The sequence below is a fragment of the Oncorhynchus tshawytscha genome, linkage group LG32 (assembly GCF_018296145.1).
Source record: "Oncorhynchus tshawytscha isolate Ot180627B linkage group LG32, Otsh_v2.0, whole genome shotgun sequence".
Taxonomy (NCBI): Eukaryota; Metazoa; Chordata; class Actinopteri; order Salmoniformes; family Salmonidae; genus Oncorhynchus; species Oncorhynchus tshawytscha.
The window spans coordinates 11,595,530-11,739,708 of record NC_056460.1 but is presented as its reverse complement, the minus strand read 5'-3'; the positions used below and the strand labels follow the sequence as shown (position 1 = coordinate 11,739,708).

Genomic DNA, 144,179 nt, shown 5'->3' with positions numbered 1-144,179 from the left:
CCACTGAGTAGCTTCTTCAAATGTTTTTTCTGAGTATTGCTTCTTTACTTTCTCAGAATTGAAACATTGGACATTTTCCACATGTGACGCACACATACAAATAAAAGTAAAGGCTCAACGCTCGCTCACCATTTATTTATTTATTTTTCTCAATAAATAAGACAACTATAGTGCTTTTCACTTTGGCACTAAATGTCCAATTTTGGGCCGCCAGTTGAATATCCTTGTTTTAGTCCATAAGGTGTACAGTTGATAGCGATGGAGGCCTACCTATACCTTTTTTTCAAACATCAGGTCATAAGATTTACATTGGTTTTTAGTTTGAAACAGTGCTGTGGTGAGTAATGTTTTTAGGTCACTGTCACTGGACCACTCAGGAAGATGTTCCAGTGCATGGGGTCTGCCACACAGTCAGAAGAGCTAACGTTAAAATGAGAACAGTTTGTTAAGACCTTTATTATATTTGATCACAGGTACAAATATTTTAGCTGCCTAAATTTGATCAGGTACATCGGGATATAAGCCTACGAGTCAGTTTCAACTTCCTAAAAATTATTTCCACTTTGAATACCAGTTCACGTGTAAAATATGATTTGGGGTGAGAAACATATTCACACTGTTTATTGCCTTTTAATCAAAATATTGATACATAATTAATAGTCATGTGATATTCAACTTGTGTATTCATGTTTATGTTGTATTTGTATACAGTTGAAGTTAGAAGTTTACATACTCTTATGTTGGAATGATTAAAACTCATTTTTCAACCACTCCACAAATTTCTTGTTAACAAACGATAGATTTGGCAAGTCGGTTAGGACATCTACTTTGCGCATGACACAATTAATTTTTCCAACAATTGTTTTACAGACAGGTTATTTCACTTATAATTCACGGTATCACAATTCCATTGGGTCAGAAGTTTACATACACTTAGTTGACTGTGCCTTTAAACAGCTTGGAAAATTCCAGAAAATATCATGGCTTTAGAAGCTTCTGATAGGCTAATTGACATCATTTGAGTCAATTGGAAGTGTACCTGTCGATGTATTTCAAGGCCTACCTTCAAACTCAGTTCCTCTTTGCTTGACATCATGGGAAAATCAAAAGAAATCAGCCAAGACCTCAGAAAACAAATTGTAGACATCCACAAGTCTGGTTCATCCTTGGGAGCAATTTCCAAACACCTGAAGGTACCAGGTTCATCTGTACAAACAATAGTACGCAAGTACAGTGGGGCAAAAAAGTATTTAGTCAGCCACAAATTGTGCAAGTCCAACAAAGGGTATATAACAAAGTATTGAGATAAACTTTTGTTATTGACCAAATACTTATTTTCCACCATAATTTGCAAATAAATTCATTAAAAAACCTACAATGTTATTTTCTGGATTCTTTTCTCATTTTGTCTGTCATAGTTGAAGTGTACCTATGATGAAAATTACAGGCCTCTCTCATCTTTTTAAGTGGGAGAACTTGCACAATTGGTGGCTGACTAAATACTTTTTTGCCCCACTGTATATACACCATAGGACCACGCAGCCGTCATACCGCTCAGGAAGGAGACGTGTTCTGTCTCCTAGAGATTAATGTACTTTGGTGCGAAAAGTGCAAATCAATTCCAGAACAACAGCAAAGGACCTTGTGAAGATGCTGGAGGCAACAGGTACACAAGTATCTATATCCACAGTAAAACGAATCCTATATCGACATAACCTGAAAGGCCACTCAGCAAGGAAGAAGCCACTGCTCCAAAAACGCCATAAAAAAGCCAGACTACGGTTTGCAACTGCACATGGGGACAAAGATCATACTTTTTGAGAAATGTTATCTGGTCTGATGAAACAAAAATAGATCTGTTTGGCCATAATGACCATTGTTATGTTTGGAGGAAAAAAGGGGAAGCTTGCAAGCCGAAGCACACCATCACAACCGGGAAGCACGGGGATGGCAGCATCATGTTGTGGGGGTGATTTGTTGCAGGAGGGACTGATGCACTTCACAAAATAGATGGCTTCATGAGGTAGGAAAATTATGTGGATATATTGAAGCAACATCTCAAGACATCAGCCAGGAAGTTAAAGCTTTAAAGTTAAGTTAAAGCTTGGTTGCAAATGGGTCTTCCAAATGGACAATGACCCCAAGCATACTTCCAAAGTTGTGGCAAAATGGCTTAAGGACAACAAAGTCGAGGTATTGGAGTGGCCATCACAAAACCCTGACCTCAATCCTATAGAAACTTTGTGGGCAGAACTGAAAAAGCGTGTGCGAGCAAGGAGGCCTACAAACCTGACTCAGTTACACCAGCTCTGTCAGGAGGAATGGGCCAATGTTCACCCAACTTATTGTGGGAAGCTTGTGGAAGGCGACCTGAAAAGTTTGACCCAAGTTAAACAATTTAAAGGCAATGCTACCAAATACTAATTGTGTATGTAAACTTCTGACCCACTGGGAATGTAATGAAAGAAATAAAAGCTGAAATAAATAATTCTCTCTACTATTATTCTGACATTTCACATTCTTAAAATAAAGTGGTGGTCCTAACCGACCTAAGACAGGGACATTTTTACGAGGATTAAATGTCAGGAATTGTGAAAAACTGAGTTTAAATGAATTTGGCCAACATGCATGTAAACTTCTGACATCAACTGTATGTGTATGTGGTACGCATTGGGGATGTTCAGCTATATTTCTTACAGTATATTGTATGTTTGGAAAGCTTTCTATCTAAACCACGTGAAGACAAGTTCAAACAGGAAACCAGAGTATTTGTATCAGCTAATCTTGAACCAATTAGATTCACTCTACCGTAATATGGCAGTCTGTTTAGTCAACCAGGTAATGCACACTCATTCCATGATGGCTGCTGTGTGCAAGCTATGCACTGGTGTTCTTGGTGACATGCTATGCTGTAACATGCGGTACTCGCCCTGCATGTCTGCTTTCTGACCACCCACCCCAGACTCCACCTGTTTGGGCACTGCTTTTGTTCCAGTCAGGGGGATTGGTATAGCATACCTTTTTCACTCTTTATTATTGTTATTATTATGTTATCATTATGCATGCTCTGGCAGTGAGCTACCCCGAAGGAGCAGAGCCTAATGCCAAGAGTAACATATTGAATGCATTTTAATATTTTCAACTAAATGTCCAATTTATATGTCAATATCCATGAGCAGCATCATTAAGTTGTTTTTTCAACATACTGTATTCTACAATCATATCCAAAATCATAACCATAAGTCAAGTACTCCATTAATGTCACACTGACACATATCCTGTAAGCCAGACCTCCGTGTGCTGCTGGTGACAGGTGGCTTCTGATGTGGTGGCAGCAGACAGATGAGAAACTATACCCAACACCTCAGGGGAACATGGATGCTTCTCTGTTACACGTCACTCATTTTCAGAAACCCACCACAGTGAGTGAATAACTCAACACCAACCACACAGAGCAAACCCTGCATGGCATACGGATACGGAGCGCAGGCTGTAGCCCCACTCTCACACACTCTACTAGTTGTTTATTTCGGAGAGACACGTTGAGAGAGAAGTGTGTCTTAAAAGTCAAACTTTTTCTGAACGTATAAATGTTATTCTTAATCAGAAGACTTAAGGTCGAGGTGGTTTTGTGTCTTCTACTATGGGTTGGTCAAAACAAGCATTGTTAATCCAAGATGGCGTAGCAGTGCGAACGTGTTTGTCGTTGTCCCATGTAAAAAAAAAAAAAAACATTTAAAAAAAAATATATTTCCATCTCTTTTTCCATTTTTAAATTAAACATACCTTCCGGCAACCCGCCTCACCCAATGTGATGCTATTTTTACATACACTTAGGTTGATGTCATTAAAACTTGTTTTTCAACCACTCCAAATCAAATCAAAGTTTATTTGTCAAGTGCGCTGAATACAACAGGAGTAGACCTTACAGTGAAATGCTTACTTACAGGCTCTAACCAATAGTGCAAAAAATGTATTAGGTGAATAATAGGTAGGTAAAGAAATAATACAACAGTAAAAAGACAGGCTATATACAGTAGTAAGGCAATAAAGGTAGCGAGGCTACATACAGACACTGGTTAGTCAGGCTGATTGAGGTAGTATGTACATGTAGATATGGTTAAAGTGACTATATATATGGTTAAAGTTCATCATATATGATGAACAGAGAGTTGCAGTAGCGTAAAAGAGGGGTTGGTAAAAGAGGGGTTGGTAAAAGAGGGGTTTTTCCCCTCTGGTTGCACATTTAACATGTTGATGGAAATTAAAGTCCCCGGCCACTCGGAGCGCCGCCTCTGGGTAAGTGGTTTCCTGTTTGTGTATTTCCTTATACAGCTGACTGGGTGCAGTCTTAGTGCCAGTATCTGTCTGTGGTGGTAAAAAAAACAGCCACAAAAAGTATAGCTGAAACTCTCTAGGCAAGTAGTGTGGCCTGCAATTTATCACAATATACTCTACTTCTGGCGAGCAAAATCTAGAGACTTCCTTAGATTTCGTGCACCAGCTGTTGTTTACAAATATGCACAGACCGCCTTACCGGAGTGTGCTGTTCTATCTTGCCGGTGCAGCGTGTATCCCGCTAGCAGAATATCCATGTCGTCATTCGTCGTTCAGCGACGATTCCGTGAAACATAGGATATTACAGTTTTGGAGGAAAAAGGGGGAGGCTTGTAAGCCGAAGAACACCATCCCAACTGTGAAGCACGGGAGTGGCAGCATCATGTTGTGGGGGTGCTTTGCTGCAGGAGGGACTGGTGCACTTCTCAAAATAGATGGCATCATGAGGTAGGAAAATTATGTGGATATATTGAAGCAACATCTCAAGACATCAGTCAGGAAGTTAAAAAGCTTGGTTGCAAAATGGGTCTTCCAAATGGACAATGACTCCAAGGATATTTCCAAAGTTGTGGCAAAATGGCCTAAGGACAACAAAGTCAACGTATTGGAGTGACCATAACAAAGCCCTGACCTCAATCCTATAGAAGATTTGTGGGTAGAACTGAAAAAGCGTGTGCGAGCAAGGAAGCCTACAGACCTGACTCAGTTACACCAGCTCTGTCAGGAGGAATGGGCCAAAATTCACTCAACTTATTGTGGGAAGCTTGTTGAAGGCTGAAATAAATAATTCTCTCTACTATTGTTCTGACATTTCACATTCTAAAAACTAGGGAATTTTTACTAGGACTAAATGTTAGGAATTGTGAAAAACTGCGTTTAAATGTATTTGGCTAAGGTGTATGTAAACTTCCGACTTCAACTTCAACTGGTTAGCCATCAGATGCTAACCAGCTAATTAGCTACTAGCTATTTAGTCATTGTTAGCCACTGCTAGCGGCCTTTACCTTTAGCTCAGACACCATCTGCTTTTAGACTGGATAATATCTGACAATATGCACAGTGCGATATCAACCCTGAGCATATCATTCTGTTTTTCCTCAGTACATCACCGGAATCCTTCCGTAAGCTCTGGACCTTTGCATCAGATCATCGCACCTAGCTAGCTGCTACCAAGTGGCTATAGTGGCTAATGCCCTTGTCCCGAAGCTAGCACCAGTTTACCTCGAGTCAGGTGCATCTCCCGGCTAGCAAACTAAATTACTCCAGCTACAATACCTCTTTTGCCAATTGGCCTGGATCCTTTGTCGACACGGAGCCCCGCCAATCCATCATGACTGGTCTGCCGGCGTAATTCCGTCCGATGTGCCCTCAACCAAATCAAATCAAATTTTATTTGTCACATACACATGGTTAGCAGATTGAGGTAGTATGAACATGCTTGTGCTTCTAGTTCCGACAATGCAGTAATAACCAACGAGTAATATAACCTAACAATTCCCCAACTACTACCTTATACACACAAGTGTAAAGGGATAAAGAATATGTACATAAAGATATATGAATAAGTGATGGTACAGAACGGCATAGGCAAGATGCAGTAGATGGTATCGAGTACAGTATATACATATGAGATGAGTAATCTAGGGTATGTAAACATAAAGTGGCATAGTTTAAAGTGGCTAGTGATACATGCATTACATAAAGATGGCAAGATGCAGTAGATGATATAGAGTACAGTATATATATATACATATGAGATGAGTAATGTAGGGTATGTAAACATTATATTAAGTGGCATTGTTTAAAGTGGCTAGTCATACATTTACATCAATTTCCATTATTAAAGTGGCTGGAGTTGAGTCAGTATGTTGGCAGCAGCCACTCAATGTTAGTGGTGGCTGTTTAACAGTCTGATGGCCTTGAGATAGAAGCTGTTTTTCAGTCTCTCAGTCTCTCGGTCCCAGCTTTGATGCACCTGTACTGACCTCGCCTTCTGGATGATAGCGGGGTGAACAGGCAGTGGCTCGGGTGGTTGTTGTCCTTGATGATCTTTATTGTCTTCCTGTGACATCGGGTGGTGTAGGTGTCCTGGAGGGCAGGTAGTTTGCCCCCCGGTGATGCGTTTTGCAGACCTCACTACCCTCTGGAGAGCCTTACGGTTCTGGGCGGAGCAGTTGCCGTACCAGGCGGTGATACAGCCCGACAGGATGCTCTCAATTGTGCATCTGTAGAAGGTTGTGAGTGCTTTTGGTGACAAGCCAAATTTCTTCAGCCTTCTGAGGTTGAAGAGGTGTTTGCTGGACGTTGGTGAAGAAGCTTCTGCTATCCCCGGCCTGCTAACTTTATGAATGCCGTGTCTCCCTCTTGCTAGCATAGTAACGACTACCTAACAGCTTCCCGGTTTCATCTATTGCTGTTCACTGGACCCTATGATCACTTGGCTACATAGCTGATGCCTGCTGGACTGATCATTAATCACGATACTTCATTTTTTTTGTTTATCTGTCGGCCCCAGCCTTGAACTCAGGCCCTGTGTGTAGTTAACTGACCCTCTCTGCCCATTCATCACCATTTTACCTGTTGTTGTCTTCGCTGATTAGCTGTTGTTGTCTTAGCCGTTGTTGTCTTAGCTAGCTCTCCAAATCAACACCTGTGATTGCTTTATGCCTCGCTTTATGTCTCTCTCTAATGTAAATATGCCTTATATACAGTTATTTTGGGTAGTTATCAGTTTCATTTTACTGTGGAGCCTCTAGCCCAACTCAAAACGCCTCAGATACCTCTTTTGTCCCACCTCCCACGGTGACCTCACCTAGCATAACTAGTGCCTCCAGAGATGCAACCTCTCTTATCGTCACTCAATGCCTAGGTTTTTACCTCCACTGTACACGCACCCTACCATACCCCTGTCTGTACATCATGCCTTGAATCTATTCTACCACGGCAAGAAATCTGCTCCTTTTATTCTCTGTCCAGAACACACTAGACGACCAGTTTGGATAGCCTTTAGCCGTACCCTCATCCTACTCCCCCTCTGTTTCTTGGGTGATGTAGAGGTTAACCCAGGCCCTGTGTGTCCCCCGGCGCTCTCATTTGTTGACTTCTGTAGCCTGTAACAGCCTGGTTTAGGAAGGCCACCAAAAATTCTGAGATTTCCATCCCCAACAACAACATTTTCTGTCAAGATAGAGCTGCCAAATGGGGAGGAGTTGCATAGATAGCCTGCAAAGTTCTGTCATACTTTTCAGGTCTATGTCCAAACAGTTCAAGCTTCTAATTAAAAAATGATCTCTCCAGAAATAAGTCTCTCACTGTTGCTGCCTGTTATAGACCCCCCTCAGCTCCCAGCTGTGCCCTGGACACCATATGTGAATTGATTGCCCCCCATCTATCTTCAGAGTTTGTTCTGTTAGGCGACCTAAACTGGGGTATGCTTAACACCCCGCCAGTCCTACAATCTAAGATAGATGCCCTCAATCTCACACAAATCATCAAGGAACCCACCACGTACCCTAAATCCGTAAACATGGGCACCCTCATTATCCTGACCAACTTGCCCTCCAAATACACCTACGCTGTTTTCGATCAGGATCTCAGCGATCACTGCCTTATTGCCTGTATCTCCTATGGGTCCGCGGTCAAACGACCACCCTCATCACTGTCAAACGCTCCCTAAAACACTTCTGCGAGCAGGCCTTACCAATCGACCTGGCCCGGGTATCCTGGAAGGATATTGACCTCATCCCGTCAGTCGAGGATGCCTGGTCATTCTTTAAAAGTAATTTCCTCACCATCTTAGATAAGCATGCCACATTCAAAAAATGCAGAACTAAGAACAGATATAGCCCTTGGTTCATTCCAGACCTGACTGCCCTTGACCAGCACAAAAACATCCTGTGGCGGACTGCAATAGCTTCGAATAGTCCCCATGATATGCAACTGTTCAGGGAGGTCAGGAACCAATACATGCAGTCAGTCAGGAAAGCAAAGGCTAGCTTTTTCAAGCAGAAATTTTCATCCTGTAGCTCTAACTCCAAAAAGTTATGGGACACTGTAAAGTCCATGGAAAATAAGAGCACCTCCTCCCAGCTGCCCACTGCACTGTCACCACCAATAATACCATGATAATCGAGAATTTCAAGAAGCATTTCTCTACGGCTAACCATGCTTTCCTCCTGGCTACCCCAACCCCGGCCAACAACTCCGGACCCCCAGCAGCTACTTGCTCAAGCCTCCCCAGCTTCTCTTTCACCCAAATCCAGATAGCAGATGTTCTCAAGTAGCTGCAAAACCTGGACCTGTACAAATCAGCTGGGCTAGACAATCTGGACCCTCTCTTTCTAAAATATTCCATTGTTTGCCATTGCCATTGTTGCAACCCCTATTACTAGTCTGTTCAACCTCTCTTTCGTATCGTCCGAGATTCATAAAGATTGGAATGCTGCCGCGGTCATCCCCCTCTTCAAAGGGGTGACACTCTAGACCCAAACTGCTACAGACCTATATCCATCCTGCCCTGCCTTTCTAAAGTCTTCGAAAGCCAGGTTAACAAACAGATCACTGATAATTTCGAATCCCACTGTACCTTCTCCGCTGTGCAATCCGGTTTCCGAGCTGGTCACGGGTGCACCTCAGCCACACTCAAGGTCCTAAACGATATCATAACCGCCATCGATAAAAGAAAGTACTGTGCAGCCATTTTCATCAACCTGGCCAAGACTTTTGACTTTGTCAATCACCGTATTCTTATCGGCAGACTCAACAGCCTTGGTTCCTCAAATGACTGCCTCGGCTGGTTCACCAACTACTTCTCAGAGTTCAGTGTGTCAAATCGGAGGGCCTGTTGTCCGGACCTCTGGTAGTCTCTATGGGGGTACCAGAGGGTTCAATTCTCGGGCCGACTCTTTTCTCTGTATATATCAATGATGTCACTCTTGCTGCTGGTGATTCCTTGATCCACCTCTACGCAGACAACACCATTCTGTATACACCTGACCCTTCTTTGGACACTGTATTAACGAACCTCCAAACGAGCTTCAATGCCATACAACACTCCTTCCGTGACTTCCAACTGTTCTTAAATGCTAGTAAAACTAAATGCATGCTCTTCAACCGATTGCTGCCCGCACCCGCCCGCCCGACTAGCATCACTACTCTGGACGGTTCTGACTTAGAATATGTGGACAACTACAAATACCCAGGTGTCTGGCTAGACTGTAAACTCTCCTTCCAGACTCATATTAAGCATATCCAATCCAAAATTAAATCTAGAATCTGCTTCCTATTTCGCAACAAAGCCTCCTTCACTCATGCTGCCAAACATACTCTCATAAAACTCAGTATCCTACCGATCCTCGACTACGGCGATGTCATTTACAAAATAGCCTCCTTAACTCAAACTGGATGCAGTCTATCACAGTGCCATCCGTTTTGTCACTAAAGCCCCATATACCACCCACCACTCTGACCTATGCTCTCGTCGGCTGGCCCTCGCTACACATTCGTCGCCAGACCCACTGACTCCAGGTCATCTATAAGTCTCTGCTAGGTAAAGCTCCGCCTTATCTCAGCTCACTGGTCACCATAACAACACGCACCAGTAGCACGCGCTCCAGCAGGTATATCTCACTGGTCATCCTCAAAGCCAACACCTCCTTTGGCCGCCATTTCTTCCAGTTCTCTGCTGCCAATGACTGGAACGAATTGCAAAAATCGCTGAAGTTGGAGACTTATATCTCCCTCACTAACTTTAAGCATCAGCTACCTGCTGCAGCTGTGCACAGCCCATCTGTAAATATCCCGCCCAATCTACCTACCTCATCCCCATATTGTTTTTTATTTACTTGTTTTGCTCTTTTCCACACCAGTATTTCTACTTGCACATTATCATCTGCACATCTGTCACTCCAGTGTTAATTTGCTAAATTGTAATTACTTCGCTACTATGGCCTATTTATTGCGTTACCTCCTTTCTCTATTAGCATCCACTGTATATAGATTTTTCTATTGTATTATTGACTGTACTTTTGTTAATCCCACGTGTAACTCTGTGTTGTTGTTTTTTTGTCGCACTGCTTTGCTTTATCTTGGCCAGGTCGCAGTTGTAAATAAGAACTTGTCTTCAACTGGCCTACCTGGTTAAATAAAGGTGAAATAAAAAAATTGGTTGAGACACGTGCTCTAAGCCATACAAAGAACCAGTTTAGCCCGGGTAGACCTATGACCCAAAAATGGGCATCTTGTTTTCTGATCCATCTGAGAAATTGCTGCGCATCCATTGTCTCAAGCCAGCCAATTCACTAGCTGGACCGCCACTGTAAAAAGCATCTAGACATTATTTCCCCTTGCTTATAGCCCAACGTTTGGTTTGCCTAATGGGGCTTTGTACAAACGTTGAGGTCTCTCTCGAAATTGGCTAAATTGTATCAATACTGAAATTGGATCCCCACCATTTTTATTTGATTTATTAGGATCCCCATTAGCCGACGCCAATGGCGCCAGCTACTTTTACTGGGGTCCGACATTACAGACAAAATACTTTTTGATTTACATACATTTAAAAACATTAACATGTAGTGTATATGTGTTCAGCTATCACTTACACATACATGTCAGTACATAAACACAACAAGTAGGTCACATGAGGGAGAGGCATTGTGCTGTGAGGTGTTGCTTTATTTGTTTTCTTAAACCAGGTTTGCTGTTCACTTGCGCTATATAAAATGGAAGGGAGTTCAATGCACTCATGGCTCTGTATAATACTGTACGTTTCCTTGTTCTGGACCTGGAGACTGTGAAAAGACCCCTGGTGGCATGTCTGTTGGGGTAAGTGTGTGTGTTAGTTACATAAGTTGACTATGCAAACCATTTGTAATTTCCAACACTTTGTTCCTTCTAAAAACAAAAAGTGACGCAGTCTGTGTTTCCTCAACATTACATTTGATTATTCTATGGTTTTACTTGAGATAGCTAAAAGGTTAAAACCATAATGGTCTGAGTACATTGTTCATGCTGTTATGGAGTAATGAGTGTGTCTTGTGGTTGAAAAAATAATAATTCATTTTTACCAAGTGACGTAGTAATTGTCTCACATTATGAGTCAGTTTTTACTTATGTTTCAACTTCATAACAGCTATTTTCACTTTAAATAGATGTAATTGTGTTTGTATCTTTTTAAGGAAGAAAATATTCTCACCATTTACCTTTTAATCAAAATATTGGTACATAATTGATAGTCATGTGATATTCAACTTGTGTATTCATGTTTATGTTGTATGTGTATGTGGTACGCATTGGTGATGTTCAGCTATATTGCTTACAGTATATTGTATATTTGGAAATCTTTCTATCTAAATAAATCAAAGACAAGTTCAGACAGGAAACCAGAGTATTTGTATCAGCTGATCTTGAACCAATTAGATTCACTCTACCGTAATATGGCAGTCTGTTTAGTCAACCAGGTAATGCACACTCATTCCATGATGGCTGCTGTGTGCAAGCTATGCACTGGTGTTCTTGGTGACATGCTATTCTGTAACATGCGGTACTCGCCCTGCATGTCTGCTTTCTGACCACCCACCCCAGACTCCACCTGTTTGGGCACTGCTTTTGTTCCAGTCAGGGGGATTGGTATAGCATACCTTTTTCACTCTTTATTATTGTTATTATTATGTTATCATTATGCATGCTCTGGCAGTGAGCTACCCCGAAGGAGCAGAGCCTAATGCCAAGAGTAACATATTGAATGCATTTTAATATTTTCAACTAAATGTCCAATTTATATGTCAATATCCATGAGCAGCATCATTAAATAGTTTTTTTGACATACTGTATTCTACAATCATATCCAAATTCATAACCATAAGTCAAGTACTCTATTAAAGTCACACAGACACATATCCTGTAAGCCAGACCTCCGTGTGCTGCTGATGACAGGTGGCTTCTGATGTGGTGGCAGCAGACCCATGTGAAACTATACCCAACACCTCAGGGTGTCTTTTACACGCCCATCATTTTCAGAAACCAACCACAGTGAGTGAATAACTCTTATGGAATTTTTTTAAATCAATAATGACTAATTATGTATACATTTCAATCAGGACTGACTAATCAGAATACTATTATGTTAGTGTATAGATGTATGAATTTTCTTTTAATCCTAGTACTGAATATAATGTGTGTAATTATAATCAAGAATTAGAACAATGACTGTCTGTTCCTTGGTAGAAATGAATGAACTTATCGTCAGACTGGCTAGAATGCTTATCTACACAGGAAGACCTTGGCTCGATCATAAATTATCTAAATTGGCGAGAGACGATGTGGGAAGGCTTGAGAACTATACTGCCATTGTATCGGAGTGGAGAAGAGACGGGACAGTTCGAAAACTAATGACGTCATTTTCAGTTTATAACCTGTGGTAAATTGTATCGTGTTCAGTACTCTCGAGAATAAACGCTACTGATTGATTTTGAGACTGGTCTCTGTCCATTTTATGCAAATAAGGGTCTTACAAATTCTTAGGAGTGGGCAGAGTGTTTAATTGAATTGGTTAAATAAAACATAAAGGAATTTAATTCCTGTAACAATTGGTCCTTCGAGCCGGATCTAAATACCCGTCTCTGCCATCTGAAGGTAGTATGCCGAAAATCTTGCACGAGCGGGTCTAGTCCCGTTATTTTAAGACCTGGTTTCTGAATTGAGATTAAAGACCAGGCCGGTATACACCCCAGACCGACAGGGACGGTGACTAGATTCCAACAAACTGTCACGCCCTGGTCTAAGTATTTTGTGTTTTTCTTCATGTATTGGGTCAGGCCAGGGTGTGGCATGGGGTTTTTGTATTGTGGTGTGTTTCGTCTTGGGGTTTTGGTGTGTATGTATTGGGATTGTAGCTAGTGGGGTTATCTAGCAAAGTCTATGGCTGTCTGGAGTGGTTCTCAATCAGAGGCAGGTGTTTATCGTTGTCTCTGATTGGGAACCATATTTAGGCAGCCATATTCTTTGAGTTTGTCGTTGGGTGATTGTCCTTAGTGTCGTTGTTCCTATCTCTTTATTTATTTACACAAGTATAGGCTGTTTCGGTTTTCATAACGTCCTTTGTTTTGTAGTGTTTTGTGTTTATTCGTGTTTCACGTTGTTCATTAAACATGGATCGCAATCTACACGCTGCATTTTGGTCCGACTATCCTTCACACCTAGAAAACCGTAACAGAATCACCCACCACCAACGGACCAAGTAGCGTGTCAACAGGCAGGAGCAGCCCAAAGAGGAGATGCGCTATAAGGATTTCTGGACATGGGAGGAAATCCTAAACGGAGAAGGACCCTGGGCTCAGCCTGGAGAATATCGCCGCCCCAAAGAAGAACTGGAGGCGGCGAAAGCGGAGAGGCGCCGGTATGAGGAGGCAGCACGGCGACTCGGAAGGAAGCCTGAGAGTCAGCCCCAAAAATTTCTTGGGGGGGGCTCAGGGAGAGTGTGGCAGAGTCAGGAGTCAGACCTGAGCCAACTCTCCCTGTTTATCGTGAGGAGCCAAGGAGGAGACCAGAACCAGAGCCGGTGTTGGATGTGAGCGAAACAGAGACTGTGAAGGAGTTAATGGGGAAATTGGAGGAGAGAGAAATGAGGGAGTTGCTGTGTTGGTGCTTTTTGCATGGAATTCGCCTGACGGAACGTGTCGGGGATTTGATGGCACCTGGGTTAGCTCTCCATACTCGTCCTGAGGTGCGTGTTAGTCGGCTGGTGAAGTTGGTGCCAGCCTCACGCACCAGGCCTCCTGTGCACATCCCTAGCTTTGCACGTCCTGTGCCAGCACTGCTCTCAAGATCTCCAGTACGCCTTCACGGTCTAGCCCATCCTGTGCCACCTCCACACTCCAGCCCTCCGGTAGCAGCTCCCCGCACCAGGCTTCCTGTGCGTGTTCTCGGTTCTGTACCACCAGTACCAGCACCACGCATCAGGCCTACAGTGCGCCTCGCCTCTCCAGCGCTGCCGGAGCCTTTCTCCTCTCCTGCGCTGCCGGAGTCTTCCGTCTGTTCAGAGCTGCCAGAGCCTTTCTCCTCTACAGCGCTGCTGGAGTCTCCCGCCTGTTCAGCGCAGCCAGAGCCTTTCTCCTCTACAGCGCTGCTGGAGTCTCCCGCCTGTTCAGCGCAGCCAGAGCCTCTCTCCTCTCCTGCGCTGCCGGAGTCTCCCGCCTGTTCAGCGCAGCCAGAGCTGCCAGCCTGCATGGAGCAGCCAGAGCTGCCAGCCTGCATGGAGAAGCCAGAGCTGCCAGCCGGCATGGAGCAGCCAGAGCTGTCAGTCTGCATAGAGCAGCCAGAGCTGCCAGCCTACATGGAGCAGCCAGAGCTGTCAGTCTGCATGGAGCAGCCAGAGCTGTCAGTCTGCAAGGAGCTGCCAGTCTGCACGGAGCCGCCAGAGCTGCCAGTCTGTGAGAAGCCGCCAGAGCTGTCAGCCTACATGGAGCAGCCAGAGCCGCCAGTCAGCGTGGAGCAGCCAGAGCCGCCAGTCAGCATGGAGCAGCCAGATCTTTCAGTCTGCCAGGATCCGCCAGTCGGCCAGACTCTTCCAGATCCGCCAGTCAGCCAGACTCTTCCAGATCCGCCAGTCAACCAGACTCTTCCAGATCTGCCAGTCAACCAGACTCTTCCAGATCTGCCAGTCAACCAGACTCTTCCAGATCTGCCAGTCAACCAGACTCTTCCAGATCCGCCAGTCAGCCGGGATATGCCAGGATCTGCCAGTCGGCCAGGATCTGCCAGTCGGCCAGGATCTGCCAGTCGGCCAGGATCTGCCAGTCGGCCAGGATCCGCCAGTCGGCCAGGATCCGCCATTCAGCCAGGATCCGCCAGATCCGCCAGTCAGCCAGGATCTGCCAGTCAGCCAGGATCTGCCAGTCAGCCAGGATCTGCTGAAACCACCAGCCAGCCAGGATCTGGTAGATCTATCTACCTGCCTGAGCTTCCTCTCACTCCTGAGCTTCCTCTCACTCCTGAGCTTCCTCTCACTCCTGAGCTTTCTCTCACTCCCAAGCTTTCTCTCACTCCCGAGCTTTCTCTCACTCCCGAGCTTTCTCTCACTCCCGAGCTTTCTCTCACTCCCGAGCTTTCTCTCACTCCCGAGCTTCCCCTCAGTCCCGAGCTTCCCCTCAGTCCCGAGCTGTCCTTCAGTCCCGATCTGCTCCTCAGTCCAGTGGGTTTCTGGGTGAGGACTACTAGGCCATGGTCGGCGGCGAGGGTGGACTATCCAGGGATGCGAGGAGAGGGGACTAAGACATTGACTGAGTGGGTTCCACGTCCCACGCCGGAGCCGCCACCATGGACAGACGCCCACCCGGACCCTCCCTATTGTTTTGAGGTGCGTTCGGGAGTCCGCACCTTAGGGGGGGGGGGGTGTTCTATCACGCCCTGGTCTAAGTATTTTGTGTTTTTCTTCATGTATTGGGTCAAGCCAGGGTGTGGCATGGGGTTTTTGTATTGTGGTGTGTTTTGTCTTGGGGTTTTGGTGTGTATGTATCGGGATTGTAGCTAGTGGGGTTATCTAGCAAAGTCTATGGCTGTCTGGAGTCGTTCTCAATCAGAGGCAGGTGTTTATCGTTGTCTCTGATTGGGAACCATATTTAGGCAGCCATATTCTTTGAGTTTGTCGTTGGGTGATTGTCCTTAGTGTCGTTGTTCCTATCTCTTTATTTATTTACACAAGTATAGGCTGTTTCGGTTTTCGTTACGTTCTTTGTTTTGTAGTGTTTTGTGTTTATTTGTGTTTCACGTTGTTCATTAAACATGGATCGCAATCTACACGCTGCATTTTGGTCCGACTATCCTTCACACCTAGAAAACCGTAACACAAACATTGCTTTTCGCAGTCGGCGACAAGGTCAGTAGCCTATATTCTCGATTCTGGGGGGAATGATTTAAGTTAACTTTGATTTGATGTTCTAAAAGGTTTAGAATTGATCAATAATAGGAGCTTTGCTATTCCAAACAGATCCATTGGGTTGTGTATGACCAATATACACTGGGTTTTGTATATACACTGGCAGGTTCACGACAACCTGCGGTACCGTGCACACCATAAATAAACTAGCTTGATAGATCCGGGTGCCTTGGAGGCCAGAGGGGTTATTAAGACGGGACATGCAGTGCAAATGAGGAGGAGAGGGAAGCTAAAATCTAGAGGAATGGGATAAAAGCCAAATCTATAGACAAGAGGTTCCAGGAGAGAGGGAAGCCTAATATAGCGAAGTGAGACAAGATATTGGTGTACTTTAAAAGTCCTATGAGGTAACATGAAATAGGAGGTTAACTAGGGATTTACGACCCCTGGGTAATAGCTTATAGCTGTAAGGGTGAGGCATGGTATCTGGTCGAGAGTCAATGCTATAGACAACGTTTCCAAAAAGGAGAAAACGAAGGAGAGAACTAGGTAATGGTAAACAGCACATACATAGATCATATAAATACATACACATAGATAGTAAGTACGAACATTGCTACTAGGAGCGGCAAGGATTTATTAAACATTGGTAGTAAATCCTCAAAGGAGGTCCCGAAATTAACGGGAGATGAGAAATATATGCAGGAAGAAGATAAGAGGAACACCTATTTTAGCCAGACATGGAGGAGAAAGTACGAATTTGATGAACGTTTAAATAAAGAAAAACTGGAATCAATGATTAAACAAATAAATAGGGTTAGTGGAGACAAGGCAGATAAGCAACAGGCAGAGGGTCTAAATACAGCTAGAATTCTTAGGAGTGGGCAGAGTGTTTCATTGAATTGGTTAAATAAAACATAAAGGAATTAAATTCCTGTAACAATAACTCAACGACCAAACACACAAAGCACACCCTGCATTGCATATGAATATGGAGCACAGGCTGTATCCCTATTCTCACTCATTACTACTTTGTCTTTGTGTAAATCTCACTCTTAATCAGAATGCTCAAGGCCTAAGTGGTACTCTCTTCTGATTTAAAAATGTTTTCTAACTCATAGTTATAATAGTATAGTATTCCTCTGGAGATCCAGAGGAACACGTTGTATATCCTCCAGAGGCGGCTGAAGAAGTCCTAACGGCGTTCTTTTTCTTCTTTGGCTATTTGCCTCCAGCTCCGTCCTCCATAAATAATTAAATATAGTTGAGGATTGCCACAATTTGCAATGTTGATGTACTTACTGTACAGTTGTGGCCAAAAGTTTTGAGAATGACACAAAAGTCTGCTGCTTCAGTGTCTTTAGATATTTTTGTCAGATGTTACTATGGAATACTGAAGTATAATTGCAAGCATTTCATGAGTGTCAAAGGCTTTTATTGACAATTACATGAAGTTGATGCAAAGAGTCAATATTTGCAGTGTTGACCTTTCTTTTTCAAGACCTCTGCAATCTGCCCTGGCATGCTGTCAATGAACTTCAGGGCCACATGATTCAGGGCCACAACCGCCAAAGTTGGTGCCTCTCCTTGTTCGGGCGGCGTTCGGCGCTCGTCGTCACCGGCTTTCTAGCTTCCACCAATCCATGTTTCTGTTTTCCATTTGTTATGTCTTGAGTGTACACACCTGGTTCCCATTAGGTTATTATTATTTCCCTATTTAACCCTCTGGTTCCCATTATGTTTTGTGCGTGATTCTTCCTGGTTTATGTTAGTCGTTTGTGTTAGGGTTTGTGATCCCTGCGTGGATTTATTTTTCCTGATTATTTTCCAGAGTAAAGTCTGTTATTTTTACTCAGTTCAGTGTTCTTCGCCTGACTCTGTTCTCACCTATGCATAACTAACACTTGACACTGATGGCAGCCCATTCTTGCATAATCAATGATTGGAGTTTGTCAGAATTTGTGTGTTTTTGTTTGTCCACCCGCCTCTTGAGGATTGACCACAAGTTCTCAATGGGATTAAGGTCTGGGGAGTTTCCTGGCCATGAACCCAAAATATTGATGTTTTGTTCCCCAAGCCATTTAGTTATCACTTTTGTCTTATGGCAAGGTGCTCCATTATGCTGGAAAAGGCAGAAAACTGTTCCTGGATGGTTGGGAGAAGTTGCTCTCGGAGGATGTGTTGGTACCATTCTTTATTCATGGCTGAGTTCTTAGGCAAAATTGTGAGTGAGCCCACTCCCTTGGCTGAGAAGCAACCCCACACATTAATCGTCTCAGGATGCTTTACTGTTGGCATGACACAGGACTGATGGTAGCGATCACCTTGTCTTCTCCGGACAAGCTTTTTTCCGGATGCCCTAATCAATCGGAAAGGGGATTCATCCGAGAAAATGACTTTACCCCAATCCTCAGCAGTCCAATCCCTGTACCTTTTGCAGAATATCAGTCTGTCCCTGATGTTTTTCCTGGAGAGAAGTGAAGAAGTAGCCCTTTCCTTTCTGAGTGTCAAGCCAAGTGTACTTTTTTTGTTTGGTGCGCGCGACCTGGAACTCGCTCCACTTTCATTTTATCCGCTATTGAACACAGTATATTCGTCTTAAATTTGATTGATTATTTACGTTTTAAAATACTCAAGTTGGATTAGGAAAGTTGTTTGAAATGTTTGGACCAAGTTTACAGGTAACTTATTAGATACTTTGTAATCATGTTGGGCGAGTTGGAACCGATGTTTTTCTGAATCAAACACGCCAAATAAATGGACATTTTGTGGATATAACGATGGAATTTATCGAACAAAATGACCATTTGTGATGTTTCTGGGACACATTGGAGTGCCAACAGAAGAAGATCTTCCAAGGTAAGGCATGAATTATATGGTTGAAAAATGTTTGTCATGCATTTGTATGATGGGGCGCTGTCCAGATAATCGCATGGTTTGCTTTCACTGTAAAGCCGTTTTGAAATCTGACATGGTGGCTGGATTAACAAGAAGTAAAGCATTATTTTTATGTGTTACACTTGTGATTTCATGAAAGTTAAATATTTATAGTAATTTAATTTGAATTTGGCGCTCTGCCATTTCACCGGATGTTGTCAAATCGATCCCACTAAAGCGATTTGATCCCTAAGAAGCATGACTCATTCTGTATAAAAAATATAAACAATATTAAGTATGCTATAATGACGTACAACAAGCAAACCAGGAACCACAAAGACCATATCGAGAGGAACATGAGAGAGGGCGGAGGTTCATGTTTGAGAAGCCTCAGGAGATCAGAAACGTTGTCACTGTTAACATCACCAACTAGCTTAGTTACCTCGGACTCGCAAACCATAGTAGTTGTTCCCTATGTAGACCTGTTGGATATTTATTAAGTAATGATTTATTGACGATCTCTCATTATCATTGATTTTCTACCAGCTAGCTACATACCAATGATTTGTTTAGCATAGCAATGAATAGAATTAATAGAGTGATTAGAATTAACGACTGGGTCAAAACATGAGAAAGAACTAACAACCAGCCCGCTTGGGTCGCAGCTTACGAATGCAATATTGTTGATGAAACAATGTCATTAATATTTAAATGAACATGTTTGGCGACAGTTTTATAAAAGCAATAAGGCCCTAGAACCTGAGGACTATCATGTGATAACTCCCTCCTAGTTAATATGGAGTTGGTCCCCCTTTTTCTGCTATAACAACTTCCACTCTTCTGGGGAGGCTTTCCACTAGATGTTGGGAAATTGCTGCGAGGACTTGCTTCCATTTAGCCACAAGAGCATTAGTGAGGTCGGGCTCCTGTATTGGGGGAGTTTCTCCCATTCTTCTCTGCAGATCCTATCAAGCTCTGTCAGGTTGGATGGGGAGCGTTACTGCACAGCTATTTTCTGGTCTCTCCAGAGATGTTCGTTCAAATCTGGGCTCTGGCTGGGCCACTCAAGGATATTCAGGGACTTGTCACGAAGCCACTCCTGCGTTGTCTTGGCTGTGTGCTTAGTGTCGTTGTCCTGTTGGTAGGTGTACCTTCGCCCCCAGTCTAAGGTCCTGAGCACTCTGGAACAAGTTTTCATCAAGGATCTCTGTGTACTTTGCTCTTTCATCATTGCCTCGATCCTGACTAGTCTCCCAGTCCCTGCTGCTGAACAACATCCCCACAGCATGATGCTGCCACCATCTTGCTTCACCGTAGGGATTGTGCCAGGTTTCCTCCAGACGTTACGCTTCCTGGCATTCAGACCAAAGAGTTTCATCTTGGTTTCATCAGACCAGAGAATCTTGTTTCTCAGGATCTGAGAGTCTTTAGGTGCCTTTTTGCAAATTCCAAACAGGCTGTCATGTGCTTTTACTGAGTGGTTTCTGTCTGGCACTCTACCATAAAGGCCTGATGGGTGGTATGCTGCAGAGATGGTTGTCCTTCTGGAAGGTTCTCCCTTCTCCACAGAGGAACTCTAGAGCTTTGTCAGAGTGATCATCGATCATCGATCATTCTTGGTCACCTCCCTGACCAAAGCACTTCTCCCCCGATAGCTCACTTTGGCCGGGTGGCCAGTTCTCGGAAAAGTCTTGGTGGTTACAAACTTCTTCCATTTAAAAATGATGGAGGCCACTGTGTTCGTGGGGACCTTCAATGCTGCTGACATTTTTTGGTACCCTTCCCCAGATCTGTGCCTCGACACAATCCTGCTTCGAAGGTCTACTAACAATTCCTTCAACCTCATGGCTTGGTTTTTGTTCTGACATACAAAGTCGACGATGGGACCTTAGATAGACAGGTGGACTCCAATCAAGTTGTGGAAATATCTCAAGAATGATAAATGGAAACAGGATACGCCTGAGCTCAGTTTTGAGTCTCATAGCAAAGGGTCTGAATACTTATGTAAATATGGTATCTGTTTTTTATTTTTAATACATTTGCAAAAATCCTTGTTTTGCTCTGTCATTATGGTGCATTATGTGTAGATTGCTGAGGATAATTTTTTAAAATCCATTTTATAATAAGGATGTAATGGAAAAAAAATGGAAAAAGTAAAGGGGTCTGAATACTTTCCAAAGGCACTGTGTGTATATATATATATATATATATATTATATATATATATATATATATATATATATATATATATATACACACACACACACACACACACACACAGTTGAAGTCGGAAGTTTACATACACCTTAGCCAAATACATTTAAACTCAGTTTTTCACAATTCCTGACATTTAATCCTAGTAAATATTCCCTGTTTTAGGTCAGTTACGACCACCACTTTATTTTAAGAATGTGAAATGTCAGAATAATAGTAGAGAGAATTATTTATTTCAGATTTGATTTCTTTCATCACAATCCCAGTGGGTCAGAAGTTTACATACACTCAATTAGTATTTGGTAGCATTGCCTTTAAATTGTTTAACTTGGGTCAAATGTTTTGGGTAGCCTTCCACAATCTTCCCACAATAAGTTGGGTGAATTTTGGCCCATTCGTTCTGACAGAGCTGGTGTAGGCCTCCTTGCTCGCACACGCTTTTTCAGTTCTGCCCACAAATTTTCTATGGGATTGAAGGTCAGGGCTTTGTGATGGCCTCTCCAATACGTTGACTTTGTTGTCCTTAAGCCATTTTGCCACAACTTTGGAAGTATGCTTGGGGTCATTGTCCATTTGGAAGACCCATTTGCAATCAAGCTTTAACTTCCTGACTGAAGTCTTGAGATGTTGCTTCACTATATCCACATAATTTTCCTACCTCATGATGCCATCTATTTTGTGAAGTGCACCAGTCCCTCCTGCAGCAAAGCACACCCACAACATGATGCTGCCACCCCCATGCTTCATGGTTGGGATGGTGTTCTTCGGCTTGCAAGACTCCCACTTTTTCCTCCAAACATAACGATGGTCAAACAGTTCTATTTTTGTTTCATCAGACCAGGCGACATTTCTACAAAGAGTACGATCTTTGTCCCCGTGTGCAGTTGCAAACCGTAATCTGTCTTTTTTATGGCGTTTTTGGAGCAGTGGCATCTTCCTTGCTGAGCGGCCTTTCAGGTTATGTCGATATAGGACTCGTTTTACTGTGTATATCAGTACTTTTGTACCTGTTTCCTCCAGCATCTTCACAAGGTCCTTTGCTGTTGTTCTGGGATTGATTTGCACTTTTCGCACCAAAGAACGTTCATCTCTAGGAGACACAATGCATCTCCTTCCTGAGCAGAATGCCGGCTGTCTGGTCCCATGGTGTTTATACTTGCGTTTTATTGTTTGTACAGATGAACGTGTCAATTAGCCTATCAGAAGCTTCTAAATCCATAACATCATTTTCTGGAATTTTCCAAGCTGTTTAAAGGCACAGTCAACTTAGTGTATGTAAACTTCTGACCCACTGGAATTGTGATGCAGTGAAATAATCTGTCTGTAAACAATTGTTGGTAAAATGACTTGTGTCATGCACAAAGTAGATGTCCTAATAGACTTGCCAAAACTGTAGTTTGTTAACAAGAAATTTGTGGAGGGGTTGAAAAACTAGTTTTAATGACTCCAACCTAAGTGTATGTAAACTTCCGACTTCAACTGTGTGTGTGTGTGTGTATATATATATATATATATGTATCTGCATTCAAGTTTAGCTGCATCACTCAAGCTTGTAAACATCTTTGGTGGAATCAAGATTAAACTGAAGCCTACATTTAGCAATGTATAAATTATTCTAATTATTTTCCGGCCGCACTGCCATTCGCTCCGACAAAAATTGCCCTGCAGCTGAATCTATTTGCCTCCCCCTGACGCATGTGTTAATGCAGTCATAAAGTATGTTTCTATCATGTGTGAAAAGTGTGGTGAAGCTTTCCTGTCGTTTGTGAGACTTTACATCTTCCTGTTCATTCTGTTGCCTTGTCACGTAACCCTTTTGTTAATATAGGTTGAAGATACCCATTAACTTCAACCTATATGTAAATAAGGAGGTGAGAAACTTAAAAGGCAGGTTTGTTATTTAGAATGCACTGGGTAAGGTAGGAGGTGATACTGGGAGCAGGTGTTCCGTACAGTAAGAGGACAGGAAGGGCAGGGCAGAAACACTTGGAATTCAGTTAGTTTCAGCTCCCATTTCCTTTCCACTTTCAAGGTATGGAATAAAAATTATCTATACAAAAAAAATATTTCCCATTCAGCTGAACATACAGTACTTATGAATACATTATTTATCTATACATAGTTAGAAAGGCATCCAATCTAAATATTCACCTACTGCTAGTCTCTCTCTCAACCCCGAGAACGCATGCAGCTGAGTGAAACTAACACCTAAGATGTTTTGGAGAGATTGTTGCTGGCCTGATTAACAAGAGACAGGAAATGGAGCAAAGCAGTGAGTGCTAGAAAATGACAGGTTGTAGAATAGCAGATCCATAGTAGCCAAGGGACGTGGTAGGTCGGAATGAGGAGGACCCCGTGGTTGCAGAAAAGCAATACATGAATTTATTGCAGATGAAGATTTTCAGGATACATGGCTTGTCTTGAAAAACCGTTGTCCGTAGCAGTAACAATCCGTATCCAAAAACTCACAAAAATGACAGCGAAGTCTAAAGTTCAGCCCCTCAATAAGGTTCCTACTTCAGCTAAGTCTATGCCTAAATCATTCCATGGAGGGCCTAGTGTCTGCAGTTTTTTTTAAACTTTCAGTTTAGACCTAGAGAAACAGGTGAGGGAAGTTATTCACTAATTAGTGACCATAATTCATCAAGTAAAAGAGAGGAGCGAAAACCCACAGACACAATGAGTTTAACATGATCTAGTCCAGGATTTCCAAAACTCGATCCCGGCTTTCCCCCCCACATTTTGTTTTTTTGCCCTAACACTACACGGCTGATTCAAATAACCAACTCCTCATCAAGCGTTGATTATTTGATTCAGCTGTGTAGTGCTAGGGCAGGACCGAGTTTGGGAAACCCGTCTACGCTAAACAGCATATTAGGGATTACCCCTTCATCAGCTCTGAACAGAGCCTAACTCTCCCCTTTACTGGGACTAAAGAGAGTCTACCAGGACAGCCCAAATCAACTGCCTGTACATATCGGACACAACAAACTGCTTTGGAGCACGTTGTAAAATGGTGTTTAACCCTGAGCTGAGAGAAAATGACAGCCTTTCTACCTTAGCACCTAAACCATTCCCATATCAATTAACCAATGTGTACATTTAATTAGCTGAACTTTACTTTGTTAATTACACCAGGCAATACTATGAAAACAGTGACAGATGCTCTGCTGTGGCCTCTCCCTTGTAAACCAGAAAAGACAGTCATTTTTCAGACAGTACCAGAAACTGTAGTAGTTAAATGTATGCTCACTAGAGGGCAGCAAAACCCTGATCATGTAGACCCATATAAGTGTATGAGGAGATGCCATGTTCGAGAGCATCAAATCCATGGTGCATTGTGGGTAAATGGTGACCGACTGACTGATCTACTAATATTCAAGAGTTGTTATTTATGATGCAAGGTGATTTGTCAATCAGTCAGTCGGCTGCAATGTCGAACAAGCCCAATGGTCACGTTCTGCTCAGACGTTGCTTGCATTAACCAATGGTTGCATGCCACGTCATCGACTGTCATCAACTGACATATTGCTACAACATGTGGTAAGCAGATACTTAAAATACCTATCCAGGCGTTGTAAGATCTGTCATGTGTCAAACATCTAAGCTCAGGAACACAGAAATGTCTATGCATTCAATGGGCTCATTTGGTATTCATGTTTGCTGTGAGAAAAACAGCTAAAATAATTTGAATACATTTTTAAAGAAGTCTACCCACTGGGCACACACTGGTTGAATCAACGTTGTTTCCACGTCCTTTCAATGAAATGAAGTTGAATAGACGTCTGTGCCCAGTGGGTATTTTGTCACAGCATTTTGTTTTAAACAATTTGCAATTGTTGTTGTTGTTGTTTTTTTGCACATTGAGGTAGCAGTTATGTCAACATCATTCATAGCAAAAACTGACCACCAGAGAAGGCTGGTGGGATGAGTTATAGGAGGCTGGGCTCATTGTAATGGCTTGAATTGAATAAATGGAAGGGTATCAAACGCAAACATGTGGGGAAAAAAAACGTTTGACTCCGTTCCATTAATTCCATTCCAGCATTTAAAATGAGCCCATCCTCCTATAGCTCCTCTCACCAGCCTCCTCTGCAGACCAAGTATAGGCAGCCTGGATCAAAATGTTGTTGTTTTTAAAAGGTCAGAGTTGGAACTAACCATTTTAAATGAATACGTACTGTATTTCATCAAGGTAAGTGTTTCCTTTAAGCTTCGCAAGAGGAGCCCAAATAATGTCTTAAGCTTGTGTGGATTTTGCCCTTATCATGACTCCAAATCAATTGCACCACATTGGGTCATTGGATGTCCACTTTAGCCTTGTCAGGGAAATGCCCCGACTCTTAGGCGCTGCCCAAATGCTCTGTCTAATCGCACATACGCCTCGCACGCAAAACAGGTTTGGAAACATTTGTAAGTTAACTTTAAATGCGAATGACAACATTTTTCAAACACAAAACATACACTTACTGTAGACATTACACCGTATAGCAAAGTTGCAGCCAGCTGTGTTTTGAGTAACACCTGCTTCTGACCTGACCGGAAATGTGGAATGGAATGGTCCAAGGGAAATGTGAGTGCAGAGTGAGAGGATGTGTCATTCCATGGCTGAAGGCTGTTACAGCTGGGTGCAACTTTCTTAACGGCCTACAGTAAGAGTATCTTTTGTATTTGAGAGATTCTTACTCACTGGTATAAAAGTTAAGTTACAGAGGTTTCCAAAACCGTATTGCAAACTAGGATTATGAACGTTTCTAAACGTTAAAACAGAGTGTCGGGATTGTAGTTCACATAGAGCCAGTTGTGATCCATATCTTCAGTTTACAACCCAAAAGGCTATGAGCCCCCTTGGGTTCTCGAGAGCTAGTGTGGATTTAGATAAGGCCCAGACAATAGGAGCTAACCTGCCTATTTCAAGTTAAATATGAAACTTAAGCTATGAGTATAAAAGATTACGTGAGTAACTAATCTCATCCATCTTGAATTCTCCTCTTTCCCATGTTATTTATTTAACTAGGCAAGTCAGTTAAGAACAAATTCTTATTTTCAATGACAGCCTAGGAACAGTGGGTTAATTGCCTGCAGAGCGACTGATTTTTACCTTTTCAGCTCAGGGATTTGATTTTGCAACCTTTCGGTTACAAGTCTAACACACCTGACAGATGTGGCAAATTAAACAGCATGATTGTTACACAGGTGCGCCTTGTGCTGGGGACAATAAAGGCCGCTGACATATGCAGTTTTGTCACACAACAATGTCACAGATGTCTCAAGTTTTGAGGGAGCATGCAATTGGCTTGCTGACTGCAAGAAAGTCCACCAGAGCAGTGGCCAGAGACTTGAATGTTCATGTCTCTACCATAACCCACCTCCAATGTCATTTTAGAGAATTTGGCAGTAAGTCCAACCAGCCTCACAACCGCAGACCAGGTGTAACCAAGTCAGCCCAGGACCTCCAGATCCGGCTTCTTCACCTATGGAATCATCTGAGACCAGCCACCAGGACAGCTGATGAAACAGAGGAATATTTCTGTCTGTAATAAAGCCCTTTTGTGGGGTAAAACCCATTCTGATTGGCTGGGCCTGGTTCTCAATTTGGTGGGCCTATGCCCTCTCAGGCCCGCTCTTGGCTGCGGCCCTGCCCAGTCATGTGAAATCTATAGATTAGGGCATAATATAATTATTTCAATTGACTGATTTCCTTAAATTAACTGTAACAGTAAACCGTTAAATTGTTGCATGTTGCGTTAATATTTTCGTTCAGTAATAGAAACATCGGAGCCATTAATATTTATAGGGTGTTTGTGACATTTCACACCACAATAAAATGCAATGGATGTGTTCTAATTTACGAATAGAACCTCCTCAATCTTTCATGTCATGGTCAGTAGAGCGACATTTTGGGGACGCCAATGAGCTCAAACAAATGTATTCCACAGGGCAACAACACATGACGTCGTCTCTGCGACCTCTCTCTTCATATGGATTGACTGGATGCTTACGTACGGATGATGTCATGCATGGAAAGCGCAACACTAAAATAACAGCATGGTCATAGGTGGGACGTGCGTAAAAGGCACATCAACATCCATTCCTGCCACTGATGCACGCTTGATTCCGTATGCACTCTCGTGTGGTCTGAAACTTGGAGCATCCCACGAAGTGCACATCAGTCTTGGTGAAACATCCAGCGACAATAAATAATACAGTCTAGGCTACGATACATTAGAGTTGTCTACTCGGTTTGAATTGGGATACGGTGAACGGTTACCCATGAGCCGCGGCAACAGTGCGAACAGTGAAAGGACCAGCGGGATCTACTACAAGAATACTTGGACGAATACTGAATACATTTTTTGGAGAAAACGTTGACTAAATTGTCTCCCAAACGACCAGAACATGAAGAAAAGTCCTGCGAATTCAGGTATGTTGGGAAATGTGTTATTATTGTGGAATACACTATTGTGCGCCCAACCCGCAATTCCAAGTTGCTTTATTTCCAAATGATCTTGAAGGCTTGTTGTAGCTGATGTGATATTTTTGAGTACATGTCTGTCTACTGTGTATTTTCAGCACTTAGTTTGATTCCTTTGTATTTTAATATGAACCTCCTGTTATATACATTTCTGAATATATTTTAGTTTAATGATCTATCGGCTAGTGTTTTTCCCTACATGTCTGCATGTGTACCAACTATATCCCTGGATTACCCTGTATTTTCATTACTTGCATGACTTGTCATTAGACAAATCAAAGAGCCTACACTTAAACACAGGGAGCAGTACAGGTCAGTCGCCTCTACTCCTTTTCTCTCCTTTTTATTATCAGACTCTTTACTTTGATTTCTTTTATCATTCTCTCTCTTTGTTTTCATTTTCTTCTCTCACTCTGATCAATGTGTGCATGCAGACTGAGTGTACTCTACCTAGAGGAGAGCCCCCTGGACTTCTCTAGCCATTAAAGCCTCTGTCTCATTATGCATCATCCCTTTGTCCTTCTCCTTCCTGCTCTCTATGGCTGTGATGTGCTGGCCCTCTGTATGGCTGTGATGTGCTGGCCCTTTCTATGGCTGTGATGTGCTGGCCCTCTCTATGGCTGTGATGTGCTGGCCCTCTCTATGGCTGTGATGTGCTGGCCCTCTCTATGGCTGTGATGTGCTGGCCCTCTCTATGGCTGTGATGTGCTGGCCCTCTCTATGGCTGTGATGTGCTGGCCCTCTCTATGGCTGTGATGTGCTGGCCCTCTCTATGGCTGTGATGTGCTGGCCCTCTCTATGGCTGTGATGTGCTGGCCCTCTCTATGGCTGTGATGTGCTGGCCCTCTCTATGGCTGTGATGTGCTGGCCCTCTCTATGGCTGTGATGTGCTGGCCCTCTCTATGGCTGTGATGTGCTGACCCTCTCTATGGCTGTGATGTTCTGGCCCTCTCTATGGCTGTGATGTCTGCCCCTCTCTATGGCTGTGATGTGCTGGCCCTCTCTATGGCTGTGATGTGCTGGCCCTCTCTATGGCTGTGATGTGCTGGCCCTCTCTATGGCTGTGATGTGCTGGCCCTCTCTATGGCTGTGATGTTCTGGCCCTCTCTATGACTGTGATGTGCTGGCCCTCTCTATGGCTGTGATGTGCTGACCCTCTCTATGGCTGTGATGTTCTGGCCCTCTCTATGGCTGTGATGTGCTGATGGCTGTGATGTCTGGCCCTCTCTGTGGCTGTGATGTGCTGGCCCTCTCTATGACTGTGATGTGCTGGCCCTCTCTATGGCTGTGATGTGCTGGCCCTCTCTATGGCTGTGATGTTCTGGCCCTCTCTATGGCTGTGATGTTCTGGCCCTCTCTATGGCTGTGATGTGCTGGCCCTCTCTGTGGCTGTGATGTGCTGGCCCTCTCTATGGCTGTGATGTGCTGGCCCTCTCTATGGCTGTGATGTGCTGGCCCTCTCTATGACTGTGATGTGCTGGCCCTCTCTATGGCTGTGATGTGCTGGCCCTCTCTATGGCTGTGATGTGCTGGCCCTCTCTATGGCTGTGATGTGCTGGCCCTCTCTATGGCTGTGATGTGCTGGCCCTCTCTATGGCTGTGATGTGCTGGCCCTCTCTATGGCTGTGATGTGCTGGCCCTCTCTATGGCTGTGATGTGCTGCCCCTCTCTATGGCTGTGATGTGCTGCCCCTCTCTATGGCTGTGATGTGCTGGCCCTCTCTATGGCTGTGATGTGCTGGCCCTCTCTATGGCTGTGATGTGCTGGCCCTCTCTATGGCTGTGATGTGCTGGCCCTCTCTATGGCTGTGATGTGCTGGCCCTCTCTATGGCTGTGATGTGCTGGCCCTCTCTATGGCTGTGATGTGCTGGCCCTCTCTGTGGCTGTGATGTTCTGGCCCTCTCTGTGGCTGTGATGTTCTGGCCCTCTCTGTGGCTGTGATGTTCTGGCCCTCTCTGTGGCTGTGATGTGCTGGCCCTCTCTGTGGCTGTGATGTGCTGGCCCTCTCTGTGGCTGTGATGTGCTGGCCCTCTGTGGCTGTGATGTGCTGGCCCTCTCTGTGGCTGTGATGTGCTGGCCCTCTCTGTGGCTGCACTCTATTAATAAACACAGTGGTGTGTGTGTGTGTGTCAGAGCATACCTCTGCTCACTAGCTCCTCTCAGACCCCATCTGTGCTTCCCACTCATTCCCAACGTTCAGGACCACAGGATGGGCTCCTGGGATCAAGTGGATCAGAGAATCGGAAAAGAACACATGCTGATGCCACAGTGTTTTTTTTTAGTGTGTTGGGATTCATGCTCAGGTCACAGTTGGCAATACACCACAAATAGATCAGGGACCAGGCTAAGCATCATTAAGTAAGTGTGTGACCTTTCAGAGGGAAGGAGAATGGCCTTTAAAGCAGGACCTTTTCCTACATAGCATTATCCTCAGCAGTTTATGGAGTGCTATCAGTGATTATCACTGTATGTCGGCTCCTATCTCTGTTTATCATCCCAGAGACCTGGGAGAGCTCTGATACTGATACCAGCCCTCTCTTAGTGGTGGTGTTGAGACAAACCAGACAGCCTGTCCCAAAACACTCCCTAACCCTTCTCCTTGGGCCTATCCTTTCAATATTAAATCTGTAAGTTGTTAGCAATATGGTGGAAGGTCCCCCACTACGCTGCTTTAACCTATCCAAGCCCTTCAGATCTGCTTATACTGATACCAGTGCTCTGTTAGTGAGGATGAGGCGAAACAGAGGCCCACTCTGAAGGGAAAAGTACCCAGGGGCTTCTCTGCTTAGTTCAAGCTTTGCATGGATGCGTCCTGATTAAGGGACCACCACCGGCTCGGTTGCCTGTATTTCTGAGCTGATTCTTCATGAGTTATGATGATGCTCTCTTCTAGCGGCAATTCTGGGCTTGTGTAGTTGTCACAAGTGGAGATGTTGAGAGAAATGGGGAGAAATGTGAAAAAGCACCTGCACCAAAAAGGCTAAAAAAAGCACCTGCCTCAGGTTTGCAGTGGTCTATTTCGCGCTGCTGTGATTAGCGCTGGTCTATTTCGTGTTGCTGTGATTAGCGCTGATCTATTTCGCGTTGCTGTGATTAAACGCTGGTCTATTTCGTGTTGCTGTGATTAGCGCTGGTCTATTTCGTGTTGCTGTGATTAGCGCTGGTCTATTTCGCGTTGCTGTGATTAAACGTTGGTCTATTTCGTGTTGCTGTGATTAGCGCTGGTCTATTTCGTGTTGCTGTGATTAGCGCTGGTCTATTTCGTGTTGCTGTGATTAGCGCAGGTCTATTTCGCGTTGCTGTGATTAAACGCTGGTCTATTTCGCGTTGCTGTGGTTAGCGCTGGTCTATTTCGCGTTGCTGTGGTTAGCGCTGGTCTATTTCGCGTTGCTGTAATTAAACGCTGGTCTATTTCGTGTTGCTGTGATTAGCGCTGGTCTATTTCGCGTTGCTGTAATTAAACGCTGGTCTATTTCGCGTTGCTGTGGTTAGCGCTGGTCTATTTCGCGTTGCTGTGGTTAGCGCTGGTCTATTTCGCGTTGCTGTGGTTAGCGCTGGTCTATTTCGCGTTGCTGTGGTTAGCGCTGGTCTATTTCACGTTGCTGTGGTTAGCGCTGGTCTATTTCGCGTTGCTGTGGTTAGCGCTGGTCTATTTCACGTTGCTGTGGTTAGCGCTGGTCTATTTCGCGTTGCTGTGGTTAGCGCTGGTCTATTCCCCATCCCTGTGGTTAGCGCTGGTCTATTCCCGTCCCTGTGGTTAGCGCTGGTCTATTCCCCGTCCCTGTGGTTAGCGCTGGTCTATTCCCCGTCCCTGTGGTTAGCTCTGGTCTATTTCCCGTCCCTGTGGTTAGCGCTGGTCTATTCCCGTCCCTGTGGTTGGCGCTGGTGTATTCCCCATCCCTGTGGTTGGCGCTGGTTTATTCCCCATCCCTGTGGTTGGCGCTGGTCTATTCCCCATCCCTGTGGTTGGCGCTGGTCTATTCCCTATCCCTGTGGTTGGCGCTGGTCTATTCCCTATCCCTGTGGTTGGCGCTGGTCTATTCCCCATCCCTGTGGTTGGCGCTGGTCTATTCCCCATCCCTGTGGTTGGCGCTGGTCTATTCCCCATCCCTGTGGTTGGCGCTGGTCTATTTCCCATCCCTGTGGTTGGCGCTGGTCTATTTCCCAGCCCTGTGGTTGGCGCTGGTCCATTTCCCATCCCTGTGGTTGGCGCTGGTCCATTTCCCATCCCTGTGGTTGGCGCTGGTCTATTCCCCATCCCTGTGGTTGGCGCTGGTCTATTCCCCATCCCTGTGGTTGGCGCTGGTCCATTTCCCATCCCTGTGGTTGGCGCTGGTCCATTCCCCATCCCTGTGGTTTGCGCTGGTCTATTTCCCATCCCTGTGGTTGGCGCTGGTCTATTTCCCATCCCTGTGGTTGGCGCTGGTCTATTCCTTATCCCTGTGGTTGGCGCTGGTCTATTCCTTATCCCCTATCCCTGTGGTTGGCGCTGGTCTATTCCCTATCCCTGTGGTTGGCGCTGGTCTATTCCCCGTCCCTGTGGTTGGCGCTGGTCCATTTCCCATCCCTGTGGTTTGCGCTGGTCTATTCCCCATCCCTGTGGTTGGCGCTGGTCTATTCCCTATCCCTGTGGTTAGCGCTGGTCTATTTCGCGTTGCTGTGGTTAGCGCTGGTCTATTCCCCATCCCTGTGGTTAGCGCTGGTCTATTCCCCGTCCCTGTGGTTAGCGCTGGTCTATTCCCCGTCCCTGTGGTTAGCGCTGGTCTATTTCGCGTTGCTGTGGTTAGCGCTGGTCTATTTCACGTTGCTGTGGTTACCAGCTGGTCTATTTCAGTTGCTGTGGTTAGCGCTGGTCTATTTCACGTTGCTGTGGTTAGCGCTGGTCTACGCGTTGCTGTGGTTAGCGCTGGTCTATTCCCCATCCCTGTGGTTAGCGCTGGTCTATTCCCGTCCCTGTGGTTAGCGCTGGTCTATTCCCGTCCCTGTGGTTAGCGCTGGTCTATTCCCCGTCCCTGTGGTTAGCTCTGGTCTATTTCCCGTCCCTGTGGTTAGCGCTGGTCTATTCCCCGTCCCTGTGGTTGGCGCTGGTGTATTCCCCATCCCTGTGGTTGGCGCTGGTTTATTCCCCATCCCTGTGGTTGGCGCTGGTCTATTCCCCATCCCTGTGGTTGGCGCTGGTCTATTCCCTATCCCTGTGGTTGGCGCTGGTCTATTCCCTATCCCTGTGGTTGGCGCTGGTCTATTCCCCATCCCTGTGGTTGGCGCTGGTCTATTCCCCATCCCTGTGGTTGGCGCTGGTCTATTCCCCATCCCTGTGGTTGGCGCTGGTCATTTCCCAGCCCTGTGGTTGGCGCTGGTCATTTCCCAGCCCTGTGGTTGGCGCTGGTCCATTTCCCATCCCTGTGGTTGGCGCTGGTCTATTTCCCATCCCTGTGGTTGGCGCTGGTCTATTCCCCATCCCTGTGGTTGGCGCTGGTCTATTCCCCATCCCTGTGGTTGGCGCTGGTCCATTTCCCATCCCTGTGGTTTGCGCTGGTCTATTCCCCATCCCTGTGGTTGGCGCTGGTCTATTTCCCATCCCTGTGGTTGGCGCTGGTCTATTTCCCATCCCTGTGGTTGGCGCTGGTCTATTCCTTATCCCTGTGGTTGGCGCTGGTCTATTCCCTATCCCTGTGGTTGGCGCTGGTCTATTCCCTATCCCTGTGGTTGGCGCTGGTCTATTCCCCGTCCCTGTGGTTGGCGCTGGTCCATTTCCCATCCCTGTGGTTTGCGCTGGTCTATTCCCCATCCCTGTGGTTGGCGCTGGTCTATTCCCTATCCCTGTGGTTAGCGCTGGTCTATTTCGCGTTGCTGTGGTTAGCGCTGGTCTATTCCCCATCCCTGTGGTTAGCGCTGGTCTATTCCCCGTCCCTGTGGTTAGCGCTGGTCTATTCCCCGTCCCTGTGGTTAGCGCTGGTCTATTCCCGTCCCTGTGGTTAGCTCTGGTCTATTTCCCGTCCCTGTGGTTAGCGCTGGTCTATTCCCGTCCCTGTGGTTGGCGCTGGTGTATTCCCCATCCCTGTGGTTGGCGCTGGTTTATTCCCCATCCCTGTGGTTGGCGCTGGTCTATTCCCCATCCCTGTGGTTGGCGCTGGTCTATTCCCTATCCCTGTGGTTGGCGCTGGTCTATTCCCTATCCCTGTGGTTGGCGCTGGTCTATTCCCCATCCCTGTGGTTGGCGCTGGTCTATTCCCCATCCCTGTGGTTGGCGCTGGTCTATTCCCCATCCCTGTGGTTGGCGCTGGTCTATTCCCCATCCCTGTGGTTGGCGCTGGTCTATTTCCCAGCCCTGTGGTTGGCGCTGGTCTATTTCCCAGCCCTGTGGTTGGCGCTGGTCCATTTCCCATCCCTGTGGTTGGCGCTGGTCTATTTCCCATCCCTGTGGTTGGCGCTGGTCTATTCCCCATCCCTGTGGTTGGCGCTGGTCTATTCCCCATCCCTGTGGTTGGCGCTGGTCCATTTCCCATCCCTGTGGTTTGCGCTGGTCTATTCCCCATCCCTGTGGTTGGCGCGGGTCTATTTCCCATCCCTGTGGTTGGCGCTGGTCTATTTCCCATCCCTGTGGTTGCGCTGGTCTATTCCTTATCCCTGTGGTTGGCGCTGGTCTATTCCCTATCCCTGTGGTTGGCGCTGGTCTATTCCCTATCCCTGTGGTTGGCGCTGGTCTATTCCCTATCCCTGTGGTTGGCGCTGGTCTATTCCCTATCCCTGTGGTTAGCGCTGGTCTATTCCCTATCCCTGTGGTTAGCGCTGGTCTATTCCCTATCCCTGTGGTTAGCTCTAATCTATTTTGCGTCACTGTGTAACAGCGGGGGTTCCTTCTCCCTCATCTACTCTCCTCCTCAGTCTTCAATTACTAACAACCAGTGGACATACAGTTGAAGTCAGAAGTTTACATACACCTTAGCCAAATACCTTTTTAAAAAAGTTTTTCACAATTCCTGTACGATCACTTTATTTTAAGAATGTGAAATGTCAGAATAATAGTAGAGAGAGAGTGATTTATTTCAGCTTTTATTTATTTCATCACATTCCCAGTGGGTCAGAAGTTTACATACACTCAATTAGTGTTTGGTAGCATTGCCTTTAAATAGTTTAACTTGGGTCACACGTTTCGGGTAGCCTTCCACAAGCTTCCCACAATAAGTTGGGTGAATTTTGGTCCATTCGTCCTGACAGAGCTGGTGTAGGCCTCCTTGCTCGCACACACTTTTTCAGTTCTACCCACAAATTTTCTATGGGATTGAGGTCAGGGCTTTGTTATGGCCTCTCCAATACGTTGACTTTGTTGTCCTTAAGCCATTTTGCCACAACTTTGGAAGTATGCTTGGGGTCATTGTCCATTTGGAAGACCTATTTGCGACCAAGCTTTAACTTCCTGACTGATGTCTTGTGATGTTCCACATAATTTTCCTACCTCATGATGCCATCTATTTTGTGAAGTGCACCAGTTCCTCCTGCAGCAAAGCACACCCACAACATGACGCTGCCACCCCCGTGCTTCACGGTTGGGATGGTGTTCTTCGGCTTGCAAGCCTCCCCCTTTTTCCTCCGAACATAACCATGGTCATTATGGCCGAACAGTTCTATTTTTGTTTCATCAGACTAGAGGACATTTCTCCAAAATGTACGATCTTTGTCCCCATATGTCGATATAGGACTCGTTTTACGGTGGATATAGATACTTTTGTACCTGTTTCCTCCAGTATCTTCACAAGGTCCTTTGATGTTGTTCTGGGATTGATTTGCACTTTTTGCAATAAAGTACGTTCATCTCTAGGAGACAGAACGCGTCTCCTTCCTGAGTGGTATGATGGCTGCATGGGCCCATCTACAATTATTTTTCTGAGGTCTTGGCTGATTTCTTTTGATTTTCCCATGATACCAAGCAACGAAGCACTGAGTTTGAATGTAGGCCTTGAAATACATCTACAGGTACATCTCCAATTTACTCAAATTATGTCAATTAGCCTATCAGAAGCTACTAAAGCCATGACATCATTTTCTGGAGTTTTCCAAGCTGTGTGAAGGCACAGTCAACTTAGTGTATGTAAACTTCCGACCCACTGGAATTGTGATACAGTGAATTTTAAGTTAAATAATCTGTCTGTAAACAATTGTTGGAAAAATTACTTGTCATGCACAAAGTAGATGTCCTAACCGACTTGCCAAAACTATAGTTTGTTAACAAGAAATTTGTGGAGTGGTTTAAAAACAAGTTTTAATGACTCCAACCTAAATGTATGTAAACTTTCTACGTCAACTGTAGATATTTTTAGATATTTATTTCCACACAGAGCAAGACATGTTTTGTGTCTGATGTCTCCTATGAAGGCAAGGCCAGAGAATCTTCATCTGGACAGAGGCTTCTGTCTGTCTGTCTGTCCGTCCGTCCGTCCGTCCGCCCGTCCGTCCGTCCGTCCGTCCGTCCGCCTGCCTCATTGAGAACTAATGGGCTGGATGTAACCATGCTGTTGCCTATTTTCCAGTAACAATCTCCAAATGAAAGTGTGGTGGGGGCTCAGCAGAGTAAATGCACTCCCCATCTCTCTCTCTCTCTCTCTCTCTGTACACATGAGTGAACCCAGTCAGCTGCACTGTACACTGACTCCTCTCAGGATTCGTACACTGAATGGACCTTTTGTGCTCAGGAGTTGCTTAAGGGAGTGTTATACTTGCTATTTTTTAAACCTGGCCTCCATAATGAAGTGGGTGTCAGGTCTCTAATGTGCATTAGCAGCAAGCCTTTCGACTTAATAGCAAATAAAATGGCTCGGTGAAGCGTAACGTCCCCATCTGCATGATTTGTCATCAGGAAAATCGTTATCCTGACCTACAGCGTTTTATATTCTAGTCTTCAGCTAAGTTAGTACTAACAGGAAAGAGAGACCAGAAATAAATGTATTGTTAGTGTGTATGAGTTACTAATCAGTAACAGTGTTTTGTTTGTCAGATTGTTTGTGTGTGACGTAGTCGTCCCTAAGGGGGGCAGCACTCCCGGTGATGTCATTGATGTGAGGAAGTGACAAAATTATCTCAGTCCTGTGTACAGTATTTGGCTTAAGGAGGCTGTTGGCCCAGTTGCATCAGGTGTGTAAGTGCTGAATCAGATTAGTGCTGGCCTGGAACAAATGCCTGCATACTGTGTGAGTGTCCCTGGACACAGAATTGAGCAACACTGTAGTAAAGGGATGCTGTTTATCGAGTTGAGCAACCCTGCATGTAATAAGGAACTTTGTATCTAGTTTTTCTCAGTGTGTCAGTGTGTCAGCCATCCTCCTACTCAGTAGCACATCGGCAGATTCAGGTTCCGTAGTGTCCAAGCAGCAGATGAGGAGTCAATACTGCTCTTTACGTCTCCTTCACAATGCTGCCTTACAGTGAAGCCAGCTCGTTCCCTGAGTCTGAGACACTCTGTACTGGACCAACCCCAACTCACTGTGGATCGTGCTTCCACTGGTTCACAGAGTTCGAGCATGGTGCTGGCAACACAAGGGTTGTGGATTAGACTTCCCACACAGGCCATTGGTTGTTAATGTGCGTCCTGTGTCATTGTTAATAATGTTGACTATTCTGTCTCTTTAGAATAAAGTGTCTGCTAAGGGACGTATTAACCTCTCTCGCTGATGAGTATCACACCAGAACTCCCACTCAGACCTCCCAAGGGACTTTGTGTTCTGTGAATTTGCGTATCAGCTCAAACGGTTCCATCTCCATTTCCTGCTGGAGAAGCTTTAAGCTTTCATTAGCCTAATCTTAAGCCCCGCCCCCATAGGAAGTAGCCCATTACTTATTATGGCTCATTTGTCTCCTGTCTCCCCAGGTCCAGATGCCTCTATGATTAGCCTCGCTGTGCAGGAATGCCCACTGACGTTTTGTTTCGGAATGCCGTCAAAACCGCCGGAAATACTGTGGTGCGCTCTGTGACATCATTAGCCAGTGTGTCAGAGTTCAACTCTATATAAGGATGTTGATTTGTGTAACACGCATGACATTTCAGCTTAAAGCCTAGACCCCCAAAACCCCCCTCCACACACACACACACACACTTAAAACAGGACACTGAAAACAGGGCCATGTCACTATGGCTTAGGGTGATGGGCAGTCCTCTAGTGTTAATCATTATTTAGTTATATAACTTATATAAAACACACACACCTTCTGTTGAGAGCAGATGTCATTAACATGGCATGACTAATGAGCTAGTCATTATTGCCAAGCAGATTAGCTTGTAAACATAATGCGGACAGTCAGATTAGAGGGTAATATAGACTGGGTCAGTCATCTAATCAAACGAACAGATTTTTCTCCAAAACTGTTTATTGCATTTCCGCAGATGCATTAAAAACAGTAACAGTAAATAGTCGATTTTAAAAGTACTATGGTAGGTAATATGGATGGCCATGTCAATTAATAGTTGCATAATGTCCCAGTAGAAGAGCCACGTAGGGCATATTTAACGCTCTGAGGTCTTGTATTTATCTGGGAGAGCTCTGTGACCAAACTCCACATGCACAGACACTACCACAGTGTGTGTGTGTGTGTGTGTGTGTGTGTGTGTGTGTGTGTGCGGAGACTGTTTGGGTCAGTGCAGCAGATTTAGACATCAGGAGCCTGCCATGCTGATTACAGGGGCACAAGCCACAAGGAACCACAGGAACTCTTTCTCTCTCTCTCTCTCTGCCTCTCCATTTCTCCCTCTCGTTCTCTCACTCCCTCACCATGACTCCGTTTTAGTCTAATTCGCAGAGACAGGACAGAGGTGTGTGCGTGGGTGGAATTATTGTGGACTACCTAGCCCTCATTCTTGTTTGTCCATACACTCTGTACCCTGCTGTGTGTTAGGCAGTACTTAGTGAATTGATAAGGAATCCAAGCCACTGTTGATTTGTTTTTTCAGTGTCAACAGTTGTCAGTATTTAACTCCATCTGTCAGTTCTATCAACTCTATCAGCCATTCAAAATGCTAAGTGTGGTTCTGATATCCTGAGTCCAAGATCTGTTTGTGCTGTCTTGCCAACTCCCTTGCTATGAGTGTCACGCCAAACAAGTTGGAACACAAACAGATCAGAGACTCAGGCTAGGTCTGGGCTAGGTAGAGCCGGAGACTCCCGGGCCTGGACCCGACACTGTGAGGATAGATCCCATTCTGGTCTGTCTGCTGCCAGCTTCCTCCAGGCTCTAATTACTAACTTATGGTGAGGAAATATCCAGCAGATAAACCCAGTACCACCACAGCCACGCTGGGGAGGGACAGACAGGCGGACTACAGTCCAAGCACTTTTACAACACTTTGATTTAACTTCTTACTGACCTGGAATTGGGGTGGGGGGGGACTTTTGGAAAGCGAAAAGTCTGTCTTTGAGTTAGAGTTGAGAAATGATTGTCCTGTGGAGTGGGTTAGATTGTAGATACTAGTTTGTGTCTGTTTTGTCCTGTGATCAGCCGTTCCAAGAGTGGTTCCTCAGCCTTCGGGGCCTTGCTTATTCCGCTGTATATTGGCCATGAAATTCATTCTCTATTTGGTTATGAACTGGGAAGTGTAACTTCTCTCACTGACTGGTTTACACCAGATCAGCTTTAACCAATGAAAACCATTGAGAGATTGCTGGCAAACAGAACCGTCAAATACCAAGTCTAATCACTGTCTTATTGAAAGCAGGCCTTGCTCATTAACTCAACCACACTGACTCCACATAATCTCAATCCGCGTCTTTACATCGGGTCAATTGCCTTCTATCTGCCCCGTGGCAGGAAATGCCAATCTAGCGAGTGGGAATTAGTGCATGTGTGAGAGAGTCCTTAGATTCCCCCAGAGCCCCAGTAAGCCCCACTCACGCATCCCCTCTCCCCCAGCATTTGGACACCATCAGTGGGGAATATGGGGATTGGGGATGAGCATGTGGCTGCCATCGGGAGCAGAGAGAATCGGGTGATTGGATCAAATCAAGGTCCCTCAATCAGGCTGTGTGTGTGTGTGTGTGTGTCATAGGCTCTAGATTAGCAGCTGCTGTATGTGTTGTAGCAGGGTTTTTATTTAAGATGGTGACACTTTTTAGAACATTGCAGATAGAAATGAATATGTAGAGCTTATCGATTTCCTGAATGTTGTAAGTGCATGATCCCCAGGCCAGCAGGTCTGGTTGTAGGAGCAGGGCAGGAGACACATGAGAAGGACAGGCCTGTCTGTGTCTGACAGAGAATAAGGGAGCTGCGCTGCGTAGCGCTGAGATGAGGTCATAGATTGTGGCTGCAGCGACGAATCGGCACAGTCTGTTTTATTTTCTCTCTCTCCCTCGCTCCCCTTTTATTCTGCATCATCAGCTCTGACTGTATGTTTAGGAAGGCGGTCTAAAATTGTGTGTGTGTGTCATCAGCCCCCCGAGGCCCTTACCCAGATGTGCAGAAGACATGCTCCTGCAGAGGGAACCTCCTGATCTCTCCTCCCTTTTACCTTCACTCCTCTCTTCTTCCTGTCCATTTACATTCAGTCCTTTCACTACCTCCTCCTCTCTTATCTCTCTCTTTTCTCTCCCCCCTCATCTTTAATCTCCTTCCGACTGTTCTTTCTCCTTCATAGTGCATCACTGGTCCAGTCTTTGACGCTTATGTAACTAAATGTAACATGTTGGGGGTCAGGCGTTTGGCCATAGGTCATGTACTAAAGTGACGGCTTCCATTTACTGTGAACCCTTAGGCTCACCATGCAACGTCAGTAGCCTCCAGCTTTTTTTGGGGCTTGTGTGTTTGGTCTTGCATGGGTGCTTCTGTGTACATGGCTGTCCGCGTTCTATGCCCATCTGCCCTACTGCACAACGTGTGCTTGTGTGTTTACAGGATGTACGGTCATGCGAGAGAAATAACAGCCCTCTTCTGAATAACAGCCTTCCTCCGCAGGCTGTGTGTGTGTGTGTGGTGTGCGTGTGTGTGTATGTGTGTGCATGCCCATTTGTGTGTGTGTGTGTGTGTGTGTGTGTGTGTGTGTGTGTGTGTGTGTGTGTGTGTGTGTGTGTGTGTGTGTGTGTGTGTGTGTGTATGCACATGAGTGTGTGTATGCAGGCACATGTACGTGTGTGTATGCTAGAGGTCAACCGATTAATCGGCATGGCCGAATTAGGGCCGATTTCAAGTTTTCATAACAATCGGTAATCAGCATTTTTAGATGCCGATTGCATTCCATGAGGAAACTGTGTGGCAGGCTGACCACCTGTTACACAAATGCTGCAAGGAGCCAAGGTAAGTTGCTAGCTAGCATTAAACTTATCTTATAAAAAAACAATCAATCTTCACATGGGGAGGCAGGGTAGACTGCAACCGGAAGGTTGCAAGTTCAAACCCCCGAGCTGACAAGGTACAAATCTGTCGTTCTGCCCCTGAACACTGTTCCTAGGCCTTCATTAAAAATAAGAATTTGTTCTTAACTGACTTGCCTAGTTAAATAAAGGTTAAATAAATAAATAAACATAATCACTAGTTAATACACATGGTTGATGATATTACTAAGTTAACTAGCTTGTCCTGCGTTGCATATAAATTAACAGGCACCGCATTGATTATCATCGAATCACAGTCTACTTCGCCAAATGGGGGATGATTTAAATTAACGAATGTACCTAACCATAAACATCAATGCATTTCTTAAAATCAATAGACAGAAGTAGATTTTTTAAAAACCTGCATATTTAGTTAAAAGAAATTAATGTTAGCAAGCAATATTAATCTAGGGAAATTGTGTCACTTCTCTTGCGTTCATTGCACACAGAGTCAGGGTCTATGCAACAGTTTGGGCCACCTGGCTCGTTGCGAACCAATTAGCCAGAATTTTACATAATTATGACATAACATTGAAGGTTGTGCAATGTAACAGCAATATTTACACTTATGGATGCCACCCATTCGATAAAATACAAAACGGTTCCGTATTTCACTGAAAGAATAAACGTTTTGTTTTCGAAATTATAGTTTCCGGAAATAGTCGATGCGTCATAATTCCTATAATAACTACAACCTAAAACATCTTAACGGGGAATATTGAAGAACTGGGAATATTGAACCTCCAGCTTTCATATGTTCTCATGTTCTGAGCAAGGAACTTAAACATGAGCTTTTTTACATGGCACATATTGCACTTTTACTTTCTTCTCCAACACTGTAATTGTAATTGTCATTATTACACACCATATATATATTAAAACGATCAGCCGATTTTAATCGGTATCTGCTTTTTTTGGTCCTCCAATAATCGGTATCGGCGTTAAAATCATAATCGTTTGACCTCTAGTGTGTGCGTGGTGTATGATTGACCTCAATTATTAGACTGGTCGATCTTTTTTTGTCAAGCAGTAGTAAATATCTAAAAAAGATTTCTGGCACACGCCCATTTCGGTGAACTAATCATCTCAGTGAACTAATCCATTGCGGAGGCCGTGGGGATGGCACAGTCCAAGAAGGGCAGTGTGGCTGCACAATGCACTTCTCTCTCCAGAATGAGCTCTCTCCTGGCAATTTGTGCACATTCATTGTTTCATAACTTCATTTTTTGAATTGTTTGAGTTTCATTGCTAGTGTCTATCAATTCCCCATTACATACAGTAGCTCACCAGAAGTACATTTTACAGTTAATTTCTAATCTACAACATTTATTTGGTTACGGTAATGTCTGTTAATGCATTCAATATATTATTATTCCAGTCGTTTGCCCGTTTCTCATTGTCGGAGTGGACACGTTGTTTGCAGAGCGTATAACCTATACTACACTTGTAAGAAACACGTTTTGGTTTATTTCATTCCGTTTACGAATTCTGTCAATTTAGCCATTGTCAGGAGCACTCCAAACAAAAGACAATGTTGAGTAAGGGCGTGCACCTGATTACGCATAGAAGTAGGCCGGCCTATAGGCTCAACGTAATGTTTTCTTCACCTCAAACAGCGAGGAAGCAAAGTCTGTTTTTACATCCATTCAGACTAACAATAGTTCCTCAATGTATTTGAAAAGTCTTTCCAGCTCTCTCCCTTTTCCACTCGGTGTGAAATGAAAAATGTCCAACATCATAAAATGGGCCTACCTGACTACGACTTATCCCTTGCGCAAATAGCCAACAGCTGACGGCACAGAATATTTTATACAATGTTGCAAGGAGCTTCAGGCCAGACCCAAGTTAATAGCCGATACAGTGTTTCAAGTTCGTTGCAGAACGGCCACGTGTAGCCACTGCCGGCTGAAATATTTTTAGTTGTTTGCTTTATAGGCTATTTTTACATGGCAATTAAAGTTACTTTTTAGGTTTATCATTTTGCATTTAGAATTGGATAGAATTTTGATTAACCTCATGACAATGATTTTGCTATACGGAGACATTATTGTAAATAAAATAATTGTTCCACATAAATGTGCATATGAAAACCACAACTGGTACGCAGATCAGTAGAAGTTGTAAGATAAATTGGCATTCCACGTGAGAAAGTTGGCCTACTCCTCGTGTAGCCTATTACCGGCAACTTCAGGAGAGTAATAGCAGAATCTGCGAAAGCCAGCGAGAGCTGGATGGTCGGGACAGGTTAAGTTTTTTTTCTTCTGGTTATCTTGTTCTCTGGCTCCCTCTTGAGTCATTTGTGTCTTATTTCATCAAACAGTGAGCTTAAAGCATAAGACAATGTGGTGGGAGGTTATCCTCCAGCAGGCAGGTCGGGATGATTTAGAGGGGAGATGGTGAAACGTATGAGTGAGACCATCCCTCTACAGATAGACGTTGCTCTCTCTCTCTCTCTCTCTCTCCTTTCTCTACAGATGGACACTGGAGCTGGTCTCGCTCTCCTCTCTCTACAGATTGGAGCTGGTCTCTCTCTCCTCAAATAGGTCTCAGCATGGAGCCAGTACAGTACAGCCCTGTTGAGGCTTATAGTAAACCAACGTTGAGTCAGAGCTGGCTTACCGCAGCACCACTGTTTAAATACCGTACACATATCATACATGAAAAAGTGTGTCACCAAAAGATACTGCTGTTTTGTTAGCTGTCTGAGTGTCACAAATTGGAAGTCACAGATTGTCACTTGTGTGTTTGTGCATGTGGCCACATGCGTGCCTGCTTGCATGAGTCTGTGTGAGAGGCCACAATGCTTTTGGGCTCAGGCCAAGGGTCTGACTCGATCTCGCCTGACCAGCTGAGCACTGACTAGGTCCAGGGTAGACCGGGTTAGTGCTGCCATTTGGCTGCCCTAAAGAGTTCTCCTTAATTAAAACATGTCATAAGCATTCATTGCATTCTACTAACTTTGTTATTGCGCAACAGCTTTAACAGAAAAGGGATCTTTTTTTTTTATATTGCTAGTATTGGCCCAGATTAGCTCTGCTTTAAATGTCTGAGGACTAAGCAGCATGAGACCCCCCAACACCACACACACACACATGCTAAAACACATGCACGCACACACACACACACACACACATGCTAAAACACACGTGCACAGTGCAGGATTTGGTGGAATCAGCCAGGGGCCTTAAAACCGGGCCTCTATTTTTGACAGACTTGGGTAACATTGACAAACACCATGTGGATGGAAGTTGGCTTCTTCCTTATGACTGAGTTCCTCTTTAACTCAGCATCAAAAAAGTGAGAATTTAGATCTGATCTGTTTCTTTGTGTGACCTTTAGTAACCACACAGTACGTGTGTGTGTGTGTGTGTGTGTGTGTGTGTGTGTGTGTGTGTGTGTGTGTGTGTGTGTGTGTGTGTGTGTGTGTGCGCGCACACATGGACACACCAACACACACACACATAGACACACACCTACAAAATCCACACACACCCCTATCCCTCCATCCAGTCCCTCTACTCCCCCACACAGACACAGGGCCATATGACATGAGCAAGGAGGTGCAGCGGAGGGGGAGAGACATACAGTACGTCTCCACAGAGCTGGTTTAGGTCAGAAGAGGGACCCTAGATAGCCCTTTTTAACAGAACCCCGTTATGTAGATACAGATAACCCCACTGGTCATCCATGCCGGTCTCATTCCCACTAGGATCCAGTGTGTGTGTAGAGTGGGGTGTTTGTGTGTGTGTGTGTGCCACAACTCCATGATCTATTGGCCATGGGGCACCCTTTTTATGACTGGTTCCAACTTCCTTGGGTCCCTCATACAGTTGATGCAGCATTTTTAAAAAGAGGATCTTACAATGAGGGAAAACCCAGAGAAGGTTATTATGGATGTTTGTGAACTCACTTCTGATCACACTCTTTGGCAGAGAGACTGTAAAGTTTGGCTCCGGTTGACGTTTTTGACAACGTACAAGAAATCCCTGTTGGCACGTACAGCATCCCCAGCCCTGTCTCTTGTATCAACGCCTCACCTTCGATAAAGCCTGGCGCTTGTCATCGGGGCGAGCCAAGAGAAACCAAGAGAAACAACTTGCCCTAACGCAACTGTAGCATATCACTGTCCTCACCCAGCCACGGTTCCTGTAGACTAAAATAGCCCAGGACAGGTCACATTCACCTGAAAGAGCCAAATGGTTTGTCTCAGTCATGTTTACACTAAAGCTATCTAAGTCGCTAACTCTGGCCAGCTAAAGTCGCTAAATCTGCAGTATCTAGGGAGGGATCGGATGTCCCTTTGAGAACAAATGGAAAGGGCAGGGAAGTGCTTGTAACTTGGGCCGCCCTCTCCCTTTCACTCACACACATGGGTGTGTTTGTTTGACCGTTTTCTCGCCCAGACGGCGGCTCGCTAAGTGACCCTTGACCTCTCCTGGAGAGCAAGGTGGGGGGGTCAGAGGTCAGAGTGCGTCCTGCTCTCCTGGCGTCAGGGGAGCGGTTGGAACGGGAGTGGGGTCAGGGGTGGGCACTATGGAATGTTCCAGGTCTGTTAAGTGGCTCCAGTGTTTGTTTTTCCTGATTAAACCCAAGTCAATAGAACTGGAGATACTCCGGGAGGATAGAATACACCGTCTCCGGTCAGGAAATGTTAAAGTTCCTCTATAACTCACTCAGTTGAGTGTAAGGTTTTGAGAGTGTTCTTCGTCCGCTTACCCCACATTTACCTTGTACCCTCGGTGTCTTAGAATGGTGTCGAAGATCCCAACACAGTGTGTGTGTGATTGGGGGCTGTTGAATGGAGGTAGCGGGATGCTTGAGTTCCAGGACCCTAGAGAAAAACGAATTAAAGGAGCGAGAACTTCCATATGATCCGTTCTGACACTGCATTATCACGGCAGATTGAAGACATTAGCACTACAGAGGGAGGGAGGGGGGGAGAGAGGTGACTAAGTCAGACCGAAAAAGGGGAAGTCTCCAGCAAAAAAAAAAAAAAGGGAGGGAGAGAAAAAAGACAGACATTACATGTGGCTATCTGAGGCTGCGAGCAAGTAATGGAGCGAGACAGAATAGCCGGTAAGTTCTGGGCTCTCAAACTTTTTTCTTCTGCATAGTTTGGAGCCTTTTTCATTGAAGAAAAGCTGCTTAATTTACTCTGTTCTAACTCACTTGGTAACTTTGCTGCCTCGCCTGTGTAGAGGAAGCCACGAGTCATTCGGGGTTCTGTTTGCCTCGTCGGCCAATACGGTAGACGCTGGGGCACCCTGTCTGTCTAGTCCGCTTGCCTCACTACTGTCTGAAAGAGTTCAGGACTAACTCATTCATCTTGCTAGTAAAATTCGACAAGAATATGATCATCGGCTCTAATGATGATTTCAGTCTTTTCACTCTGGATCTTTTGTTGTTGTTGAATATCGCTCCATTTTTAAGGGTTGACTTGTAATAGTTCACTCTACAGCTGGTGGTAGTCTTTGTCCCTCTTTCTGACACGGTCAGCTGTGAGATGCTGTCTTTACTGAATGTGCTTGTCTGCATGAGTGTGTGCGTGAGAGGGGGGGCATCATGTGAAGAAGTGTCTAGATCACCATGACTACAAGGTATCCTGGACACTACTATGGAAAGAAATGTGGAAAAGCCACAAAACCAAACATGCAATTTGTGACTGAGGCATTGCAGTAGGATTGCATTGGATAGGATGGAATAATGATTCACTACAGTTGACCTTGATGTGGGAGCTGGACTATAGATAGACATGATTAACTCTGAATAATGTCATAGCCATGCATACGAGGGAGTTTATGCTGATGATTTCAGTCATCTGGATAAACTATGATTGATGGGAAAGTCTCTATTTTTAGTTATGGGATGAGGCATGAGCTCATGTCTCATGTCGTCGCTAATATGCTTTTTTCCCCGGTTGTGGCGTCTTTTCAGGAAAGCCTGGCACGTCCCACACACTGTGTCCTGTCCGACTGCGTGTCTTGTCATGCTGTGTCCCCCCGCTGTTGCTCTCAGCTTCAGGGTTGATATTCCTCCACTTCCCCTGTTAATGTCACTCTCTCTGTTTACACACTGCTATGACTGAAGCTATCTCTGATCCATAGATCTGCCTTATCAGGTCTTTCATTGGATTTTCTGTTTTTTGGTAAGTTTTGAGTTGTAGAGGGGCTTCTAAACTGGCCCATATGGGCTCAGTCTGGATTAAAACGATAACGCTAATCCAACAGGCTTGTGGAGATTAGCGTCGGACATCAAGCCGAGCGTCACTCTGAAAATGAACCTTCATTCAGCTGCTAACGAGATGGCTCCGCTTCAGCTCAGTGAGTCGGATCTGCTGTGCAGACTCTGTACAGTTCTAGATTAGACCACAGGGAGGCAGTGTTGCTATGTGAGTTTTCCCTTAGCCATCTGTTTCTGCAGGCAGTCAGTGGAGTGCACCACCATTTCACTGAGTTCTGTGAAAAGTTCCATGTGGATGATTCATATTTTGCAGACAGGGATTTCTTTCTTGTGTGATTTGGAAGAATATAGCAAAGTCGGACGGTGGTGGGGGTGAGGAGAAGTGTGAGTGTTTTCCACAGCTCGAGCGTTTGGTGGCAGCAGTCGCCTTTCATCCAGGAAGCTCTGGGTTGAGCAACTTCCTCTTTATTTTGTCTTTATAGGGTTGTTTTTAGATATGTTGCTATGACAACCCCCCCCCCCACCACCACCACCACCCAAAAAACAACAACAACAACAACAACAACAACGCTATATGAGCTACAGTATTGTCTTAGCGGGACATTTTGGACCCGTGTTATGAGCCTCTCTACCCTCTCCGTTTTGGCTCTGTAGTGTTTCAAACCTCTGCTATAAACCGTAGCATCAGACCTCAACGGTACGGCCGTGGTGTAGCCTCTCTACCCTCTCCGTTTTGGCTCTGTAGTGTTTCAAACCTCTGCAATAAACCGTAGCATCAGACCTCAACGGTACGGCCGTGGTGTAGCCTCTCTACCCTCTCCGTTTTGGCTCTGTAGTGTTTCAAACCTCTGCTATAAACCGTAGCATCAGACCTCCTCTAAACGCATCAGACCTCAACGGCCGTGGTGTGGTTTTGGCTAGTGTTTCAAACCTCTCTCTACCCTCTCCGGTGTAGCCTCTCTACCCTCTTTTGGCTCTGTAGTGTTTCAAACCTCTGCAATAAACCGTAGCATCAGACCTCAACGGTACGGCCGTGGTGTAGCCTCTCTACCCTCTCCGTTTTGGCTCTGTAGTGTTTCAAACCTCTGCTATAAACCGTAGCATCAGACCTCAACGGTACGGCCGTGGTGTAGCCTCTCTACCCTCGGCTGTGCTGGATTTCAGATAATATGTTCAATGTGATGTCTTATTATTCATCTCTAAGTATTGGCAGCACATTGGGCTATAATGTCAGATAGTTGACTCCCTCATTGTGTTTGGCTGCTGCTTCAGTGATAAAATTCAAAATCTATGTTTAATAGTGGAAATGAGAGGAAATCAGAAATGCCATGTCCATGTCTGTATTGTGGCATTTTAAATAGAGATGATCAGTACAGGATATCCTGTTGAGTGACGCTCTCATCACAGCCATGGCAGGCTATTGGTGGCTGAGGTGTGAGTTGATAGACCTGTTGAGGTCAATGCGGAGGGAGGGAGGGAGGGAGGGAGGGAGGGAGGGAGGGAGGGAGGGAGGGAGGGAGGGAGGGAGCGTGGGGAGGGGAGCGAGGGAGGGAGGGAGGGAGGGAGGGAGGGAGCGAGGGAGGGAGCGAGGGAGGGAGGGGGCTGTCGAGGAAGAGGAGGGAGGGAGGGAGCGAGCGAGGGAGGGAGGGAGATAAGAGGGAGGGAGGGAGGGAGGTGGCGATGGGGCTTTGCTCTGAACACTTACATGCTCTGGATCAACACAAGGCCTGTGCAGTGTGTCACGTCAGCTTACTCATCCTTCCGCTGCTGTGGGTGAATATTCCTTTGCATTCGTTTGGTCTTATTATTTTTGCACAATGTACACAGTGCAGTGAATGCTAACGATAGCCAATGCAGTACCCTTAAGACACAGCACAACAAACGCATGCAAGACCCCACTCACTCACACACATGCACACTACCCAGTGGCGAACCCCCTGTCGAGGAAGTTGCAAAGCTCTTTGTGTTCCATACAAGCAGTGTACAGGATTTCCTCCATGAGTCAGCTGTCGACACTTCTACCTTCCCACCTCTCTGCACACTACCTTTTTATTGTCTGCTAATATTATTATTTCTCCACTAGGATAAGACCGGGCACAAAGAACATGGCCCTGGACATTGAGAACAGGAAAGTCGGAAACTGGGCGGGCAGGCTCTATGGAAGCCCCGCCTTTTGGTGTTGGGAGTTTGGCTGGTACTAGGCTATTACATGGAAATGATGGAACAGGGGTCAAATCATGGTGTTAGCTTAGTCTTGATCTATTCGTCGATGGATACTGGTGGCCCTGAAGGTGTATCACGGCAAGGGCCAGCTCTCGTGTGGCCCTTGTATGATCTACGGGTCTGACTGGGCCTTGCACCAGTGGAACATTCATTGCAGGTGTGGAAAATGCTAATGTAACCTGTAGGGAATGCTACAATAATGGTACTTTTAGATGGTACGGGGTTGACGGTAGATGGCAAACCAGATGTCATTGTTTTCAATGAGAGCACGACAGTAAACGCCGTTGAGGTTGGCGGTGAATGCTGTCAGCCGCCACGGTAGGACTTGCCGTCAGGGAGTCAGAGTTCAAATATTTAAACTTTTGCCTTCTGCCATGTCTCGCTATGTTCTGTTCTTTATTTTTGTCTTATTATTATCTATCCTGATGCCTAGTCACTTTACCCTGCCTTCATGTACATATCTACCTCATATACCTTATTATTATCTATCCTGATGCCCAGTCACTTTACCCTGCCTTCATGTACATATCTACCTCATATACCTTATTATTATCTATCCTGATGCCCAGTCACTTTACCCTGCCTTCATGTACATATCTACCTCATATACCTTATTATTATCTATCCTGATGCCTAGTCACTTTACCCTGCCTTCATGTACATATCTACCTCATACACCTTATTATTGTCTATCCTGATGCCTAGTCACTTTACCCTGCCTTCATGTACATATCTACCTCATATACCTTATTATTATTATTACACTTTACCTAGTCACTTTACCCTGCCCTCATGTACATATCTACCTCATATACCTTATTATTATCTATCCTGATGCCTAGTCACTTTACCCTGCCTTCATGTACATATCTACCTCATATACCTTATTATTATCTATCCTGATGCCTAGTCACTTTACCCTGCCTTCATGTACATATCTACCTCATATACCTTATTATTATTATTAGTCACTTTACCCTGCCCTCATGTACATATCTACCTCATATACCTTATTATTATCTATCCTGATGCCTAGTCACTTTACCCTGCCTTCATGTACATATCTACCTCAAATACCTTATTATTATCTATCCTGATGCCTAGTCACTTTACCCTGCCCTCATGTACATATCTACCTCAAATACCTTATTATTATCTATCCTGATGCCTAGTCACTTTACCCTGCCTTCATGTACATATCTACCTCAAATACCTTATTATTATCTATCCTGATGCCTAGTCACTTTACCCTGCCTTCATGTACATATCTACCTCAAATACCTTATTATTATCTATCCTGATGCCTAGTCACTTTACCCTGCCTTCATGTACATATCTACCTCAAATACCTTATTATTATCTATCCTGATGCCTAGTCACTTTACCCTGCCTTCATGTACATATCTACCTCAAATACCTTATTATTATCTATCCTGATGCCTAGTCACTTTACCCTGCCTTCATGTACATATCTACCTCAAATACCTCATACTACTGCACATTGATCTGATACTGGTACTCCCTGTATATAGCTACATTGTGTATTTTATTCCTCTTGTGTTACTATTTTTGGTATTTTTTTATTTTTGTTAATTCTGCTTGTAGGGTAGGGCTTGTAAGCGTTTCACAGTAAAGTCTACACCAGTTGTATTCGGCGCCTGTGACAAATAAAATGTGATTTGATGACGACTGGTATGATGTTCTTTGCATCCCTCGTCTAAACGCAGCATAACATGACTTGTGAAAAGGCACACTTCATCGCACAGTGTGTTTTTTTTTTTTTATGCCTGATGGGCAAAGTGTGAAAATTACCAGTCAGGCTAAGAGGCCTGGCGTGTTTACAAGTTCTAGTTGGACAGTTCTCTCGTGCCCTTGTTCTCTCTCTCTCTCTCTCTCTCTCTCTCTCTCTCTCTCTCTCTCTCTCTCTCTCTCTCTCTCTCTCTGTCTGTTTCTCTGTGTGTTATTATCCCATTTAATTGAGTAGTTTCTCTACTCAAGATTTTTATTGAAGCCACGTTTATTTAGCTCTGTTAATTCCATCAGCAGTCATCAGTGCACTGTTGCCACGCTGTCTGGACTGAAAGGTCAGGACAATGCCGTTTTTAAAAGGTGACATTTTAGAGGAACTGTCTAACCTCTCGCACGCACACACACACACTCATAAATGGAGTTGATGTGGGGCGACTGGTTTTGTCACTTCCTCATGATAAACGTCTGTGGTTGTGTTCCTATTCGTTTGAAATTGCCCTTACGACCAGGTCTGCAGGTAGAACCAGAGAAGTATTAGGAGGCCCACACAGTAAGTGACAAAGCTAACCCACATCATACTGGAGCGAGATGACGTGAAGTAACAAGTGTGAATATGTGAAGAGTCCTAGACCAGCCTATCCTATAAGTACATTGTACTGACCCAAACCGGCACCCTTTTACACAAACAACATGCATCTACACCACAGCTCTCCTGTCTCCTCTCTCTCTCTGCCATTATCCAGAACCCGGCTATATTGTTTTGGTGGGGATTTTTCTACAGTTTAGCCCTGAGCCTTCAAACACTGTTTACTGGGCTATTTCAGGGGTACTGAAACACACACACACACGCGCTCCAGATGTTGTTTTGAAAATCCGTCTCTCTATGCCTGGGAGGGAGCCATCATCTGCGTGTGCGTGTGTGTTTGCGTGCGTGTTTAGATAAATATATGCTGGCTGGGGAGGTGTGTATTTCGCACTGTGTGTTTTTAGGTTTAATTGAGGACTGGGGCTGTGTGGCATATGGTTTACAGTACTGCCACTGAGTCTGAGTACCAGGGGGCCACACACTGCTACGTTTGACCGAAGATACGTACATGAATGCACAGGCGTGGGTTAGTGAGGATGTAACACAGATGCACGCGCACACATCCACGCAGGCACACACACCACACGCCTATACACAGCTGTCAGGTTTTACTGGATGTGTGATACACACAATGTGAGTACTTATGAGGCGGACTCAACCCATGGTTGCTTTCAGCACTGAGGCAGCCTACACAATCCATAGAAGACTGTAACCTTTCCAACACAGCACAAGTGGTAAAAAAACAAAACATGGTAGCAGTCTAGAAGAGGTATTCCAGTCCTATAACTGGTATATATCATAAACACACACTCCATAGTCCTTGGACACATACACACACACACTCTCTACCTGGCAGCCTCTGGCCCTGGTCCCTAGACACTCGCCATACAGAGGAACCAGAACACACAATAAAACACAGCAGGACCGCTCCTTGACCTGTAGCTGTTAGGGTGAGGCGATGCCAGCCACCAGGTGGGCCCACTTCCAGAGAAGTGAGTGTTCTTTAATTAGAGAGGTAGTGAGTCTAAGGATGAGTCTGAAATGGACCCCTGTTCCCTAAAAACATATACATTTTTTTATTTAACCTTTTATATAACTAGGCAAGTCAATTCTTATTTACAATGACTTCCTACCCCGGCCAAACCTGGACCACGCTGGGACAATTGTGCCTTTCCCTATGGGACTCCTATCATGACCTGATGTGATGCAGCCTGGACTATACTATATAGTGCACTACCTTTTTGACCAGGGCTCATATAGTGCACTACCTTTTTGACCAGGGCTCATATAGTGCATTACCTTTTTGACCAGGGCTCATATAGTGCATTAACTTTTTGACCAGGGCTCCTATAGTGCATTACCTTTTTGACCCGGGCTCATATAGTGCTCTACCTTTTTGACCAGGGCTCATATAGTGCTCTACCTTTTTGACCAGGGCTCTTATAGTGCTCTACCTTTTTGACCAGGGCTCCTATAGTGCTCTACCTTTTTGACCAGGGCTTTTGACCCAGGGCTCATATAGTGCTCTACCTTTTGACCAGGGCTCATATAGTGCTCTACCTTTTGACCAGGGCTCATATAGTGCTCTACCTTTTTGACCAGGGCTCATATAGTGCTCTACCTTTTTGACCAGGGCTCATATAGTGCTCTACCTTTTTGACCAGGGCTCATATAGTGCTCTACCTTTTTGACCAGGGCTCATATAGTGCTCTACCTTTTGACCAGGGCTCATATAGTGCTCTACCTTTTTGACCAGGGCTCATATAGTGCTCTACCTTTTTGACTAGGGCTCATATAGTGCTCTACCTTTTTGACTAGGGCTCATATAGTGCTCTACCTTTTTGACCAGGGCTCCTATAGTGCATTACCTTTTTGACCAGGGCTCATATAGTGCTCTACCTTTTTGACCAGGGCTCATATACCTTTTTGACCCTATTTAGGGAAAAGGGTGCCATTGCAGATGCAGTCAGACTTTGTGTCAGGAAAGCACCAGAGAAGTGAGTGTTCTTTAATTAGTGCTAGAGAGGCAGAATTACATGTTTATCAATAACTACTGAGGTACTTAGTTCATGTTAGCTCGATTGGAGTGGGAATGAGTGGCTTGAGTTTTATGAAGGCCATTTTTGAGGGCCTGAGCTTTCTGGTTGATTAGATGAAGCCAGGAAGTTGATTAAGTGGCTGTGTGACAATTCCCCTGTTGGCTCATGTCTTTTTACAGACTTGACACACAGACACAGTCATTTTTATATTTAAAAAAAAATTAACCAGGCAAGTCAGTTATTAAGATGAAATTCTTATTTACAATGACAGCCTAGGAACAGTGGGTTAACTGCCTGTTCAGGGGCAGAACGATAGATTTGTACCTTGTCAGCTTGGGGATTTGAACTTGGAACCTTTCGGTTACTAGTCCAACACTCTAACCACTAGGCTACCCTGCCGCCCCTCGTTGAGAGGGAGGCGGCAGGCAGGGAGATGCAAAAAATAAAGGGAGGGAGTTTCTCTCTGAGGGGAGGAGAGGAGGGCTTGCTTTTCACTCTCTGAAGACTGAGTGCTGCGATGTAGTGCCAGGCATAGGAGGAAGCAGAGAAAAAAACAAGTTGCTCCTTTAAGAAAGCTGTTGGATTGGATCACATCTACTACTCAGCACTGTGGTTTTTTACACTGGCTCCTAATTTGGGATTTGTTTAGAATCAATAGGGGGACTCTGGAACGTTACCTTGATTGGGAAGGGATTTGGGAATTCTGTTTACTTGGATATCAAACCAGCAAGATGTCTGACTCCAAGGTTACTGCTCACTTGGATGGAATTATCTCTGACTTTGAAGGTTTGTCTTGTTTTGATCACCCTCTTTTATTTGTCACAGACGTTCCTATCGACAGTCAGCGGTGACTAACGACTGACGATAACTGATGTCAAAACTACTATTTCGAGATCGAATTTACAATTGAATCACTACCCTTTTTCACTTAACAGCACTGGTCTCTCTCACTCTGTTTTTGTTTCTTGAGTTTGTTTGTACACACATTGGGTATGTGTTCCCCCTCAGTCTCTTTTTTATTTTACCTATATTGAACCAGGCAAGTCAGTTAAGAACAAATTCTTATTTTCAATGACGGCCTAGAAACAGTGGGTTAACTGCCTTGTTCAGGGGCAGAACTACAGATTTGTACCTTGTCAGCTCAGGGATTCGAACTTGGCCAACGCCTTGTAACTAGGATATTTTGTATTTACCTTTATTTAACATCAGTATTGACAGTGCTACTCCACCACAGGAAACCTTCCAGCTGAAAGCATTAAAGGGACTCATAGTAAAGCCTCACATCTGGCCACTGCATCAAACCCCCATTCATTCACAACTCCTCAGTGTGTCCTCTGTCTCTCTCCTTTGTTTTCCTAGCTGTCCTGTGAAGCTAGCATTGATTTCCTTTGTTGTCCTCTTCCTCCTCCGGTCCGAGTGTGTCCTTCCCTCCAGCTGTGAGAGGTCTGACAGGTGCCACACACACACACACGTTTGTTTTGCTATCCTTGTGGGGAACAAACAATTGATTCCCATTCAAAATCCTATTTTCCCTAACCCAGCGTTTCCCAAACTCAGTCCTCGGACCCCAAGGGGTGCACATTTTGGGTTTTGGCCTAACTTAACAGCTGATTTAAAATGATCAAAGCTAGATGATTAGTTGATTTATTTGAATCAGCTGTGTAGTGCTTGGGCATAAAACAAAACATGCACCCCTTGGGGTCCCAAGGAACGAGTTGGGGAAACCCTGCCCTAACCCCCATTCCTTAATCTAACCTTAATCCTAAACCTAACCCTAACTCTAACCCTAATTGTAAGCCTAAACCTAACCGCTGAATCTAAAAAAAAAAGCCTTATCCCTTGTGGTCTTGACAAAATGTACCCATTTGTCTGAGTTTTCCTTGTTTTACTATCCCTGTGAGGGCTCTGGAGGCCGATACGTAAAGCTTATTAAAGAGCAGTGATACTATCGAGAGCAGAGTGCGGGTTTCTTATTTTTATCCCCACAACGATTGTAAAAACCAAAACCCACACACTTTGAACTGAAAGTGTGTTTCCTCCGTCAGATCTGAGAATCTGAATGTGTGACTGAACACAGTTAAACATGTCAGTGTTGTTCATTTCTTTAGGGCCACATGGACACAGTCCAGAACTTGATGAGCGTTGAGTTCTCGCTCTCTTGGTCAGATCGGTATATGTGCATTCACTCCCTTAGAATGACACTTCTGGATGTGTGGTCCTGCTTCAGAAGCTAGTCACTTCTGGATGTGTGGTCCTGCTTCAGAAGCTAGTCACTTCTGGATGTGTGGTCCTGCTTCAGAAGCTAGTCACTTCTGGATGTGTGGTCCTGCTTCAGAAGCTAGTCACTTCTGGATGTGTGGTCCTGCTTCAGAAGCTAGTCACTTCTGGATGTGTGGTCCTGCTTCAGAAGCTAGTCACTTCTGGATGTGTGGTCCTGCTTCAGAAGCTAGTCACTTCTGGATGTGTGGTCCTGCTTCAGAAGCTAGTCACTTCTGGATGTGTGGTCCTGCTTCAGAAGCTAGTCACTTCTGGATGTGTGGTCCTGCTTCAGAAGCTAGTCACTTCTGGATGTGTGGTCCTGCTTCAGAAGCTAGTCACTTCTGGATGTGTGGTCCTGCTTCAGAAGCTAGTCACTTCTGGATGTGTGGTCCTGCTTCAGAAGCTAGTCACTTCTGGATGTGTGGTCCTGCTTCAGAAGCTAGTCACTTCTGGATGTGTGGTCCTGCTTCAGAAGCTAGTTTTGAGTCAGTGAAGCTCAAAACAATATCAGTCAGGGCATGAGGGTTAACGCCTTGTTCTTTGACAGAAAGGATTGTGGTGATCTCTCCATATTGGACAGACCAGACTCTATCTCCCACATCTGTAGGTTTATGTCCAGGTAGTTTTGTTTAGTGAGTGATTATGTGTTCTGAGGGAGTGTGCCGCTGTTTGGGCAGGGAGAGGAAATTCCACCGAGAGTGTGTGTGTGTGTGTGTGTGTGTGTGTGTGTGTGTGTGTGTGTGTGTTACCCTGCCAAAAAATAGGTAAAGTAAACATGTGTTCTATTGCCTGGGCTCTCTTTTAAAGTGGCATGTGTTTCTGTATATTTGGTGGAGTGTCCGTGCACTTTTATGACCATCTTTGGGGGCTTGTGCACCACTTTCTTTTGTAAACTCAGTTTAGGTACAGTGAGCTGTTAACTTTCCATTAGCAGTACTATGTGATCAAATGGATGAAAAATACCATATCAGTGCCATGGTAACAGGATGGTGTCAGCCCCCCTGTCACTCAGCCTGTCCTTTCAGGCAGTAGTGGATTCTGCTTGAATCTGATACTCTCTGGTATCTGATCTCTGGCCGTGTAGAAACGTCACTATTGGTCACGCACTGCTGTTGAATCACAGCTGACGTCGGACTACTCTGCCATTTACTTGCAAATCCAGTCTGGTCTGTGTTATGTCTGTCTCAAACTAGAAGTGTGGGGATTTTCCAGAGGCTTGTTGTTTGTGGACAGTGTGTGTGTGTTTAGATTGTGTGGTTTATGTTGGTGTGTCGGTATGGATTTGAATTTCTTATTTCTGAGTGCACCTGAGATCACCATCAATTCATAAGCCTTGGTCTATTATTGCTCTCTGATTGAATTGAATCAACTCAATAGAGAGTCAACTAAATAGGGAATAATCCTCTCAGGGTCTGTTTGCTATGGTGGAGTTTGAAATAGCTGCAGGTGTTGTCTGGAATCCATCCGCTCTTGCTACTTCTAACATTGGAAACGGCGCCAGTGGTCAACAAGTGATGTAAATCAGGGTGGCAGTGGCCTGCAGTACAGAAGGCTTTCTAGTCGTTAACCTGTGGCTGTTGCTTGTTCAAAGGACTGAACTAGGCCTTACCTGCCAAGCACCCAGGGGTTCAGACTGAAAGGTATGGAGCTAAGCACTACTGAACTACCAACAGCTGCATTCACTTTGAGCTCCTCTTTCTCTCTCTCTCTTTGTCACACTGTGTGTCAGCATAAACCCAACCGTGTCCAGAGAAGACATGAGGAAGTGTATATTTGACACCCTGACATTAACGGTGGCTAAGCTTTGGACTGATCCAAGTGGAATATCATCGGGGGAGGATTTGTGTCACTTTATCGGTCATTCGATGGCCTTGCCTTGTCAGACTTGGTTTTGAAAGATTTCTATGATATTATAATTCCGCTGCATAATGTTGTAGCCCGCTTCTGTTGACACTGGCAGAACCGCTGTTGATGTATATATATGTTTGGTGATGTATATATTGATTCTGTATATAATATGTTTTATGGGTATATGCATATATATATATGTGTATATATATATATATGTGTATATATATATGTGTGTCTGAAACTGCACAGTTTTAAATGCTAGCATTATATCATCATGCCTCTTATGTTTCATAGACCATAATCTGGCAGTATTACAGTAACTGTCAGCGTCCTCATAGTTCCACCGTCATGTGATACGGATCAGGAAGTGAGCGAGTCGGGAATGTAAGAGATTGTTCAGTGAGACAACCATTGACTACAGACTTAATACCATGGTGTTATATGAGCAGAGAAAGGTCAGCAATATTATTCGGCAATATCTTCTCCAGTATCCCATAGATAGTGTGTAATATTATATATTTGCTACAGTACAGTTGGCCTTTTCTGCCCTAAAGAACCCTCAAAACACACACTTGCACATCCGGCCCAATAGACATAAATTAGACTAGACAGACACACACACACAGACACACAGACACACACACACAGACACACAGATGAAACTCTAGCATTTGGGCCTCAGAGTTGCGGTCCCCAGGAGAGCTCCCTTCACTCTTCAGTTCTAAGAGGCCGGTCTGAAGGCCGTCTGGCCCCCGTCTAGACCCATTTCTTTGAGGAAGCTGATCCAGCCGGTCACATCAGGACTCAGGCGACCTGCCATGGAGCTCAGGGCCCATACTCACAAAGCATCTCAGAGAAGGAGTATTGATTAAGGCCTGGGACTCCACCATGATGTCCGTTGGCCTTGTTTAGTAGGATAGTGTGCTGATGTGGATGAGCTGTAGTGCAACAGTGGACCGTAGAGAACACAACCTCACATCTTGACCTTTTTAGTCAGTTTTAGTATATGGTCCCTCTCTCTCGCCTCACTAAACCCCACAACAGGATGCGGCGATGACTTTGATCTTTCTGACCTCAGTCAGAACCCAACACAACCAGGAAGTCGGTCTCTTTCTATATCTACCGTGAGACTGTAAACAGGAAACAATCGTTGTGGTTCTGATGGCTCGTTTTGGTTGGAGCATAATTACATTTCCCAGCTCCATAAAAGTCCAATTTTATTTGTCACATGCTTCGTGAATAACAGGTGTACACTAGCAGTGAAATGCACACTGACTGTGTTAACTCAAACCATTAGATAAAAGTACCTGGATAGCTGTATAATTATCATAAGCCTATCTCTTTCTAGCTGCATCAGAGCTGTACAGTATCTATTGTCCATTACTCTGTGTGTCCTTGAGGAGATGAGCTAACGCCAGTGATGCACACAGGGACAGGAAGTCAAGGCTAACACCTGGGCCTAGCAGGGTATTTTTCCTCTATTTAAATCGCCCAGGACGATACCAGTAGTGCGATACTCGTTAGTGTCGTGGCAGGGAAACAAAACACGAAGCAGATTTAACTTCTTTAGGAAAACAGGTTCTAATGTTAGAAAACAAACATCATTATGTTGTCATCCAGAGTCACATGCATTTATTTTCCAAGCTACAGCACAATATTTTACATAGCTGTTTTTTTTAAAGGACCAAAGAGTTGAGTTTGCTTCGTGTTTTCATTTTTGCCATGGACATTTTTTTTTGCGATGCTGGTATCTACCCGGCCCTACTATTTAGGCCAGGTGGGAAGAGAGCCTCCATCTTAGTGTGTTTTTCTGACCACAACATCTGGCCAGGAAAAACTCTGTTGGCCCAGTTATAGGCCTTGGACTATGGGCCCAGATTTGTTCTTGGTCAGGAAAAATGCCTGGCCCTATGGCTACTGTTATGGTCATCCCCTCACAGGAGACTATGGGACACAGAACACCAAGAGGTAGGCTACACAGGGAGAGAGAGAAGTAGGCTCTGTTTGTTAAGGAGATTTCGCAGAGACGTTCTGTATTTCCAGCTCATTGTCAGGGAATGCCATTTCACTTGGGGGGGGGTGTGAGACGGTATCGTCCGCCTGGCCTACCGCCTGGTATCGTCCGCCTGGCCTACCGCCTGGTATCGTCCCAGGTCAATCCAGCACGTGTGAAATCCACGATGGGGATATCCTTGGATGCTTCCTCGGAAGCACGTGATCCTTCTTCTCTGTCTTCTAATGGAATGACGTTGGAAAGAGTGACCTCTGAGTGTATAGAAAACCGTGGGAAACCGCATGGTGGAACTGAGTCGCGGAACGTTCCTATTTGCTATAGTAATTCCCGTAATGTCTCTCTCTTTCCAAGTCATTCTGAGGCATATGGTGTCTGTTGAGAAAGTTGCATTTGTAGGTCATATTAAATCATATGCAGCCATCTTGGATGTTATGATAACACTTAAGTCCTAAGTTTTTAAGCATTGAGCATTTAATCATAGATTGTACCGTTTCTCCCTGATGGTAACACTTACGTCCTATCAGTGTTAGGCTTATACCAACTGTCTCTCTATGCATTGCAACTCATTCATTGCAACTCATTCAGATAGAAATGTATATGGTAGAAAGGATAGAATAGGGAATCGTGTCAGCTCTGTTCATTCGATTTCTGTCTGCAACGTTCGGAACGTTTCCGATCACTGAATGCACTAATGGCCTCCCAGCTCACTGTTTGCTAAGCAATAAGCAGCGGACTGATTTGGCAGTCAAGTCCTTGTCCTGGACCGAGTTGAAAGTAGCCGGAACCTTGGAATCGTTCAGCACAATCATAAAACACAATAGGGAGGAAAGGGGGGGTTATGGGGGATGGAGTAGAGTGGCAAAGGGGTTTGGACATGGAAATAACTTATAACCGTCTTCTGTATTATATATGGGATTGGGTCTCCCGTTCTAATTGAAGATCTGGGAGATGGGACGTGTTTTTAGTAACAGCCATAGCAACACCCATCCTTAAAATGGAGGACTAAAACGTTTTTTTTAATAATGCCCCGTAGACTCGTAGAATTTAACGCCAATATTCCCCAAATCACGAGAGCGTAATGGAGGAAGCATGAGAGAATAACAGTTAGTCATTGGAGATAAATGTTTAAGTTAACCTTTTCAGAAGGTGTTTTGGGGGGGTTGTTAAGAGCATTTAACAGCTAGAGTATGTACACGCGAGACCCTTCAAGTGCAGTTGGGCGATTTAGCAGTTTGCTAATGCTGCTATGCTAACGTTGGTTAGCTAGCTTTTCAATGCGCAGGGAATGCAAGAACACGGAGAGGCAGATCAGTCAAATAAAATGGAAAGACGTAAGGTAGCCATAGCAGGAGTGCGTGTTTTAAATAGAGAGCTACAGAGGGAAGGGGTGCTAGCAACACCAATCATACAACAGAATATAGACATCATGGACACTTATGAGGCCATAAAAAGGTTCTTGAACTGGACAATTGCCATTGGACAGTCAGAGAAGAGCAAGACATTTCCTCCAGCACGCTAAATTAAAGTTTGGCAAGAAGAGGATTTGTCTTAGGGGGAGAAAGAGTATCGCTGTCATAAAATGAAGAGGTTTATAGCAGTAAAATTAGATTAGGCCCGTTACTGATGTTTTGAGGAAAGGCTTTGGTGTGATTGCCTCCAGCTCCCCGAGTCCCTTCACTGCTCTGACTGGGTTTACGGAGAGGGTAATGGGATAGGGACTGAGTACCCCCTCAGACAGACACACACACACACTCTTTAGGCCATAACAGAACAGATCATTAGCTTGGAGTTGTGTTGAGTGGTACAGAGAGGACATGGATGTGTGTGACTGTGATGTCATAACCAGCTCGTAACCACAGTGACTAGCTTAGCATGTTCCCCATGGGATTCAAGTTGACTTCCAAGAGGCAATGCCTACAAGGCCAAACTAGCCTTATGTTTTGGTTGAAACTTATTTTGGGGATTTTCTCACAAAGCCACCAGTAACCTGGGGAAAGCGTGACTCCTTTTTGTTAATTTGGTATTAATGCATTGTATATAGGCTATGCATCAGTTACTACCACTACTACTCCTCCATAACTCATCCATATCTCATACAATATTAAAGAATGCATGTAGAGAATATAAGGCCATGCAAGTATAAGGCCATTTGAGGCTGTGCAAGTGGGTGTATAAATTGGATCACATTTTATAACATACAGTAAGTACCACACTGTGTCATACAACTGGCACCATATAAACGTATAGAGTGCCATCTGCAGTCGTATGTAGTGACAGATTGGCACCACTAATAACGAGTTAGTGAAATGAGTTGAGCTTGGCTTAATTGCTTGTTGCTGCCATTTTCCTTTGTGACGTCGCCGAGATTGCTTTTCCAGCTTCTCTCTACCCACTAACCTCGAGCTGCTATGATGCCAGGGACGTCGAAACAGTTCATGTTGCTCCTCTGGAACTAGAATACACTGTTCATATATTTGCTGACGTATATGTTTGGTCCATGACTAGCCGCAATGTTTGTTTAGGAAACGGGCCCTAAGTGCACTCTGATTATCAGCAATGTCAGAAATGGTCAAGAATGGATGACTCATTGACTGAGTGTGTCTGTCTCATCTCACCCTCCATGCAGCTCTAAAGAGGTCGTTTGAGGTGGAGGATGTGGACACCTCGGCCAACTCCTCGCCAGGCTCCCGCCGGGCGCCCAGCAACCCCAACCACCGCCCTGTCATGTCCCCCACCAGCATCTACTACCGTGAACTGGGCGCCAGCAATAACAACAACGGCTCCATCTCCAAGACCATCATGGGAGGGGGCGGCTCCAAGCCTCCTGAACCCATATCCCGGGGACGCACGGAGCTCTCCATCGACATTTCCTCCAAGCAGGTGGATCCAACCAGCCCTGGTTCCCTCCGATTCGGCACGAAACGACCCGAGATCCTAGGCCACTCCAAGACGCCCGAGGTGGGCCACAAACGGGAGGTGACCTTCGCTAAAACACCCCAGGATGTGGTGATTCGCGGAGGGGCCCGGACCCCTGAGCCCCCCAGCCATGCCCGGAGGTTCGAGCCCCCCAATCTGGGGGACGGCCCGGCCGCTAGGACCACACCAGGGATCAGCGTCACCAAAGCACCCGAGACAACGGGGAATGGAAAGAACAACCACGAGAACCATGGTCATCATGCACCAGTCCACCACCCGCACCACCCCAACCCCCACCACAACACCATCGTCACCACCATCCGCTGCTCCTCGCCCAACCGCACCAAGTCCCCCAACCCTGACAGTAAGTAACCTCTGACCCTAGGTTTCTTCTCCTGAACCCTCTCACTCCTTAGGGTCCTCATGTGATCCTGGATGTAGTCACTCTAACAGAGTGAAGGGCTTCAAGTAGGGGAGAACACAAACAGCCATAGAGATGCTTGGGTTTGTAGGAAGGCCCCAACTTTCCATTGTCTTTCAATTGTGTCACTGTGAAGTTTCTATGGAGATGACCAGTATATGCATGTATAAACAAGGGAGAGTAAAGCAGTGTTTTGAGGCTTTGGGCCTGCTGTGTGTGCTGCTAACCACCGATCATAGGATCTGGTGTGTGTGTGTGTGTGTGTGAGAGAGATCTGGGCTAGAGCTCCCTCTGGCATTACACAGGCTGCGGATCAGAAGCTTTGGTGTGTTAAAGCAGAGAGGCCCAATGAGGCGTGGAGGCAGTAATGGGCTCACTCCACTGATCTGGGGCCTGTTTCTAGGAGTGGCCTCCAACGCTGAGGCTGAGTGCCTCCAGTCTGATACAGACAGTTTTTAAGACTATTGGCAATATGCACATACCTCCGCAGTACACGGTAGTGTAGGCATCCACATTTTGGATACACTTTTCGTTTTCAAAACTCCAGTGGCAGAGGTACAGTACATTTTCCACAACACATCATCCCCCTCCAGTTGCCCTCTTCTACTACCTCACAGAGGGACTGGAAGATGTAATCACACACACAGTGGAGCGCTCTGGGTCCCCGGAGTGGGCCTGCAAGAGGAGAGGTCGGTTTGATTAAAGCCCAGCCTGGGCCTGTCTGTCACTACGGCCTGTCTCTCCTGTCCCTCCCTCTGCTCTGTCTGGAGCCCAGCGTCTCAGTCCCCGATCAATGAATGCTCAGCTGCGTTGTTCTTCAATTCCCTCTCAACTCAGTCCCCTATCGCTGCATGTACAAAAAATATTCAGCCAATTTGTTCTTCAATTCATGCACTCTTGGTAGACTGTGAGATAACAACAATATTTTGTTTTATTCTCCTACATATGCAAAAGACGAATGTATACATGGTTCTCTTCATCCCTGTCCTAAAGCAAACCAGCGTGTTTTAGCAGTCGGCAGCATCTGACACATTTGGGTTCCACTCGCTCTCCTTTGCTTTTCACTTTCTTTGTCTATCCCTCTCTTTCCTTCTCTCTCTTTCTGACAACACACGCACAGAACTCCTCTTCTTTCCTTCTCTCTCTTTCTGACAACACACACACAGAACTCCTCTTCTTTCCTCCTCTCTCTTTCTAACAACACACACACAGACACTCCTCTTCTTTCCTTCTCTCTCTTTCTGACAACACACACACAGAACTCCTCTTCTTTCCTTCTCTCTCTTTCTGACAACACACACACAGAACTCCTCTTCTTTTCCTCCCTCTTCCCTCCTCTTTCTAACAACACACACACAGAACTCCTCTTCTTTCCCTCCTCTCTCTTTCTGACAACACACACACAGACACTCCTCTTCTTTCCTCCTCTCTCTTTCTGACAACACACACACAGAACTCCTCTTCTTTCCTTCTCTCTCTTTCTGACAACACACACACAGAACTCTCTCTTCTTTCCTTCTCTCTCTTTCTGACAACACACACACAGAACTCCTCTTCTTTCCTCCTCTCTCTTTCTGACAACACACACACAGACACTCCTCCTTTTCTTTCCTCCTCTCTCTCTTTCTGACAACACACACACAGAACTCCTCTTCTTTCCTCTCTCTCTTTCTAACAACACACACACAGACACTCCTTTTTCTTTCTTCTTCCTCTCTCTTTCTGACAAACACACACTCCTCTTCTTTCCTCCTCTCTCTTTCTGACACACACAGAACTCCTCTTCTTTCCTCCTCTCTCTTTCTGACAACACACACACAGAACTCCTCTTCTTTCCTCCTCTCTCTTTCTAACAACACACACACAGACACTCCTCTTCTTTCCTCCTCTCTCTTTCTGACAACACACACACAGAACTCCTCTTCTTTCCTCCTCTCTCTTTCTGACAACACACGCACAGAACTCCTCTTCTTTCCTTCTCTCTCTTTCTGACAACACACACACAGAACTCCTCTTCTTTCCTCCTCTCTCTTTCTGACAACACACACACAGAACTCCTCTTCTTTCCTCCTCTCTCTTTCTGACAACACACACACAGAACTCCTCTTCTTTCCTCCTCTCTCTTTCTAACAACACACACACAGACACTCCTCTTCTTTCCTCCTCTCTCTTTCTGACAACACACACACAGACACTCCTCTTCTTCCCTCCTCTCTCTTTCTGACAACACACACACAGAACTCCTCTTCTTTCCTCCTCTCTCTTTCTAACAACACACACACAGACACTCCTCTTCTTTCCTCTTCTCTCTCTTTCTGACAACACACACACACAGACACTCCTCTTCTTTCCTCCTCTCTTTCTGACAACACACACACAGACACTCCTCTTCCTCTCTCTTTCTGACAACACACGCACAGAACTCCTCTCTCTTTTCCTCCTCTTCTCTCTTTCTAACAACACACACACAGACACTCCTCTTCTTCCCTCCTCTCTCTTTCTAACAACACACACACAGACTTTCCTCCTCCTCTTCTTTCCTCCTCTTCTCCTCTTTCTAACAACACACGCACAGACACTCCTCCTCTTCTTTTCCCAGACACTCCTCTTCTTTCTGACAAACACACACCTCCTCTCTCTTTCTAACAACACACACACAGACACTCCTCTTCTTTCCTCCTCTCTCTTTCTCTCCTCTTCTTCCCTCCTCTCTCTTTCTGACAACACACACAGACACTCCTCTTCTTTCCTCCTCTCTCTTTCTGACAACACACACACAGACACTCCTCTTCTTTCTCTCTTTCTAACAACACACGCACAGACACTCCTTTCTCCTCTTCTTTCCTCCTCTCTCTTTCTGACAACACACACACACACAGAACTCCTCTTCTTCCCTCCTCTCTCTTTCTAACAACACACACACAGACACTCCTCTTCTTTCCTCCTCTCTCTTTCTGACAACACACACACAGACACTCCTCTTCTTTCCTCCTCTCTTTCTTTCTAACAACTCCTCTTCTTTCCTCCTCTCTCTTTCTGACACACACACACTCCTCTTCTTTCCTCCTCTCTCTTTCTGACAACACACACACAGAACTCCTCTTCTTTTCCTCCTCTCTCTTTCTAACAACACACACACAGACACTCCTCTTCTTTCCTCCTCTCTCTTTCTAACAACACACACACAGACACTCCTCTTCTTTCCTCCTCTTCTTTCAACAACACACACAGACACTCCTCTTCTTCCCTCCTCTCTCTTTCTGACAACACACACACAGACACTCCTCTTCTTTTTCCTTCTCTCTTTCTAACAACACACACACAGACACTCCTCTTCTTTCCTCCTCTCTCTTTCTAACAACACACACACAGACACTCCTCTTCTTTCCTCCTCTCTCTTTCTAACAACACACACACACAGACACTCCTCTTCTTTCCTCCTCTCTCTTTCTAACAACACACGCACAGACACTCCTTTTCTTTCCTCCCTCTGCAGATTGAGCGTGTCTCAGGCCCCCAGAAGGGGCGTCCGACACGAGCCAAGTTAGATTCCTGTAAACTGAGGGATAAAACCCGGAGCCAAATATGACCTAATGTGTCAGCATTTACAGTCTTTAGACAGCATTCACGCCATGTTTAGAGAGCGTTTTAGAGAATGTATAAATAACGTTTTGACAACGTTTCAGACCTGAGACTGAGGGAGCCCACAGCATGGGGCCAGCTGCAGGGAAACTGCAGCTGCTAGACGCGTTGGTTTTTGTTTATCAGGTGGACAAAGGCACACATTCTGCATCCCAGATGGTACCCTATTCCCTATATATTGGCGCTATGGCTCTAGTCAAAGCTAGTGCCATAGGGAATAGGGTGCCATTTTGGACACAGCCACATGCAGAAAAGCATTCTACTTTTTGCTCGTTCGCTTCCTCAAACTCCAACTCCGCAGTTATCAAATGACTCACGGCTTTCAGTATTTAATAAGCCAGTATGTTCCAGTGTCGCTATTAGTGACATTGCCAAGTATTTCATGGCTTACTTGGCCTTTAATTAGCTATAATTCTGTAGGCTTTTTCCCCTGTGGACACAGACCATTTTAGCATTAGGTGTTCGTGGATTGGAACAGTATTGGTATAAATGAACATACTTTATCATTCGGTACGAGTTTGTCGGCTATGTTCCAATATTAAGAGCTCAGATTTGATGGGACGATAGAGAGAGCGAGTGAGTGTTTTCTTTCCTGCTCTGGAGCTGGGAGTCTTGTAGTCTGGTTCCTACTCAGGCCACGGAGGTCTGGGCTCGTTATTTGCCCAGAGGGAGAGGGCCTTATTAGGGCTCTCAATGAAGGGTGACCTGCCTGGAGGGCCTGAGGCCGGGGCCCACCCTGACTGACTGAGTGACTCTGACCCCTGCTCCGTCTGTCAATGAGGGGAGATGGCGTCAGTGGAGCAGAAACGTGAACAACACAGCACTGTAGTGGACTGCTAGTGGGTTGTTTCCATCAGATTTTGTGTCAAGTAGGAGAAGTTGGCTCCAACATAACACACAAGTAGACCCTAATTCATTTCAATAGGTGACGATGAGTGATCGATGTGATGGTTTCACAAGTGACTTAAAAGTGATATTGATTCTCTTTCATGACAAGATATCACCTAGATACTGGTGGATGTGAAACTCTTTACATTGGCGTACAGATTGTTGACTCCGTGCCTCGTGTGATGTTTTCCAAGTTACTCTGCGCAGTGTTTTTGTGAGTGATAAGCCGTTTTCCTGTCCATTCAGTTTTTCAAACGGGTAATGACATCAGAGACACACACTCTGGTTTCCCGGGCTTCCTTCCTTCCGTGTGCTGTCCGTCAGGACGATTGTTTCCCCTCGTCCTGACCGCGCCTCTCTTCCTCTCTCAGCCTGGGTCATGGGATCAGAGTCAGTGGCCCTTCCAGACAGTTGTACTCTATTGTGGTGAGATCACACACCTGGATACATTTTTAGTCCATTTCTAGGATCAAAATGTCAGTCTCTGCCTCCCGGGTGGCGCAGTGGTTAAGGGCGCTGTACTACAGCATCAGCTGTGCCACCAGAGACTCTGGGTTCGCTCCCAGGCTCTGTCGTAACCGGCCGCGACCGGGAGGTCCGTGGGGAGACGCACAATTGGCCTAGCGTCGTCTGGGTTAGGGATATCCTTGTCTCATCGCGCACCAGCGACTCCTGTGGCGGGCTCAGTGCGCGCTAACCAAGGTTGCCGGGTGCACGGTGTTTCCTCCGACACATTGGTGCGGCTGGCTTCCGGGTTGAATGCGAGCTGTGTTAAGAAGCATTGCGGCTTGGTTGGGTTGTGTATCGGAGGACGCATGACATTCAGCCTTCGTCTCTCCCGAGCCCGTACGGGAGTTGTAGCGATGAGACAAGATAGTAGCTACTAACAATTGGACACCATGAAATTGGGGAGAAAAAGGGCTAAAATTCACACACAAAAAAAAAACAGTGTAGGTGGCTTTAAATATCAACAAAGAAAAAATTGGAAGACTCTTTAATTGAATCTGTTTTTTGTTTTTTTTTACCCCCTTTTTCTCCCCAATTTCGTGCACCTGGCAACCTTGGTTAGCGCGCACTGAGCCCGGCCCGCCACAGGAGTCGCTGGTGCACGATGAGACAAGGATATCCCTACCGGCCAACCCCTCCCTAACCCAGATGACGCTAGGCCAATTGTGTGTCACCCCACGGACCTCCCGGTCGCGAACCCAGAGTCTCTGGTGGCACAGCTGGTGCTGCAGTACAGCGCCCTTAACCACTGCGCCACCCGGAGGCCGAATCAGTGTTGCTCCCATTCACACGTCTACGTTGAACTTCACTGTAGATTGACAGGTTTATGATTTGCCTCGGTATAACATTTATTTAACTAGGCAAGTCAGTTAAGAACAAATTCTTGTTTACAATGACGACCTGGGAACAGTGGGTTAACTGTCTTGTTCAGGGGCAGAAGGACAGATATTTTTTTACCTTTGTCAGCTCGGGGATTCGATCTAGCAACCTTTCAGTTACGCTCTAACCACTAGGCTGCCGCCCTTTGACCTTGCTACAACCAGAGGTCCATTATACTGTAGATGACTGTTATATTATACTGTAACAATACAGACAGGAATTCCCATTGAGATTCAATTCGACCACTCTGTCCTGGGGGGTGGTTGGTTATGCCATCAGTTCTGACACTTCAAGCCCTCTAACCCAGCATTGAATTTGTTTGTATAAATCCTCAGTGTCTCATTGGCCCTGAACTGACATGTTTGGTTGATCAACAAAGTTGTGACGAAGGAGTTTGTTTGTTCCGTGACACAGTCCTCTCACTGTTCTCAACCATGCCCCGTCATTCTCCTCTGGTGGCCTGCCTGTGTGTTGCCGGTCCCGGTCCCCTACACCCTTGTACCCCCATGTGACCTTCTGCAGCGTCACACCAGATGAGGGCCCCATTATCCCCTTTTCTACAGAGATTCCCTCCGCACACAGAGAGCCAGAAGGGTGGGGAGATCCCAGGCTGATTAACATGATTAGCAGTGGACCCCCAGGAGGAAAGGTTAGGGCATTAGGGGGGCAGCCATTCCCATCTGGCTAACGCTCGCGCACACACACACACACACACACACACACACACACACACACACACACACACACACACACACACACACACACACACACACACACACACACTGGGCCTGTACTGTGAAATCGAGTGTAAACATTCCCAAAGTAAGAAACTTTGTACTAATTCCCTAGGATTCTAAAGTACTGTATTCCGTTTCCCCTTCCCCATGTCTTTCCATGCTGTGTCACATATGTGGAGCCTGAATGACCTACAGCGCCATGTGATTTAAACCTACTCCGGCGTCTTAGTCTTTAGTTGAAGCACTCCGATCGGTATCTCAGGTAAGGTCGTTGTGATTAAAGCATCTCTTGACAGCAGGGCACTGTGGTGCATTCATTACGGAAACCGTTTACCGTTTAAGAACCAAACGGAAGCGAACAGAGCAAAACTAGAGTTTCTATTTGGACAAATTCAGGTAGGCCCCTTGTTTGTTTCCGTTTTAAAAGAAATGTTGCAACAAGATACGCCCCTGGTATCCATCATAGCAAGAGATGCCTCTCTTCTCTCGCTCGCTATGGTACGAGGAGAGAAAGGAGGCCCCACTCATTTTAACCCGGCAGATAGTGACCTGGAGATGATGCTTATTGGGTCTTTAACACATGTTTACTCTGGAGTCACATTTGTTTTCAGTTTGTGGACAGGACTAGGAATGGGGCAACACCTTAGGGGAGAAGGGAGCGCTGCAGGGTTTGGGCTGGTGTGCATGTAGCTTTTACACAGCTAACAAGCAGGGACTTGATGGCAAGGGAGGACTATGACACACTCACACACACATGCATGTACGCACACACACACACCACCTCAGACAGTGGTCAGGCGTCTCCCAGTTTAATTGCACTCAGCGTGACCTGCTGTGTCATTATGAGAGTGAGTAGAAAGAGCGAGTAGAAATGTCTTTATTCTTTTGGAACTTTTGTGAGTGCAATGTTTACTGTTCATTTTTTGTTTATTTCACTTTTGTTTATTATCTACTTCACTTGCTTTGGCAACGACGACATGCGTTTCCTATGCCAATGAAGCCCTTGAATTGAGTAGAGGAGGCCGTCTGCTAGAGCATATCATCGTGGCTCATCTTAAACTGTTTACAGGTTCCAAACCTCTCAGGGTTAGCGTTAGCGGGCTAGGAAAACTACAGAGTGAGGTCATTAGACTGCAGTGTCGGCCGCTCACTTTCAGCTCCCCTGACGACAAGCGGTGTTAGCTCATAATCATGTCTGTGGGTGCAGAGCTCAGAGTGGCCAGCAGGAGGTGCAGTATCACATGTGGAGTGTAGGGTTTGGTTTAGGGGAGATGGCTGTGGGACCTGGCTTGCAGGTACTGATTGCATCTTATACAGGACGTTGCTGAGGGCATATAGACAGTACTTAAAGGTGCATCTCGAAGTACATCTCTTGTTCTCTTATCCACTCTGTTTCTTTCATTTCTCTCCCCCCTTTCTCTTCTCTCACTCACACATTGTTCTGTATCTCACTAAAACTGAATGAATGTGTCTGGTTGTGTCATGTGGGATTTATCCCTGATGTGATTTAAAGTGTTTTTGGAGGCTGTGGACTCTGACTGGGTCAGTGGAAAGCCTGTGTCTGTCTGTGTGTATTGAGCGCTTCCACTGAGGGAGAGCTGAGCTGAGTGAAGTGGAAACCGGACAGGGTCCCCCAGATAAGGTTTCCGGAAGCTTCTGTTTACTCTGCTCCGCCTGGTGGAAGTCAGGGGTTAAACAAGGTTCCCATGCAGCACACACATACGCACACACTCCACTAAAGCAACTCCAGTTCCCCCTTCCTCCTATTTCCAGTCTCCCTGAGCTGCTATCTCCCAGTCCCCACCCTTTTCTTCCTTAGTGAGTTCTCTGAATGCTGGTCAAGCTGGCCTGACACTAGTCACGACCGTACAAAATAGGTAGGGCCAGGACCTTTTCCTGACCACCAGCCAACGACTATCATCACTACCAGTGTCTGGACCCTCCCCTGACTCTACCACAGTCTTTTATCTGGTTTATTCTGGTTTATCTTGAAGAGGTGTCTGTCTGGTCCTGTCTGGTCCTGTCTGGTCCTGCTTATAGACTGCACACAGCTGCTACGGGCTGACCAGGATGAGCTCACTATTTCTCAGTTTTGCCAACTGTACAGCTGGTTAACAAAGAGAAGGTCCACTTTGTCAGTGCCTCAACACACTCTGCTAATGAGGTTTTCCTCATCCCTGGCTGATAAGGGCCATGTTTGGAATGATAATGAGGTTTTCCTCATCCCTGGCTGATAAGGGCCATGTTTGGAATGATAATGAGGTTTTCCTCATCCCTGGCTGATAAGGGCCATGTTTGGAATGATAATGGGGGTTTCCTCATCCATGGCTGATAAGGGCCATGTTTGGAATGATAATGGTGTTTTCCTCATCCCTGGCTGATAAGGGCCATGTTTGGAATGATAATGAGGTTTTCCTCATCCCTGGCTGATAAGGGCCATGTTTGGAATGATAATGAGGTTTTCCTCATCCCTGGCTGATAAGGGCCATGTTTGGAATTTAATGAGGTTTTCCTCAATAAGGGCCATGTTTGGAATGATAATGGTGTTTTCCTCATCCCTGGCTGATAAGGCCCATGTTTGGAATGATAATGGGGTTTTCCTCATCCCTGGCTGATAAGGGCCATGTTTGGAATGATAATGGTGTTTTCCTCATCCCTGGCTGATAAGGGCCATGTTTGGAATGATAATGGTGTTTTGCTGTAATTAAACTCTCTCTTTCACCATAACAATATGAGGTTCCCAGATATTGACGTCATGTACAGGTCTTTGTCGAGGGCAGTGCCTCGCAACCAACAGTTGTTGCTGTGTGGCCAAAGATTCAGTGAGTGCACACGAATTGTGAGGGGGCACTGGACAGATGGCCATACGTACCACTGTTGTGCCATCTGCTAGGCCGGGCAGTGGGCAGATGGGAGGCAGGGCAGGGTTTGTGTGGGGTCAGTACACCCCCTCTCCCTGCTGGACCTCTCCTAAGGAGGTACCTAAATAATAGTAATCAGTCACCATAGAAATAGAATTACTAGAACGGCGTTAATGTTCTGTGATTCTATTTGGGGGTTAGAGACACAGTACTGCAGGGAGTTATTGACCCTTAGATGTTCAATAGAAGAGGAAGACGGTTACTTTTTATGATCAATTGTTAATTCATCTTCAATCATATATTTTTTATAAAGACATGATTCCATGTTAATTAAATGTCTCACTGGCAGACCTCATCGATTTGGTCGTATAGGCCCCTCCCAGGTTTACGTGATTTTGACCTGTCATTCAATAAATTTCCTCAGGACAAAATGCAAGTACTGTAGGGCCTTTGACACAAAATGGTGTCCAGTTGCACAGGCTGGGGCCCCATGCTGATTATAGCTGCGGCAACTGCTTAGCTGATCCTAGCTGATGCTCACTTTACATTGAGGTGAATGAGACCACTCTTCATAATGGAGTCATCATCGCACCCATTGACGCACGGCACAGTGCCTGTAGGTGTGTTTGACAAGGGTAATATGACTAGACTTAAACCCTAATCCCCTCTGAACAGCCTTAGATCAAACAACACTGGGTTAGCACGCACACAAACACGCACGCGCGTGCACACACACACTGCTTTCTTGCCTGACTGGCTTCTCACCTCCATGGAGTCCTCTATTGCCTAAACACAGCTAACACCGCTACATTGGGAGTCATTATCCGGTGGAAGTAGCTAGCTTTGTCAATTTAGCTAAAGTAGCTCAGCTCCGAGGAACTCTGTGTGAACTTTCACCTTCACGATGTGCGAAGCGTTGGAGCTTTGTCTCAGTGATGAGACATGAATGAATAAAAAGGTTTGTTAATATAAAATACAAAATATTTGTATATTGCTATTCAAATATCATGAGAAAATACATAATTATGAATTAAATATATTTTTGGTTTTGATTATTCATTATTCAGAAGACGGAACAAGCAAGAGTAGCTGAAGATGTAGGGGAAAGGGCAACGGTACTGTCTCTGACAGTATGTGGTGTTGTACAGTAGTACACATGTCTACGGTTAGTCCTATTCTCCCTTTCTGGACTGTACTGACATATCTTTTAGGAACAGGATACACCATTTAAATCATCCAACTTACAGTAAAGGTATAATTGGGGGAAAACCGTTGACTACTTACGTTACGACTAGATCTTTTGGTGTTCATTTACTGTAACACTGATAAGCTCTCAGTCTCTCCCAGTTCAGCACATGGCAAAGTTTCTATTAAGGATAATTATCATCATAACTCTGGGAAGTTTTCTGGAACGACCGCACAGAGAGAAAGTATGTAATCAGGGTCCCGTCTTCCTCTCTTTCTTCTCCTCCATTCCACGCTGAGTCATCCGGCTCCCCCTAGAATTCCAGCTGGAATTAGGGGCAGGGATTCCCCCGGAAGCGCAATCCGATCGGTGGAGCTCTGTTTATTGTTCAGTCTTGAGGCTCCGGGTAAGGAACGCCGAGTTGGGAACATCGGGAAGAGGGAGCGTTACAGAAACTGTACATTAGATCCCAGTCGCTCCCAGGCACTCCCAGCTGTCACCGTGAAGAGTTTAGGTTTGGGAAGCAGTTGGGAATTTTATTTGGGATTTTTTTTTACTTCCACGTCGGAATAGTTTGTTCTGTGGTGCTTCGACTGGGACTGTGATTGGAAGACATGGCTGCATGTGGTGCAGAGATGCACATTAACCCTGAGATGGAGGTCCTCTGTGAGTATGGCTGATGGGTTGCGTCACAAATGGCACCATATTCCCTATATAGTGCACTACTTTTGACCAGGGTCCATAGTGCACTACTTTTGACCAGAACCCTATGTCGGGAATAGGGTGTCATTTGAGATGCAAACTTGAAGGAAGGGGGAGGGCTGTTGAGACAACTGGTGTGACTGAGACAACTGGTTTCTATTAAGGCCAATCAGGGGGCTACATGATGTTTAACTCTACTTTAGACGCTGAGGAAATGGAAAGGCAATCAGGGACATCCCAAGATACTTTTTAATAAGTTCCTCTTCTCCCCCTAAAACCTCAGTTTAGATGAGGTAAGGCCGCATAGGGTCTGCATTGATTTCTCTCTCCCTGAAGTTTTGTTTTATCATCTGTGCTGTTTCGTGCTACTCTTGTATGTTGCATTAAGGCTCCATGTCCACAGTTGAGTTATGTATCACTAAGAATTTCCTTGATTCGAAAGTGGAGTTGAATAGTTTGCATATACACAGTATGTGTTATGTCTGAGTCTGCATGCATCTAATGTGGGTTTGATGGAATCCTTGTGCATGCTAGCCTCTCTCGCTCTAGCTCCCTCTCGCTCTAGCTCTCTCTCGCTCTAGCTCCCTCTCGCTCTAGCTCTCTCTCGCTCTAGCTCTCTCTCGCTCTAGCTCTCTCTCGCTCTAGCTCTCGCTCTAGCTCTCTCTCGCTCTAGCTCTCTCTCGCTCTAGCTCTCTCTCGCTCTAGCTCTCTCTCGCTCTAGCTCTAGCTCTCTCTCTAGCTCTCTCGCTCTAGCTCTCTCTCTCTAGCTCCCTCTCGCTCTAGCTCTCTCTCAGCTCCCTCTCGCTCTAGCTCCCTCTCTCTAGCTCTAGCTCTCTCTCAGCTCTCTCTCGCTCTAGCTCTCTCTCGCTCTAGCTCTCTCTCGCTCTAGCTCTCTCTCTAGCTCCTTCTCTCTAGCTCTCTCTCGCTCTAGCTCTCTCTCTCTAGGCTCTAGCTCCCTCTCTCTAGCTCTCTCCTCTGGCTCTAGCTCCCTCTCTCTCTAGCTCTCTCTCGCTCTAGCTCTCTCTCGCTCTCTCTAGCTCCCTCTCTCTAGCTCTCTCTCGCTCTAGCTCTCGCTCTAGCTCCCTCTCGCTCTAGCTCTCTCTCGCTCTAGCTCCCTCTCTAGCTCTCGCTCTAGCTCCCTCTCTCTAGCTCTCTCGCTCTAGCTCTCTCTCGCTCTAGCTCTCTCTCTAGCTCTAGCTCCCTCTCGCTCTAGCTCTCTCTCTAGCTCTCTCGCTCTAGCTCTCTCTCTAGCTCTAGCTCTCTCTCTCTAGCTCCCTCTCGCTCTAGCTCCCTCTCGCTCTAGCTCCTCTCTCTAGCTCTCTCTCGCTCTAGCTCTCTAGCTCTCTAGCTCTCTCGCTCTAGCTCCCTCTCGCTCTAGCTCCCTCTCGCTCTAGCTCCCTCTCGCTCTAGCTCTCTCTCTCTAGCTCTCTCTCTCTAGCTCTCTCGCTCTAGCTCTCGCTCTAGCTCTCTCTCTCTCTAGCTCTAGCTCTCTCTCTCTCTAGCTCTCTCTCTCAGCTCTCTCTCTCTAGCTCAGGCTCTCTCTCAGCTCTCTAGCTCTAGCTCTCTCTAGCTCTAGCTCTAGCTCTCTCTCTAGCTCTCTCTCTCGCTCTAGCTCCCTCTCTAGCTCTAGCTCTAGCTCTCTCTCTAGCTCTCTCTCTAGCTCTAGCTCTCTCTCTAGCTCTCTAGCTCTCGCTCTAGCTCCCTCTCTAGCTCTCGCTCTAGCTCTCGCTCTAGCTCTCTCTCTAGCTCTCTCTCTAGCTCTGGCTCTCTCTAGTTCTAGCTCTCGCTCTCTCTAGCACTCTCTAGCTCTCTCGTTATCTCGCTCTCTCGCTCTAGCGCGCTCTTGCGCTCTAGCTCGCTCTTGCGCTCTCTCACTCTAGCTCGCTCTTGCGCTCTCTCACTCTAGCTTGCTCTTGCGCTCTCTATCGCTCTAGCTCGCTCTTGCGCTCTCTATCGCTCTAGCTCGCTCTCGCGCTCCTCCTCTAGCTCTCCCCCTCTAGCTCTCTCTCCTCTCTAACTCTCTCTCCCCCTCTAGCTCTCTCTCCCTCTCTCTAGTGCTCTCTAGCACGCTCTCTCTATCTACTGTATGGACAGTTGAAGTCGGAAGTTTACACACACTTATGTTGGAGTCATTAAAACTCGTTTTTCAACCACTCCACAAATATCTTGTTAACAAACTATAGTGTTGGCAAGTCAGTTAGGACATCTACTTTGTGCATGACACAATTAATTTTTCCAACAATTGTTTACAGATTATTTCACTTATAATTCACTGTATCACAATTCCAGTGGTTCAGAAGTTTACATACACTAAGTTGACTGTGCCTTTAAACAGCTTGGGATATTCCAGAAAATTATGTCTTTAGAAGCTTCTGATAGGCTAATTGACATAATTTGAGTCAATTGGAGGAGTACCTGTGGATATATTTCAAGGCCTACCTTCAAACTCAGTGCCTCTTGACATCATGGGAAAATCAAAAGAAATCAGCCAAGACCTCCACAATTCTGGTTCATCCTTGGGAGCAATTTCCAAATGCCTGAAGGTACCACATTCATCTGTACAAACAATAGTATGCAAGTATAAACACCATGGGACCACACAGCCGTCATACCCGCCGTCAGGTACAAAAGTTTCTATATCCACAGTAAAACAAGTCCTATATCGACATAACCTGAAAGGCCGCTCAGCAAGGAAGAAGCCACTACCCCAGAACCACCATTAAAATAGCCAGACTACGGTTTGCAACTGCACATGGGGACAAATATCGTACATTTTTGGAGAAATGTCCTCTGGTCTGATGAAACAAAAACAGAACTGTTTGACCGCAATGACCATCGTTATGTTTGGAGGAAAGAGGGAGGCTTGCAAGCCGAAGAACACCATCCCAACCGTGAAGCACGGGGGTGGCAGCATCATGTTGTGGGGGTGCTTTGCTGCAGGAGGGACTGGTGCACTTCACAAAATAGATGGCTTCATGAGGTAGGAAAATTATGTGGATATATTGAAGCAACATCTCAAGACATCAGTCAGGAAGTTAAAGCTTGGTCACAAATGGGTCTTCCAAATGGACAATGACCCCAAGCATATTTTCAAAGTTGTTGCAAAATGTCTTAAGGACAACAAAGTCAAGGTATTGGAATGGCCATCACAAAGCCCTGACCTCAATCCTATAGACATTTGTGGGCAGAACTGAAAAAGCATGTGCGAGCAAGGAGGCCTACAAACCTGACTCCGTTACACCAGCTCTGTCAGGAGGAATGGGCCAAAATTCACCCAACTTATTGTGGGAAGCTTGTGGAAGGCTACCCGAAACGTTTGACCCATGTTAAACAATTTAAAGGCAATGCTACCAAATACTAATTGAGTGTATGTAAACTTCTGACCTACTTGGAATGTGATGAAAGAAATAAAAGCTGAAATAAATAATTCTCTCTACTATTATTCTGACATTTCACCTTCTTAAAATAAAGTGGTGATCCTAACTGACCTAAAACAGGGAATATTTACTAGGATTAAATGTCAGGAATTGTGAAAAACTGAGTTTAAATGTATTTGGCTAAGGTGTATGTATATATCTGGGAGTTATTTGGCTCTGTTATGTAACACAGTTGGGAAGTGTCACTGTAAAACTGAGAGGAAACAATCCATTAGATAAACACCTTGGCTAAAACAAACCTCTGACCACAAATTCCGACAGTTAATCTACTTTGCGGCCGCTGTTCAAACAACAGGCGCATGGGTCTTTCAAAAGAGAGGTAGTGTGTGTGTGCGTGTGTGTGTGTGTGCGTGCGTGTGTGTGCCTCGAGTGCAGAAAAGTGCAGATGAAAGCAAACTAGGCCAGGTTTATTGTAACCTTGAAGAGCAACATAGAAGCGGAGGTCTGCGATGAGTCAGGAGTTGGAGGGATCGTGTAGCGTTGCTGGAGCACAGCACAGTCCCCGAGGGAGTAGTACAGTGTGTATATGTGGAGGATTAGAAATGGACTGCACAAACGTCATGTCTTCAGGGTGGAGAGAGAAGAGCAAGTAGGGCTGGGGGGTTTTCCTGACCATGTGACTAAGGTCAGAGTTTATCCTGGTCTGGTCACACAGTCAGAAGTCGGTCCCTAACTCTAAAACGGGCCTTTTTCTGTCTATACCATGTCTCCCATGTGGTGCCACGAGATTATGGGTTCATCTCAATAGTGTAAAGGAGCTACCTCTCTCCGTCTGCTTTCCTTCACCTGCACTGATCTAATCCTGGTGGGAATTTGCCATCACTTATCCGGTTCCCTCAGATGAGTGTGGACGACGAGAAGGAGACGAGGAGAGGAAGCCCCTTTGGACTAGAGAGATGCTCCCAGGGCCTCAGATGTTTTCATCTGGTTGCATGCATCCTCACATGCTGTCTCCATCTGCACCACAGGGGAGCAGAGCAGCCTCGGCTACAGCTCAACAGGAAGTCGCTTGTTTCTCTCCTTCCCAGATAAGCTTGGCCAGATGTTCTCTCTCTCCTCCTCCGCTGTCCTTCTTTATCCCTTCTTCATCCCTTCTTCCATCTCTCTGGGTGGGAGGCTGTATGTCTGTGTGAGTCACTCTCTCTGCTGAGTCATTGAGGTGACTTGGTTAATCAGCTCCATGTGTTCTAATCACTGTGTGGGCCTCCTCCAATGAGATCTGACCTCTAGTCCAATCAGAGAGCTCCCCTCTGGGGTTGTGCCTGCATGGGTCTCCAGTTGCCTGTTCGGCCCACACAGTTTGATGTGATTATACGAAGCTGGCCTCAAAATGGCCTCCAGCAGTGGGGTAAATGACAAAACAAACAGAATGACAAACAAAGCTCTGGCGAGACGTTCAGCCAACAGAGCAACAGCCGCCTAAGAACTGGGTCATTTAATAAGGTTCTGGCACAATAATTCAAATGTTTGTTTGCAACTGCAAAACAAGGACGTGGCTCCAGGGTCTCATCTCGTTATCGTGGCATGCAATCAAGATAAGGAAGGAAGTCTGAATGTGATCTCTCACCCACAGACTTCTCTTTGCCAAAAAAGTCTTCTGAGGTCTATTAGCTAAAGGGCTGAAGGGCTGGACTCGGATCAGTTGCTATGGTCATGAGCGTACAGTAGTAATCGGAGGATGCCTGTTCTAGGACTTCTATTTCTATGGGCCGGCGACTTAGTCATTTTGCGACCATTTGGAGCACTGAAATAGACTCAGTCAATGAGCAAAGCTTGAGTTTCAATTTAGAATTCGCTCATTGTGACAAGGGTGATCCTTCCGAACTAGCTGCTATTCCACAGGACCAGCTAAATGTATGGCGGTCATTGATTCAGTCCCAGTTGATCTCTGGGTTCTCCCAAGACGAGGGAGAGCAACAAACAAACAACGTTTGTGCTGCAGTGTTTTATGCTGCAGATGAACAAATCATGGACAATGCAGGGCATACTGCATAACCTGCCCTACATTGAATCAGAAACCACATGCAGCTTGCCTGGCTTCAATATGAAGGTTTTTTTTGGGGGGGGGAGAATAAACAGACACGCTACCGATGTATTCCAAATAGAGCCTCAACCCGACGAGCCTGCGGGTGATGATCTGTATTAGTTCAGGAGAAGACGACCTGCTCGCTCATATCTATCTCTCACTGAGACCGGATGCCTATAGGGCCAGGTGCACAAACCATTTTGGTCCAATACATACACAAACCACTGAAACTATGACAGGAAGGAAGCGTTTGTGCTGAATATGAGAAAACGTCTCTTGGGCCCTCTCATCAGCTTGCAAATGTGGGGGGGAAACGCTTGTTTAGGTAAAAGTGCAGTACTGAGATGTTTCTCTTCCCATCTTTCCACCCGCTTGTGATAAAACACATTTCTCTCTTAATTCCAGTAATCGGATAAGAAGGAAGAGTGTTTCGGCATTGAAAGGATTGTGATTTTCATAAGTGTGAATACAGATTTATGATAGACACAATTCCACAGATGTTGCATGGATAGGCCCACGTAGCAAGTGATTGCAGCTAGGAAACCCAAGGAAAATACCACGCTAATGTATTTCACTGTATGTAGACATGATGAAGACCAAGCTCCGCAGTTATTGCAGGCAACAAGTGAACGTATGAGACCAAAAGGAAGTCACACATTGTACTCTTATACAGTTCCTAATGTTTTGAATTACAGTCGACAGAGCTGTTTCCCATAGAATGTTTCATGCGGAGTCTGATGACTGTGGGATGGTATTCATTTGTTATCTGGGACATATTCCTTTAGTCATGGGGCTGTATGAGGCAGGCATTAATGTGATGGATGGAGACTCATTTTAACCCAGGAGGAAAAGAGCCAGTGGCCTCCTCACAGTACACACACAGTGTGCATACACACACACTCACATACAGGGAGAGACACTGCGCTGAGCATTGGGAGGGAAGGGACAGATGGACATCAACACACATACTCTCTTTCACTGAATACACATTTGTTACACATTTTTTTTCTCCTTTTGAAGCACGTGCAAACTGTCACATGTTCTTTAATCTTTCCTTTTCCTGTCAAACACATACACCCTTTTCTCTCCATTCCTTAAACATATGCACTCTTATAACACACTCCTTTCCTCCCATTTCCAACTGCCCCCCCCACACACACACACACACACACACACACACACACACACACACACACACACACACACACACACACACACACACACACGTGTCCAGCACATTCACAATGCTCCCCATTCAACTCTCCCTGAATGAGGGGTGTGGCATGCCTGCTGCTGGCCGCCTGGCTGGCCTGCTTGGGTGTAGAGTGGTGGGTCATGTGTCCAGGCTGTGGGGGCGGGGCCTGGGAGCAGCAGCAGAGCCTGCCCAGCTGGAGCAGAGATCAGGGTGGCTGAGAGGGAAGAGAGAGAGGCTAGGGTGAGTGTCTCTGGTTTTCTGTTCATTCATAACATGCTACGGCTTCTTGTTTCTCTGATTTGTGTGTGTAATTTCCTATTGTAGAGAGGCTGGAGGAGTGATAGAAAGGAAAGAGAGGGCTGGTGGGGTTGTTCAGTCTGTATGTGTGTGTCCTGTCTGGATGGGGTTTTGGAGCTGAACCGTGTAGTGTGTGTGACAGCTGTATTTATCAGGGATTGGAACGGTGTCATAATAATATTCAGACCAGACCTTTTTTTTTTCTATCGGTCTTTCTCTTGTTCCATTGTGCTCTCTGGGAGAGTTTGGGGGGTTTACTGCTCCCTCTCTTTTAGGTTACCCCCCTCTCTCTATCTGTTTCCTATCCCCCTCTCTCTACCCCCTCTTTCCTTTGTGCTCGGCCCCATTCAGCTTGAATAATCAATCTGCTTAAATGGGTGGGGAGTATTTATTGACCAATCATGTTAGTTCTAATTGCTCCCTGTGTCGAATGTTCTGGCTTGACTTTGATCAATTGCAGTGGATTAGTAAGTATGATTTAATTTTGGCAACCCCATGCATCTGCTCTCTGGGTTGCTGTTGCAAGTTCGAGGCGAAGCGTCAGGCCACATTTTCTGCATGAGACTTTCTTCAATGGAAGAGCGGCCCATTCCTTTGCAACCCACCCCCAACCCACCCCCAGCCCCCAACCCACCCCCAACCCACCCCCAGCCCCAGCCCCTCCGCTTCACCTGCCTCTCAAGAAAGAACCACGTTTGTGCCCCGTCTTATGTGACTGACCATGTTCCGTTCCCTGTTTCCGCTGTTGAATATATCAGCCATATGGCTTCTAGTTGCAGTAGTTCTTGGCCACACGACCTCCATTTTACCCAGCGTTCGACAGGTTGTAATTGTACACAATCCACCAATAGACAGCGACCGTTGAAGACAGTAGAACAAGACGCAGCAGTGTAGCTTTCTGCTCCAGTCGTCACACCATAGTACACGTCAGATGTTCTAGATGTCCTTGCCTCGGAGTGTCCGCCACACTGTATCCCTATACGACCAAGGAGGGATACTGTTAGCTTAAACTGCAGTGTGTGTGTGTGTGTGTGTGTGTGTGTGTGTGTGTGTGTGTGTGTGTGTGGACAACAGCTATGCAGCGACGACAAGAAAAGTGGTCTCAGCACCAGTGTAACAGATGTGACTGTACTTCTATCTCTCTTGCGTTTTGTGTTTTTAAAGAAAGGACTGTCCAGCCGGCGGCCCCAGTCGATTGGTGTTTATTCTGACGTTGGACACAAGGAAGCACATTAGATGTGCAGGACAACAGTATGTTGATGGCTGTAGATTCGTGATTCCGCGCTTGGCATGGAAATAACTGTGAATTAGCAGGGGCCTTTCTCGAGCGAGCTAACTCACTCTTACAAGCAATAACATACGAAAGCACATCCCTCACTTCCGGCCAGTATCGAACAGGTAACGTACACGTATGCACTGAGTACACCACACGTTAGGAATATTGAGTTGCACCCTTTTTGCCCTCAGAACAGCCTCAATTCGTCGGAGGCATGGACTCTACAAGGTGTCGAAAGTGTTCCACAAGGATTCTGGCCCATGTTGACTCCAATGCTTCCCAAACTTGTCAAGATGGCTGGATGTCCTTTGGGTGGTCGACCATTCTTGATACACACGGGAAACTGTTTGAGTGTGAGAAACCCAGCAGCGTTGCAGTTCTTGACACAAACCAGTGATACCAAACCCTGTACAAAGGCACTTACGTTATTTCTGTCTTGCCCGTTCACCCTCTGAATGGCGCACACACACACAATCCATGAATCAAAATCCTTCTTTAACCTGTCTTCGTCTACGCTGATTTGATGTGGATTTGTGTGACATCAATAAGGGGTCATAGCTTTCACCTGGTCAGTCTATGTCATGGAAGGAGCTGGTGCTCTTAATGTTTTCTAAACTCGGTGTATATACACATCAGGATATGTACATAATGAACTCGTACACATTGTAAATATAACATTTAAAATATAGTATTCCAGAACTTGACCTACCGCTTGCGTGTCACTACCGGGAAGAATTTACGTTCACGATCTCTCCCTGACCAATGTCATAACACCTCATTTGATATGTAAATTCAACCAACCAATAGGAATACGTAAACAATGACTACATATTTCTGCGGTGTCAAGAGGAAACATAACCAACCCTGTTACAGGTGTTTAGTCCATCATTCATTAGTTCACCACCGCTTTAGAGTAACAGACACTGACGTTATATTAAAGTATATTAAGCTGTAACGTGTTTACAGCCTCTGGGCTACAGTTATTAACCATCAACACAAGAAACCAACCGCTAATTAGCTACATTAGTAGTTACATTGTGATTACAGTGTAGCTGTAACGTGTTTACAGCCTCTGGGCTACAGTTATTAACCATCAACACAAGAAACCAACCGCTAATTAGCTACATTAGTAGTTACATTGTGATTACAGTGTAGCTGTAACGTGTTTACAGCCTCTGGGCTACAGTTATTAACCATCAACACAAGAAACCAACCGCTAATTAGCTACATTAGTAGTTACATTGTGATTACAGTGTAGCTGTAACGTGTTTACAGCCTCTGGGCTACAGTTATTAACCATCAACACAAGAAACCAACCGCTAATTAGCTACATTAGTAGTTACATTGTGATTACAGTGTAGCTGTAACGTGTTTACAGCCTCTGGCCTACAGTTATTAACCATCAACACAAGAAACCAACCGCTAATTAGCTACATTAGTAGTTACATTGTGATTACAGTGTAGCTGTAACAGTGTAGTGTTTACAGCCTCTGGGCTACAGTTATTAACCATCAACACAAGAAACCAACCGCTAATTAGCTACATTAGTAGTTACACTGTGATTACAGTGTAGCTGTAACGTGTTTACAGCCTCTGGGCTACAGTTATTAACCATCAACACAAGAAACCAACCGCTAATTAGCTACATTAGTAGTTACATTGTGATTACAGTGTAGCTGTAACGTGTTTACAGCCTCTGGCCTACAGTTATTAACCATCAACACAAGAAACCAACCGCTAATTAGCTACATTAGTATGATCAGATGGTCATGTACAGGTAGAGATATTGGTGTGCAAAAGAGCAGAAAAGTTACATTGTGATTACATTAGTAGTTACATTGTGATAACCATACAGCTACATTGTAGTTACATTGTGATTGTAGCTGTAACGTGTTTACAGCCTCTGGGCTACAGTTATTAACCATCAACACAAGAAACCAACCGCTAATTAGCTACATTAGTAGTTACATTGTGATTACAGTGTAGCTGTAACGTGTTTACAGCCTCTGGGCTACAGTTATTAACCATCAACACAAGAAACCAACCGCTAATTAGCTACATTAGTAGTTACATTGTGATTACAGTGTAGCTGTAACGTGTTTACAGCCTCTGGCCTACAGTTATTAACCATCAACACAAGAAACCAACCGCTAATTAGCTACATTAGTAGTTACATTGTGATTACAGTGTAGCTGTAACGTGTTTACAGCCTCTGGCCTACAGTTATTAACCATCAACACAAGAAACCAACCGCTAATTAGCCACATTAGCCCACAAGGGAGTAGTTGCATTGTGATTACAGTGTAGCTGTTCGCTACTGCGTCCATCATTTGTTTCATGCTTTAGTTACTATTCCGCTCGCAGGCCAGGTGGCAGGACTGAACGTGGGTCGCACTCTGTAGCAAAACACTTCGGGAAAGCAAATATCTGTCCCATTTCACTCTATTTCTTAAGTGTTTTCTTCCTACTGAGACCGACCCTGTTCAGGTGACTATCCTGGAGGTAGAGCGCTCTTAAGAGGTGGATCTGTGGCCTGTTATGCCATAAACACCATAACGAATCGTGTTCCCGAAACGTAGCCTTTCCTTTTCTCATCCAATGACAGACTCCTCTAGTCCTCTATCTACCAGAGTGGGAGGTTAACTGTAGAGTGTATATGAGAGGAGGATGGAAGGAGGACGAGACGGGGGAAGGGAGGACGTGAGCAGGGAGGAACAGCAAACGTGTCACTTCCTGTTAGAGGTGATGGTTGTTGTTGGTGTGCCGGCGAGGGGCCCGTGGCAGCATGTGCACAGCCGGCTATGGGCCCGTCGGCCGTATGACAGCTACACAGAGTCACGACGACGACGACATGACAGGACGTCCATCATGATTGACAGTACTGGGTGACGGCGTACGCACGGTCCTCCTTGGCGTGGTGTTCGTCAGCGACACATACTTGCAATCTATTGACTCCGTTTACAGTATCAATCCGAATGATTGTTAGAGGAATAGCTTCTGGGTTTACGTGTAACCGTTGCCTGGCGTTTAAACTAACATCGGTGGGGATTAGCCAGCCGTTGCAGCCGTCATTCATTTCTCAGTGCTGTCTCTAGATCGGATTCGGAGAGTATTTGGTCAAGCTCTGGTGTAACAGGACTTCTTCCTTTGATTCCCATACGTCCTCTTTGCTGACCTCCTCTGTTTGTGCTGCCTGAAGGGTACCAGCCTGTTTGAACCCTGTTGTGTGATCCCTCTCACGTAGTGGAGCACGTTCAGGTCGTTAACAGGGAAATTAGATCAATGTTTCTGGCCCTGTAGAACACACTACTCAGGAGATGTGAGCAAAACAACTTGATTAATGCCCAGACATCTGTAAACCCTTTTCTCTTAAGTCTATTGAAGCCCCCTATTAATGCGCAAAGGAACATTTATTTGACTTCTTTGTTCTTGTGGTTGTTCTTGGCTCATAATTGCATATCTTCCAATAACACAATGTGTGGAAATATATAAAGGGGGTAACTGGCTAATACAACTAATTGGAAACATTTTTATGTGTAGCTAATTGCAGCACACGCAGGCACGAAATGAAACAAATATCTCGGAACGATATTCCCCACCGTATCTTCTCAGGGCACCGTATTGTCTGAGGCCTCCACTCTGAACGTAATTACATTTTCCTCTCATAAGGAAGAGTAACAGTTTTCAGCGAGGATCCAATATATTTTTTTCAACCACCCAACTTCCCACTTCATACTTGGTGGTCGTGTGACTGCCATACACCAGTTCCCCCAGTTCCCTATAATGCTGCTCTGAATGACTTCCTTTCAGTCTCTCTTCCCTTTTTCTCAGAGGCCTGGAGGGTTTTATATTGTTGTGGTAGGTATATGACTTAAAGCAGCTGGTTCGCACACAGTGTCCGTCATGGCACTCAACAACACAATAATGGCCACACCTATGCTGGGCCTTCCTCTCCTCTCTCATATACTCCATCTTGCTCTCTCTCTCTCTGTCTTTCACCTTGTCTTTGTAGCGTGGGCCTCTCTCTCCTCCCTTATATCATCCTCAACTGTGTTTCCTTCTCTCCGTATTTCTCACTCTGTCGCTGTATTTACAGCCTGCCTCATGTTCTCTCTCTCTCTCCATCCCCCACTCTCTCTCTCTCTCTCTGCCACTGTCTCTGTGGTGGGTAAAGGGGGCAGGTCATTATCTTTGTGTTCCAGAAGTTCCCGTGTGGAAAGCTGTCTTTTAACACCATCTGCTTTGGGCCGCGCGGGGCCAAAAGTCACATTCTCAGGGGGCTTGACGAGCGACGGCAGTAGTGAAAGATGAAGTGAGCCAGTAGCATTCGTCACCCACCGCCATCTGAAGCGTGTGTGAGGAGGCAGGGGGAGTGCTTGTGTGTGTGTGTGTGTGTGTGTGTGTGTGTGTGTGTGTGTGTGTGTGTGTGTGTGTGTGTGTGGGCTGTCCACCGTTCTATTCTTCAAGCCCACTGTATCGCATGCTATGGTGTTATTGCAGTAAAGTGGCACGTTGACCTCCTTAATCAGCTGGTTCCCTTTGGTTCAAAGGACGGATGAGAGATTGAGTGAGTGGGATATCCTCTTGGATGTCCACTACAGGGCAGTTACGCATGTCCCCCTACTGTACCTAGCCTCACTTCAACGGACAGTTCCAGCCTTCCAGTGACCCCCAAGTTGTTGACCAACCGAAAAAAAATACCTCATTTATCTCAATCACACTGTTCACACTTCCTGTATTAAACTCACTGCTAAAATGTTTCTTCTATTCTACTGGGCCATTTACTTTATTCTCATGTTGTGTTAGTTGTTATTGCTGCGTTGTCGACGGAACCTGCACGTCAGCCTTACGTTGGACGGCGTGTGTACCCTGTTTATCCTGTACATACCACCAGCACTTGACTTGGTCCTCTTGGGAAACAGGGCATCCAGCATTGCTCTCCACTCTTTTGTTTCTGCTTGAGGACTTTTACGGTACCCAGCATGGGTTTAACCAAACAGGACGAGTGACCAGATAATCTCCGACCTTTACAATCGGATTGTTTCTTCATACCCGAGTTCAATCAAGTACAGGTCTCACTGACACAACAGCCGAGGATGGAGTGTTTATTAAATAGTTTGGGGTATGGCCTCGTCTCCGAGCCACATGCCGATGACAGGTAGCCCTCTGCTGTGCAGCGGGAACCCAGAAAGGAGTTGCAATGATGGGCCTGGAGGTTATTATAGCTAGGAGGTGGATGGCTGTCAAACTGATGCTGAAAAACAGGAACTGAGAGAACATTGGTAAGTTGGCATAAATGCATCCCAAGATTTACACCCCTTGGTTGAGAGAGAGGAAAGTGATAATTGCCCAAGAGTGAGCCCAGCTCGTAGGTTAAAATGCCCAAGAGTGAGCCCAGCTCGTAGGTTAAAATGCCCAAGAGTGAGCCCAGCTCGTAGGTTAAAATGCCCAAGAGTGAGCCCAGCTCGTAGGTTAAAATGCCCAAGAGTGAGCCCAGCTCGTAGGTTAAAATGCCCAAGAGTGAGCCCAGCTCGTAGGTTAAAATGCCCAAGAGTGAGCCCAGCTCGTAGGTTAAAATGCCCAAGAGTGAGCCCAGCTCGTAGGTTAAATTGCCCAAGAGTGAGCCCAGCTCGTAGGTTAAAATGCCCAAGAGTGAGCCCAGCTCGTAGGTTAAATTGCCCAAGAGTGAGCCTGTAGGTTAAATTTGCAAACATGTGGAATGAGCATTATTGTGCCACACTTATAGGTTATAAGGTAAGCAGGTGAATGATATTCCACACATGGCTAATAGGAAGAGCAGAACAAAACGCTATGCTGAGGATGATATATTTGTATTCATTCCCACTATGGCCGAATAATGGGAAACAGAGTGAATTGTGTTATGCTGCTTGAAGTTAAACCAGCATTCAGACCAGCCTTCCTGATTGAACTTTTATAAATGACTTTACAAGACTGTACTCTATGTATTCTAGAATGACTTTACAAGACTGTACTCTATGTATTCTAGAATGACTTTACAAGACTGTACTCTATGTATTCTAGAATGACTTTACAAGACTGTACTCTATGTATTCTAGAATGACTTTACAAGACTGTACTCTATGTATTCTAGAATGACTTTACAAGACTGTACTCTATGTATTCTAGAATGACTTTACAAGACTGTACTCTATGTATTCTAGAATGACTTTACAAGACTGTACTCTATGTATTCTAGAATGACTTTACAAGACTGTACTCTATGTATTCTAGAATGACTTTACAAGACTGTACTCTTATGTATTCTAGAATGACTTTACAAGACTGTACTCTATGTATTCTAGAATGACTTTACAAGACTGTACTCTATGTATTCTAGAATGACTTTACAAGACTGTACTCTATGTATTCTAGAATGACTTTACAATACTGTACTCTATGTATTCTAGAATGCCTCTTGCATGCATGTCTTGTACAGTAAGCTATACAGAGGAGGAGTTGCTCTTATTGCAGTAGTCACTATTGCTCTATGTCCAATAGTAGGATCCGGTGCCATCCTGCCGTGCCCGTCCGTCAGCCCTCTCCCACACTGCCCCGTGTAATCCTACCATCCACATATCCGCTCAAGAGAGCAGAAGGCATAAAACTTAACGATCGCTCCATCTCCTGTAAAAGAGGGGGAAGAGGGAGGGAGTGAGCGAGAGAGGGGGGGGTGACCATTTGGTTGGTGCTGGGCTGAGACCCTAGCCTGATCAAAGATCTGTTTGTTCCGTCTTGCCAACTCCAAGTCCTGGTGTGACAATTGACACAAATGGAGTTGGCAAGACGGAACAAACAGATCTGGGACCAGGCTACTGGGACACAAGGTCACCCCCTAGGTACTGGGACTTTAAAAGAGCAGACCGTGTTGTTAAGTGGATCAGTAACGGTGTGTGACCAAGAAGCAGAGGATGCCGAGGCTTCCTCCCAAAGCCCAAACGGAGAGGCATGACATCCTTGGCATCCATGTGCTAAAGTGTTGAAGAAGGGTTGAAGAAGGGTTGAAGAGAAGACTGTCTCTTATCTGAGCCATGCAAATAGGATCTGTCACAATGTGTGTTGCACCAATTATGAGGAAGCAGCTTAACTGGTGTGATCTCCTCAGAAGTCCAGAGACCTTGAAACTGGATTGGATGACTGGTGCTGGAGTTCTCATTCTTTATGACCCGTTGTCTTGTGAAGAGACGAGGACCAGACCAGTCCCGGATGGACCAGCTCAATCATTGACCGCACAATTCAAACCGCGTGGCCCAACATCAGGCCAAGTTACTCGTTGTGCATGAGATGAATGATTGTCATGGTCTCGCTCACCCATGTTTCCCTTCTCTGTGGTTCTGTTGGTTCTGGTTCTGTTTCCCTTCTCTGTGGTTCTGTTGGTTCTGGTTCTGTTTCCCTTCTCTGTGGTTCTGTTAGTTCTGGTTCTGTTTCCCTTCTGTGGTTCTGTTGGTTCTGTTGGTTCTGGTTCTGTTTTCCTTCTCTGTGGTTCTGTTGGTTCTGGTTCTGTTTCTGGTTCTGTTTTCTCTGTGGTTCTGTTGGTTCTGGTTCTGTTTCCCTTCTCTGTGGTTCTGTTGGTTCTGGTTCTGTTTCCCTTCTCTGTGGTTCTGTTAGTTCTGGTTCTGTTTCCCTTCTCTGTGGTTCTGTTGGTTCTGGTTCTGTTTCCCTTCTCTGTGGTTCTGTTAGTTCTGGTTCTGTTTCCCTTCTCTGTGGTTCTGTTGGTTCTGGTTCTGTTTCCTTCTCTGTGGTTCTGTTGGTTCTGGTTCTGTTTCCCTTCTCTGTGGTTCTGTTAGTTCTGGTTCTGTTTCCCTTCTCTGTGGTTCTGTCTGGTTCTGGTTCTGTTTGGTTCTGTGGTTCTGTTGGTTCTGGTTCTGTTTCCCTTCTCTGTGGTTCTGTTGGTTCTGGTTCTGTTTCCCTTCTCTGTGGTGTCCGGAGTTCTGGTATCGTCAAAGGTTGGATTTGCCTCAAAGAACGGAGAAGAAGAAAAGCACAACAGAAAGGCAACTAAAGAGGTTGTGGTTTAAATTGGAAAGGTTCTGACAGTTAACACGTTTTGAATAAGGTTCTGCCAAATTGCATTATTTAATATATCGAAACCAAAACAAACCAAAAGCACATCTCTCCGCAAACAACCAACCTATTGTCTCATAACTCCACAAACAGGTTTGAATGAAATTCATAGTATGAATTACACTCCTTGAATATTGTATTTGGGTCAGGATGTGTCTGATATTATGAATGTCAGAATGAAAGCAGAACAATGTTTGGTTATGGCTGCATGTAAATCAGTAAGGGATCCTCCGGTGCAGACTGGGCGGATTGTATCCGAATGGGATGTGGGAGAGATTCCCGGAGAGAGAGAGAGAGAGGGGGAACATTCCTTTGGGAACGCCATGTAGGCTGGCCAGGAGCACCGGGTGGGCACAGGGTGCATGTTGGGTAAGGGGATTGCTTTCCAACGAGGAGAATTTGAATTTCAGTTTACTGACTGAATCGGAATTGACTCCAACCCTTGAGGGGAATGTGGTGGCTATGCTTTTTAAGATGGTTTGTGGTTTGATACGCTACATAGTAGTACTAGTGCAACACCGCTGTCAACTGGCATGATTGACACAATCCCCCAAATTCCCTGTCAAAGGTCTTGAAATGGTCCGTGTAGCTGTCTGTCATCTGAAATGAATCAGGAGTGCTTTTCTCTTCTTTCTCTTCTTTCTCTTCTTTCTCTTCTTTCTCTTCTTTCTCTTCTTTCTCTTCTTTCTCTTCTTTCTCTTCTTTCTCTTCTTTCTCTTCTTTCTCTTCTTTCTCTTCTTTCTCTTCTTTCTCTTCTTTCTCTTCTTTCTTTTTAAACATGTTGACTTTTATAGCCTTCAGGTGGCATATGAGTTGATACATTTCTCATTGATGTCTCTTTCGCTGTCTCGCCTAAGGCCTCTTCCGTTGTGTCTCCACTGACAAACAGGAAACCGTCAGTCTACCGCCGAGCCTGAAACCTCACGTGTGGGGTGGAACGATGTAGCTCGTGCTCAATCTTCACTAGAGATCACTGATTTACGTGTCTCTGTATGAGCCCACATTCATTCTACATGGCAGTAGAGAGGTTAGATGTGGCACGCAGACACGGGTGCTATCCCATATCATAACCACCACCAATGCAGGCCCTTATGAGACCGTGTAGCGTAACTAGCCTTCAGCATTCAGATCTCAACCGCGTCGTTACACAAGATAATTCAACTTCTAAACATCTTATTTCCACCCTTGTTCGTTCATGTCTTTTTAAATAGAATCCTCCTCATTTGACCAAGGTGCTGGGAGTCCACATGGTCCCCATTGATCTAGGATGAGTGTCCACATGGTCCCCATTGATCTAGGATGAGTGTCCACATGGTCCCCATTGATCTAGGATGAGTGTCCACATGGTCCCCATTGATCTAGGATGAGTGTAACGAACCAGTGGTTCCCAATGGAGCAAATCTAGATGTGGAGTCTGGAAACAGCAGCTGTTAGGGTCTCATCCATCCATTTGATTCATTCATCCATGCAAGGAAAGTAGCTCCACATGCTTTCCCTTAATACTTAAATCTCTTGTCACACTCAAGTCAGAAATGTCAGTTAGCCTTTTTTTCAACCCCAGTCGTAACAGTTGTCTGTTTTCAGAGTTCTGGTAAACACTGTGTTTGGTAGTCAGTTTGAAGTGTTAATAAGTGGAACAAGGGGTGTTTGAGGGGTTCATTCTGGGGTCAGCTAGGCACGTGTTTTTACAGGTCAAACATCTCATTGCGTTTGAATAAGCAACAGCTGCTTTGTTGGGCTTAGGGGCCCTTCGTCTTCAGTTTGGATGCAACGCGTATTGAAGGGGCTTTCGCATCAAATTAGGGTCATTAGCGTGAGTTAAGTTTAGAATGTGTAGTAGTCATAGTTTCACTGGTCCGTTTTAATCAGGTGACTCAGCCAGAGACCCAGCAGGCTTCAAAGGCTGCCAGTGCTCTGTAGAACAATGTTTACGCCTGGCCGCTATTCTGACTCATAAAAGGAAGGCAAGGCTTTCTATAAAAGCCTGGATCCTCAAACCCCAATGTGGTTTTTCTTGTAGCTCATAAATGAGGAGGAAGGGTCCTTGGAAGGTGAAATGTTTCTGACTAGGCCTATGGCCAGACTAGGCTAGAGACGAGAAGCGGACATTAATTCCATTCCTTTACTTTAGATTTGTGTGTATTGTTGGGAAATTGTTAGATATTGCCACAAGCATTTCGTGACACCCACAATAAGATGTGTATTTGACCCAATAAAATGAGATTTGATCAGTGGTCACTGTCACTGAGAGTGAAACTGATCGTTCTCGTCTGTTGTGCCACTCAAACAGGAACAAAGAATTCAGACAGCAGATTCTCAGGCCTGAGTAATGTAACTGCCATCAGCACCCATTTTTCTCCTTCTCTCTCTCTGTGTGTGTGTGTGTGTGTGTGTGTGTGTGTGTGTGTGTGTGTGTGTGTGTGTGTGTGTGTGTGTGTGTGTGTGTGTGTGTGTGTGTGTGTGTGTGTGTGTGTGTGTGTGTGTGTGTGTGTGTGTGTGTGTGTGTACACAGAAGTTACCCACCAGATGGCACAGGGGACCTGGCATTGTGGTACCCAGGGGTGGGATGGCTCATAGACCATTAATATGCCACCAGTGCCGGTTTGTATCCTGTCTCTTTCTTAGAGGCTGCTTCCTGCACTTCCTTACTCTTTAAAACAAATGTATTTTAGTTAACTCTTATTTTACCAGATAAGTTGACTGTACACATCCAATTTATGGCAATGACCTGGGGAATAGTTACAGGGGAGAGGAGGGGGATGAATGAGCCAATTGGAAGCTAGGGATGATTAGGTGGCCATGATGGTATGAGGTCCAGATTGTGAATTTAGCCAGGACACCGGGGTTAACACCCCTACTCTTACGATAAGTACCATGGGCTCTTTAGTGACCACAGAGAGTCTTTATTTAAGATAGCACCCTACACAGGGCAATGTCCCCAATCACTTCCCTGGGGTATTGGGATATACGTTTTTTGGGGGACCAGAGGAAAGAGGGCCTCCTACTGGCCCTCCAACACCACTTCCAGCAGCATCTGGTCTCCCATCCAGGTCCCGACCAGAACCAACCCTGTTTAGCTTCAGAGGCAAACCAGCAATGGCAGGCAGGCAGGCAGGCAGGCAGGCAGGGAGGCACCACAACATCAACAAAGGCCCTGTACATGCCACTGTGTCATACTTTCCCTCCCCCTTTAACATCAAATGAGCACTCTGTGTGTACTTCTACATCTTATTCCCACTACGGGGGATTGTCTGTTCAACAGGGATAGCAGCACCGCACATCTGCTCTTACATACAGTAGGGGCGGTTTCATCCGACCAAAGGGTTCACATTTCCCCATTTGATCGAATGTTTAATGTGAGCTTAATGAAGGCGCATAAAGAAGTTGAAGAGTGCTGAGTGTTGAGGGAACATAAAAACTAAACCCAGTACTCTGACGGCGACGTGTGTTGATTGATGACGGTGAAGAGGCACGGCTTTTTCGTCTATGAAGTTCATGTTCCCAGGACGTTTCAGCCAAGCCGCTCTGCGGTGTCTTAGCCTCCATCAATCATCACAGGGTCTGGGAAACCGAAGGTCGAGACTGCAGCTCCACACAGATGCCGGCTAGTGAAGGTGTGGTCCATCCCCACCGGCACCACCTACTCATTCTCTTCTATTGTGTCGTCTCGCTCTGACTATTAGTGGAGAAGAAACGGGCATTCCGTTCAGAGATTCCCAGGCGTTCCGATTAGTCTACTGGGAGTCCTACATTCTGGGGTGTGGGTTTTTGAAGGGTGTGTGGGTGGGAAGTGTGTGTAGGTGATGTATGCGTGTGTGGTAGTTACTGGGCGAGGGTCCCGTTTGGCACTGAAATTCTAGCTCCGATAGACCAGTTGGGAACACTGTTTATTAAAAGTTTATTAGCAGCACTTTTCCCAGGGCTTCCATGTGGAAAGTCTTGTACTTCCCAGTCCAAATAAACGAAAGCTCCTGCTGTAATGGTTCCACAACATGCTTACACATTGTGCAGAAAGCCATCGGAGAAGATTCTATACGTGACATTGAATTTAGTGTCAGATCGGAGGCGGCGTGTTTTATGGGCACGCTCACAATTGTCGTTATCAGACATGGACAGGAAATGAGGCGCAGTGTGACAATGACTTCCGGTGTGCAAGGTGGAACAAAACGACTTGAATCATCAGGCCCGGCGAGCTAAAGCGAGAGGATGTGGATGCTAGTGTGTTGAACAGGAAACCCAGAGACTGCGGTGAAGATTCCGCTGTAAAGACAGACGTGGCTGTTGATGCTCAACCCATATTCATCAGGTCAACGGGCACACCGCGACAAGGAGCAGGGTGAGGTGGTTACAATGACCTGTCACAGACGTTGTCAAACTCACAAGGGAGTCCCACTTTCTCTCCTACTGTGAGTGCATGGACACAAACTAGAATGTGAAGCACTGGAAACGACAGCCACAGTTCCCCCTTATCTGGAGCACGTTGATAGTGGTCCGTGTTTACAGGATATGGACATTTTGTCTTGAGGTTTGTCTGTGGATCTATTGATCGCATGTTTGAATTCATTCACAGCTATTTTGCTGGCTGTGATTACGCCTCTGTCTGTGGTTTTGGAGTGTCTGTAAACCTCGAGCAGTAGATGATACCAGAGCACGCTGTCAAAAGGGAAAAACACCCAACTGTCTCCTCCCACCACGCCGGGGCTACGTGTGTGTGTGTGTGTGTGTGTGTGCGTGCAACAGTTGAAAGTAGCTTGTTTTCTGTTCAGTAGGCTCGTCCAGACACTGCTTTGGCAGTGAGCCTTGCTACGATAGGCAGTCATACCTTCTCTTCAACGACTTTTGGATTATCTGAGGTCTACTTCACTGTAGACTGTACTTTTCATCTACCTGCCTCCCAGTCACTCACTCAGGTGAGTGGTAACTTGTAACTGCTACTATTCTACAACACGAGTCTGTGTACTTTTTTTTTGTTTTTTTTGTAGTTTGAAATATTGTGAGTACTACGTCCACTTCACAGCTGCAGCTTGCCGCCATCGTTCACCACAACACACGCATGTACGTCTTCAGATTTATGTGACGTAGGGGAGCGGATGTGTTTTTGTCCACTGTTCTGTGTGTAATTTATTGGGCTATAGTCTATACGTTGTTGGCCGCATCACTCAGTTTGATTCCTCAGGGATCCGTGTTTGACAGTTGGGTGTGGATGGAGGGGGGGGGGGGTTCTGAGTCATTTCATACAGTGTTGGTGTATGAGTATCTTTTCCTGTGGCTACAGTTGGACTCTTGTTAAGAGTCTGAGTTATTGTGTGAGATGGAGGTGTTAACCGTCATACCCATAGCATGTTATTCACCAAACATGCCACTACCGTTGTGTAGAATCAGTTTGATAAGTTACATTTGTCCGGTGTAGTTTGGGTTCAGTACAGTTTGATATAGCCAGCTGGAATTCAGTGAACTGTCGTGAAATCTACTCATTGATCAGCAGCTACAGTGACAAGTGAGATGGAACTCCCCTATATAAAATGTTCCATGCTGAACACTGATATCTCTCTCTCTCTCTCTCTCTCTCTCTCTCTCTCTCATCATCAGGGTCAGAGGTCAAGCCGAGCCACAGCAACATGTCCACCCCGCCGCACCCGCAACCCCCTGCCAAGGGAGCGTCACATGGCGCTGGTGACTTCAGCTACGTGGGCATCGATGCCATCCTGGAGCAGATGAGGAGGAAGGCCATGAAACAGGGCTTTGAGCTCAACATCATGATCGTCGGTGAGTGGTGTTGAACAGTGAATACACACAAGCAAAACACACACGCGTGCAACACACACCCTTTTGAGATCATGGATGTGAGTGAATGGTTTTAAACACACGTGTGAACACACACACACACACGTCCTCACCATCACATCTGTTACATCCACCCATCCCCAGAGAGAGAGACTTTCTTTTCTAAACTCTGCATTTAAATGTTTTCAAAGTCAAACTGTCATTGGGAAATGAGCCTGGAGTGAGTTGATCTTCCAGGACTAACTAGTGTGGAACCCCATTGGGGAACCCTTACCCCGAGTGCTCCTGAGATTGGTACACACTACACATAGTGGCATGCACTATGGTGGAGTAATGATGCCCATTAATGGTGAAGAGCTCTAGCACACTCCACTCTGCCCTCAGCTCACCACAGCTCGCGCGTGTCTCAGTCACCAGATCTCAACCGAATTGAACAGTGGCGCCTGAGACGGCGCTTTCCATCAACAAAACACCAAATGATGGAATTTCTTGAGGAAGAATGGTGTCGCATCCCTCCAACAGAGTTCCAGACACTTGTAGAAGCGATGCCAAGGTGCATTGAAGCTGATGTGGCTCGTGGTGCCCCAACGCCCTATTAAGACACTTTATGTTGGTGTTTCCTTTATTTTGGCAGTTACCTGTACTTTACCATGGTGAGAAGTGACTGAAGCTACGAAGAGCATGTTGAAGGACCTCGAGTCTCTCTTCCCAGCTTAGATGTCTCTGTGTTTGCGTGGCTGTCGGAGGGGATGGTGGTAGAGTAGAGCGCGGAGACACACACACACACACACACACACACACACACACACACACACACACACACACACAGTATGTTTGTATAGGAGCCCTGCGGGAGTGTGTTTTGTATACATACTAGCTGTCATAGTGGTTCTAAGGAGATCCTAAACCATTGGAATGTGTTTGTTTAAAATAAAGGTGGCATCTCAAGGTACCAAGTCAACGAAGACCTATCTGGGCAAGGTCAAAAACTTTTACTTTCTCTCATGGCTATCATGTAGGAAGATCAATTCAATAAATAAAACATTTTACGCCAGACTTCCATGTTCTCTGACTAGGCTATATCTTTCTCTTGTCGGCACGTCGTCGTTGATATGCATCACAATCCTCATAGTTGTTTTCGGGCAAATTGCAGCATTCAGTCAGTGCTACATCAGAGACGTCAGAAACGTGTGCCCACTTGAAGTGGAGTGGTAATGTCGGAGAAAGGCAGACAGGCAGTGAATGGGATAGTTTATGAGCAAAGGGTATGTTGTGCAATAGTGCGCATACAGTGGGGAGAACAAGTATTTGATACACTGCCGATTTTGCAGGTTTTCCTACTTACAAAGCATGTAGAGGTCTGTAATTGTTATCATAGGTACACTTCAACTGTGAGAGACGGAATCTAAAACAAAAATCCAGAAAATCACATTGTATGATTTTTAAGTAATTAATTTGTATTTTATTGCATGACATAAGTATTTGATCACCTACCAACCAGTAAGAATTCCGGCTCTCACAGACCTGTTAGTTTTTCTTTAAGAAGCCCTCCTGTTCTCCACTCATTACCTGTATTAACTGCACCTGTTTGAACTCGTTACCTGTATAAAAGACACCTGTCCACACACTCAATCAAACAGACTCCAACCTCTCCACAATGGCCAAGACCAGAGGGCTGTGTAAGGACAGGACCTGGTCAATGACCTGAAGAGAGCTGGGACCACAGTCTCAAAGAAAACCATTAGTAACACACTACGCCGTCATGGATTAAAATCCTGCAGCGCACCCACGGTCCCCCTGCTCAAGCCAGCGCATGTCCAGACCCATCTGAACTTTGCCAATGACCATCTGGATGATCCAGAGGAGGAATGGGAGAAGGTCATGTGGTCTGATGAGACAAAAATAGAGCTTTTTAGTCTAAACTCCACTCGCTGTGTTTGGAGGAAGAAGAAGGATGAGTGCAACCGCAAGAACACCATCCCAACCTTGAAGCATGGAGGTGGAAACATTATTCTTTGGGGATGCTTTTCTGCAAAGGGGACAGGACGACTGCACCGTATTGAGGGGAGGATGGATTGGGCCATGTATCGCGAGATCTTGGCCAACAACTTCCTTCCCTCAGTAAGAGCATTGAAGATGGGTCGTGGCTGGGTCTTCCAGCATGACAACGACCCGAAACACACAGCCAGGGCAACTAAGGAGTGGCTCCGTAAGAAGCATCTCAAGGTCATGGAGTGGCCTAGCCAGTCTCCAGACCTGAACCCAATAGAAAATCTTTGGAGGGAGCTGAAAGTCCGTATTGCCCAGCGACAGCCCCGAAACCTGAAGGATCTGGAGAAGGTCTGTAAGGAGGAGTGGGCCAAAATCCCTGCTGCAGTGTGTGCAAACCTGGTGAAGAACTACAGGAAACGTATGATCTCTGTAATTGCAAACAGGTTTCTGTACCAAATATTAAGTTCTGCTCTTCTGATGTATCAAATACTTATGTCATGCAATAAAATGCTAATTAATTACTTAAAAATCATACAATGTGATTTTCAGGATTTTTGTTATATATTCCGTCTCTCACAGTTGAAGTGTACCTATGATACAAATGACAGACCTCTACATGCTTTGTAAGTAGGAAAACCTGCAAAATCGTCAGTGTATCAAATACTTGTTCTCCCCACTGTACATGTTATAGTGGCTATTGGTGGTGGGGGGGCAGGACAGAGTTTGACACAGCAGCAGTACACTCTGTCCCTCTCTAAAGGCATTGTCTGAAAGGTCAGTGGAGATGTAACTCAGACTCGTAAGGCCTCTCTGTGAGATGTGTGACCCTAATCCCAGCCCTAAAGCCCCTTAGACCGCAGCAGTGTCCCCGATGCGTAAAGGTTAATTAAGCTGGCACAGCTGGGCTGCCGATGCCTGCTGCTAATGGATGCCTATGGGGAGATGGCGGAATCAATCAAATGTATTTATAAAGCTCTTTTTACATCAGCAGTTGTCACAAAGTGCTTATACAGAAACCCAGACTAAAACAGCAAGCAATGCAGATGTAGAAGCACAGTGGCTAGGAAAAACTCCCTAGAAAGGCAGGAACTTAGGAAGAAACCTAGAGAAGAACCAGGCTCTGAGGGGTGGCCAGTCCTCTTCTGGGTCTTGGTGAGGAGTGTGTTGCCCTACAGCAGGCTAGAATGACCCTAAAGCAGGCTAGAATGACCCTAAAGCAGTCTAGAATGACCCTACAGCAGGCTAGAATGACCATAAAGCAGGCTAGAATGACCATAAAGCAGGCTAGAATGACCCTACAGCAGGCTAGAATGACCCTAAAGCAGGCTAGAATGACCCTAAAGCAGTCTAGAATGACCCTACAGCAGGCTAGAATGACCATAAAGCAGGCTAGAATGACCCTACAGCAGGCTAGAATGACCCTAAAGCAGTCTAGAATGACCCTAAAGCAGGCAAAAAGAACCTATAGCAGGCTAGAATGACCCTACAGCAGGCTGGAATGACCCTACAGCAGGCTGGAATGACCCTACAGCAGGCTAGAATGACCCTACAGCAGGCTGGAATGACCCTACAGCAGGCTAGAATGACCCTACAGCAGGCTAGAATGACCCTACAGCAGGCTAGATTGACCCTACAGCAGGCTGGAATGACCCTACAGCAGGCTGGAATGACCCTACAGCAGGCTGGAATGACCCTACAGCAGGCTGGCATGACCCTACAGCAGGCTGGAATGACCCTACAGCAGGCTAGAATGACCCCACAGCAGGCTAGAATGACCCTACAGCAGGCTAGAATGACCCTACAGCAGGCTAGAATGACCCTACAGCAGGCTAGAATGTTTGTTTCTCGTCTTTCACAATTCGTGTGTAGGGTCTCTGTTCAGAGTCAGGAATGCTATTGCACATTCACGACAGGTGAGAAGAGCCTCATGGTTGAGGAGAAGCCCCTCTCTGTTTGTGTGTCCAGACCTATAGTTCACCCCCTGTGTTGGTCTCTAACAGGTCAGAGTGGTCTGGGGAAGTCGACCCTGATGAACACCCTGTTCAAGTCTAAGGTCAGCAGGAAGTCTGTGGTGTCCACCCCCGAGGAGAGGATCCCCAAGACCATCGAGATCAAGTCCATCAGCCACGGTAACACACACACACATACGGATGTCCATCAGTATACATTTAGCAATGTAATGTATGTCATGGATTTCTCCTGTGTCTCTCTCTGTCTAGACATTGAAGAGAAGGGCGTGAGGATGAAGCTAACGGTAATCGACACTCCTGGCTTTGGGGACCACATCAACAACGAGAACTGGTGAGTTGTAGTTTTTCTTTTTTAATCCCTACCACAGAGTGAATGACTGGGTCGTCGCCTGTCTGTGAACTCCATTTCCCATGTGCCCCCCCCTCCCCTCCATCAGCTGGCAGCCAATCATGAAGTTCATCAATGACCAGTATGAGCAGTATCTGCAGGAGGAGATCAACATCAACAGGAAGAAGAGGATCCCAGATTCACGGGTTCACTGCTGCATGTACTTCATACCACCTACTGGACACTGGTGAGTTATGGTCACACACTCTCTCTCGCTCTCTCTCTCTCACACACACACACACTCTGTTTGTCTGGGACTTCACCACTTCCTCTAGACTGCCCCCCTTTTCTCTCGACCGCTTGTAGACCTCATCTTGTCCACCGAGACTCAGAGGGAATCAGCTTTCACAAAGACTCAGATGCTATAGTACCCAATCGTATAGACTGTGAAAGCAAAACAATGAGTGCCAGGGAGACTAAGACCATGCATGTACAACAAAGCGTTTAGGATACATTTGTGTATTTGACCAGGAACCGCGGCCGTGGCAAATTTTAGAGAATTACTTCATATTAACTAACTGAAATATAAACATCAAAATCCTCGACATTCATGCAAAGTTAAAAGCATTTTATTCTAATCGACGGGGAAGTCGTTAAGTGGCTTCAGTCTGTCTCCGAGCATGTAAAGATTCTGTCAAGGTCCTGCAGTCTTCTAGATGTGTATGCATTACTAATAGAATAGTTTTTAAACACCCAGGTGGTGGCTGTTTGCCCATTAGTTATTCTCAGGAGTGTATTTAGTGTGTGTGTCCCACTGTTTGACACACTCTCTCACCTCCTTGTGACACCACAGCTGCATTGTGTGTGTGTGTGTGTGTGTGTGTGTATGGCAGCTCTACAGTCAGTGCATTGTCCAGACCCTCTTTCGCAAAGCACGAGCCAAGGCTTTTTCCCTCGTTCTCTCTCGTCCCAAAAGCTAAAATGCCTCTCTTCTCCTGCCAGTCCCCTCCCTCTCTAACCCCCTTGACCTCGAGTGCCCCATAAATTTGTTGCGCTGTGTAACAAATGACCTCCTGTTACCTATTTTAGTCCACTACTATTGACCAGAGCCCCTATGTCTCTGGTCAAAAGTAGGGAACTACATAGGGATTAGGATGCCATTTGGGAATGAACCCATGTGTCTAGGACAGCTCCGTGCTTTGGTGCCATTATGTCCGTAATGGACACTACGCTGAATATTCAGTAATCCTGGCATCCCATATCACCAAATAATAGCAGAGACATCAAGTTTTATAGCCCAATGGTGGTGGCTCTTTTTATTGTCAAACTTCAATTTGAAGGTATTGCCCCTTGGGTTAGTTAGAGTATTTAAGTGTCAGCAATTTGCTTCAAGGTCTCTTTTTTTAGTAGCTCGACCGGTTTTCCATCGACATAGGATGCGTCCCAAACGGCAACCTATGCTCTGTGGGCTATGGCCAAAAGTAGTGCTCTGTATAGGGAATAAGATGCCATTTTGGCCGCACCTGTCGTCAATGGAAGTGCATAGCAGCCGTTGACTGAATGGTTGACCGGCACTCCTCCCCTCTAGGCTGTCCTCGTGTTACCTCATGAAGGATGCCTTCCTTGAGAACTACCAGGGTAACCCGCGGTTACGCCAGGCAATCTTGCACTTGGACTCTCTTGACCCGTGAGGGGGTTTTATTAAAGGCATCGGAGAAAGTGGAGGGAAGAGAGCAGTCTACGGTGCGGTCACCCCCCCCTTCCTTTACATGGTTGCTTCCATTTTGACCACAGAACAGAGTTAGCACTGACAGCTCAGCCCTCCCTCTGCAGACACAGCTACCAAGTTGACTATTTCCCTTTTTGAAGTGGAGAATTTGAGCATATGGCGTCTCTCTGTGTGCATAAATATGTACGGTACATATGTTTAGTGTGTAGGAGTGCATTTTGTGTGTTGACCTTTTTGTTGATAATTTCCCGTTTTAAGTGAAGAACTTGGAGTCTAGCTGTATTGTGTGTGCACATTGTGCGTGTCTATGTGTGTGTGTGTTGACCGATATGTGATTCACACGTGCTGTGCGTCAATTTGAACCTCGGTCTCGTCTATTTGTTCCGGAGCGCGTGAACATTTTCATAGTCAAACATCTACACTGTACCTGTGTACAGTAGGCCTACATACCACTGATGCACATGAAGCACGTGTGTGTCTGACTTACAGTCCACAAAGCTGAGGTCACGATTCCTGAGGGGACAGGAGATCAAATTTATAGGCGGAGCCAAGGAGAGCTGCAGCAGAGGCTCATTGACCTATGGGTTGGGGGGGGTGGGATCTCTCTCTCTCTTACCGTGTCACGTGGGTCTCTCTCAGGACACCCTAGTGTGACGTGCATTGACACGTGTTGTGTTCTGTTCACGCCCCGTTCAGTGTGCCCGTCTCTCCTCTCTCCTGAGGGGGCCCCTCTATAGTCCAGCTGCTCCAGGTCTTTGAACCAGGGTGACCCAGCATGGCTGGGATAATTGGAGGGGAGAGGAGAGCAGAAGGAGAGGAGCTGGAGTGGGGAACAACCAGAGGCATTACTGCCAGCCAGGCAGAGAGTGGTGATGCCATAGGAAAGAGAGACTGAAAAGAGATTTTGGGGGAAAAGAGAGGGAGCTATGGCGGTGCTCATACAATTATCAGAAATGCAGAATTAGCATTAGCAGAGAGCCCACTCTGTAAATGTGATGTCCTTGTATAGAGTATTGTTCCAAACGGTATGTCTTAAAATGAACAACATCAAAAAAGGGTAGTGTTTAGATATTCATATTCATATTTCAGAATCTAGACATACGGAACAACCAGAGGCCCTGCCAGGCTAGCTATTGCCTGAACATTCCCATGCATTCTCCTCTGATAGAGAACAGAGAGGAGAGTGTGTACAGGATAGAAAGAGATGAGATGGGGGAAGAGATAAGGTTTATAGGAGGACAGACGAGTAGAGAAGCTCTGAAGACTTGACCATTTGGGAGTAGGATGCACAAGCTTTGTGTGAGTGGTTAGTTGATGACAATATCTCTCATCACATGATGCTCAATATAGATATGTATTCAATTGCGTTATCCAACACGTTTCACCTCCTAAAACTGCCGTCCATGACAAATCTTGAGACGACCTTTATATGTTTGCAGGCTTATATCAGTTTCAGTTCTTAACCATTTTGTGTTTAACCTTGGAAAGATTAGTCTTTTAAATTTGAGAATTAGGATTATACTGGCACACTGCTGCACAATCACATTGTCATCGATCAGAAAATAATAGACAATGGCCCATCATTGCCCCCTAGTGGTATATCTGTCTCATAACATGCATGACTGAAAAGTCATCAGTGGATGTGACATTCATTGCCCCACAACTGCTCTATCATACTCAAAAGAAATGTCCTTTGTGATTGAATACACGTTTTGGACATGTTTTCAATTATACCACAGTGCTGCATTACAATATAACCTACCAAGCTAAGCTACAGGACGTTTTGCTAGCACAGACTGGAATATGTTCCGGGATCCTAATGATGTCATTGAGGAGTACACCACATCAGTCACTGGCTTCATCAATAAGTGCATTGATGACGTTGTTCCCACAGTGACTGTACGTACATACCCCAACCAGAAGCCATGGATTACAGGCAACATCTGCGCAAAAGGGTAGAGCTGCCGCTTTCAAGGAGTGGGACTCTAACCCGGAAGCTTATATGAGATCCTGCTATGCCCTCCAAGGAACCATCAAACAGGCAAAGCATCAATACAGGACAAAGGTTGAATCGTACAACACCGGCTCCTACGCTCGTCGGATGTGGCAGGGCTTGCAAACTATTACAGACTACAAAGGGAAGCACAGCCACGAGCTGCCCAGTGACACGAGCCTACCAAACAAGCTAAATTACTTCTATGCTCGCTTCGAGGCAAGTAACATGAGAGCATCAGTGTTCCGGACGACTGCGTGATCACACTCTCCGTCGCCGACGTGAGTAAGACCCGTAAACAGGTCAACATTCACAAGACCGCAGGGCCAGATGGATTACCAGGACGTGTACATCCGAGCATGCGCTGACCAACTGGCAAGTGTCTTTACTGACATTTTCAACCTCTCCCTGACAGAATCTGTAATACCAACATGTTTCAAGCAGACCACCATAGTCCCTGTGCCCAACACTAAGGTAACCTGCCTAAATGACTACCGACCCGTAGCACTCACGTCTGTAGCCATGAAATCCTGCGAAAGGCTGGTCATGGCTCACATCAATACCATTATCCAAGAAACCCTAGACCCACTTTAATTCACATATCCGCCTCAACAGATCCACAGATGGTGCAATCTCTATTGCACTCCACACTGCCCTTTCCCACCTGGACAAAAGGAACACCTATGTGAGACTACAGCTCAGCGTTCAGTGGCATAGCGCCCTCAAAGCTCATCGCTAAGCTAAGGACCCTGGGACTGAACACCTCCATCTGCAACTGGATCCTGGACTCCCTGACAGGTTGACCCCAGGTGGTAAGGGTAGGTAATCTGCCATGCTGATCCTCAACACGTGTGCCCCTCATGGGTGCATGCTCGGTCCCCTCCTGTACTCCCTGTTCACTCACGACTGCATGGCCAGGCACGACTTCAACACCATCATCAAGTTTGCAGATGACACAACAGTGGTAGGCCTGATCACCAACAACGACGAGACAGCCTATAGGGAGGAGGTCAGAGACCTGGCTGTGTGGTGCCGGAACAGCAACCTCTCCCTCAACTTGATCAAGACAAAGGAGATGATTGTGGACTACAGGAAAAGGAGGACTGAGCACGCCCACATTCTCATCGACGGGGCTGCAGTGGAGCAGGTTGAGCGCTTCAGGCTCAAACAAACTATCATGGTCCAAACACACCAAGACAGTTGTGAAGAGGGCACAACAAAGCCTATTCCCCTTCAGGAAACTAAAAAGATTTGGCATGTGTCCTCAGATTCTCAAAAGGTTCAAACGCTGCACCATCGAGAGCATCCGGACTGGTTGCATCACTGCCTGGTATGGCAACCGCTCGGCCTCGGAACGCAAGGCACCTACTAAAGGTAGTGCATGGGGACAAGCTTCCCGCCATCCAGGACCTCTATACCAGGCGGTGTCAGAGGAAGGCCCTAAAAATGGTCAATGACGCCAGCAACCCTAGTCATAGACTGTTCTCTCTGCTACCGCACGGCAAGAGGTACCGGAGTACAAGTCCAAAACGCTTCTTAACAGCTTCTACCCCCAAGCCATAAGACTCCTGAACAGCTAATCAAAGGGCTACCCAGACCCCTCTTTTACGCTGCTGCTACTCTCTGTTTATTATCTATGCATGGTCACTTTAACTCTACCTACATGTACATATTACCTCGACTAACCGGTGCTCCCGCACATTAACTCTGTACCGGTACCCCTTGTATATAGCCTCACTATTGTTATTTTACTGCTGCTGTTTAATTATTTGTTACTTTTATTTTCAATTTTTCGACTTATCTATTTTATACTTAACACATTTTTCTTAACTTCTTAAAGAATTGTTGGTTAAGGGCTTGTAAGTAAGCATTTCATTGTAAGGCCTACTACACCTGTTGTATTCTGCTCATGTGACAAATAACATTTGATTTGATCAGAAAATATATCCTTTACTCTTGAAGTTGTCTTGTTAACATCTTTCTCTCTCTCTCTCTCTCTCTCTCTCTCAGGGTCTGTCCCCCCCCATGTTGTCTCTCTCCAGTCTGAGGCCCCTGGATGTGGAGTTTATGAGTCGTCTGAGTAAAGTGGTCAACATCGTCCCTGTCATCGCTAAGGCAGACACACTCACCCTGGAGGAGAGGGACTTCTTCAAACAGACGGTAAGGTGTGTGTGTGTGTGATGTGTATACATGCATGTGTGTGTACACAAAAAGCCTATGACATTGATCTGTAGATTTGCTTTTAAACTAGTCCCTTTTGCACTACAACAACCTGACCTGGGCTGACGTTAGGCCTTTACAGCAAGGTAGAAACAGGGTAACGAGAGGGTAAGATCACACACACACACACACACACACACACACACACACACACACACACACACACACACACACAGACAGGGTAACGAGAGGGTAAGATCACACACACACACACACACACAGACAGGGTAACGAGAGGGTAAGATCACACACACACACAGACAGGGTAACGAGAGGGTAAGATCACACACAGGCCGGTATGAAGCGATGCCAGGCATTACAAACAGCAGCCATCTGGATAAACTACTGTACTCTGCCCAGTCTGGGGAGTAGTGGTATGAAACCCTGGAAAACTTAACGGCTTGTTTTTAGCCAGAAAGGAGCATTTTAAGAAGTGATTTATTTACAGTATTGCAGCTTTCTGTAAACCTCCGAGGCAGCTGACGTCTGCACAGATGCCAGTTTACTGTAGCAGGCGAGTCTCTTATTAGCAATAAGCTACTGGGTACAGGAGATGGAGAAACCACACAGGACCTCAGATGAGGAGTTCCCCTCCAGAGTTTAGAGTAAGGTTTATGCAGCACTTGGTAGAAGCTGTCTGGTAGCTGCTCGGTAGAGGCTGTCTGGTAGCTGCTCGGTAGAGGCTGTCTGGTAGCTGCTCGGTAGAGGCTGTCTGGTAGCTGCTCGGTAGAGGCTGTCTGGTAGCTGCTCGGTAGAGGCTGTCTGGTAGCTGCTCGGTAGAGGCTGTCTGGGAGCTGCTCGGTAGAGGCTGTCTGCGCAGCCCTTTCGGTTGATGACTCATGTCTAAGGTACAGAGGCCATCTCTGCTGATTTAGAATTCGATGGAATTCTCCGTTGCTGCTTTCTCTTCCTGCTTTCTCTTGAAAGGTGCAACATACCAGGATACACAGGCCTCAATGACCTGCTTGGCTTAGTTTTAAAAAGGCCTCTGCAACCCCCCGTTCCAGTGTGTGTTTGGTGGTCAGCCTGGCAGAAGAAAAGAACATACGCACACACACACTCGAGGGACGCTAGTCTCCCCCTCTCTGGCATCCAGAGACAGAACTTTATTAATTCTGGAGGAGGAAACACGCTGGGCAACTTGGCTACCGTTTTCCTCGACAACGGCCAATGAGAACAAGGGCAGGCGAGATGGAAGCTCTGGGGCTTGTAACCAGCTTGTTTTGGTTGGCTGCATGGACTGGGCCATGTACGACCCTGGGATTGTGATCTTAATTTTTATTTTTTGAGGTTTCTTCCATGTTCTCTGTTCCCTGCAGCAGTTGACATGCACGCAAAGGGAACCAGAGAGCTTTTTATTGTTTTACCCTCTGTGTCCACAGTTCGTTGGGGGTGTGCGTGCGTGTGTGCTCTGATCACATTCCCCCGACTTTTGTCGGCTTATAATATAGGCCTAAGACTGAGAAAGTTACAAGTTTAAACTTTCCAAGAAGTATAAACAGAGAAATTTAGAAAACCTGTTCATCGTCGACCAAGTGGAAACTGTCAAAGTAGTCATTGTGAGCGGAACGGTCATTCATTTAAAGGCCATCACCGCTGGCAGGAGAAGCCTGTCATTCTCACTCTCTCGTCTGTCTTCCAGCCATTATAAAGACATAGAAGAAGGTGGCCATTTTGTAATCCTGGGTGTCTGGCTGTATATTTGTGCAATAGTGGTTAACCTCCACATCAACTCTCCATGTTAAGGATCATTAAAGATCATTTAACGTCAACACCAGCCTTAGCAGTGTTTACGGTGGACTCTGAGTGAGCTACTCTAGAATTGAGGTCAGTCATTTCCTGTTCTGTTATATTTTCAGTCACGTTGACCTCATACTGGTCTAACAATCTGGCTATCTGCATGAATCATTTATCTTTTTTATTGTTGGCAGTTAGCCAGTGAAAGTTGAGTTGGAAGAATGAGTAGGTTTATTTACTGTCGATGTCTCAGCTTCCCTTCCCCCGGGCTTCTACAGTACATTTGATGTGACACTGCAACATGGTGTCAGATTGTGACGTGTTTCTGTTTTTATGTTTGTGCAGATCAGGGAAGGACTGCGAGCCAACGGGATCGACGTCTATCCTCAGGAAGAGTTTGACGAGGATTCTGATGACAGGATGATCAATGATAAGATCAGGGTGGGTTTACAGTGTGTGTATAGGCATGCAGAATCCCCCCCCCCCCACACACACACACACACACTGACGCATGGATTCATTACAAAGCAATTATTTGTCTTAAACTGTGTGTGTGGGTTCAGGAGATGATCCCATTTGCTGTGGTGGGGAGCAACCAGGAGTACCAGGTCAATGGAAAGAGGCTTCTGGGCAGAAAAACTAAGTGGGGAACCATAGAAGGTAATTCAACACACACACACACACACACAACCCTTACTATCCCTGTCAAACTAATCATGTGAAATGGGTTGAAGCAGATTTACTTGGCTGGCCTGCTCGGTACAGTGGAGAAACCATGCATACGCATGTTACTGCTGCCAGTACATGTTTAAATCCCGGCCAAATGATTGAGTCTTTTGTGACTATGAGCGCGCGTTTCTCATATCCACGTTTCTCTGGTCTGTGACTAAAGACATTTCTGAGTCACAGACCCCAGGAGGATTTACTGAGCCATCTTTATCAAAAACACAGTGTGGGGGAAAGGAGAGAGAGCAAGTCACAGCTCCTTTTCACTGGAGGGCTGATTGTTTCCTTCCCAGAATGCACCTGGCCCCTTCAGGGCCCCTCTTGGCCCTTGGTGAATGCTCCTTTCATCACTCCACACTTGTATAGAACAACTATATTATTCTGGACCTCTTTTCCTGTTAGGTCTGTTCAAAGAACCAACCAACCAGAGCTTAGCATACATAGCTTTCTAGTGTTCTGGTACTTAGTTCCTGTTCTGGAACTGTCAAGGTGTTCTTTAAACACCCATGGACTGTAATTGAACTCTAAGACAAAGGTGTGTTTGCGAGCACGGGTGTGATAAGAGTGAGTAATGTGGTTGTCCCCTGGCTGAGGGAACAATGACTCTAACCCAGCCAGGCAGTCAGTGTGCTCAGGCGGAGGGAAGGAGGGCGTAAGGGAGGAAAGGATGAAGAGGGAGGGAGCAATCGGAGAGGAAGCTGCTGGGCACGTCTGCACCAATATCATAAATTAGGCCACAAGAGGAGGGAGGCCTGTGGGCCCAGGATTCTCATAGCCAGGACCTGGTTCTCCTGGTTCTCCTCGTTCTCCTCCCTCTCTCCTCTTTCTTTCTGTCTGTCTCTTAAGTTCTCTTTTTCCTCTACCACTGCCCCAATGTCATTCTCTCTTTCTCACTATCGACCGTTCTTCCTCCCCCTCCTTCTCGTTCCATTAAGTCAGAGAGGGCTGGTGCCCAATGTCGGTCTCTGTGTGTGGTTTGACGTGTTAGTCCCCTGTTTGCAATGGGTGGAGGAAAGTGTTAGCCCGAGAAACATTTAAAAAACCAGCCTGGTTGAGGGAGACCCACCACCATGTGAATCAGTACACCCACCCACAGACTGTGGTGGTCACACAGCAGCCTCCTCTCCCCCACCCCTCCCTAAGAGGGATGAAATGGAATGGAATTTCCTGTGCTGCGATTTCACATAAATAACGCTCCTTTTTCATTTTGTGGACTTGACATAATCGATCATTCAAACATGGAAGAGTTTGTTAAACTGTCTGACTTGCCGAGGGAGCTGAGATGTGTTCAATTACTTGTAGTGCAAGGTGTCATCATGATTTAAGATGATTGTGGCAGATGTCAAGTTAAATGGGCTTCCTTGACCTGTCTTTGGTGCAACACTCCCATCTTGTGGCAGAGTGTAGAATAGCACATGACATTTAACTTGTTACGCACACCCTGATACACAACATATATGCTTACGTGGCTATTGTGTTGAATATGATTTGAGTACCTGTAAACAGAAAACACTAGCTGTTTATCCCATAGAATGCAATTTCATTTTCTTTACTCTGTTTTTTCAGTTGAGAACATTGCGCACTGTGAGTTTGCCCACCTGCGAGACCTTCTCATCAGGTGAATATTAACTGGGTTTGAAGTGATGGCGATACTGTGTTTGAGCAGTGTTTGGATGACGCGTGACGTTTCTCTGGGTTACATTGCTCACTAAATCTTCATCTGTGTTTCCTCTCTGTCAGGACCCACATGCAGAACATCAAGGACATCACCAGTAGCATCCACTACGAGGTGTACCGTGTCCGCAGGCTAAACGAGACTGGCGCCCAGCCCAACGGCCAGCCACCCAACACACTGGTCAACCCACAGCCACAGCAGGCCAACGGGGTGGCAGCACAGCACCAAGTCCTGACCATGAGATGAGATGTGAGACATCTGACCATCACACACGCACACACACACACACACACACACACACACACACACACACACACACCTTTAATGGCTGGCAACTGTGACACACCACATGCAAACACACCAAGTGACACACACATGACTCACACACACCCACCCATCCTAACTGGCCGATATGGACTGTACACACTCCAAAGAGGATTCCAATATCAAGTGTATAACAATTTTTTACATGATCAACTGCCAAAAGAGTTTCTGTTACCTGGAAGGTCTAATGTAGCTCGTTGTAGGTAAGAGCTGTTGGGTAAACAGTACAAGATGTCCCCTAGGGAGATGGGATGCCACTGTATTCTAACACACAGCTGGTCTATACACTTCTTCTATCTAAGTATAGCGGATCAATTAGCTTAACTAGAAATAACTGGCCGAAATGACCTGGTCTACGTTTTGGGTTGTGCTGTATAGTGTTGTCTAGATACTGGAGATATTAGGAGGTAGGGTTTAGGTTCTTTGTATATTTTTGGACACATCTGCACTGCCCTGAAAAGCAGCAATGCAGTGTGGAGCAGCTTTGAAATCATTTGTCTTTTTCCATTGTGTTTTCATATGTTTCAGACCTCTTGCCAAACCATCCTGTCTATACCAATATGCCAATGTCATATGTTGTTAAACGAATCATGTTAATGCATAAAGTACATTTTACATTTACTGTTGTGTTATATTATTGTATTGTTTATGGTCTGGATGGTGGGGACACAGGGAACAGACATCCCTATGCTCTCAGACCTTTCTCGACACCAAATAAAATGTCCTTTCTGTTTTAAAGAGAAGCGAAATATATAGAATTGATTTATAAATAGGTATTTATGCTTGTTTTTGTGTTCACTTTTTAGTTGAGTTTGATATTCATATAGTCTACACACTCCCATTGTTCTCAGAGAGTAGTTGTGTCAGAGATGGGATATCTACAGAGATTCTCTTTGGTTGTATTTGCTTGCCCTCATACTTTATGTCCCCTTTATTTATAGGGAATTGTATGAATCTAGATTTATATTCTGTCTTTTTGGACATGATGCAGAGTAGGACATCAGGTAGGTTGAATATGTTGTATACACAGTTTGAAATCATATTTAGTTCCCCTGACAGTTTTGCATTCTGGGTGTAGTCGACCTATAACTCCCTTATCTTCCCTACTATTCATCACTCAGCTAAAAACTCATGGACGGAGGTCAAAACCGAGAGTACTATTCATTCAGAAATGTAGCTCGATAACATAAATGACAAAAGTTAATGCAATGTTTATTGTTGTATAGTTATTATGTAACTTGTTATAGTATGATGAGAGTATGGTTTATCTTTGATATGCTATGTCAAAGAAATAAAGATTGATATTTTTATTGTTTACAATTGTCTTGATTGCCAATTCATTTCACCTGTGCAGGTGACTCCTCTCTTAACCAATCACAAAAGCCTCTGCGCAAGTGCAATTTGAAAGAAGGGTACCCCTTTATTTAGTTTGCCATCAAAGTTTAGGTTTTAGTGTCAAAGTGTCAATGCAAAGTCATAATGGGGAAGACCAAGCTGCAAGTTATTTTGAACAATCTGTGGGTGAATTGATGTAAATACAATGTGTATTGGAGTTTTTTTAAATTTGATTTTACATCAAATTAGGGTCATTAGCGTGAGTTCAGTTTAGAATGAGTAGTAGTCATATTTTCACTGGTCCGTTTTAATCAGGTGATTGGATCTTTAAATGCCAATGTTTTTCATGTTTACAAGCTCATGGCCAAGGGCCCATAGACCAGCGTTTCCAAAACTTGGTCCTTGAGACCCCAAAGGGATGAACTTTTAGTTGTTTTGCACGACACCTCTGATTCAAATAATGAACTCGTCATCAAACTTAGATTATTTTAATCCGCTATGTTGTGCTGGGGCATAAGCCAAAACGTGTACCCCTTGGAGTCCCCAGGACCGAGTTTGGGAAATGTTGCCATAGACAGTTGAACGTTCAGGGCTGGGAATACAGTAATGTGTGTTATGTGTGAAGTGTGTTCTTGGAGTGTGTTCCACAGATGTCACATAACCCAGCAGATGGCACAGGGGGAGATGACTGGCACCGTCGTGGTATCCAGGGCTATAGATTGAACTTTAATATCATCATTAGTGCCTATTTGTATCCTGTCTCTTTCTCCGTTTTCAGAGAGGCTGTCTGCACAGTAGGGCAGAGGTTCTCAAACCTCTCCCCGGGGACCCCCAGCCGTTCCATGTATCTGAACTATTCCAGAGCTTTAACACCTGATTCAACTTGTTGACTACTCATCAAGCCCTTGACTTGTAGGTGAATCAGATGAGTTAGTTCAGGGCTACATCAAAATGGTGAAACGTGTGGCGGTTCCCCAGGAGAGGTTTTGAGAACCACTGCAGCAGGGGACCTTGCTCCACCTCCTAGTGCCACACACCGAGTCACGTGTGTACACGCACACCCACAACGCACATTGTAGCCAGTTACACATACACACACACTCCACTTTACAGCTTCCCATCATTGTTCACCAAATGTTCTCCTGGGGAACGCAAGATGTCTGAATCCAAACAAAATGAATGGCTATTGTAAGGCACGACGAGTTGAATATATATCTTCAGATTGATGCGACGCTAGGGAGCGGATGTGTTTCGTAAGCTGCTCTGTGTGATTTACTGATCTCTGCAGGTTGTTGGCTCGGTTTGATCCCTCGGGGATCTGGAATCTTCCATTTTAACAGGTTGTTGGCTCTGTTTGATCCCTCGGGGATCTGGAATCTTCCATTTTAGTAGGTTAAAGGAGGGGGGGTCTGAGTCATTTCATTCAATGCTTTGTGTTGGAGTACGAGTGTTTAGTCCTGTGGCTACAGTTGGATTCTTGTTCGACATGGTTGTGGCTGAGTGGCATTTAATATGCACGTAGACACACACACACACTCCAGTTTGTTCTTTCAGTACTCGCATGGAACTCTTACCCTGAGTGCTCCTGAGATTGGTACACACTACACATTGTGGCATGCATCCTTCAGTAGATGAAAGAAAGCTGTCAGGCAGAGATATGGTGGAGTAATGATGCCCATACTGTAACAAGCTCTAGCAGACTCTCGTTAAGAGAACATCAACCGCTCAAAAGGGCCAATTAAAAGCCACCACCAAATCTGTGCCCTTCACACACACATGATAGGGGCTCTTACAACTTCGCCTTTTTAAAATGTTGCATGCACTTCTTGTGTGGGTGTGTGGGCGCCTGCGTGTGTGTGTGTATGACCAGGATCATCAACTAGATTCAGCCGAGGGCCAATTATACCTTTTTTTTAAGTGGATGGTCAGGGGGCTGGAACATCATTACAAATCCTTTGTAGACTGCAAATTGACCCCAAAAAGCCCAAACGGATATAATATTTGACTAAAACATCATTTCAAACCTTGCTTACCTTTGTATGCGATTGCATCTATTTTTATTATTATGCTTGGGAATACTTCATAACACATTTCCTGAATTAAAATCTCTTGGAGCTGATTTGCTGGTGTTTTTAGTCTTATGTCCAATAACAAACTTGGGAGGCCAAATACAATCCCCCAGTTGGGGCACCCTGGTTGTAGTATGAGTTAATTGTGTGCCAGTGGAGAGCCCGAGGCTAGGGAACGAGTAGCTACTTGTTATTGCTATTTTGTTGTTACCACTTCATTTTTTATTTTGGTAATTTTTCTTTTTAACTCTGCGTCATTGAGAAAGGGGTCATAAGTAAGCATTTCACTGTAAAGTCTACACTGTTGTGTTTGGCGCAAGTGACATATACAATTTGAAGTAGGGTTCCAGACGTTTTCGGGAAGATGGGCAGGGTCTCTGCTTTCCTGATGTTAGGTGGGGTAACGATTGTCGTCGGGAGAAGGAGAAGAGGACCCGGGTGCAGCGTGGTAAGTATTCATAATACTTTTAATAAATACGAATACTTGAACAAAAAACAACACGACAAACGAACAGTTCTGCAAGGTGCAATACACACAAAACAGAAAACAACCACCCACAAACAAAAGTGGGAAAACAGGCTACCTAAGTATGGTTCTCAATCAGAGACAACAATTGACAGCTGCCTCTGATTGGGAACCATATCAGGCCAAACACATAGAAATATAACACACAGAACAAAACACAGAATGCCTACCCCAACTCGACGTGACAGTAACCCCCCGCATTTCACCGCGTTGCGGCTCTGGTGCAGGACGTAGACCCCACTCCACCTTAGTCCTGGACCACTTAGGTGGCGCCTTTGGAGCGGCAACCCTCGCCGCCGACCCCGGACTGGGGACCCTTGCAGCGGGCCCCGAATAGACGGGAGACTCTGGCAGCGCCGGACAGGCGGGAGACTCTGGCAGCGCCGGACAGGCGGGAGACTCTGGCAGCTCCTGACTGACGGGCGGCTCTGGCAGCTCCTGACTGACGGGCGGCTCAGGCAGCTCCGGACAGACGGGCGGCTCTGGCAGCTCTGGACAGACGGGCGGCTCTTGCAGCTCCGGACAGACGGGCGGCTCTGGCAGCTCCGGACAGGAGGGCGGCTCTGGCAGCTCAGGACAGGCCCTGGATGGACCGGGCTGTGGGGGAGCACTGGAGATCTGGTGCATACCACTCGCACCTCTCCCTTAGGCTCAATGCCCACATTCGCCCGGCACGGGCGGAGCGCAGGCATAGGGTGAACTGCACCCTCCCAGCACCCCGGAGACACAGCACGCAGAGCCGGTGCAGGATACCCTGGGTCGAAATGGCGTACCGGAGACCAAACAAGCTGAGCTGGCACAATCCACCCTGGCTGGTTGCCCACTTTCGCATGGCACTTGCGGTGGGCTGGCCTATAGCGCTCCGGGCTATGAGCGCGTACTGGCGACACCGTGCGCTTCACCGCATAACACGGTGCCTGACAAGTACAACGCTGCTTTCGGTAAGCACGAGGAGTTGGCTCAGGTCTATCGCCTGACTCCACCAATCTCCCCGTGTGCCCACCCAAAAATAATTTGGAGGGGGGGCCTGCCTCTCGTGCCTGTTGCGCTACCTTACCTCATATCGCCACCACTCAGTTTTAGCTGCCTCCAGTTCTTCTTTGGGGTGGCGATATTCCCCAGCCTGTGCCCAGGGTCCCTTGCCGTCCAATATCTCCTCCCATGTCCAGGAGTCTTGAACCCTCTGCTCCCTGTTCCCACGCTGCTTGGTCCTTTCTGGCACAAGCGGGGAGCCCAGCCAACAGAGTTTCAGTAGTCCAGACAGGAGATGACAAGTGCCTATGGATGTTTAGCATGAACCTGACCTGCTTTGATGTTTCCTGTCCATGGTGAGGAAAGCCCTGTTGGGGACACCGGTAGTGAGCACATGTGGTGCAGACACAGATCCTCTCCACGTCACCTGCTAGGAGCGACCTGCCAGGTAGGATGCAACCCAAGAGTGTGCAGAGCCTGAGCCAGCAGATGGATCTAGGAGGATGAGAAGGTCAAAAAGTATTAATTCTCTCATTGCCGTCATGTATGAACTAGGAAGATTGTGTGTGTGTGTGTGTGTGTGTGTGTGTGTGTGTGTGTGTGTGTGTGTGTGTGTGTGTGTGTGTGTGTGTGTGTGTGTGTGTGTGTGTGTGTGTGTGTGTGTGTGTGCGTGCGTGTCCGTCCAAAACTATAGCTAACTAACCCCTGGGTGTGGTGTCCACCCCCGAGGAGAGGATCCCCAAGACCATTGAGATCAAGTCCATCAGTCACGGTAACACACATACACACACACACACACATACGGTGGTGCCCAAAAATATTGACACCCTTGATAAAGATGAGCAAAAATAAATACAACTAAAATAATTCTAATACTGAGCTATATTGTATGTTAAAAAAATGTGGAAATTATATTGTTTTATACTAATACAATGTCTGAGATTTTTTTTTTAACAATACATTTTAGTCTGAAAACGTAGGGATCAAAGTGATTGACACCCCTGTTTTCAATACCTTGTCAATACCTTATCTTACCGAGAATAATGGCACTGAGCTTTTTTTGAAAACATGTTATGAGTTGGAGAACACATTGGGAGTGATCTTATACCATTCCTCCTTCCAGAATCCTTCCAGATCCTTGACATCCTTTGTCTGCGACAATGGACTGCCCTCTTTATTCAAACCACCGGTTTTCAATAGGTTTCAAGTCCAGAGACTGACATGGCCATATCAAAATGTTGATGTGTGGCCAATTAACCATTTCTAAGTGAATTTTGATGTGTGCTTGGGGTTATTGTCATGCAGGACGAGCCAGTTGTGGCCAAGTTTCAACCTCCTGGCAGAGGTAACCAGCTTTTTGTCTAAAATGTCCTGGTACTTGGTGAAGTTCACTATGCTGTTGACCTTAACCTTTTGCGTCTAGGGGGCAGTATTTTCATTTTTGGCTAAAAAAACGTACCCATTTGAAACTACCTATTTCTCAGCCCCAGAAACTAGAATATGCATATAATTGTCAGATTAGGATAGAAAACACTCTAAAGTTTCCAAAACTGTAAAAATATTGTCTGTGAGTATAACAGAACTGATATTACAGGCGAAAGCCTGAGGAAAATCCAATCAGGAAGTGCCTCTTACTTTCAAACCTCTCTGTTCCTATGCATGCCTTTCCTCCATTTAAAGGGATATCAACCAGATTCCTTTTTCTATGGCTTCACTAAGGCATCAACAGTCTTTAGACATAGTTTCATGCTTTTATTTTGAAAAATGAGCGTGAAAGATCACATTGCGTAAGTCGATAGGTGGGGGCTCTCAGAGTGAGTTTTACACTACAAAGTAAAGCGGCCATTGTTCCTCCCGGTCCAATTGAAAAAGCTATTGACCCGGTTGATATATTATCGAATATATATTTTAAAAACAACCTGAGGACTGATTATAAAAAACGTTTGACATGTTTCTGTGGACATTATGGATATTATTTGGAATATACATCTGCGTTGTCATGACCGCTCTTTCCTGTGGACTTCTGAACATAATCCGACAAACAAACTGAGGTATTTTGGATATAAAAATAATCTTTATGGGAAAAAATTGAACATTTGTTGTGTAACTGGGAGTCTCGTGAGTGAAAACATCCGAAGATCATCAAAGGTAAACAATGTTTTTGATTGCTTTGCTGATTTTCCTGACCTAGCTACTTAATGCTTAGTGTACATAATGTTATGTTATGCTATCGATAAACTTACACAAACGCTTGGATTGCTTTCGCTGTAAAACATAATTTCAAAATCTGAGATGACAGGTGGATTAACAAAAGGCTAAACTGTGTTTTGCAATACTGCACTTGTGATTTCATGAATATGAATATTTTTTTGTAATATTATTTGACTGTGGTTCTATGCTATTCAGCGGTTGCTGATGACAATTATCCCGCTACCGTGATAGGTAGCGTCAACCTACTTGTACATATTACCTTAACAAGGGCCCCAGGACCAGTGGAAGCATAATGGCCCAAACATGTAGGTTGATGCATTGCTATGTTTTCATTTATAAAGCCTTTTACAAAAAACCCCACTGTACCTATCATTACTAAACTTTAAACATACGAGTTACCACACTCGGTCTCCGGGATGGTTAACTCTGGAAACTCCTTTGGTCTCTACTGAGTTAGGTACATCAGCTTTTAGTTTTCTTACACCTTATTTCTGCAACAATCTTCAAAATGTTCTTAAATGTGATGTTGTGGTGCCTCTAAGTCAGGAAGCTGATTTGAGGACAGTATTACTGATTCATGTGTTTTTTTGTGACATGGTTTCCTTCTTCCATTTTGTATTTATATTGATGTTTATTTTCTGTCATTTATGTAATTCAGGGCTCTTCTGTAAAAAGAAACCTTGGTCTCAGTATGACTCCCTGATGAAATAAAGGTTCAATACATTTCACCACTATATTTTAAAGTTGGTATGGGATTCATTTCTGCTCATGCATTCTCATTTTGATGCCAAACCCACCACTGTTGTGTGTGGCCAAAGAGCTCTATTTTCATGTCATCTGACTAACCTGTTCTACTCAATGCCAATGTTGTTTTGAAAATTCGAGTTTAACTCCATGCAAACTCTGTTTACACTTGTTGGATGAGAGGAAAATATACTGTAGCTCTTTGGCCTATGAACAACAATGGTGAGGGAGTTCTCTTCTTATCCTATTCTACATGATAAAAGGGCAGGGACTTAAATGTCAAAGACGCACACTGGTTCTCTTTCAATTACTTGTTTCGACATAAGTAGCTTGAAGGACTAATCAGACCGGTCAAGTGGTGAATGAGGGAGCCCTTCTCCCTCATACCAAAGAGCCACTCACCTTCCCTCTTCTCATTCTCACCTCTCTTCCTCACAGAAGAGTTCTACTTGGCTCTCCCCAGCTCACCTCGACTTGATACTTTTTCCTGTTTAACTGTTCACATGTGCCGTTAGCCCTGCACTCGGTGGCGTAACCTTATCAGCTCACGTCTTTTGTGTTGCGTGACATTTTCGGGTAAGAATTAGCTTCAGTGCCTTTATTCCTTTGTCTCCTTTTGTAGCTAGCATCACACGGCTAACTGAGGAGACATGGCTAGCTTAGCTGCAAGGCTTAGCTAACCTGGCTAGCTCACTGCAAGGCTAGCTATCCTACGACTAGCTTTTCTACTTGGAAGGGTAGAATTACTAGTTTGCTCTCTCGTTTAGGTCGCCCCTTCATCGGCATTGGCTAGACCGACCATCCTAGCGTCACTGCTTATCGGTCGAGATAACGTTGTGTAAGAAATAACACGTAAAAAAAACAAAAAACTGCATAGTTTCCTAGGAACGCGAAGCGAGGCGGCCATCTCTGTCGGCGCCGGAAGTTGTATGATCGTTATTACTGCATTGTCGGAACTAGAAGCACAAGCATTTCGCTACACTCGCATTAACATCTGCTAACCATGTGTATGTGACAAATAAAATTTGATTTGATTTGATTTGAGATAACGTTGCAAGACCAACATAGTCAAAGGAAGCTAGCGCTAACTTTGCTGACTAGCTAGGCTACTAACCCTCATGGCAAACGCTAGCTACGTTCACATTGTAAAAGGATTAGCTTTTCCGGCCAGCATTGTCTTAACTAGCTAGGCTACTAGCCCAAGTGGTGAACGCTAGTTACGTTTCACTTTTTTAGCTGTTTTTTGGAGCCATAGAACCTGCTAGCTTAGCTGGGCATCGATGGCGGATAAGATATTCACTCATTGATGTCAGCAAACAGGCAGCATATTGAGTGGCCAGAAGCCATGGGGGGTGGCATCAGAGAGGGACTGGTATGACAGGAGTAAACTCCCCTCTAGCACTGTCCCAGGGAAACAACTCCTCTCAGCCTGCATGGCTGAAGCCAAATGCAATTTTGAAAACCTTTGACTGGCAATGTCCAAACCAGACGTTTTGCCAAAATGAATGTCAAGGACAAGCCACCGGTGGTTGAGCAGTCACTGGCCAACCACTTCAACCCCAGTACCTTGTCAAAGATGGACATTTCTATCCCAGTTAAGACGAACAGTGTCTCCGCATCTATCTACCAAAATGTGTAAGTGTCTGCTGCACATTATTTACGGGCGTTGAACGTTACGCCCCATACTACTGGCTTACCAGGCCAATTTTGATGCTGGAGATGCATAATTTCCTATTGATTGGCAAGCCTAACCCAAACCTTTGGGAAATGTGGTCACAAACCTCAACCTCCGAGCCTCCAGGTTGTGCCATTCAAGCCTGTGGTTGTGCCATGAGCCTTGCCGTGGTAGGGGAGAGGTGTGGCTAACAGACAAGGAGAAAAGCACATTTCCTGTCGAGATGAAAGGACTGTTTGGACCACCTGTCGCCAGCATTCGGGAAGAAGTGCAAACTCTGTAGATCTGGGAATCGTGGTTACCCGGCCAACCCCCTCCAGAAGCCAAGGCTTCGTGCCAGAGAGAGGGAAATTTGCTGGCACCAGAGCTTTCTGCGAGAAGCCCCCAGCGACACAGCGGTCTTCGACCGTTCGGATCCCCTAACAGGGGCTGACAGTGAGGAAAATGTTCCTTCCCTGCAGCCATATCGAGGTCCCGCTCATTTGATTCCCCTGAGGGGAATGGGTGCCCAACCTGGGGGTACACGGCAGAGAGGGACAACCAACAGTTCAACCCACTATGGGGTGAGGGGCACACCTGTGTTCCTAAAACCCTTCCCTTTGTGCATTGACCCATTTTGATGCATTCACTCTGTTTTTCTGACTAATAAAGCCTCTGCTGTATCAAGGCATCCACAGACACAGGTTGAAAATACAATTAAAAGGAGATTTGATTTGTGCCTCGCACACTCACTTAAATAAACTCGGCAAAAAAAGAAACGTCCCTTTTTCAGGACCCTGTATTCCAAAGATAAAAATCCTATTAACTTCACAGATCTTCATTGTGAAGGATTTAAACACTGTTTCCCAAGCTTGTTCAATGAACAATTAATGAACATACACCTGTGGAACGGTCGTTAAGACACTAACAGCTTACAGATGGTAGGCAATTAAGGTCACAGTTGTGAAAACTTAGGACACAAGAAGCCTTTCTACTGACTCAGGGTCTCTGCCCAGGGTCCCTGCTCATCTGAGTGAACGTGCCTTAGGCATGCTGCAAGGACTGCAGATGAGGACTGCAGATGTGGCCAGGGCAATAAATTGCAATGTCCATACTGTGAGACACCTAAGACAGCGCTACAGGGAGACAGGACGGACAGCTGGCAGACAACGTGTAACAACACCTGTACAGGATCGGTACATCCGAACATCACACCTGCGGGACAAGTACAGGATAGCAACAACAACTGCCCGAGTTACACCAGGAAAGCACAATCCCTCCATCAGTGTTCAGACTGTCTGCAATAGGCTGAGAGAGGCAGGACTGAGGGCTTGTAGGCCTGTTGTAATGCACCAGACATCACCGGCAACAACGTCGCCTATGCGCACAACCCACCGTCGCTGGACCAGACAGGACTGGCAAAAAGTGCTCTTCACTGACGAGTCACAGTTTTGTCTCACCAGGGGTGATGGTCGGATTCGCGTTTATCGTCGATGGAATGAGCATTACACCGAGGCCTGTACTCTGGAGCGGGATCGATTTGGAGGTGGAAGGTCCGTCATGGTCTGGGGCGGTGTGTCACAGCATCATCGGAGTGAGCTTGTTGTCATTGCAGGCAATCTCAACGCTGTGCATTACAGGGAAGACATCCTCCTCCCTCATGTGGTACCCTTCCTGCAGGCTCATCCTGACATGACCCTCCAGCATGACAATGTCACCAGCCATACTGCTCGTTCTGTGCGTGATTCCTGCAAGACAGGAATGTCAATCTTCTGCCATAGCCAGCGAAGAGCCCGGATTTCAATCCCATTGAGCACATCTGGGACCTGTTGGATCGGAGGGTGAGAGCTAGGGCCATTCCCCACAGAAATGTCCGGGAACTTGCAGGTGCCTTGGTGGAAGAGTGGGGTAACATCTCACAGCAAGAACTGGCAAATGCAGCTGGTGGCCACACCAGATACTGAGTGTTACTTTTGATTTTGACCCCCCCCCCCTCCGCTTTATTCCATTTATGTTAGTCACATGTCTGTGGAACTTGTTCAGTTTATGTCTCAGTTGTTGAGTCTTATGTTCATACACATTTTTACACATGTTAAGTTTGTTGAAAATAAACGCAGTTGACAGTGAGAGGACATTTCTTTTATAAAAATATTTAAAGAGAACTTGGGGTTACTTTGCGTAACCCCGGTTGTCTGATATGATGAGAGACATCTCGCCACATTTCCCTACTCACCCGAGTGTGAGGAAGTTCAGCACGCTCAAGAATGATCAGGGAGAAGGCGAGTGGCTCTTTGGTATGAGGGGAGGGGCTCCCTCATTCACCACTTGACCTGTCTGTCTCTGACAGATGTGTAGGATTGGTCCTTCGAGCTACTTAGATTCTGGTGAATCCCACTGCGATGTCTCACTCATAATACCTGAGAACCGGGGTTATGCAAATAACCTTATGTTTCTTGTGAAGGAGTTGTTTGGCATGTTCAACTGCTCAACTCTCTCTGGGCGAAACACCCGGATTGAAAAGGAGGCACCCTCAATGGCTGCCCGTATAAATACCTGAGTAATATAGAGGGCACACCTGCCACTAGTGCCCTCCGTACTCACGTGACCATAGAGTTGGGTAGAAGACAGCCCTGCTACGAATACCCTCTCCCCACCTCCAAGTCATGGATCAGGTAATTTTGAACAGTATTCTCAAATGTTTATACAGATATACATACTGTAGGCTACAATGAAATATGGCATGAATCTTATACTAGCAGTGCACATTCCATGCCCACCTGAGGATCTGTATGTTTCAGCCATCTATTTCCTGTGTTTGAGGTGTGCAAAATCCAATTGTCACTTAAATCTTGGATTGATTGCTTCAATTTTACTCCTGCGACTCTTTCATGCTCTTGCTTGTGCCTGTAGTTTTTTTCACGTTAACGCTATGACTGTGGAAATGTTTGTAATGACCTGTCAAACACTCAATGAAGTACAAAAAAATTAAAATATATTTTTTAAAACGAATATTGTCTTTCCGTTGCTTTTAACGCATCATCTCGACACTTGCCTCACAAGAAAGAGAAACTTAATTTCCTGTGGAATTTTAAAAAGTTATAACTTTAATACCGTAGAAATGTTTTCAAATGAGATGCTCCTCACCACTTCCTTTAAACTGCCCCTCTCCTACCCTCCCTCCTTCTCCTCCCCTTCCTCTTCACTCCTACACTATCCTCTCCCCCTTCCTCTCCTTCCCTGTCTCTTTCGACCACATGTGGAACTCATTCTGTCCACAGAGACACTGAGGTATCGCTTTAGGAATCAAGTTTCACAAAGACTCCTTTGACCGCAGATACTTTTGTAGACTATAGTACCCAGTCTAGAAAACATTAGGCAAGGAGTATGACAATGCATTTAGAATACATTTGAATATGTTCAGGTGGGAATAGTGTGTGAGGTGCCTAAAAATGACTAGGAACGGGGCCACAAACATTTAAACGTTTAAAATGTGCTGTTTCTTGTGATTTCAGGAATGGATAATTAAACCTTAAAACATCAGCATGCATGTGAATCATCACAGTTAATTTAGTGAGCAACTAGCAGCAAATATAATCAGATTAAACACCCGGGTGGTGGCTATTTTGTTAATTTTTCATAACGTTTGCATGGACACACACTTAATGTCTCAGCAATACCAACCACATTGCCTCATGCCGCTCTGCTAGTGACTTAGCAAATGTTCCCATTACTCACGTCTGCAGTTTGTTAGATTCATTTAACTCGGGAGGAAAGTGTCCTTGTGTGCACCCCGGTTAGTCTCACACGTGCCCGTAGGGTCTAGTATTTGTGGGTCTTCAGATGGCTGTAGAGGTTGAGTCGGAAGTCACATATTTTGGTGCAGTGTGGACAGGGGTGAGTGGTGGTTGGGCCTTTCTGGTGTTGAGGCACACACATGAATAGAAACAACACGACACACAACACTTAGTCACGCAACACTTAGTCACGCAACACTTAGTCAAGCAACACTTAGTCACGCAACACTTAGTCAAGCAACACTTAGTCACGCAACACTTAGTCACGCAACACTTAGTCACGCAACACTTAGTCACGCAACACTTAGTCACGCAACACTTAGTCACGCAACACTTAGTCACGCAACACTTAGTAACAAAACACTTAGTCACAAAACAGATGGCATGACAGGCGGTGAGGGGAGAGACACTAAAATAATGTGTTGGGTAGTCGATGCTGCTCTTTAGGGCAATGTGAGGGTATAACTCTGAATTCTGGTGTTCTGGTGTTCTATAAGCAAATGTACATCTTACTGTGGGTGGAACCTGGTTCATGGTCTAGACTTGAGAAGCTCTGGAACTATTAAAAAAATTCTCCCCAAAACCCAAATACTCCCCATTTCTTCTTTCTCCCTTTTTCTTCCCTCGTTATTCATTGCTTTCACAAATGGATTATCGCCAGTCGGTGGAGGTTTGAAACAAGGGCCTGTAATCAATTACATAGACACGATGCCAAAGCCATTTGTGCATTCCAAATGTCACCCTTTTCCCTGTAGTGCACTGCTTTTGAGCAGAGCCCCTATGTCTCTGGTTGAAAGTAGTGAACTACAGTGGGTTGCGAAAGTATTCACCCCCCTGGGCATTTTTCCTATTTTGTTGCCTTACAACCTGGAATGAAAATGGATTTTTGGGGGGTTTCTAACATTTGATTTACACAACATGCCTACCACTTTGAAAACGCAAAAACAAAAATCATTGCGAAACAAACAAGAAATAAGACCAAAAAAAACAGAACTTGAGCGTGCATAACTATTCACCCTCCCAAAGTTAATACCTTGTAGAGCCACCTTTTGCCGCAATCCCAGCTGCAAGTCTCTTGGGAAATGTCTCTATAAGCTTGGCACATCTAGCCACTGGGATTTTTTCCCATTCTTCAAGGCAAAACTGCTAAAGCTCCTTCAAGTTGGATGGGTTCCTGCTGGTGTACAGCAATCTTTATGTCATACCACAGATTCTCAATTGGATTGAGTTCTGGGCTTTGACTAGGCCTTTCCAAGACATTTAAATGTTTCCCCTTAAACAACTTAAGTGTTGTTTAGCAGTATGCTTAGGGTCATTGTCCTGCTGGAAGGTGAACCTTCGTCCTGGTATCAAATCTCTGGAAGACTGAAACCACCATGCTTTACTGTGGGGATGGTATTCTCGAGATGATGAGAGGTGTTGGGATGGCGCCAGACATAGCGCTTTCCTTGATGGCCAAAAAGCTCAATTTTAGTCTCATCTGACCAGAGTACCTTATATTATTTTTGGGGAGTCTCCCACATGCCTTTTGGTGAACACCAAGTGTTTTATTTTTATCTTTAAGCAATGGCTTTTTTTGGCCACCCTTCTGTAAAGCCCAGCTGGAGCGGTTTGAGATAAATACACATGACTATGGTTGCATCCAAAATGGCTGCTTTGAAATGCTTTTTACATTCGAATCACAAACAATTTTTTAGGAAATCATGATGAAAGTGGCCATTTTAGGCCATGTTTAGACCTATACATGCCTCCTGTAAGACCAATGATCTGTGAACAGTACATGATACAGGCATCTTGAAGTCATTTATACAATTTATAGTGTGCTCTAACATGGATTATGTTCAGATTCTGAAATACACATTTTCACATTCATTTATTCAACATTAAAACTAGGAATATCTCCAAACTACCGTTTTTGATGTAGTTTTTATCCCTTAATTTTATACCTATTGTGTGGGACTCTATAGTCTTCATACACATCACATTTCCAGAGTTGGCTCTCTGGTACGACCCATTTTATACATAGAAATTAACATTATAGGTCATTAACCAATCACATCCCACCTTTTAGGATTACACATTCAGCAACAGTTGAGGACAATATCTCTCATCACATGATGCTCAATATAGATATGTATTCAGTTGCATTATCCCCACATTTCACCTCCTAAAACTTAACCGTTTTGTGCATTTTGTGTTAATCCTTGGAAAGATTCATCTTTTAAATTTGAGGATTAGTATTATACTGGCACACTGCTCATCGATCAGAAAATAATAGACAATGGACCATCATTGCCCCCTAGTGGTATATCTGTCTCATAACATCCATGACTGAAAAGTCATCAGTGGATGTGACATTCATTGCCCCACAACTGCTCTATCATACTCAAAAGAAATGTCCTTTGTGATTGAATACACGTTTTGGACATGTTTTCAATTATACCACAGTGCTGCATTACAATATAACCTACCAATCAGAAAATACCTCCTTTTCTCTGGAAGTTATCTTATTAACATCTTTCTTTCTCCTTCTCCCCCTCCCCTCTCTCTCTCCCTCCATGTTGTCTCTCTCATTCTCTCCCCTCTCTCTCTCATTCTCTCCCCTCTCTCTCTCTCTCTCTCTCTCTCTCTCTCTCTCTCCCCGCTCTCTCGCTCTCTCGCCCTCACTCCCTCCCTCCCTCCCTCCCTCCCCCTCTCTCTCTCTCTCTTCCCCCCATGTTGTTTCTCTCCAGTCTGAGGCCCCTGGATGTGGAGTTTATGAGTCGTCTGAGTAAAGTGGTCAACATCGTCCCTGTCATCGCCAAGGCAGACATACTCACCCTGGAGGAGAGGGACTTCTTCAAACAGACCGTAAGATGTGTGTGTGATGTGTATACATGCATGTGTGTGTGTGTACACAAAAAGCCTATGACGTTGATCTGTAGATTTGCTTTTTAACGAGAGGGTAAGATCACACACAGGCCGGTATGAAGCGATGCCAGGCATTACAAACAGCAGCCATCTGGATAAACTACTGTACTCTGCCCAGTCTGGGGAGTAGTGGTATGAAACTCTGGAAAACTTAACGGATGTTTTTAGCCAGAAAGGAGCATTTTAAGAAGTGATTTATTTACAGTATTGCAGCTTTCTGTAAACCTCCGAGGCAGCTGACGTCTGCACAGATGCCAGTTTACTGTAGCAGGCGAGTCTCTTATTAGCAATAAGCTACTGGGTACAGGAGATGGAGAAACCACACAGGACCTCAGATGAGGAGTTCCCCTCCAGAGTTTAGAGTAAGGTTTATGCAGCACTTGGTAGAGGCTGTCTGGTAGCTAGTGGTAGAGGCTGTCTAGTGGTAGAGGCTGTCTAGTGGTAGAGGCTGTCTAGTAGCTACTTGGTAGAGGCTGTCTAGTAGCTACTCCTCCATGATATAAAGCATAACCCTTTCTGTTGATGACTGAGTCATGCTTGTGGTATAGAGACTAGAGGCCCTCTGCCGATTTAAATGTAGTTTATATTATTTGGAATTCAATGGGATTCTCAAATGCTGCTTTCTCTTCCTGTTGTCACTTCCACTCTGCACCATACCAGGATACACAGGCCTAAACTACCTGCTTAGTTCAGTCTAAAGAGGCCTCTGCACCCCCCTCTGTTCCTCTGTTTCTGTTGGCCAGTGGTCAGCCTGGGAGAAGAAAAGGAACATGTACACACACACACACACACACACACACACACACACACAGAGAGAAGAAAAGGAACATGCACGTGTACACGCGCACACACTCTCTAGAGGGACGCTAGTCTCCACTCTCTGGCATCCTGCGACAGCTTTATTAATTCTGGAGGAGGATACACATTGGGCGACTTGGCTACCGTTCCCACGACAACGGCCAATGAGAACAAGGCCGAGCGAGGTGGAAGCTCTGGGGCTTGTAACCCTGCTTGTTTTGGTTGGCTACATGGGCTGGGCCATGTACGACCCTGGCCAAACATACCCTTGTAAAAAATCCTACCAGTTCGATTGTGATCTTAACATTTTTTGACGTTTACATTTCATCCTATAATGTAGGCCGAAGGCTGAGAAAGTTAAAGTTACAAGTTTAAACTTTTTTTTTTTCTTGTTCCCTGCAGCAGTTGACATGCAAGCAAAGGGAACTAGAGAGCTTTTTATTATGGTTTTGCCATCTGTGTCCAACAGTGTGTGGGTGCGTGCTCTGTTGTAGCTTTTTTTTTAAAATGTAGTCAGTTTACATTTCATCCTATAATGTAGGCCGAAGGCTGAGAAAGTTAAAGTTACAAGTTTAAACTTTTCAAAAAGTATAAACAGAGAAATGTAGAAAATCTGTTTGATCATCGGCAATTGTAAAAGTGTAAACTGTGCGCAGAACATTTGTTCATTTAAAGGCCATCACTGCTGGCAAAAGAAGCCTGTCTGTGTTTGTCATTATAAAAAAGGCGGCCATTTTGTGTCCGGCTGTATATTTGTTTAATGGTTGTTAACCTCCACATTACATTGTTTAAGGTCATCACCAGCTTTAACAGCATGATAGAGTATTTATGGTGGAATCCGAGTGAGCTACAGTACGGTCGACATGTAGTCAATCATTTCATATTCTCTGAGATTAAATACTTGTATATTTATCGTTTCAGTAATGGTGACCTTACCCTGATTGTTTGGACCAGTGTATCTGGAGATCTACATGAAGAATATTTATGATGTCACCAAGCCTCCCACTGTTTTTTTTGTTGGCAGTTAGCCAGTGAAAGTTGAGTTGGAAGAATGAGTAGGTTTATTTACTGTCGATGTCTCAGCTTCCCTTCCCCCGGGCTTCTACAGTACATTTGATGTGACACTGCAACATGGTGTCAGATTGTGACGTGTTTCTGTTTTTATGTTTGTGCAGATCAGGGAAGGACTGCGAGCCAACGGGATCGACGTCTATCCTCAGGAAGAGTTTGACGAGGATTCTGATGACTGAATGGATAAAGGTGAGTTTACAGTGTTGTAAATACACACACACACACACACACACACACACGACCAACCGACCGACGCATGGATTCATTATCGTCTGGAGATGATCGCATTTGCTGTGGTGGGGAGCAACCAGGAGTACCAGGTCAATGGAAAGAGGCTTCTGGGCAGAAAAACAAAGTGGGGAACCATAGAAGGTAATTCAACACACACACACACACACACACCCCTTACTATCCCTGTCAAACGAATCATGTCAAATGGGTTGAAGCAGATTTGCCATTGCCTGACTGGACTGCACTTAGTACAGCGGATCAATCATGCATGTTACTCCTGCCAGTACATGTTTAAATCCCAGCCAACTGATTTTAACATCTGTCGTCTCACTCATTCATGTTTCTCTGGTCTGTTTTTGACTAAACAGATTTAGGAGTAATAGACGCGAGGACGACGATTTACAGAACTGTCTGAATCCGGGGAACAATGGGGGAAATTGTGCACAGACACCAGACCCCCAGTGTCCGGTCTGGAGCGTGATGTCATGAGCTCTGCTGGTCGGCTACTGCATAGCAACCTAGTGGTGCCAAAAGTCCTGGTCTGGCGTAGAAAGCCTATGTAAATTACAACTGCCAGGACGACCCCCCCAAAAAAATGTTTCGATGTCGTTTTGTGCTCTAATATGTGTTTATTATGATCAAGTTCAATCCCCACTGTGAATTATTTTAAAGTTTGCTACAAATCGAGATATATATTTAATGTAGTGATCCATTCTGACTAGTACGTTTGTCCACACAGGACCAGGTGCTGACACAGACCAAAATGAAGGGCCGGCAGGCTACGAGGAGGCTTGCACCCCCATGCCGTAGACATTATGGTTGACTCTCTCAGGCAGGATGAAAACGACTACATCGACCATGTTCCTTTGCTAGTTACGGTCACTTTCACCGTGATCCTTAGCTGATTTTTGTTGTTGTTGGTGCCGTTCAGTCCCATTTAGCAATATGGCGGCGCTTCAAATTCGGATATTTCCGGCTTCATGCGCCATTGGGAGTTTTCCATAGGAATACGTGGATGACGTCAGCGCAATTCACCATCTACTGGTTTGAATGTCTATGACAAACACGGGTGTATTATATACTGTAGTTGAGAGCATGCGTGCACCTACGCCTCACACAAGCTATCGTAGTGTTTATGGTTTTTGGACCGCGCTGAGCATTCTTTCTGCCAAGTTCGGGGTCGTACCAAGCGAGCGTCCTTGATTCACTGCTAGGGGAATAGGGGGGGGGGGGGGGTGAACAAACATGATGAGGAGGTCTGAAAAGAGAGAGGAGGAGGAAAGAGAGGAATGTCAAAGCACCTGTTTACTGGAGGACCGAATGTTTCCTTCCCAGATTCCACCTGGCCCCATCAGGGCCCCTCTTGGCCCTTGGTGAATGCTCCTTTCATCACTCCACACTTGTATAGAGCAATTATATTATTCTGGACCTCTATTCCTGTTAGGTCTGTTCAAAGAACCAACCAACCAGAGCTTAGCATACATAGCTTTCTAGTGTTCTGGTACTTAGTTCCTGTTCTGGAACTGTCAAGGTCTCCTACCCCATAGTCGATTGACGTGCCTGTGCTTCAATCTAATTAGCATTCCAATACAACTCTTTCTATTCAAGCTAGATGCCTGCTTCTCAATCGTCCTTCCGCATCTGCGCTGGAAGGTGTCAGAGTTACATTGGTGTTTGTCAGACCAGGAGACATCCCCGAAAATCTATTTTTCTCACTAAAACGTCTGCGGAGTCCAAAGAGTCTGGGCATTTTTTGCTTCATGACCCCCACTAAAATCAAATCAAATCAAATCAAATGTATTTATATAGCCCTTCGTACATCAGCTGATATCTCAAAGTGCTGTACAGAAACCCAGCCTAAAACCCCAAACAGCAAGCAATGCAGGTGTAGAAGCACTAGCTTCCCGACCCCCACTAGCTTCACGACCCCACTAGCTTCACGGGACTCGTCTGGAGTCTGTACTGACTGTGCCAACTTTTGTCTGTAGAATCTGAACTCTTTGAGCTACAAACTATTATGACGAGAGGGAGTGAGTGAGAGGAAGAGAGCTGCTGGGCACGTCTGCACCTCCATCGTAGGAAAAAGTCGGGGTGTTAATACTTTCTGAATACACATAAAATACTATCTAAAGGTAAAAGTGTCATATTAAAGTGGCAATCTGCAGTTGCTTGATACATTTTTGGACTCATAAATAAATTGTATATACCAATTTGATTCCTCGAGAATACAACTTATAAATGCCTCATGAGCTTAGTTCAACTGTTGTACCCCATCAGAACCCTAAATCTAAAATTGTTTTACTCCAATATTTGTAAACAACATACATGTAAGCAACACTGTATAGCCTCAAAACATGGTTAAAACTATCTTTTTGATATAATGGATATAATGGTCCTTTGCAAGCCATAGCTCGGTCTATGAATTTAAAGGTGATTCCACTCTGGAGGCCCATCCCTCAGCTTTTAATCAAAACAGAGGCGGGGTTGCGGCTTTGTTGTGGTTTCAACTGCGGATTCTAGTTTTAATATAATGAATATGGCATCCTATTCATAGGGCTAATGATAAGTTCCAATCAACCATGGATGAATGACCTTTGGGCAAATCAGATGTCAATAGCCTACATAAACCCAATCTCACTCCAAATGTACTTTCACATACAGCTTGTGTAAGAACAGTCAGTTAGGCTACTTTCAACTATTCAACGTTATTTAGGTAGTCTACGCAAATGAGTATAGAAGCTGATCAATGTCAAAATATCACGAGAGACATGTCAAAATGCAGAATTTTGGCACTTTGTCAAGTCTTATTCATATTTTTAAAAATCTAATTTTATTTCATTCATTTAAACAGGCTTTTTAATTGGTGCACAATTTCAACTTTAAATATCAAAGGGATGCAAAAGGGACTCATTTTGTGGAACAACCCATCACTTTAATGACTGGCAACTAATGTGACACACACACACACACACACACACACACACACACACATGCAAACACCACGTGACACACACACACACATGCAAACACCACGTGACACACACACACACACACACACACACACACATCCACTCACACTGAGCCTCCTCCGACATCTCCCCATCATCACTGGCTGACGTGACATAAAGGACTGTACACACCAATATCAAGTGTATAACAATTTTTTTACATGATCAACTGCCAAAAGAGTTTCTGTTACCTGGAAGGTCTAATGTAGCTCGTTGTAGGTCAGAGGTGTTGGGTAAACAGTACAAGATGTCCCCTAGGGAGATGGGATGCCACTGTATTCTAACACACAGAAGAAGTGTACAGACCAGCTATCTAAGTATAGCAGATCAACATTTAGTTAAACTAGAAAGACCTGGTCGAAATGACCTGGTCTACGTAGTGTTGTGCTGTACAGTGTTGTCTAGATATTGGGAGGTAGGGTTTAGGTTCTTTGTCAATTTTGACACGTCTGCGCCGCCCAGTAAAACAGCAATGCAGTGTGGAGCAGTAAAGCCTCTTGCCAAATGATCCCGTCTATACCAATAGGCCAATGTTATATTTGTGACATTTACTGTTGTGTTGTTGTTATTATAATATTATTGTGTTGTTTTTTTAGCTAGATTTGGGTGTAGGGAACACACCTGTTTTCTCGCTAATGTGTTTTCTCTTCTGCAAACCAAATAAATATCCTTTCCGTTTGTGCTTCTTATGTACCCTTTTGAGTTAGATGACGCTCATAGGCTTCTAAACACACCCCTTATTCTCCTGACATTCTCCCGCTCTGTCGTTCGCTACCGAGAAGAAACTAACGTCCGTTGGCGTAGCCTTTGAGTCTGGGTAGCGAGGCAAGGAAAACCTATGTAGACCCTGTTTGGTTGTATTTAGCAGTATCTCCATACTTTATGTCCCCTTTATTTATAGAGAATTGTATGAATCTAGATTTATATTCTGTCTTTTTGGACATGATGCAGAGTAGGACTACAGGGAGGAAGAATATGTTGCCTGTATACACAGTTTGAAATCATATTTAGTTCCCCTGACAGTTTTGCATTCTGGGTGTAGTCGACCTATAACTCCCTTATCTTCCCTACTAAACATTTATTCCAAAAAGTTATAAATGTGCCATTCAGCCAAACACAGTTCATCACTCAGCTAAAAACTCATGGACGGAGGTCAAAACCGAGAGTACTATTCATTCAGCCATGTAGCTCGCATAACATAAATGACAAAAGTTACTGCAATGTTTATTGTTGTATAATTTATGGTATGATAGCATATCAAAGACGCATCTTATCCTATCTCAAAGAAATAAAGACTTTTATTGTTTACACTTATTCAGTATTGATTGCCAATTATTGACCTGACTCAACCAATCCCAAAAGCCCCTTTCCTCATACGCAATTTGGCGTGTCTGAACCCCAGCGAAACAAGTTCACGTGTTCATTTCGGAAAAACTACCAAAAAGGCTTTTTTGCCAAAGCTTTACCATTGAAGTTTGGGTTTCATCGTCATAACAAAGTAATTTTTCAAAGTCGTAATGAGGAGAACCAAGTTACAAGGTATTTCGAAAACAATATGATACTGGAAGTGGTCTGATGGGGGTAAAATATGCCTACCAAATTGCAATGAAAAAGTCAACAACTTGTAAATATTTTTAAGTTTAGTGATGTAGGTGTACCGTTGCAGTCACATCTTTGGCGAATATAATTCATGGAAACATTCTAGTATTGGAAGTTGGTCATTGTATTTAACTGCCTTCATAGGCCTAATAAACAATGTTGGATAATAAACTACAGTAGAGAAGCTACAATGTTATTCCAAAATGTTCCAAGGCAAATGTGTAGGTCTATAGGCTACTTTTTGTTTTCTAGAACGGATTTATTAATTTCACAGTAGCCTATATATTTGCAGTTCTGACAACTATTCAGTTGTCAACGCCAGACAGGTACTGTAGAGTGGGAAAATAGCAACTAGCTCACAGCAGGCCATGTCCTGCGGCGTGACAACGCTTCAAACCGGAGCTTCACGAATCACACTTTGTTCACGCAACACTCATTCATACCTCTCCTGTCATCTTTCCTCAGCTGCCGAGTACCATCAGTTCCTAAATCCATGTTGGCATGTTTAACTAGCTGGTCAGTCTATCTCACACTCGCTCTCTGTCTTTCATTGCCTCCTCCCAGGCTAGTTTTGAAAGACCTGCCTGAAAACTGAATAAGCCTAATCATCTACTCTGCTGACATTGATGCAGATGCTGACTACTACTAAGGAAAAGAGGTGGGTGATGGGTTATACACAACTTTGTTCATGTTAATAAGGTTGTGCAGGCTGTGTAAATGTTGTGTATATGAATGACACCTGCCATATTGTAGATATATTTGTACATATACCAGATTGTTACCTAAATGCTGTGCTTAAAACATCTCGTAAATTCGCAGATATGAGCATATGCCCCTCCAACTCGTAATTACTAGTGGGGAACTCATCTCCTATCTGAGCTCCAACTTCTCCCACATGCTGAGCTCTGACGTCACCGACCAAGGAAATGACCTTGGTAACAGCATTTTCTGCAGTTAAATGGAACAACAAAACATTATTTATGAAATATACGTATGACAATCTATTTATAGTGTATGTAAACACTGTAAATTGTTTACGAGCACGAAAGCTGTACTTTTCGTTTATAGTTGACGGAGCCTGTTTGCCATTAGCCAAACGGCATTCTCAACGAGTTCAAAGCACGTGGAACGCACACAACTCGTTTCTCCCAGTCTACATTTAGTTCCCCACTTGTTATGAACGCAGAATAACTTAGTAGGTATCTCAACCACTCCACAACCATCGTTGAAGGACACCGTGAAAACATTCTGTACTCAACCCAAGTCGTCTGTGGGCTAATTAAGGGAATCCTCTTGGCAGTGAAGAGTGAAGCTTATTGTTTTGGAATGCAAATGCTTTTGTTGAGAAGTGTGTGTGGGTCAGGGACTTTTCATACCCCCTCTCTTCTCTTGTAAAATGGCAAGACGTCGGGGTCAAAATGGCGCCCGCTGTGTGTGGCTCTTTCTCTCACCTTTTTCCCCCGAACCAGCCAGCCGGGTGGGTGCTCTCCCTCCCTCACGCCCTTTCCTCTGGCCAGTACGTTTTGGATTTTGCTCTGTCTGCTACTGCCAGGTAAAGAGCAGCTCATTATCTCACACTCTTTCCAGCACAGTGCCGCCTGCGTATCCCTTAGAGATGAAGAGGGAGAGGGACACGTGCTGCTCTCAGATCCCTAGCAGCAGAGTGTTCACTCAGTGCCCAAACACACACACTCCCTCCTCCCCTAACTTTTTATTTTCCAAAACACCGCTTTTGTGTCACGGTGTAATTCTATTAATTTGCCATTCAGTGACACTTTTAAAGAGCAGAGACCCGATGGAGTGTTGGTGTGTGTGTGTGCTTCGCGAGAGGCTGGGCATTGTAACGCCATACTTGTTAGTTAGTAATCAAACAGCTGTAGATTGGTTTGTCTTTCCACCATGTATCTGCGACCCTTGTCAGACAGCGCGAGAAACCCCATTGAGCTTATAGCGCTCAAGGGAGCCCTAGTCTTTTCTCCCAGACTGTTCTCTCTGGTGCTGTGTGTGTGCACGCGTGCTGTGTGTGTGCACGCGTGCTGTGTGTGTGCACGCGTGCTGTGTGTGTGCACGCGTGCTGTGTGTGTCAGGGCGATGCCCCCATGTTGCTGCAGTACCAGTGTTTGTTACACGGTACCAGGGGAGTCAACATGCTGTAGTACACTGGGAAACACTAGGTGGTCTGCATTAATGAGACAATCACACAGCCTAATGTACACACGCTGGAGGCTGGGGGCAGCAGACGTCGACATTGCACATTTGGCAGGGTTTCAATAGGGTTTCAGTTATTTTTTGGTTTGTGGTTGACTATCTGTGCCTTTTGTAATGGATGGGAGTTAGTTGGATAATTCAGTATCGTTGCTCATAAATAAAGCATTGAAATTGATACTTATGTTACGACATTAATGCAATGGGTAGTCTTGGGTAACCCAGAACTAAATCTAGATTTTGTTAGCGTTTATGTCAACAGTCAGTCTGTCATGAGAAACTATGCAATGGGAAAGTGAGGGATGGCATCCTGAGCACCAATGTTGAGTTGAGGGTGGCCTTCAGGAAGGGGAACTGACCAAACCACACCACAGTGCTGAGTCAACGTTGGTACTCATGCCAAGTTTAACAGCGGGTTCGGTCTATAGGGACTCATACACCGCATCAATGCGTGCCAGACTGCCAGCCACACCGTATTCACAACGCATTGCTTTAATGTGGCATGGTGCCATGGTTGTTTGGCACCGAGACGGTTCGCTTCTGAAACCCGTCATCGTATATACACAGACGTGCCGTCGTATAGAGGAAGCGTTGTTTGGGTGGTAGAGAGAGAAGATGGCGTACATACAGTCACAGTGCTGACTGTCTGGTGCCTCTACAATCACTCTGCATGTAGTCGTACTGGTTGCTCGCTATGTCGTTGCTAGGCAGAGTTCATAGGCTGATACGCGGTCTGTATTGGTAATATTGCACCAGAGGAAATTTCCTTCTCTTTTCTCCCATGTTTAACTAACCCACATCCTCCTCAGTGAGTCTCCTCCTCAGTCTCTCTTCCAGAGGCTCAGACACGCAGCACAGGAGAAGTCAGTCTAGTCAGTCTGTCGACACTCCTCCCCACCCTCGTCGTCTGTGAAAAACAGCCCATTCAAGCCAAAACAAACGATCGCCACCAAAACAAAAGATCGCCAGCCCCGCCCGCTCCTCTCCCCCCGCCCGACGCAAATAATCAACACAAGGTAATTTGTCACTAATTAATTGCGGGATTGTTAATGGCATCGCATTTAAAGCATGAATGTTTAGTTTTTTTCTGTCCCTCGCCGTTTGTTAATAAGCCGCTTGAAAATCTGTGTTTTGGGTGGTTTTCGACACCCCCGGTTCGTCTGATGGCAGCGGGACCCCGCCCCCCCCAGACACCCAGTCGCCCCCTTATTCTGCCCACTTTACCCTTGAGAGCCCCGCTCCGCGAACGGAAGAGCGTTCCGTACCCCTGTTTGTTGTTGATCTATGTTAATGCCCCATCGTCCATCTGTTCGTTTGCTTAATTCTGATTTTGCTTGTTTCCAGCCATGTTATCAACCTTCGACATGCACACACACACCTCATTACCAGCATTCATAACCACGCCAGGACACTCCCTTGGTTTCCATCTCCTGGCTAATAGCCAGCCCTCAGACGGCCCTCGGAGAGGAGGGGCTGCCGCCCCCGCCCTGCCGGTATACAAATGACCCTAGTTTTGATTAAAAGACAGCTGCATATTTGTTTCAACTTGGCACCACACACACAGGAAGCAAGAATGACGCATGCTGCATCTCCAGGGAGGTGGAGGGTCGTTTAGCTTAGTGAATGTTGTGAGTGTTTGCTGTTTTCAGATGGAAACAGGGAGCTAAAAGAGTGGAACAAAAGAGCTGCCCGGGGCCTGCTTTGGGGGGTGATGGACCACACTGGCTCATTGGTTGGAGGGTGAAGCTAACACTGTAGTAATGTGTTGTGTGACGATAGCAAGACAAATTGAGACGGACGCTAGAATGCAGTGGTTCTGTGACGTCAGAGAAGCTTTGCAAGGTCTCAGGTTTGGTTACACTGGCAGGTGAAATGTGCGGCTTTCGCTTCACCTGTCCTTGAGCCAAGTTAAGGAGAGGTTGTATTGTCTTCCTCAGTTTGTCCTCTTTGCCATCCCTGAGGGATGTATGGTGGTGTATGGGTCCCCTAAGAGGGTGTGGGTGATGTATGGGTGGGTGTGCACACTGTAAGGCCATAGGGGTGGGTGAGGGTAGGAGGGTGGGACTGTTGGCATGCAGCCAGCTCCAGTGGAATGTATTGGGGGGGGGGATGGTGATGCATAATAAATCAAACAATGAAAGTAGACAGACAAAGGAGTAGGGGGTTGGTAAAGGGTGGGCAGGTGCAAGCCAAGGGTGGCCACATAGAACAAAAACCAGAGGAAATGGTGCCGTGAAAGTCATGTCAATGAAATAGGCAGTTATACGGATGGACCAGGTTGGCATCCACACAGATTGTATTTTTTGTTTCTTTGCCGTCTAAGATGGGCAGCGGCGCTTCAGGCTGTGTCCTTTTCATTTTCTGAGAAGGTTGATGGTTTTCTCTGGGCAGTCACATCACATACTGTAGTGCAGGAATGCACGGAACAACTGTTCTTTTTGTGAAACTAAGGCAAATTGCTGCGGCAATATTTATTTTGGAGCAAAATCAGTGAATGTAGTTTATTTGGGGGAAAATGGACAGGTTGTTATTGATTTTAAGAATTCACAGCCCACGTTTTGGTAGGGATTCATTTATTGACCGTGCTCATGCATTCCAGAACATGTGTATAGGCTATTGCTCTGCTGATAGTGTTGCTACACTGCCCCCTGCTATATATCGGTAGTATTACACCCTCCTGCCTGTTTACCCTCACCATGGGCTGAAGCTAATTTATTTCTGACAACAATGCACATTCTGATTCATCAGCCCGCTCTGAGCCCTCGCCACTCCATCCACCCCTCTCTCACTCATCTTATCACTGTTTTGTCAAGGAAAATATAAGTTAAGCTCACCTTATTTACATTTATATGATCAGACTTTCGCTTCCTTATGGGACTATGCAAATGTGCCCTTTTCCGAGACTTGGTCACTGAGCACACAGATTTGTTCCCGGGTAGAGAAAAATAATAACATTGCCCTGTAGGAAGATGCAGCCCCACGTTTGGGATTTGTGGACCTCATGAATTTGGTAATGATACATTTTGTTTACCCTACCCTCCCCTTAAAGCTCTTATCAGTCTATTTTGAGTCATGGGTACATAACCTAAGATTTGATTTAGGGCTAGAAATGTCCATCTTTCTTGTGCTGTGTATATTTATTTATTTTGTTGGGTTGTTGCTGCCAGGGGCGGTCTTCAAAATCTCATTTTTCATTTTCTCTCCTCTCTAATGGCCTCTAAATTCCATCATGAGGGTGGTGTGTTTGTGGAATGTTGGCAAGAATCTTGGTGGCGGGGGGGCGCTCAGAGGCACATGTCTTTAACCCTTGCTGTTTGGAGGAGAGGAGTGGGGGAAATGAAAGAACGAAAAGAGGACTAAGGGCTGGCTTGATGAATCCAGTCAGCTCAAGTTTATTTGAAAGAAAGCCCACGGCTCATGTGGGTTTGTGTGTCCGTGTGGGTGTGTGTCCTTGTGGGTGTGTGCACCTCGATGCTCGAGCTGAACTCCCCGGACCCATTGTGAAAGAATGGCCATTGATTTCGGGGGGTGTGTGTGTGTGTGCGTGTGCGCGTGCGTGCGCTTGCCTGCCGAGTGTAGACTAGAGGGAATAGCACTGTAGAAAATTACTTGCCAGCATATTACCAACGCCAGTCTTTATATTCATGGGGACGACTCAGGTGATTACAGCCCTCCCCTCCCAGCCTCAGCCCTAACCCATGCAGCCCTGGTCTGCCTGCCCTGCCACTTATGAAACGGGGATGTGGAATATTTATCAGACACTCCAAGCCAAACCCAATAATATAATCCGGTAATAACAAATACATTTTCTCCCTGGCTGCACTTTGATTGGGGTGTTGATACAAGGTGAAGAAGTCAAGGGATTTCTCAGGTTGCCTCGAGTGAACCGCAACTAGCCCTCCTGGCTGACACTCCAGCTGGCTCACTGACCCCACAAACCCCATCCTCCACGCTGGACCAGTGTTATGACATGACCAACAACAGTAGACGAATGTAATCAACACTCAGTGACTCAAAGGTCACTCGTCACTGCAGATGACCTGGGCACCACATCCACACAAAACAACAGCCAGTGATACTGCAGGCTATCCCTCAGACGAGGAACATCGTGTTCTCAATCCCCAGAGAGTGGAGGAACATTGTGTACTCAATCCCCAGAGAGTTGAAGAGACGCTTGTGTGAGGTGTAACATGAGATGTGGTGATGTGTCAGTGTTGGGATGACGTGAAGAGGTATAGGCTCCCTTGTTTTAATCCCATCACAAATCCTCTCTCTCTTTCTCTCTCTCTTTATCTCTCTCTCCTTGCGCTCTCTCTCACGCTCTCTCTCTGCGCTGTCTCTTTCGCACTCTCTCCTCTCTCGTACAATATCCTTTCTCTCTTTCTCTCGCACGCTGTCTCTCTCACGCTCGCTGTCTTTCTCTCTCTCACGCTCGCTGTCTCTCTCTCTCGCGCTCGCTGTCTCTCTCGCGCTCGCTGTCTCTCTCGCGCTCGCTGTCTCTCTCTCTCTCGCGCTCGCTGTCTCTCTCTCTCACGCTCGCTGTCTCTCTCTCTCGCGCTCGCTGTCTCTCTCGCGCTCGCTGCTCTCTCTCTCTCTCTCGCGCTCGCTGTCTCTCTCTCTCTCGCGCTCGCTGTCTCTCTCTCTCGCTGTCTCTCTCTCTCGCTGCTGTCTCTCTCTCTCGCGCTCGCTGTCTCTCTCTCTCTCGCGCTCGCTGTCTCGCTGTCTCTCTCTCTCGCGCTCGCTGTCTCTCTCTCTCGCGCTCGCTGTCTCTCTCTCTCGCGCTCGCTGTCTCTCTCGCGCTCGCTGTCTCTCTCTCGCGCTCGCTGTCTCTCTCTCTCTCTCGCGCTCGCTGTCTCTCTCTCGCGCTCGCTGTCTCTCTCTCTCGCGCTCGCTGTCTCTCTCTCTCGCTCGCTGTCTCTCTCTCGCTCGCTGTCTCTCTCTCTCTCGTCTCTCTCTCTCGCTCGCTGTCTCTCTCGCGCTCGCGCTCGCTGTCTCTCTCTCTCTCTGTCTCTCTCTCTCGCGCTCGCTGTCTCTCTCTCTCTCTCTCGCGCTCGCTGTCTCGCTGTCTCTCTCTCTCGCGCTCGCTGTCTCTCTCTCTCTCTCTCGCTCTCTCTCTCTCTCTCTCGCTCGCTGTCTCTCTCTCTCGCGCTCGCTGTGTCTCTCTCTCTCGCGCTCGCTGTCTCTCTCGCTCGCTGTCTCTCTCTCTCTCTCGCTGTCTCTCTCTCTCTCGCGCTGTCTCTCTCTCTCTCGTGCGCGCTGTCTCTCTCTCTCTCGTGCTCGCTGTCTCTCTCTCTCTCGCGCGCGCTGTCTCTCTCTCGCGCGCTCTCTCTCTCTCGCGCGCGCTGTCTCTCTCGCGCTCGCTGTCTCTCTCGCTGCTCGCTGTCTCTCTCGCGCTCGCTGTCTCTCTCGCTGTCTCTCTCTCTCGCGCTGTCTCTCTCTCGCGCGCTGTCTCTCTCTCTCTCGCGCGCTGTCTCTCTCTCTCTCGCGCTCGCTGTCTCTCTCTCGCGCTCGCTGTCTCTCTCTCGCGCTCGCTGTCTCTCTCTCTCTCGCGCTCGCTGTCTCTCTCTCTCGCGCGCGCTGTCTCTCTCGCGCGCGTGCTGTCTCTCTCTCGCACACTGTCTCTCTCTCTTGCGCACTGTCTCTCTCTCTTGCGCACTGTCTCTCTCTCTCGCGCACTGTCTCTCTCTCTCTCTCTCGTGCGCTGTCTCTCTCTCTCTCGCGCGCTCTCTCTCTCTCTCTCTCTCATATGCTGTCTTTCTCTTTCACGCGCTGTCTCTGCCTCTTGTCTTATATAGAGTTAATTAGGAAGCTGCAGTCCATTGGTGTCAGAGCTCTGGTGTTTTATTATTCCTCCCTCTCGGCCCCGGAATCAGATGGAAGGCCATCAGTCACACACACACACACACCAACACATACACAGCTTATGACAGAATAGAGAGCTGCAGTGGCGCTCCTGTCTGGTATGCCCATCTGTTTCTATTTCTCTCTTTGTCCCCTTCTCTCATCCATCCCTTCTCCCCCCAGCCCTGCCATTGCCCCACCTGAGCGCATTTGTCATCCCGACGATATGCTTTCTGAGTCCCGGCCTCAGCCTCCCGCTCCAACGCTGATGGAAAACTTGCAGCAAAAACGCAAAAAGGTAAATGCGGACGGCAGGCGGAGGTTATTTGCAAGCCTGATGGAAATCAATGTCATGTGCCAGCCTCCTCCGTCCTCAGGACAATTAGAAAGGGGGGGTAGGAGGAGGAGAGGGGAAGGATGGAGGAGTGGGGTAGGAGGAGGGGAAGGATGGAGGATGGAGGGGAGGATGGGGGTAGGAGGAGGAGAGGGGAAGGATGGAGGAGTGGGGTAGAGGGGAAGGATGGAGGAGTGGGGTAGAGAGGGCTGAAAGGACAAAGAAAAATGTGTTGGTGGTTTTTCCTTCTGAATCTTAAGGACTCCTGACATTTCTTCAAAAGAGTCGCGGCCATTTCATCAGGACGCCGTTCCTTTCTTTTTGACTTTTCTTTTTCAGTCACTCGCCATAAATTTCCCCTTTTTGTCTTTTTTGTTTATGGACAAAGGGACAAACAAACTCCCCTGCTGTACGGTTGGCAGATCAAAAAAAGACACTGTGCAAATTGGCTCACCGAGTAATGTTGCACTGTGATACCAGGCTTCACACAACAACACAACATATCGACACGATACAGAACAGCCAAAACTATGTCATTGGACCAAGGCTTTTGATTATGCAAACACAGAACAAAACACAAACCACTGCCAAGATTGCATGTGATTTAGGAGGGCTGTAGAGGGAGTATGTGGATGGCATCGTAACACATATCAGCCTTGAATTGCCTCTCCTATTCAGCCATTTTAGCCTACAATCAGAGCTGCATCAGGGCTGCATTGTATTTCCAGAGGAGAATCCTCAAAGTCGTAAGATTTGAATATCCTGGGCTTGTCTGTGAAATATCACAAGCGTGGGACTGAAGGCTACGATACACTGTGGGAACGGTTTGGTTTTGGATAGCATGGAGATGTGGCGATGGTGAGCTTCTGTACAATACTCACGAGTGAATAGTGTATCTCATTGTGAAGTCAGGAGAACGTGGACAGCTGCAGCAGTATCCAGACAGTCAGACATACTTTAAGTTATTCATAAAACTCCATTTCTATGGAACGAGTTTATTGTTGGTTTGAATGTATTTCCATTATAATCTTTGACTGGATACCAGGGTTAGGTTGGGGTCAATTCCATTTCAATATCACTATACAGGAGGTGAATTGAAATTTCATTTGAAACATGGAAAATAACCTCATTGAAGATACATTTTCAATTAATCTCTTAACTGAACTGAATTGAAATGGAATTGACCTTCGACCTTTCACGGCACAACCACAGACAATCAAGGTCAAACCTCTCTCTCCCGTATAGTATGTTAACCCTCACTGTGACACACACACACCCTCACCCTCTCTCACACGCAGTCTCTCTTTCTCACACTC

At 45.6% G+C, this 144,179-nt stretch overlaps 2 protein-coding genes across 7 annotated transcripts in view; both read left to right on the top strand.

The window, feature by feature from the left end:
* The window catches only part of LOC112230288, a 4,440-nt gene extending 3,626 nt beyond the window's left edge, over positions 1-814 (top strand). Inside the window, exon 5 of the mRNA XM_024396519.2 lies at positions 1-814. This exon is cut by the window's left edge and continues 148 nt beyond it. Within this exon, the coding sequence (XP_024252287.1) occupies positions 1-11 (11 nt within the window). The 3' untranslated portion in view covers positions 12-814.
* A 26,576-nt stretch (positions 815-27,390) lies between these two features.
* On the top strand, positions 27,391-111,499 carry LOC112230290 (septin-9-like). 6 transcript variants are annotated; one of them, XM_042310827.1, is made up of 11 exons: positions 27,391-27,727; positions 62,658-63,311; positions 96,673-96,849; positions 100,860-100,988; positions 101,079-101,160; positions 101,267-101,404; positions 106,922-107,039; positions 109,182-109,277; positions 109,400-109,496; positions 111,129-111,180; positions 111,303-111,499. In XM_042310827.1, the coding sequence occupies exons 1-11, from the start codon at positions 27,703-27,705 to the stop codon at positions 111,481-111,483; spliced, it is 1,749 nt and encodes a 582-aa protein (XP_042166761.1). In that variant the 5' UTR covers positions 27,391-27,702; the 3' UTR covers positions 111,484-111,499. The 6 variants fall into 6 exon arrangements, with proteins under 6 accessions (XP_042166761.1, XP_042166762.1, XP_042166760.1 ...); XM_042310828.1 differs by lacking the exon at positions 27,391-27,727 and adding an exon at positions 46,084-46,206; XM_042310826.1 differs by lacking the exon at positions 27,391-27,727 and adding an exon at positions 54,419-54,693.
* The last annotated feature ends 32,680 nt before the right edge of the window (positions 111,500-144,179 follow it).

What these genes read in the sequence shown, in the direction of transcription:
- LOC112230290 (XM_042310826.1), top strand. Translation starts at nt 54,639, where the DNA reads ATGTCTGACTCCAAGGTTACTGCTCACTTGGATGGAATTATCTCTGAC. An exon ending in CACATCAACAACGAGAACTG is followed by an intron (nt 101,161 to 101,266) that starts GTGAGTTGTAGT and finishes CCCCTCCATCAG; the next exon opens with CTGGCAGCCAATCATGAAGT. An exon ending in TAAGTGGGGAACCATAGAAG is followed by an intron (nt 109,497 to 111,128) that starts GTAATTCAACAC and finishes CTGTTTTTTCAG; the next exon opens with TTGAGAACATTGCGCACTGT.